The following is a 144,179-nucleotide window of genomic DNA, read 5'->3' as shown; positions in this document are numbered from 1 at the left end:
ATAGATACTTGATAAGGACCCCTAGGGACCTTTGCAGGTGAAAAGAATATATTATGGAGGGACTATGAGACATGAATATATGATTCAAGAAACTTGATGAGAGGCATGAGATTATGGTGTAGAGACTTGATGATGTTACCAAGTTTGTGGTCAGGGTGATGCACTCGGCTATGCCAACTCTTCACCTCCTACATGTGAAGAAGGAAGAGCTCATATTTGTGGCAAGGGTGGACACCATGGGTTCCCTATACAGGTTCCTCATAGATGATTGGTTTCATTTGTTGTTGGATAAGTCAAAAGGGAAAGAGAAGAACAAGGTGAGTTAGCTATCCTCTAGGTTTTAGTGTTTATTTTTCTTATTTTGGTTATGATGGTTATCTTGGTACTCGCCCCCTATGGAATTTTTTCACGGTGCTTCCCCAAACTCTCTTTTATTATGGGTTATGTACATATTATGGTTTAGACTACTCGTATCTTTTTAATGATGGTTAGATTTTGGGACATTTTGATGTAATTCTGACTTGTAGTTTTTCTGCAACATTTTGTTACTTAGAGCCAACTCCCATTTTTAGTTGCTTTTAATTTCAAAAATAAGTGCCACATAGTGGCTTGTATTTTTCATAAGTTGTAATAATTTAAAATTTATTAAATTATTAAATAAACTTAATAATTAGAAATAGAATATAGGTAATTAAAGTTTGACAACAAGAATTCATATAAATAAAATGATTATATTAAAATAAAAAAAATTATAGAGAATTGAATTAATATAGAATTAATAAATAATAATATTATAACATTTATGTACTTTTTATATATAAATACAATATAGTTATAAAAATAATGAATTAGTGTGGAATATTTGTTTGAAACACTTTTAGAGTCTAAATAGGATGAAACAGTTGAATATAAAAATATAAATTAAGATGGCTAGAACTTAGAATTAGAAGAGAGATAATAACCTAAAAAATTAAAGTTTACATATATTTTAAATATAGGAGCATCCTAGAATATTGTCTCATAATACAGGTAGTGTTTCTAGAAAATTTGCTCCTATAACACCCAATATATTAGCCAATCAAATTATATTAAATTAATTTTAATGATCAAAGAAATTTTAAAAATCACATATATACTTTAGAGAAATGAAAAGTGACAATAAAAATAAAAATACTTACATCTAATTTGTTGAAATAAAAAATATTAACCACTAATTAAGTATAAGCGATTGCAATAATATAGCTACAAAAAATAAAATATTGATTAATCTCAAATATTTTAAAGAAGTTTGAAAAAACTAAAAAAATAGCTCATTTATAATACCATGAAATGTGAAAAAATAAAATGCATACGTATTCTATCAGCCATAACTAAATAGAATACATATATATTCTATTAACTATAACTATATATAATATCTATTTATTCTATTAATTATAACAACAAGTACACGCCACTACATGACACTTGTTCCAATCAAGCCTTTAAGGTACATCAAGAACATTGATAATAAAGTTATCAATTATAATAATTTAGCGGTAGCTAAACATAATAAACTTGGAATCTAACATTATTTCATAAAGAAATATGACAAACAAAATCACTTCTAAATTGTAAACTCCATGAAATTTAATTTTTATTTAAAATAAATAAATAAATGATAAATTAAGATTAATTATAACCAAATATTATCACTAATTACTTGTAAAGACATAAAATAGATAAAAGTAAGTCATGTTAAGTGTATAGTTATAATTATAAATTTTACTTCTGGATTTGATTATGTGTATATTTATATCTTTCTTATCAAATATTTTCTAAGTCTAAATTTACTCATCTAGTCTACAAATATCTTTTACCATTCCACACTTCATTTAACATTTGATACATTATAAGAATCTCAATATACATAACATTTAAGAGCTAAAGTATATCTGAAGATTTTTAAATTGTTATGAATATATTTCCACAAATAATTAATCTAAGAAATTATGTAGCCTACCAACATAAAGACAATCCTAATAGAGCTATATTATTTATCATAGCCTTCGAAAAAATACAAAAGAAACACACAAAAATTGAAAAAAAGTGAAAATTAGTACTCTACATGTTACTAGATCAAGTTTACATGTGGAAGGAAAATTTTGAAACTATAGGTTCACTAGTCTTGATCCTTGTAGAACTCTACATATTACTAGATCAAATTTACATGTGAAAGGAAAATTTTGAAACCATAGGTTCACTAGTCTTGATCCTTGTATTTTATGTGTGTGCATATTATAAAAAATTTAGAATATATAACAACCACACAAAAAAAATTGAGAGTTAGTTGTGATTTAAATGCATTCTACACACAATTAAAAAAATTGTAATTTTAATTCTTGCAGCTACATAAAGATTTAAGAAATTTCGGTTGATCATATATTTTCCTTACTGTTTAGGGGCCTTGATCTTATACTTATGAACATCTTGTGATTAATATGTATATCACTGTATTGCAACCACAATTATGACTATAAATATTTTGTTGTATGAATATTTCTTGTAGGAAAGAAGCTCATCTGTGTGTATTTTATCGGTAATTTCATATAAGGCACAAAGGTTTCTTATTATCATTTGAATTGTAGTAATATTAATTTAATTTTAAGATACCAAAGTTTGAGTACTATTTGATTTGCAATAAAGTTAATTTAATTTTAAGTGTTAATTTAATTTTAAGATACCAAAGTTTGAGTACTATTTAAATTGCAATAATGTAAATTAAATTTTAAGGTACACAAGTTTATGAACATCCTTTAAATAGCACTAGTGTTGAATAAATTTCAAGGTATAAAAAATATTTTTGAATAGCAAGCAAATTTTGATTCAAGATATAGACAAATTTGGAAAACTTTTTGTGTAATAGAAATTTATTGAATTATTTTTTTATATTTTTAAAATATCAATATTTCAATTTTAAATCATACTATATTATATAAAAATTTCTTTTAATACACACACACACACACACATGGCAAAATGGACGAGCCACTAAATATGTGTGTGTGTGTGTGTGTGTCTATATATATATGTGTGTGTGTGTGTATAAACTTGTTCAAGAGCTCAACTGGGAAAGAACCAAAAAGAAAACCCAGCATTGTCACAATATGTACAAGTGACAATCATTGATATTTACAATATATTATATTGATGAGAAAATCTAAATTACAAAATGTAGGAGTATTCCCACCAAAAGTTTAAATTTATCGAGTTTTTACATTTTCAGACCTAGATCGAATAGCAGGCCTGGAGGACTCAAAGTTCAACCATAAATACCAACATTTTAAAACATGCTTGATGATGGAAAAATTAATACACAAAAAAGAAGGTAGCCTTTATATTATCATTCTTCCATATCCTTGCAAGAGGCACCCTCAACAAAAGTGGAAGGCATACTAGGTTACAGAGAATAACTCTAACCAAAATCTGAGCATGGTAAAGGAGCAACCTCCCAGCTCAAACTTAAACCTTCGGCGACAACAATAGAATTACCAGTGGAAGAAGGCACACTACAAACTGTGGCAATGATGTCCGACTGAGAATGCCAATTTGTTTCTTGTGTGGCAGGGTGTTTTGAGCCAAGAACATTGGAAGCTGGGGCAGACCAAACACCTAGTTCACAGAAAAACTAGTTTGGGGAGGTCGAAGGCTTCATCATGTGAGTGGAAAGTGCATGTGCATCAGATATTGGTAAGCCCAAAATATCGAGCAATGCAAATCCTATTTTCTTCACACCCTCAACCAGCTGATGACCCAACACTCATGCCATGACTTGTAAAGTATTTGTTAAGAATTGTGAGTTATGGTTTTCAAAGGACTTTTGTAACACTTCAAATGTCACCACAACTTCATGTTTCTGCATGAGTAGGGATCTTGGAAATAATCCACCCACTAGGGCATTTCTGACCCACAAATCATAACTTTGCATCACGTGTTTCAACTTATTATCAGGCCAAAATTTTGGTCGAACCACCTTGATTGCAATAATTTCTAGCTGTGATGTTGATTGGAGTAGGTCCATAGCATTGGACAAGAATATTGAGACCAATTTTGCAGGAAACAACACATGTCTTGAGGTTGCAGAGAAGAAATCCTCTCCAATAATTGTGCAAATCACATGACGAATAGAGTAACAGTGCACAATGAACATGATATCTAGTGTCACATTGAAATGTCCCTTTTCTAATTTTATATGATATTTCAAGCCTCTAATCAGATCTTTAAGATCAAACAACCAATCTTTCAAAGATCCACCAATTTCTCAATAAACCCCAAATCGGGTATGCCAGAAATAGTGCCAAAAACTTCACAGCTTCACATATTATTAGTAAATCTGAAAGTGGAAATTTTTATAGAAATTTTAGTAGCATAAAAGCCTAAAAAATGACATTTTCAGATCTGTATAACATTTACACAATAGTTCCCAAATGGAGGATAAAAACAATGCTCATCGGGCTCCCAAAAACAACATAGAATAGCTCGAAAAAACACAAATCTGCACTGTTCAGCACAAAGGAAAACTCTACATGAGCATGCACATGGAATGGATTCAAACTCCCATCCTTAGCCTTCTTGGAAACTTAAAAACTCCCATTCTTGGGTCTCCTTCTCCACAGGTTTGGCAGCCTCTGAAGAATAACAAAGAAATGAGCAAAACTCAAGTTCTGGAATGAGCCCAAAATGCCTCCAAACTCCTTAAAAGAGGGAATAAACCTAACTCATGTCCAAGAGGGGTTAATAAAACATATTTTAATAATAATTTTCATTTATTAGTCCATTAGCTTCCAAAGATGATCCCCTTTTTCCGAAACTTCACCTTTTTGGGCCTGCTTGCCTTAGAAAAGATTATTATTTTTAATTATTTGAAAAGGGGACATGACAAGTCCTCCCCTTCCAAATATTTCTTGTCCTCAAGCAATGGATGAACAATATACCAATCAATCCACCTGGATCCCAAATGTAGTCATGAACTATACTATTGTCAATTAACACAAGCTCCTGCAATATCCTCTGCAATATAACCAAGAGGAATCCATAATCAAACTGACAATTACTGCTCAACCAAACTCCAAAGTCACAACTTCCATAGTCAGAAACCCACGAGACACAAACTCTTAGAACATCAAAACCCAAGTACAGTGGACAAATCAAACTACCAACACAGTAAATACCATCAACGCATTCCACTGGCCTATACGAAATGTACAATCCAACTCTGCAACAATGGTGAATGCTCCCAAATGAAACTATACAAAGTATGGAGAAACCACACACTATACAACTCCTACAGTCAACACAACTCTGTAGATCACTGACCACTATCTCACAACCATAACTCCCATGCACCCCTGATGGTGAAAATCCATCACAAGATAAACAACAAGAATTGGAACCCAAACCAAATTTTCCTGCCATCAACTCCTCAACATAAGGATCAAATGCTAACTGATGTACATACCTTGCAATATAATGTTGATAAAAAAAACCAACCTCAGTCAGTAGCTCACAATGAACAAGTGATACAACCCACTGTGACTGATCACCAGCTAAGTCAGGAGATGTCATAGCCAAAGGAGTAGAATCAATAACAACACCTGTTGAAGCATCACTCCGAAACTCCTACTCTAAGTCATGTATTAGCAAGCTATCAACTGCAAAACCTATCACCATGTCATGCCCATCACAACTCTCATCCCGAGGAATCAAACTATCCCATAACTGATGATAAGCACTAGGAACCAAAGTACATCTCTGTATCATCATCTCATCAACATGGTCATCAAAGGTAAATTGATGAGCATACCTCACAATGTAATGCTGATAGAATGCACCAATCTCAGTCAATGGCTCAGATTACAATCTAGATGTAACTAACTGCAATCGATCACTAACCAAGTTGGAAATGACTACTACCTCTAAAGACATCACCAAGGGAGTAGTATTAATAGTAGGAACCATGCCAACTATCGGCTCACCAACATCACACATGGTCTTTGATACAACATCTCTAGTCTTCGTGCCATTAGTGCTAGAGGTCACCACCATGTCAGGTATACCACAACAATCTACTACAACACCCAACTCAACTGAACTTGACTCTAGTGGGGATGAACCCAATATGCCAATATTAGTATCAAGGATGGATGCATCCCCATCTCCACTATCTTTGACAATCTCAACAATGGACATCCTTAGATCATCAAACACCACAGCTTGTGACTGTACAGAATCTAGTAAAGACTGTAGTTGCTCTAACTCCATGGTCACCTTAGCCAAATGAAACTGTGACTCCTTGAAATCCAACTGTGTACTCTCAAGAATCTCAGAAGTCACCTCAAGCTGCTCAGTAAGCTCACTCACCTCATCTTCCTTGGCCAACAATGCATCATATGCTATACTGCCCCACTCCATAAGATAATCTCTATCGGCTACCAACTGCATATAATCCTGTCTCAGAATCTGGATAGCCTCCCATAAAGAGTGGAACTCTATCAAGGAAAGATAACTGCCTCCCTACTCATCACTAGTAGGAGAACCTCATCCATAAGCTGCTAACAATTGATGAGTAACATCGAAATGTTGGCAAGCGATAGCAATGTCTTGCTCACTAACTCTCAATTGATTAGACAGATGATGGCATTGGCTTGACTGTCTCCTACAAACCTCCTCTGATGCACTATCTAAAGGAGTATCCTCAAAGTTACTAGTCTCTAGAGTATTACCATCCATATCCTGTGAATCAACTCTAAAGCTCATATCAACATACGGAGTATCAAAAATTGTAGTATTGTTGTCCAACTCCTTTGTACCCAAGGAAACTAAGTCTTCAAAACTACCCACTGCATCCTCCTGGATGTCATCAATGCCAATATGATCCTGGGACTCATCTGTACACACTGCCAAATATGAAATATCATCAACACATTCCAACAAGTATGGTCGACTGGATATATGAACAAAGCCCAACACCGATGTATAAAAACTAATACCAACATCAGACAAGCTGCTAGCACAAGAAAAGAGAAAACCATACAATCTGCTAATCAAATCCATGATAGCACCCAAACAAACACTGCTACCAAAAAGTGTTAAAGATCTCCAGTCAGCTGAATCCCAAATGCCAATATAACAATCTCGAGTCCATATCTGTAAACTAGAATCAGCTGGTAACTCAAGAAAAATCCTCACTTGAGTAATATGACCAATACCAACTAACTCCACATACCTGTCATGATGAGATAATGTAAGTCACAATACTGTCTTTGTTCACTTTCAGCTAGCTGGACAAATCGTGTGAAGTACTACCAGCCTCAACCTCATGTGATGAAGCATCTAACTATGCCTGGTACTCTTTCTCAACAAAGTCATGAATGCTTAATGTCTGCTCATCTCTACCAGGTATCTCGACATCATGCACAACAACATCCTCATAATCATCATCTGAACCCACTACGCTGTAGTCACTACCTATTGTAACTATACCATCCTGAATACCTGTGATATCACCCTTCAATGACCTGTATACAATTGAATCAATTTGAGTATCAAGTTGACCATTACTATCAATCTGCATAATATTCTTTCTCACTACCTCCTGTGGTGAAGTAGAATCTGAGACCTCTACCTAGCTATAAGCTAGTTTCTCAAACTCCTCATGCAAGTTCTTGGTAATTGTGTCACTTGCCCTGTGAGAAAATCTACCAAATAGAAATTTGGTCAACTTATCCACCTTAGCTGGGTCGGACAACATTTCATTCATCATACGGTGGTGCTCAACCAACTGTTCAGACATGTCATGACTTATTTTCCTAAGTTTATCTCAAATGTCTAAATAACCATCCTTTCTACTGTTTTGACTCTGGATATCAATTGTCCAAGATCGTGTCCTCTGAGACTCTGTACCATACCTATCCATTCTGGATAAAGTAGAGTGTAACCCCAATAGCTAATAACTTCTTCAAACACCAAGAACTAACATGCAAATGATTAGAAGTAGCATGCAACCACAGATTTTGACATGCAGCTGATTAGAAGCAACATGCAAGCACCAAATTCACCAAGAACTAACATGCAAATGATTAGAAGTAGCATGCAACCATAGATTTTGACATGAAACTTATTAGAAGCAACATGCAACCACCAAATTCATCAAGAACTAACATGCAACCATAAATTTTGACATGCAAGATTTGGGCAGTTGTCAAAACTGACATGCAAACTTCTACAAACCCTTAGGCTGGTAAGATCATAGCTCTGATACCACTAAAATGTCCCTTTTCTGATTTTATATGATATTTCAAGCCTCTAATCAGATCTTTAAGATCAAACAACCAATCTTTCAAAGATCCACCAATTTTTCAATAAAACCCAAATCGGGTATGCCGAAAATAGTGCCAAAAACTTCATAGCTTCACATATTATTAGTAAATTTGAAAGTGGACATTTTTATAGAAATTTCAGCAGCATAAAAACCTAAAAAATGACATTTTCAGATCTATATAATATTTACATAACAACTCCCAAACGGAAGATAAAAACAATGCTCATCGGGCTCCCGAAAACAACATAGAATAGCCCAAAAAACCACAAATCTGCACTGTTCAGCACAAAGGCAAACTCTGCATGAGCATGCACATGGAATGGCTTCAAACTCCCATCCTTAGCCTTCTTGGAAACCTGAAAAATCCTGTTCTTGGGTCTCCTTCTCCACAGGTTTGGCAGCCTCTGAAGAATAACAAAGAAATGAGCAAAAATCAAGTTCTGGAATGAGCCCAAAATGCCTCCAAACTCCTTAAACGAGGGCATAACCCTAACTCATGTCCAAGAGGGTTAATAAAACATATTTTAATAATAATTTTCATTTATTAGTCCATTAGCTTCCAAAGATTATCCCCTTTTTCCAAAACTTCACCTTTTTGGGCCTGCCTGCCTTAGAAAAGATTATTATTTTTAATTATTTGAAAAGGGGACATGACACACATCATCCAAGGGAGGAGAAAATGTGTCTTCTTCTAATGCCGATTGAAGCTTAATTCTAAAATTTTTGGGTAGGATGTTTCAGTGATACTGGTAGCAAGAATCACATTTCATACAAGCATCATATAGGAATGACATCCTAAGACCAAGTGAGATGACATGCACACAAAGTAGGAAAGACAAAATTAAGAAAAAGGATCCATTTTTCACATATAGATAAATCCCCCATCACATGCTCGAAGGATATGAAGTACCTATTCCCATGTGATTAATAAAGGGAATGCCACTGAAATAAGAACCTAATTGCAATTTTGATAAATGAAGTACAAAACTAACGCACCCAAAATGAAGAGTTTTCATATTGATCTTGCCATGTGTAAAACCATGTGGCCAAATTGAAGTGAAATCGTACTTAGATGACATCTACAAGCATGACACCAGAAGGAATTTGTAGGACTTACCATAACATTAAATAAATTTGTAATTAAATAAATTTATTTTCTAAAGAAAATAAAAAATATGTATTGTTTATATTTTATTTAGTATCTTGATTTAACTAAAACAAAGTTGCATGTAGCTAGATCCCCCGTTTTAGGTAGGGGTGTAAGAGAAAGTGTGCCTATTTAGTTGGGTGTTGTGCATTGAACATAATTAATTTTTTTTTTAAAAAATCAATGTTTATCAAACAATAATAGTTAAAAAAGAGTGACAATTTAAAGATTAAGCATGGCTACATGTGAGAGAACAATAAACTATGAAAATACACAAATTAATAGTTTTTCCTCTAAAGTTTTCATTTCTTAAGTATTTTGCATTCAAGAGGTGTGTATTGAAGTTATTGTATATTTATGTACAAGTTGAAAGTACAAGGCAAACCTTAGATTTTCTAAGTTTAAATGACTTGTTTGGAATTGTTTTCTAATTTTTCGTTGTATGTCAAATTAAACAAATATATGTTTAATTTATATTATCATTTTTTTTTGTTTTTTTTTGTAAAAGATAAAATATTTCTATTTAAACAAAAATAGAACTTCTAAAAAATTTAAAACTATCTTGAATGATTTGAAACATATTTTAAATTTAATAGTAAATTTAAGAATACTCATCCAATTACAGAATTGAATATCACACAATTTCTCATAGTCCTTTTTAAATTTGTGATGTTGCTATTGAAAATTATTCCACATCTTGATCAATTACAAAGATTATATAAATGAACATTTAAATTTAAAGAAGGATTGTTATTAAAGAAGGATAACATATTGTGTTCAATATAGGCTAGGATTTGTGTATAAGAATTTTTTTTTTTTTAATACCATTGTAGAAAATAAAACATAGAAAGTTAAAGAATAAGATTACCAATCATACTAATTAACATGCTTTTGAGATCTGCTATTTGTAAAGCTATTTTCTAGAACCATCTCAGACCAAGGTGGAATCCAAATGTCTAAAAATTAAAATAAATTAATGTTATAGTTATCTTTCAAAAAAGGCCTCAAGAAGTTACAACATCAGAATTGTACTCTCACCAAGTGAAAACTCCACAAAAAATCATAAATACTATAAAACCACATAGAAACCTAATCTTAAATAAAAATAAATTTCTTTTTTTCAATTAAAATGATCATAAAAAATTGCATTTAATTTTTCTTAAGCACTAGATCAATAGAATTTTTTTGCATCTTTATACACTTCAATATTTGATGATGTAGATTGGTCATTTGGTTGTTATTGTTAGAGCTTTTCCTTTACCAAAAAAACTAAACTAAACAAAATAGAAATAGAAGATACAACTTGATATAGGTACCCATGAAATGCTTCCAACCTTTTTAAATCACGTAAAAGTTACGTCCATTTTTGATGTCGTGACCAGAGGATAAAATAGATGTTTTATGTCTATACATACCAAAGACTTATATTTATTGAAATCACATCTCAATATAGACAAAAAAATAATATTCAATAACATAGACTTATCTCAAAACTCCAATCTTACATGATAGGGATGAATCATAGTCATTGAACTCCAATTGAGCTTGGCCCTTAAAAAGCATAATGAGGTATTAAATAGTCTTACCACTCATCTACAAGTATTATCATGGAATATGAAATACATGTGAAATCATATAAGAAGCAAGCTAAAATGCATAGCTTATAAAATAGGGTAAAATTTTTATTCGAATTCTTTCAATTTATTGACAGGGTTAGTCTACATAAGTGAATCAATATGTGTACCTTGTAAATTGCAATAATTATTATATTATTATTATTAACAAGCTTCATTTTCCATTCATGTATAAAAACCTCCTTTAGTGTAGCTTCTTTCATTCATTCTTTATAATGAAAGGGTGTAATGTGGATTGTGATAAAGTTGTGGATAATGCGGCTAGTACTACTTTAGGGTTCATCTTTTATGACCAATCTTCTTAGAATTTAGATTTCCTTGCTGAGGTTTGCATTTCAATGATGACCAAAAAAGGAAGAGATTATCTAAAGATGAATTTGCATTTTTGAAGGAAAGATTCAAACATAATGGTAAAATCGATAGGGTATATATGTTTTTAATCATAAATGACTACGATGTTTATTTTTTATAGCTATAATAAACTAATCATTTTTTCCAAGCTTTCTCTCTTTAAGCTTTTCTTATCATTAAGGTAAAAAAATAGAAGCATATAATAATTCATTCGTGTTCATATGCTTATTTGTTAGTGTCTAAATAGAGATTTTCAAATTTTCAAAGGTTTTTAAATAGAATGTTTTAATTACTTATGGCCATATTTTTTAGTTAGTTTAAAAGGTTTTCCATAAAAAGATGTGGGTCACCAAAAATGAATATAGTTTTGATCGATTAAGAGTTAATCAATATTAATAGCTAATCAACTATAAAATAAATTTTGAGGTTATGCTTTAATAGTATAATAGAAAGGGTTAGTTTAAAATATTTGGGAAAAGTAATATGTCAAAGCTCCAACTGAGCGATAACCTATAACAAAGAGGAATATTACAATACTAGTCATAGTGCACTTTCAATTTTTTGGACAAAATAGGGACACATAAATCTTTCAAACAATACATCAATCCAATTTGACAACAAACATAGTACCTTGCAAATAATAGAAGGAATAAGAAAACTAATTACATGATTTGTGAAGGAACATGACATTACAAAACTTAGGTGACTAGTAGCACAACCCAAGTTCATGAGACGTCCCTTTACAAGGACAATGATGCCATTGTTAGTTCAAGGGAACACCCAACAATTAGTCTAAGGCTTGATTCTCATCTTCTAAACACCAAGATAGGTTTCAAGATCTAGATCACCACCAAAGCCCCAATCCAACTCTTTCTGTGCATCAAAAAGTACTCCTCAATGATCCCCCATTTCCATGCTAACACAACTACACTATCATGGGCAATGGCTACAACCGTATGATCTTGAAAAAAAATAGGTGTATTCATTAGTTTCATAGCCATGTCACCTTGCATGTTGAACATTAAGAAAAAAAGGTTATAGCTATCTCATATGAAATGTTGTAGGACCACCATCTACCTTGTTTAGACATAAATAATGAACCAATTGCTCTCAAATTATTCAGCACGATGCCTCAATATCTGACATCTACAATTTGACTTGATATTGATTAATATAAAAAAAAATTGGCCAAATTTCCTTTGAATATACCATTCTAATTAGAAATGTTACATTTGTGATAGGAAAATTATATAACTTCATCACTAATATCAGAGCACAAAGCAATCCATCTCCTCTTCCTCCATGCTACTAAAACAACAAGCACAATGAAAAGAAAACCCTGAAAACCCCCATGTAGATGTTGTTAGAAATTAGATGTTAGAAGTTGGAACACTCTTGAACCTTTGCCTCCCTATAGATGTTGTTAAAATTAAAGAACAATCTAGAACCATTAGCTTTCTCAAATCTATCTTTCAAAATTCACAAAAGAAAATGTCCAATTTCTTCAAGAAATTTTAATATCAAGAGAACCACTTCTATGCTATATGTCTATACACTTGTTGTATAGTTGCACACTATAAACCATCTTTCTGCATGAAGAAGACACATGGGCACTTGGACATATTTTAACAATAATAAATATTGTAAAATGTTAGTGTGCCCCAAGCTAATAGAATGCCAAAGTTATTTGTAAATTTTTTTAAAATAGAAAATATTATGGAAATAAATTCAAATAGCTAATGAAAAATAGGAATTAGTTGTACAAAATTTTATTTTAATAGAAATATTTTGTAAGACCATAGTTATAGCAAAATTTGCACGATTTTCAAGCACAAACTAATGTTAAAATAACAACTGGAAACTATAGACTCGTGCCTTAACAATAGGGATTACTAAATTAATTAACAAAAAATAAATATTCTTTCTCACATGCCAACAAATATACAACTCAAGTTTTATAAGCTATGATTTTCAATTTAGACATCTTAGTACTAATTTTGAGTGTTATGTTTCATATATATAATTGTTTATTTCTTATGAATGATTTTATGTTGTGTTTGAATATCTTGTTAATCACGTTGTTATAAAAAGTAAGTATTTTGATATTATTAGTTGTATCATCTTTTGTTTTTTTATCAAATCTATGTATCCTTGTCTTCTTTTGAACTATTCTATACTTTATCTTATGGTCTACAAATATAACACGTCTCCTATTCATTGATGTTATTATTAATAAAATATATCTTTTTGGAACAACTTTTCTTTGTTTTTTTCTTTTCATCAATTTAATATTTTAATTTTATCTAGTAAATCTCTAAACATGACAAGTTGAGATATTGTTTATTAAAGATATCAATTTTCCAAGATCCTCATTATTACCTTGTAAAAATCTTGAAAGCATTAAAATGCATGTTGATATGATAACAAAACCAACTACACAAAATAATTATTCCTTTATACATATAATATTATTATTGTTAATAAATTTTCAAAATATAATCTTTAGATTTAAACATGTTAGCATTGATTGTAAATGTCACCCCTTCACATATGCAATTTTAATTGTAAAAATCACATCTTTAGATATATAGAGCTTGATTATATAGTAACTTTAATTTACCATGGTAATTCTATATTACTATTTTTTTTTATAAAATATTATAATTTTATTATTTGTATTTCTTTTTATTATTAAATTCTATTTCTTGTCCTTTTAAAAAATATTTTTCATATTTTTCTAATACCTTATAAATAACATATCATAAACAATTGAGGCAAGAGCCTCTTAATTAAGAGGTCTTTGGTTTGAGTTTACTTTAAAATAATAATAATAATTGATTACAACACATAATAACAAATTTTGTAGCCCCTTACGACAATCATTTTAAAGGATGACAAATTAATTAATTTTATATTAGATTTTAAAAAAAAAATACAACTACAATTATTCCTCCTAATTTAATATAAAACCATTATTAAAATTTTACAAAATGATTATTCCTTCTAATTCAATATTAAAATCATCATTAAGATCTTATATGATCTCATAATTTGATAATTTAAAAGATGGTTAAGACATTATTTTTATATTGAAATTTAAAAAAAAGCTACAATTATTTTTTCGAATTTAATATAAAAATCATCGTCAAGATTTTATATGATTCTATATTCTTAGATTTTTAAATTGTGACAAATAAATTATTTTTTTGTTGAATTAAATGATAAAACTAAACTACAATTACTTCTTTTAATCTAATATACAAAATTACCATTAAGATGATATATGATTTGCATAATCGAATAATTTAGAAAATGACTAACAAATACTTTTTAAGTTGAATCAAATAGAAAAAAAAACTAAATTATCCTATTTTTGTTACTCGCGACAATCTTACGAGTTTTGAAGCCTCTTATAAAACATCAAAGGTGATTAAATTGTTCTGTCTCATCTTCCCTAACTGTAGATACTAGGAAGGAAATAATATTTAATTTATGTTTGAGCCTCCTAAAGATATAATAATTTTTTTTGTAGAGGAAATTTAATTTCTAACATTAAATGACAATCATGCCTTTATTCCAAGAATGCCTTTAAGGTACGTTAAGAATATTGCGAATAAAATTGTCAATTATAATAATGTACTCGTACCTAAACATGATAAAGTGGGAATCCAACCTTTTCTTCCCAGAAAGATGGCATATAACAAAAACCATTATAAATTTTAAAAACATGATAAATAATTTTGACTTTAAAAAATAAAAGTGATAAAGTAAAAAAAAATAGTATTAAGTTATATATTTTTATAATACTGAAATTTATACAATTATATATTTGTATTTAGTTTCTGCTTTTTTGAATAAATGTAAGATTGTAAAGAATAACAACTACAACAAAGTTTTGGCCACCATAGAGACTACCATGTTTTAGCCAGCTTCATCCTTCAACCCATTACCTTCTGTGAAGACAATAACAAAGTGGACACCTCCCCCATTACTATTTCCTCCCCGATTAAGGAGAAATCTAAGGTTTTTACTAACCTAAGGGTTTTGCAAGATAACTAGGTTGAAAAAGCCAAAGAGGAAGCCAAAAAGATGGGAATGCAAAATAAGGAGGAGATCGAGGAACAATTGTAGGTGTATGCCAAATTGGAAAAGAGGGTTAAAATTTTAGAAGAAGGGTTCTACACCTTCTCTAAATTTTCCCTAAAGGTCACCCACGCCATTGCCACCACCCTCCAACTATTGGCATAGGAGAAGGAAGAAGCTGGAATGGATATGGAGGATCATAAGCTCCTCTTTAAATTCCTTGCAGATGATTGGGCTCGGGTTTTGCTAGCTACAAAGGGAAAGGAAAAAATTGAGAATAATGTTTCTTAGTTTAAAGGGATCCTTGGATCCAAGTTTTTTTAAATGTTGATTTGCTATTATTGGTTTTGCTGGTATCCAGCTGTTGCTCAGACTTGTGTTGGCCTAGTTGTGCCAACAATTTTTTATGATGAATTTTAGTAGTTTAGCAGACTTTTAAAATGTCTATTATAGTTTAGCTAGCTTGTTTAATGGTAATTTGTTGGTTAAGTTACATGTATAGTTGGGACATTTGTATGTTTTTACTCCTGTAATGTTCTCTGTGGGTCTTTGCTGTTAATGTGTTGGTCACCAACATTTTGTTTGTAAGGGTTGACCTCCTTGTTTTTGGTCACTTTTTATTTCAAAAACAACTACAACAAATAGTTAAAAGAGAAATATAACAAATTAGATTATATATAGGAAAAAAAATCTAAAAAATTAAGAAGACTTGCAATATATCAACAAGTGGCATTACATTAAAGAGACAAAGCATTTTTTATGGGTTCACAAGACACTTTTTCTTAAGTTAGATTGTCTTATCTTGACATCTCCAAGTTGATAATTCTTGTCTTCTGAGTAAATTTTGATGTAGTGATATATTGACAAATGATATGATTAGTTGATGTGATTTTAATGTGGGATTGCCCTTGTACTTTGTGCATGAAAAATTTGTCTCACATCATGAAACCACTTTAATAGTGATAAAAAAACTTTTACAAAGTCGTAAAACCATTTGATGGTGGTTAGAAAATCTATTCATGATAAGAAAACAATGTCCAACATAATATATTTTTAATTTTATTTGAAAAAACTCTTCGTATCTATTTTTTTATTATGTAAAATAATCATTACTAGTTATCTTTTTATTAACCAATTTGAAAATTAAAACAAATAATAACATTGAATAATATAATAGAAGAATGGATAAAATTAATTGTATAAAACCTAAAATTTATGTTTTTTAGGTTTAAAAAATATGTATTTTTTTTGATAAATTATTGTATTACAAGTTTATTTCTTCTTTAATTTAATACTTCTTTTAACTATAATTTTTAAAATTTTATTATTATTAATTAATTAAAATAATCATTACTATTTTTTTAATTAATTAAAAAATAATATTATCATTTAATAATAAAATAGAAAAATATAAATGAAATGATAATATCTTCAAAACTTTATATAGTAAATTTAAGATTACTTTTTATATTAAGAATTAAATAAATAAAGTCTTAATATTTTTATTTTTATAAAAACAACTATCATCTATTTAATTAATTTAGAAAAATTTTTTTACACTATAGTTAAGATTATTTTATATATTAATAATGAAATATATATTTTTAAAATATTTTCATTATCATAAAAAAAATTATTGTGTATTTAATTAATAATTTTTTTAAATAAAAACTTCATTAATATATAAGGCATGTTGTCTTTTTAAACTCTGTCATTTTTTCAATCAAATTGAAAATTAAAATAAATAATAATAGATGATTTGATAAAATTAATTGTATAAAACCTAAAACTTATGTTATTTTGGATTTAAAAGATATGTATTAATAAAAGAAAGTATACAAATTGCAAAACATTATAATTACGAAAAGAAATCTCATTCTAATTAGAATAATATTTTTGTAGCCTTAAATTAAAAAAAAAAATCTAAATAAATGATGATATCTTCATATTTAAAACAACAATTCTAATAATATTTGAAAAACTTCAATAAATTTACTTTTTATATTAAGAAGTAAATAAATAATTTCTAATATTTTATTTTCATAAAAAAACAACTATCATCTATTTAATTAATTTAAACAAACTTTGTTTACTAAGTAAATAAATATTATCTCAATATTTAAATTTCATTTTTTTCTATCTGTTAATAAATACAATAATCAAAATAAAGTATTGCTTTAGTTAAATGAAAATATCAAAATTAAAATAAATAATAACAAGATACCTAAATCTCTAGAATGCTAAATGAAATAGATTTGTATTAAGTAAAACATATTTATATTAATTGAAAAAAAAAACATTTTTAATTTTAATTTTGACAATAAACTATTTTAAAATTTTTTTTGACAATAAACAAAAAAATTTAATCAATTTTTTAGTAATTAGAATAATCAATAGAAATTATCTATTTTTATAAATAAAAATATCAAAATTAGAGTAAATAATATAAGATTTGTAAATCTCTAAAATAATAAATAAAACAAAAATTATCTTTTTTTTTTTTTGTATTTTAAATTTGTCTCAAAATTGTGTATAAATATTCTCATGTGTTGAACTTTTGCATACAAACATAGGTTAGAGTATTTCAAAGAACCACAAATTGTAGAATACTCACATAATGAAAGATATTTGACATATTTGTATGAATGAAGTTCAAATTAGATTTTTAATTGTTAGTATTTTGGTCATTGTCTATTTTGTATAGAGTTAAGTATCAATTATTCATTTAATATATTGGTTACTGTGTTTCTTTACTTTTCTATAGCAAAGATTTGCATTTATTGTTTCAAAGTAGATGAGGTATATACACAAAGAGGTATGTCTTTCTCATTCAATGTTTTGAGAAAATGTTTATTCTGTCATTATGATATTTCAATGATGTCCTTTATATCTTATGGAACATTTACATGTTTATTATCCAATTCTCTCAGATTTGTCTTTGTTCAACTCTTACTTTGTGTATTTATTTTGATATTGTACTATTTTCAATTAAGACCTTCAATATATATGTTGCTGTGAAAATAGGTTTTGACATTCCTTAATTGGTACACTTAGACTAAGAAATCCCTATTTCTAGGGTATAATGTATGTTTGTTACTTTATCCACTATCTTTTACTTTTGAAATTGCATTCCAAATAGTCTGACAAATGCATTCATATTAAATTAATGTTTACTAATCTCACATGTATACGAAATAAATATCACAAATACAAATGACACTTACTTTACCAATTATTGGTAAACAATATAATCGTAAAATAAAAGCTCATTCTAATTATATAAGAATATTTCCTTTTGAGTGATACAACATAAAATAAAAAGTACATTTAGATTTGGATCATGTAAGAAAATTATTTTAGAATTAAAAATTAACATTTCTTATATGAATCATTTAAAGATTTCCAAAGGGATTAATTTTTTTATTAAGTTAGAAATTATCAAAATTGAGATAGCTACAAAATTACCTATCGGTTGTTCCCTTGCACCACTTTATGACACACGTGCTATTTTAATAAAAAATTAGGTCCCTTGTAACACATCCCTTACATATTCATTAAAAAATGCTTCTACAATTACCTCTTACTCCATCTATATGCACTTTTATCCCCCCTACTCCATACACATGTTCATTCATCTCAACTCATATACTCTATTTACACAATCATTATTTACATGTAAATGGACATTCTCAACCCCATAGTTTGAACTTAATATTTTCAAGTTTTAAATTGAATCAAATTATGATTATATATTTCTTACCAAGTGTTGACTAAAGCTAAATTTATGAATTTAACTATGTATCATTTTATTGAAAATTACTCATTCGACATTTGATGCATTAAAAGGAATATCAAACTTCATAGCATTTTAGAATCATTTATATATTTGAAAATAGTTTTATTTTTATATTTGTTGATCACTATATTTTTTTCTCTATTAGTATCAAACACTTAGTCATTTATTTGGCAGACTTGGTTGGTTGTTATTGCAACTGAGCCATTCTACTAAGACCGAGAAATGTATTTAGAATTATTTATATTTTAGTTAAGATCGAGAAATTGTTATTACTAAGAAATTCTATGGTCACCAAGTGCTCCTGTACATGCAAAGTAAGACAGAAGTTAGTTTATGCTAAGAAACACAAAGTTAGCTCATGTCGAGTTATTCAATAAATGTTGAGCGTTCCAAAAGTTGAGGTGTAAAGTTTATTTGATCATTGTTGGTGGAGAATAACTAAATTGTATTTCCAATTTGAGGTAAAGATCTTTGAGAATTTTTTGTTTCTTTTTTTGAATATGTGATTACTTTCTTCTTATGTATATCTTTTATTGATAATAATAACTCTTAATTTATGTATGCAAATCTTCCTTATATAATGCTAATGCAGATATGATTTATTCAATATATCTATACTGCTCTAATTTCTAGACTGAGATCTATATGCCTTGCTTTGGATTATAGTAAAATTATGTTTTGAAGGGACCCAAGACCCTTTACAAAAAACTAAAGATAAACATTAAAGCACCACCAAGTTTTACAAGGACCTAAAACCTAAAGTTTAAAACATTGAAACTAGGTTTTATAGGGACATGAAACCAAAAGTTTAAACTACAAAAAGTAACTAGGTTTTGCAAGGATGTAGAACCTAGAGTTTAAACAAGATAGAAATCAAAAAGAAAAAACCAGAAAACTGCCCAGACCAGCAACCAACACACCTGCTCCATAGCTAGTACCTACATCAACTCTTTGATAATGTTCACCACCTCTTTACTTACTTCTGTAGTACTCTAGATTATGTTAGCTGAAGTAAGAATAGAAGTCTCAAGAGCCTCAACAACCTTTTTCCTTGTGCTCTTCCTAGTTCTCTTACTAGGTCGTCTTGGACTCCTCATCCCTACATTACCAAGAGACATTATCTCCTCATTACTCTTCTTACCCAGACTAGCTACCACAACACACAAACTAGAAGTGACCTGTTCCATTTTTTGACCACTTTCCTTTATAAGGTAACGAAGCTCCTGCTCATATTCTTTAAGCTTTTCAAGGATGTTACCAATTTGCACTTCCATCCGAGTTCTCATACTGCGTTCAACATCCAATTCTTTCTGCATAACCCCCATTTTCTTCTTGAGAACCATTATTTAATTATATAGCCAAGAATCACCCTGAAGAGAAGTCTTCACTTTAAGCTTAGCAATGTGAAGAAAGGAAAGTTTATCATCTTGAGAGTCATCTCTCCTATCAACCACATCCCCTAGCTTAGAACCAACTGTAGTAGTCACAATGTTGATCTGCGTATTGATATTAATATCCATATTCTCAATCCTCTCCTCATTTTCTTCTTTACTCTAGCTATTGTCCTTACCCAAAGGACCTTTATCTTCAATCTCCTTACCAATATCCTCCTCCACTTTCTCCTCACTAGCATTATGAGAAGGATGATCACTCTATTTTTCATCATCCTCTTCGAGGGCTTCTGACCCAACATTTGAATTAGTATTTCTATCCTTACTTCCCTCCACATTGTCTTTACTAGTTGACACCCCTTTGCTCCCAGATTAACCATCTAGGTTAGACCTAAGTTCCCCCATTTCTATTTTCTCATCATTTTGTGAATTCTCAGATTCTATAATTTCCTCAACATGTTTCTTAGTCCTTTCCCATTTGAAAACCTTCTTGCTATCACTAGTCCCTTCTTTCACCTTTATTCTCTTAGAGTGGGGATCATTACCAGACCCTGTCCTCTTCTCCAAAACTGGGGAAGGCTTAATAGCCTTACTTTTACAAAAGTTTTCAATAAGTAAAATTAAACATTCATGAAGCATAAGAAAATAATATTTCTTCCTATGTGCATATAGGCTTTGAAGTAGAGAGTACCTTAGAAAAAAATGGAAAGGAAATCCTATCTTTGTGCCTATAATGATTTAGGAAAACAAAGTGAAATTTATGGACTCTCTTAGCCCTACCATCAATAATAAAATATTGATGGATACATGACATCACATCCCTCCAGATAACTTTTATTTGATTCAGTTTGTAAAAGTCACCATTTTTCTCTAAATTCTTCTCTTCAGCTTCCGTCTTTGGAAATTTCTTGAAAGTCGAATTGGAAATACTAGTTTCTTTGCTGAATTTAATCCCTTCCATAGGAAGCCCAGTGATCTCAGCAATAAATTCTTCAGTCATGTAACCTTGTGAAAAGTGACCCTAGCTTCAAACCAATTTTAAAAGAAGGAATCCATAACGTGAGGTTTATAACCATGGAGTTTCTCAATGTAGGTCATCACTTTATCTTTCTACAAAATATCCCACATAGAGGCCTTTGCATTCCAAACCCTACAATTGCTTAGCTCTTGCTTTCTAGGTTCCCTACCCATCTCAAACACCTATTTCCCCCTACAAATCACCAAAGTAGTGAATACCATAAAAGATAATAAAGTTTTGAAGACTACCAAGGAGCTATTAACCTTCCTTACATGCCAAACACAAGTCATTATAGCAGAAAGGTACTCCCTAGGGAATCTCAAACTTTCTTCCATAAAACCACCACTCTTCTTCATAAATTTTGCAATCTTAGGAAATCTTTCCTTCTCTAGAATGTGTCTTGTCATAATTAACTATCACCATCAGCTCCACATCCTTGCATAGATTAGCATGCCACCTCAACTTTCTTTTCCTATAGACAACTTGGTTGGAAATCCAATCAGCCATCAAATTACCCTCCCTAAAAATATGAGAGGATATAACATTATTAAATTTATTAATAAGGTTTTTGATTTCCATAATACTTCCCTCAATTGTCCAAGTAACTGGATTCTTGTTATTAAGCATATTAATAATGTTAAGTGAATCTCCTTCCATCCAAAGATTTTGATAAGTAGTATCCGCAACTAGCCTCATAGTATACAATGTTTTCATTACTTTAGCTTTATGGCTAGTTGAAATCGCTATAGGGATGGCAATAACATCAACAATTCCAATAGTATGGTCCCTCAAAACCCCTCCACAACCAGCTTTGCTAGGATTTTCTTTAGCAACACCATCAAAATTGCCTATAATCCAACCCATAAGAGGAGATTCCCATTTAACATTCTGCCTCTGATCATCAATTTTGATTTTATAGCCTTTAGTCTACATAGGGTTGTTGATTTACATATCATCACTTAGTTTTCTATGAGAATTGAAGTTGTCCTTGGTAGCTCTAATTATATCACGAGCAAGGATCCACTTAGGAGTTTCTTTGTCTCTAAAAATTCTATTATTTCTTTCTTTCCTGATTCCCCACCAGAGATAGAGTAGATTAATTTTCCATTGGAAACCAATATTAACCTCCTGAGAAGGACATGTCCAACTCTAGAAGCATTGATCAATATTATTTTGCCGAACCCAATCTAAATTCCAATAGTTAAGGATGTAACTCCACACTTTTTGAGTATAATTGCAATTTAAGAAAAGATGATTCCTATCTTTAGAGTCCTTTCTACATAGGAAACATCTATTAACCACATAAACCCCTCTTTTTTGAAAACTGTCCAAGAGTAAAATTTTGTTTTGAAGCAAGATCTAGAAAAAAATGTTTATTTTAGGAATAAGACCTTTAATCCAAGCTTTAGTCCATAAAGGTCTAAATGCCTTGTCCCCAGTTCTAAAAATGGAAGAGACTTTAAAACAACCTCTTGGTTCAAATCCCCAAACTATTTTATCTTTAATATGAGGATATAGGCTAAAGGCATTCAAGATTAACTATATTCTATAAAAATCCATATTACTTTCAACAAGGTTAACCCATTCATTATTAATCTAGTAATTCTCTACAAGAATACCAAAAGTCTATTTACATCTATCAACAAGAGTTCTATCCTCATAATCCTCAATCAAAGGATGATCCAAAATCCGTACATTATCCCAAAACTTGATCTGCTGCCCATTACCCACTTTCCAAATACAACCTTTTATTAAAATATTTTTTTCTCCCTACACAACTCCCCAAATAGAAGATAGAGATAAGACATTAGGATAAGAAAGAAAATCAAGCAAAGATGGAGCATCAAAGAGGTATTTATGTTTCCAAATAGTACTCCACTCCTTATTGTCATGATAAACTCTCCAATCCTGCTTCACAAGAAGAACTTTATTCATACTCCTAATAGACTTGATCTCCAAACCACTATGCAGTTTAGGCTTACAAATTTGATCCCAAGAAATTAAAGACACTCTCTTCTTATCCTTAGAACTAGACCAGAGGAAGTTCCTTTGGATTTTGTCAATAGAATCATCATATTTAGTTGGAATCTTAAAGAGACTCAAAGCATACGTATGAATACTTTGGAGACAAGCCTTGAGAAGAGTTATTTTACCAGCTTGACTCAATAAATTACCTTTCCACCTTGCCAATTTCTTCTTGAATCTAAAGGATTAGGCCCTAGAGGAGTGTTGGGATTAAAGATAGAGTAACAGAGAGGGGGGTGAATTAGTTACTAACAAAATTAATCCATAAATCCCTTAGATGTCTTAAAGATCTAGTTACTGCTTATACTCGATAAACAAATGTTGTAACTCAGTAAATTAAACTATTACTTTCTTTTCAAGCATTCATGCATTTAACTAAAAATAAAGTGAACACAAGAGACACCATATTTAACGTGGAAACCCAATATCGAAAAAACCACCAAGTAACTAGTCACCAATTTTTCACTCTTTTGAAGTGAGCCCTGTTAGGAGCCAACCCTGTTAAAGGTTACAATGCGCAGTGTTAGGTGTGACCTTGTTAGAGGATTTAATCACCCTATTAGGAGTGGCCTTGTTAGAGGTCTTTAGAAAAATTCAACTAAACTATCACCTTGTTAGAGGATTTACAAGATGACTGTTAAACCAACTCTATTAAGAGATTTGAAATCACTGCTACAATGGTTAGAAAGCAACAATGAATTGACCTAAACAAGATGCAACTAAATTTTCTGGTTACAGGTCTCTGTTCAGCATCATTAGATCCTCCTTGATCAAATATGGCTCTGCTACTCCTCAATAATCTATGATCATCCTTCAAGTCTACTTCCACAATAATCAATCTTCATATCACATTAATTCTACATTTCATACTTCATTTTTTTTAGAATTCACAACTTGATTTCTTACTTATACCATTTAGATTGTCAAGTTAGCCCATTTACGTGCTACATTTACCAATAAACTATACATTAGTGGGCTACAGATATTACTTTGAACAAATATATTTTATCTCATAAGACAATGAAATCCTTTACTGGCCAATGCTGCTCAGTAAATACTGCTTCTGGAAATTTCTTGAGTTAACCATCTTGACTTGGTTAACATTGCAATATTCTTAAAATCCTTTGGTTGCCAAGTTTTCTCAGTAAGAACTGAATCCCTTGGTAAGAACTGCTTCTTCCAAATTACCTTTGATGATCGAGTGAGCTTGGTAAGAACTGTGAACTACTTCTTCCAAATTACCTTTGATGACCGAGTGAGCTTGGTAAGAACTGTGAACTGCTTCTTCCAAATTACCTTTGATGACCGAGTGAACTCAGTAAGAACTATTTCTGTCACATTTTCTTCAATTACCAAGTGAGCTCAGTAAGAACTAAATTTCTTTGATTACCTTGAAAGCTTGATAAACATTGTCCTTTTCCTTGCTGACCTTCTGAGCTCGGTAGACACTATCCTTTGCCTTGCTGACCTTCTGAACTTGGTAGACACTATCTTTTGCCTTGCTCAGCTTCTAAGCTCGGTAGACACTATCCTTTGACTTGTTGACCTTCTGAGTTTGGTAGCCACTATTCTTTGCCTTGCTGACCTTCTGAGCTCAATAGACACTATTTGATGACTGATATGACATTTGTGTGACATCAAAGACAAAACACAATTGAACAATTGTATCCAACAATCTCTTTGGCATTGATGACAACACAACATGTCATAACAGGATGAAATTTGAAAACAAGTCTTTTAGTGACAGAATAAAAAACTCCCTCTTTCATATTAATCTCTCCCTCTTACACAAATTCTTATTATTTGCAAATTTCAAAAAGATTTGATAGTATATTCTCCCTCTTTGACAACACATGCCAAAGACAACTCAAAAAAATTGAATAGTATTGTACCTGATGTACTGATTCATATGCAATGTCTTCATTGGTTTTCTACATCAATTGATAGATCTTTAATTTTGTTCCTATTGATGCATCACTAAAATTGTATTTTAGAGAGCTTTAGATAGGGGAATGACCCCTAAATTACCTCTTAGATACAAGAATGCATCCTTAGGTAAAGGATTTGTGAATATGTAAGCAATTTGTTCCTTTGTATGCACATATTCCAATCTTATTTCCTTTTCTTGCACCAATTCTCTAACAAAGTGATATTTTATGGCAATATGCTTGGTTTTTGAATGCATCACTGGATTCTTGGAGATGTTAATTGCACTCGTGTTATCACAAAACATAACAAATGGTTCTATGATTTCTTGCTTCATACCTTTTAATAATTGTTTAAAACACACAATGTTTGAGCAATTTACTACTGCTGCAACATATTCAGCCTCTGCTATGGATTGAGATGTACAATTCTACTTTTTGCTTGTCCAAGAAACCAACCTGTTTTCGAGAAAGAAAGCTCCTCCACTTGTGCTCTTTCTGTCATCAATATTTCCTGCCTAATCTGCATCAGTGAACACTTTTAAATCTAGTTTTCCTCCAAGTTTATACCATAATCCATAATCTTCAGTTCCTTTTAAGTATCTCATGATCCTTTTGATTCCATTTATGTGATTTTCTTTTGGTTTTTCTGAGAATCTTGCTACAATCCCTACTGGAAGGGCAATGTCTGGTCTTGTGTGCACTACATATTGCAACTTTCCAATCATAGATCTATACAATGTCTAATCCACTTCTTTTGATTCATCATCCTTGGTTAGTTTTAATCTAGTACACATAGGAGTCCCAACTGGTTTGCAGTCTTCCATACCAAAATTTTTCAGTATCTCCTTGATGTATTTAGATTGAGTTATGTAAATGCCATTCTTATTCTACTGAATTTGAAGACCAACAAAGAATTTGATTTCACCAAACATTGACATTTCAAATTCCTTGTTCATTTGTTCTGAAAATTATTTGCAAAGATCATCATTTTCTGTGAACAAAGTATCATCTACAAATATTTCTGCCAAAATAATCTTATTATTTGGTCCTTCCTTTATGTACAAACTGTTGTTGTCATTAGTTCTTTGAAAACCAATCTGAATAAGATAGTTATACAATCTTTCATACCATGCTCTAGGGGCTTGTTTCAGACCATATAATGCTTTATGCAGTTTATAGACCATGTCCTTCTTGTCTGGATCAACAAAACCTTCACGCTACTCAATGTAAACTTCTTCCTCCAATATGCCAATGAGAAATGCTGACTTGACATCCATCTGATAAACTTTGTATCCTTTGAATGTAGCATATGCAAGTAAGATTCTGACACCTTCCAATCTTGCAATAGGAGCAAACATTTCTCCATAGTCTACACCTTCTTCTTAAGAGTATCCCTTGCATACTAGTCTAGCTTTGTTCCTTGATACCTCACCATTTTCATTTAGTTTTTTTCTAAATACCCACTTTGTTCCAATCACATTCTTGTCTTTGGGTCTAGGTACAAGAGTCCATATTTTCTTTTTCTCTATCTGTTCTATTTCTTCATTCATAGCTTCAATCCAACTTTCATTGTCTAGTGCATCTTTGACATTTCTAGGTTCAAAATCAGCAAGTAAACAAGTGCCTTTCAACTTACTTCTTGTCATTGTTCCTTCTAATTTATCACCAATGATCTGATTTGGTGCATGATGCTTTCTGAAATACTTGGCTAACATGGGCTCCTTGCCTTTTGAATCACTTGCATTGTTATCCTTTTGTGTTTCAACTTCTAGTTCTAATTCTAGTTGCTCAAGTTCAGTAGATGCTAACTCGGTAGCTTCTATTTGCAACTTGGATTCTTGCAGCGCAGGAGGCATTAGCTCAGTTTGAACTTCCTGTGACTCGGTGATTGAAGATTTTGGAGTTGAAGATCCTGAATAATAGGTATACTTATCATTGTATCAGGTTCAATGCAAATGAATCTTCTGTAGTCTTCAAGTTCCTTTTTTCTTTCTTATTCTATTCTTTTTGCAAACTCATCAACTTTCACATGTGCACTTTCTATAACTTTGTGAGTAGATAAGTTCAAACATCTATATGCTTTGGTTTTGCAAGAGTATCCCAAAAATATTCCTTCATCACTTTTTGCATCAAATTCACCTTTTCTAGATTCTTTCAAAATGTAACATTTGCTTCCAAATAGTTTTAGATAACTTACATTGGGTTTGTTGCCATTCCACAACTCATAGGGTGTTTTGAATGAGTCCTTTTTCAGCTCTACTTGGTTCAAGGTATGAACTGCAGTACTGATAGCTTCCTTCTAGTATTTGATAGCAATGCCTTTCTCAATCATTAAGGTTCTTGCACAATCCATTATAGATCTATTCCTTATTTATGCTATTCCATTTTTCTCTGGAGTTCTAGGTGCTGAAACCTATCTTTTGATTCCCCTTTCAATGCAAAATTTATTGAACTCATGCGAAATGAATTCACCACCTCTGTTAGACCTTAAGTATTTTAGCCTTTTGCCTATTTCCTTTTCTACTCTAGCCAAATACCATTTGAACTTTTCAAATGCTTCTAATTTCTCTTTAAGGTACATTACAATCATCATTCTTGAATAATCATCAACAAATAGAATGAAGAATTTTTCACCAGTATAACTTTCAATGCCAATAGGTCCACACAAATCAGTATGCACAATTTCTAGAACTTCTTCAATCTGATAGTTCTTGCTTTTAAAACTAGTCTTTCCCATTTTACCAATTTGACAATTCTTGCATAGACCAACCTTAGGTTTCTTTATGTTAGGAATACCTCTTACTTTTTTGAATTTACTAATTTTTATTAAATTTTCAAAGTTTACATGACACAAACTCCAATGCCATAACCAACTTTCTTCAATTTGAGTAATGAAACATGAACGTTCATCAAGTTCAAGATAAAATAAGTTACCTTTTATTTGAGTGCCTGATCTAATCATCTTTCCTTTTCCATCCAACAATCTTTCTTTTCCATGCATAAATTCTCCTTTGAATCCATTATTGAGTAGCTATGCCACACTCAACAAATTGTGCTTTAGTCCTTCTACCCAATATGCATTATCACATACATGTTCCTTGGTTAGTGAGATTCTTCCTTTTCCTCTTATACAACAAGGTTCATTGTTACCAAATCTTACACTGCCACCATCATACTCTTCACAATTTTCAAATTTAGTTTTATCACTAGTCATGTGATGAGAACAACCACTATCTATGATCCATGTATCATTTTTGGTCATATGAGAAATGAGTGCCATTTTCTCATCATTATAAGACTCATCTTTCATAGCAATGTAGACAATTTCTTATTCTTCTTCATCATTAGAATCATTAAAATCTTTAGCCATAAAACATGTTTTCTTACCTTTATTCTTGAATGATTTGAAGTCTTTCTTGCCATTGTACTTGTGACCTTTCTTTTCATCTTTGTTCTTATTTGGGCACCTAACAGCAATATGTCCAATTTCTTCACAAGAGAAATAGATGAGAGGAACCTTACCTTTGTATTTCCCTTTGCCTCTTGAATATTTTCTTGCTAGTAGAGCTTCAACCACCTCAATATCACTGTCTAAACTTTGTTCTAATACTTCATCATTGTCTGAGTGTGGATCCTTCATCTTTTTCCCTTTTTATTTGAGTGAAAGCTTGGCTTCAAATGCTGATTCAACATTCTTGATAGCTAGAACATAATTGTCGTAGTTGTTTGGCTCGAATGCAGTCAATCTTCTAACTATGGCCTCTAAATTTATTTTATGATTTGCCTCACATCTCCTTTCTTGAATTGTAGGGACTCTGATTGCATAAATGAGAAGTAGAGTTCTAAGAACTTTACTTATAACTGTCTCCTCACTGATATCTCCTCTAGATACTTTGATTGCACTAACACATGCTTTAACTCTTTCAACATACTTTGCAATGTCTTCATCCTCTCTCATCCTCATTTGATCAAATTGTCCTCTCAAACTTTCTACTTTGGCTCTTCTCACATTATCATCTCCTCCATAGATTTTTTTTAGCTTGTTCCACATTTCAAAGGCAATTTTGTAATCCTTGATGTCATCAAATTTTTCATAACTCAAAGAAGATGCTATATCTATCATCATGTTATCGTGAGTCTTCTTTTCAGCAATATCATTGATAGATAATGTACCAGAAGGTTCTCCATATTTTTCATCAAGGTACTTTAGCCTTGTATCACCAATAGAAGCCAGATGAAGCCTCATCAATCCTTGCCATGCTGAGAAGTTGTTTCTGTTAAGTCTTGGAATTTCCCCTTTGTAAGACATCCTAATCTTTAGCTTAGATCCTTGAAATCTTTTCCTATAAGCACCAATAGCTCTGATACCAATTGTTGGGATTAAAGATGGAGTAACTGAGAGGGGGGTGAATTAGTTACTAACAAAATTAATCCATAAATCCCTTAGATGTCTTAAAGATCTAGTTATTGCTTATACTCGGTAAAAAAATGCTGTAACTCAGTAAATTAAACTATTACTTTTTTTTTCAAGTATTTAGGCATGTAACTGAAAATAAAGTGAACACAAGAGACACCAGATTTAATGTGGAAACCCAATATGGGAAAAATCACCAAGTAACTAGTCACCAATTTTTCACTTTTCTGAAGTGAGCCCTATTAGGAGCCAACCCTGTTAAAATTTATAATGTACACTATTAGGTGTGACCCTATTAGAGGATTTAATCACCTTGTTAGGAGTGGCCTTGCTAGAGGTCTTTAGAACAATTCAACTAAACTGTCACCTTGTTAGAGGATTTACAAAATGGTTGTTAAACCAACTCTATTAAGAGATTTGAAATCACTACTACACTGGTTAGAAAGAAACAATGAATTGACCTGAATAAGATGCAACTGAATTTTTTAGTTACGAGTTTTTGTTCAACATCATTAGATCCTCCTTGATCAAATATGGCTCTGCTACTCCTCAATGATCCCTGGTCATCCTTCAAGTCTGCTTCCACAATAATCAGTCTTCATATCACATTAATTCCACATTTCAAACTTCATTTCTTTTAGAATTTGCAACTTGACTTCTTACTTATACCATTCAGATTGTCAAGTCGGCCCATTTACATGTTACATTTACCAATAAACCATACATTAGTCGGCTACAGATATTACTTTGAACAAATAAATGTTATCTCATAAGACAATGAAATCCTTTACTAGTCGACCCTGCTCAGTAAATACTACTTCTAGAAATTTCCTGAGTTAACCATCTTGACTCGGTTAACATTGCAATATTCTTAAAATCCTTTGGCTGTCGAGTTTTCTCAGTAAGAATTGAATCCCTTGATAAGAACCACTTCTTCCAAATTACCTTTGATGATCAAGTGAGCTTGGTAAGAACTGTGAACTGCTTCTTCCAAATTACCTTTGATGACTGAGTGAACTCGGCAAGAACTGTTTCTGTCACATTTTCTTCGATTACAGAGTGAGCTTGATAAAAACTAAATTTCTTTAATTACCTTGAAAGCTTGGTAAACATTGTCCTTTGCCTTGCTGACCTTCTGAGCTCGGTAGACACTATCCTTCACCTTGCTGACCTTTTGAGCTCGGTAGACACTATCCTTTGCCTTGCTAACCTTCTGAGCTCGGTAGACACTATCCTTTCCCTTGTTGACCTTCTGAGCTCGGTAGACACTATCTGATGACTGATATGACATTTTTGTAACATCAAAGACAACACATAATTGAACAATTGTATCCAATAGAGGATACCTAAATAAATACAAGGAAAAGATCCTAGAAGCAACCAAGAATATTAGCTATCTGACTTTGTCTCAAAATAGGAGTATTGATAAAGTACAAAGAACTCTTATTCTAGTTGATCAGTTGACCTGATGTAGAAGAATATAGATTAAGGGCCTTTTTGAGGTTCCTAACTTTCCTAACCTCAAATTTTCCCAAGAAAAATGTATTGTCCACAAATTGTTCATGGGAACAAATAAGAGGATGAGAAGAGGGCCGAAAACCTTTGATTTCCTCTAGAAAAACCAGTTTCACAATATATCTACCCAAGAAATCAACAATAAATGTGAAGATGATAGGAGATAAGAGATCTCCCAGTCTCAACCCCCTAGTAGGTTTAAAGAAATTTGAGGAACACCCATTAACTAGGACAACAATCGTAGTAGTAGAGATCTTCTACAAAATTAGCTTCACCACATTGACACCAAAACCAAAAGATAATAAGATCCTATGAAGAAAGGACCATTCAACTCTATCATAGGCTTTAGCAATATCAACTTTCATAAAGCCCTAATTATTAGAAAGAGATAAAGAGTAGATATTATCATGCATAGAGATAATAGAATTAAGGATTTTTCTACCAAGAACAAAACCATTCTCTTACTTGGAAATAAGAGAAGGAAGCAAAAGCAACAACCTCAAATTCAGGACTTTTGAAATAATTTTATAAAATGAATTTCATAGACTAATAGGACCAAATTGATCTGGAGAATCTGCACCAACCTTCTTTGGAATAAGGTATAGGAAAGTAGAATTAATTTCCTTCAAGATCCTTTTAGCCCCAAAAAATTCTTTAACAACATCACACACATATTTTCCAACCAAATTCTATTCCTTCTAAAAAAACAACATAGGAAAACCATTTGATCTTGGGAACTTATCCTCACCTAATGAGCAAAAAACCTTATAAATTTCCTCTTCCTTATGGATGGAACACAACATTCTATTTTTCTCTTCAGTACTCAAAGAAGGAATAACATACAAGATCTCTTCTTGATGAGTCAAGTCAATATTAGGATCTGAAGGCATCAAAGAAGACAAAAAGGAGACCATTTCCTCAAAAATTTCCTTTTCCTTCTAGTTAACATCATACTACCTTTTTAAGACATGAAATATGAGTTCTAGCTCTATGTTTTAAAGTAGATAAATGAAAAAATCTTTTGTTACTATCACCTTCATCTAGCCAAATAGATTTGGATCTCTACCTGCAGTAAATTTTTTCTTTAGTAACAATATCATGATACTCCATAGTCTTCTCATTTTTTTCCATCACTAAATCCATAGAGTGCCCTTGCCTCTGAATTCTTTCTTGGATTAATTGCAATTCCTCTTTAATTTTAGATTTTTTATAAAAAATATTACCAAAAAAATCTTTTATTCCAAACTTTAACTTTCTTTTTGATATTTCTTATAAAAAATTTATGTTCCACTATTCAACCAACCGATCTTCAAACTATGGATGCTACAACCATATTTTCTCAAATCTAAATGGAAAATCCTTTTTGTTAAAAGTCTCAACATTAAAAATCAAAGGAAAATGGTCAGAACCAATCTTTTGAATAGCTTTAAGATTAAACACAAAATCTTTAGTCCAATCTAGAGATATAAGAACTCTATCCAAGTGAGCTTGGATACATTCATCACCTACCATTTTGTTAGTCCAAGTGAAATCAATCCCATGAAGATATAAATCCATTAAACCTTCCTTGTTTATGAAATCCATAAAATCTGGTCTACCATTAAGCTATCTGACATTTCCCCCTTTTTTTCATGCTCATAAAGTAGAACATTAAAATCCCCAAAAAAGTTACATCTATCATTGTAATCATTACTCTTTATATTAAAAAGAATATCCCACAACTTTTTTCTTCCACTCCCAATGTTAGGTGCATATACATTGACAATATACCATTCATTATTCTAGGCAATACTCTTTATCTTAATCACCATAAAATGTTTAGTAGCACTCAACAAGGTACTTGAGAACAAAGATAGCTTCCACATAATCATTATTCCCCCTGAGGCTCCTTCTGAGCTACTATTCCTTATACAGTAATTATTAAAAAATTTAAGCTTTTCAACTTTCTCTTTATCCATTTTAGTTTCTTGGAGCATTAAAATATCTAGTTTATGCTCTCTAACAAAATTTTAAACAATATCTAATTTATGAATGCTATTCAACCCCCTAATATTCCAAGTAATAATATTCATCATAATTTTTTAGTAGTAAAATCCAAAAATAGTTGCCTATTTCCCATTTGCAATATGCCGTAAACTTTCACTTTCTCTAGTATTTTTAGTTGTTTTCCTTCCAGGTTTCTCTGGAGTACCAACATTTAGTTTCAATTTGGAAAATTCAACTCCAATTTACTACTTCGAGTCTCCACTCCTTTAGAAATAGTGTTACCTTTCTTCTGTGTTTTCTTTCTTTGGGTCTATATCTGTTTAGGTTCCTTCTTATCTAAATTCACATCCATTTCTTCAGATTCAAGGACATTTTCAAAGGAAATAATCTCTTGACAAAGGGGAGGCTCTAAAGCAAGAGTACAACTCCTTTCCTCAAGAATTTCTCCTTCCTCTATCTCTTCTAATTCTTCCAAATCTTCCTATTCTAATTCATTTTTTTCAGGTTCCACAACTTGTATATTCTCTTAAGCCAGAGTACAACTCCTTTCATCAAGAATTTATCCTTCCTTTATCTCTTCTAATTCTTCTAAATCTTCCCTTTCTAATTCATTCTTCTTGTCTTCTTATCTGTGTGATCTATTATTTTTTGATATTGTTTATATTTGAATGTAAGTTTTATTTCTATCCATGGTTTAATCCTAACAAGTGGTATCAGAGCGAGGTTGTTTTATGGTTATCCTTTGTAGGAAAGTCTCATAGTTGAGTGGGAGTGATGGAAGATGAGGGTAAGCTGAGAAATGACAGGTTTAATGGGAAGAACTTTCAGTTATAGAAGATGCAAATGGAAGACTATCTATATTAGAAGGATTTATGGAAGTCGTTGGAAGGCAAAATCAAGAATTAGGGATCTATGTCAAATGATGAATGAGATCTTTTAAAAAGAAAGGCACTTGGAAGCATTTGATTATGCTTAGCACCATCAGTGGCATTTAATATTACAAAAGTGAAGATGACAGAAGAATTGATGCAAACCCTAGTGAAATTGTATGAAAAGTTCTCTGCTTCAAACAAGGTATTTCTCATGAAGCATTTATTTAACATGAAAATGGTAGAAGGTGGATCTATTGTAGATCATTTAAATGAGTTTAATATTATTACTAGTCAGTTATCTTCTATGGGTATCAATTTTGATGAAGAAATTAGGGCTCTCTTGATTTTATGTTCTTTTCTTGAAAGCTGGAATGGCTTGGTAATGGCTATGAGTAATTTTGTTCCTGGATCTAGTACCCTAAAATATGATAATGTGATTGGTGTTTTTTTGAGTGAGAAAACTCATAGGAAAACCTCAGCTGGATCTACATTAGGAAGTACTTTGAATGAACAAAGTAGAGGTAGAACGACTGAGAGAGGAAGTAATTCTAAAAATAGTGGGAAATCAAGAGAAAAGTCAGAGGGGAGGAGGTCTTAATTGAGAGGACTGAATGACTGCTGGTACTATGGGAAACTAGCGCACAAAAGGAAAGATTATTGGAATCGAAAGAAAAATGAAGAAGATAAACCAGATGGAGACAAGGAGGCAAATGTGGTAAGTAACAAATTTGAAGAGGACTCTTTTCTTATTTCTTTAGAAAGTGTTGATGATTCATGGGTTTTAGATTTTGGTGTTTCATTTCATGCTACACCTCATAAAGGTTATTTCATTAACTATGTCCAAGGGGATTTTGGACTTGTTTATTTGGGGGATAATCAACTCTATTAGATTGTTGGAAAGGGAAAAGTTAAGATTAAGTTGTAGAATGGGAATAATTGGCAACTACATGAGGTAAGACATGTTCCAAGGCTGAGTAGGAATTTGATTTCAGTAGGGCAACTCGGTGATGAAGTTTGTATAGTTACTTTTAATGATAAAAATTGGAAGGTTTCAAAAGGTTCCCTTGTAGTCGCAAAATGTGTGAAAGTAGATACCTTATGTCTTTGTATAGGTCATATTGTTTCTCCTACTTTAATTATTTCAGAAAAAAATGAATGTTTAGGAACAATTACTGCAGTTGAGCAGGGAGAACAAATATCTATTGTAAATTTATATATAGTGCTATGGCACAATAGACTTGGGAACATGAGTGAGAAAGGTATGAAAGAACTTCATTCAAAGAAAGTTTTACCAGGTCTAAAATGTGTTAGTATTTATTTCTATGAAAGTTGTGTGTATGGAAAACAAAAGATAGTGAGTTTTGTGAAGATTGGGAAGGAAAACAAAAGGGAGAAATTAGAGCTTGTGCATACCAATGTATGGGGACCAGCTTAGGTATCTTCCCTTGGTGGCTATCATTATTATGTTACATTTATTGATGATGCAACTAGAAAATTATGGGTTTGTTTCCTTAGACAGAAATTTGATGTATTTCAAACTTTCAAGAAATGGAAATGCTTGGTTGAAAATGAGACTGGTAAAAAATTAAAATGTCTCAGATCTAATAATGGTGGTGAGTATTACAGTCATAAATTTGAAGATTATTTCTCCACTAATGGTATTCATAGATAGAAAATTGTTCCAAGGACTCCATAGGAAAATGGAGTGGCTATATGACTATAATGGAGCATGCAAGGGGCGTGAGGTTGCATGCTAGGTTGCCCTTACACATGTGGCTAGAGGCTATTAATACTATTGTATATTTTATTAATAGAAGTCCCTCTACTCCTTTGGGTTGTGGTATTCCAGAGAAAGCATGGATGGGTAAGAAGGTGAGTTATTCTTTTCTCAAAACCTTCAGTTATGAAGCATTTGCTCACATAGATTCTAAAAAAAGAACCAAGTTGGAAGCTAAGTTAAAGAAATGTGTATTTGTTAGATAAGGTAGTAATGAATTTAGTTAACGGCATTAATAAATTTGGTTATAGGCTTTGAGATTTTGAAAATCATAACATTGTAAGAAGTAGGGATGTCATATTCAATGAGAAAGTGTTGTACAAAGATCTGTTGTGGACACATGAGAAGAAATAAGATGATTATGTAGTGCTAGAGTATACTCCAAAGCTGATGTTCTAGCCATTCCTCATGATGTGCAACAACCACAATAACAAATACCACACACACTAGTGAATGTTGGATGATCAACAAGGAAAATTAGACATCTAGAAAGATTCTCTTCCTCTTTGTATTCTATTTTAATTACTGATGTTGGTGAACCTAAATGTTATGATGAAGCTGTGTAGGTGGATATTAAGATTTAGTGGGAGTTTGCAATGAAAGATGAAATGGACTCTTTTCTGAAGAATAAGACATGAGATTTGTTCAAGTTTCCTGTAGGTAAAAGAGCTTTATAGAATAAGTGGGTTTATAGGTTAAAAGAAGAGGATGGAGGTGAGAAAATATTTAAAGCCAAGTTAGTTGTGAAAGGATTTGCATAGAAAAAATGCATTTATTTTTATGAGATATTTTCTCCTTTTGTTAAGATGACTTCTATCCATACTATTTTAAGTCTTGTGGCTAGTGAAGATTTGCATTTAGAGCAGCTTGATGTTAAAATAGCCTTCCTTCATGACGATTTTGATGAAGAGATATATATGGCTTAGCCATAGGGATTTGAGTTCAAAGGTAAGGAGAACTTAGTGTGAAAATTGAAGAAAAGTTTATATGGCTTGAAGTAAGCACCTCAACAATGGTATTTAAAATTTGACAGTTTTATGCATGAACATGGATACAATAGGTGTCATTTAGATCATTGTGTTTATTTTAAGAGGTTGGGTGATGAAAATTACATTATTTTATGTTTATATGTTGATGATATGCTTGTAGCTTGGTCTAACATGGATTATATTACAGGGCTGAAATGCTAGTTAGCACATGCATTTTCTATGAAGGATTTGGCGGTAGCAAAAAAAATTCTTGGTATGAAGATTTGCAAAGATAGGAAGAATAGAAAACTGATGCTATCTCAAGCTAATTATGTTGAGAAGGTGTTACAATGTTTCTTTATGGAGAATGCTAAAGTTATCAGCACACCTTTACCTTGTCATTTGAAGCTAACTAAGGAGATGTGTCCCAAGACACAAGAAGAGGAGGATAAGATGTCTAGAGTACCCTATGCATCAACTACAAGAAGCTTGACGTATGCTGTGGTATGTACTAGGCCAGATATTGCACATGCAGTGGGAGTTGTTAGCAATTATATGAATCATCTAGGAATTGAGCATTGGAATGTAGTTAAATGGATTCTCAGATATCAGAGAGGAACATCTAATAAGTGTTTACACTTTGGGGCCTCTACTAGTAATCTATAGGGCTATGTTGACTCAAATTTGGTAGGGGATATTGATACTAGGTGGAGTGCTACACATTATGTCTTGACTATTGGTGGGGTAGCCGTGAGCTAGGTTTCTAGGTTACAAAAAGTTAATACTTTATCCACTATAGAGGTAGAGTATGTAGCTGCTATAGAGGCAACCAAGGAGATGATATGGCTTCAGTTCTTCTTGGAAGAATTAGGACACCCTCATAAGGATAATTATTTGTTTATAGATAGTCAGATGTCCATTCATCTTGCCAGGAGTATGTAGCATGAAATGAAGCACCTAAATCTAAAACCCATGAATCATGAACACTTTCTAAACACAGAAGCAAGGCATCCTCTTCAGATTTTTTAATTACCACATTTGCCTCCTTGTCTCTATTTGGTTTATCTCCTTCATTTTTCTTTTGATTCCAATAATCTTTCTTTTTGTGCCCTAGTTTCCCATAGTACCAACAATCATTTAGTCCTCTCAATTGAGACCTCCTCCCCTTTTATTTTCCTCTTGATTTCACATGATTTTTGGAATTACTTCCTCTCTCAATTGTTCTGCCTCTACTTTGTACATTCAAAGCACTTCCTGATGTAGATCCACCTTCCTATGAGTTTCCTCATTCAAAATAACACTGATCACATCATCATATTTTAGGGTACTAGATCTAGGAACATAATTACTCACAACCATTACCAAGCCATTCCAACTTTTAGGCAAAGAACACAAAATCAAGAGAGCCCTAATTTATTCGTCACAATTGATACCCATAGAAGACAACCAACTAGTAATAGTATTAAACTCATTTAAATGATCTGCAATAGAACCACCTTTTTGCATTTTCATATTAAATAAATGCTTCATGAGAAATACCTTGTTTGAAGCAGAGGGCTTTTCATACAATTTTGCTAGGGTTTACATCAATTCTTTTATCATTTGTGCTTTTGTAATATTAAATGTCATTGATGGTGCCAAGCATAATCAAATGCTTCCAAGTGCCTTTTTGTCTAAAAGATCCCATTTGTCATTTAACATACATCCTTGATTCTTGGTTTTTCCTTCCAACGGCTTTCCATAAATCCTTTTGATACAAATAGTCTTCCATTTGCATCTTCCATAACTAAAAGTTCTGCCCTTTAAATTTGTCAACCCTCAACTTACCCTCATCTTCCATCGCTCTCACTCAACTATGAGACTTTCTTGGAGAGGGTAATTGAAAAAAAAACCTCACTCTAATGCCACTTGTTAGGATTAAACCATAGATAGAAATAAAAATTACATGCAAATATAACCAATATCAGAAAATAATAGATCACACAGAAAAGAACACAAGACACAAAGATTTAACATGGTTCACTCAATCCTTGGGCTATGTCCACCAAACAGTAAGTATGATATTATTACAATCTAGTAATTACAACCTGATTAAAATTCATAATCCCTTACAGCTCAATACTACCACAATAACCAATTTTTGTAGCACAACTATGAAACAATTCCTAACCCTAAGCCCTTTTATACAAATATTTTTACCACTTTAGGGTTACAATTAATAATTACATGTCAGTCCAAAATCTTGGAGTATGTATAGTACTTCCCTGACTAGTCACCACAATCTAACACCAACTGATTCATTAGATCTATAATTTTCTCTTTACTCTACACACTAGAGATCTCTTCTAGATCCACCTGCTTACTTGAATCCTAACTTTCTAGGATATCTCTATCCTCAATCACCTTCTTAGGCATTTCATTAGGTTTCCATACCTTTTTCTAGATCTTAGCTTCTTTTTTTTCCTCCATATTAGCCAACTTAGGTTGATTTTTACTTTTTAAAGGGAAAATGTTTGCCTAATGACCCTATATTTTACAAACAAAACAAGAATTTGGGAGATCTTCAAAGATTATGTCTTGTATCCTTTTACCAAGTATAGACAATAAAAAATGGTTCGCATCTACGGTTTCATCACTTCTTCATACTAATTTGTCCCATTTTCTCATTCTACAAACTTTGATCTTTTGGCCAGATTGACCATATTTCGTCATTTGTATCCCCTTTCACATCAATTTCATATCAACTCAAAATCATATCAAATCAACTCGGAATCATATCAAATCAACTCAAAATCACCCCAAATGAACTCGAAATCACCCCAAATCAACCCAGAATCACTCAAAATCAGTCCTAATCAACCCGAAACATATCAAACATCCCAAATAAATCATCATTCATCTGCTCCTAGACATTGTTGTGGCTTTCAGTGCCTTGGAAACCTATCAACTTATCAATCTTATGAATCTGACATTAGTACTATCATGGCTCTCAGTGCTAGGTCAAACTATCATTCATGTCATTCAATCTTTGACATTGTTGAGGCTTTCAATGTCAGATCATGGCATCATCAACCATTTTAATAATACTGGCAGTGTCTGTCGATGTTATTATGATCAAACCTTTTCAATCAATTTCAATCCTGTAGCATTTACAATGTCAGTTAAATGTTACATATCAACCAATTCATGTCATGTGTCCTTGGCATGTTATCACTTCAATTGATCAATTTGACCATGGCTTTGGTCTACCTTTTCATCATCTTATTTGATATCCATCATTGTCACATTTTCATCAAAGGGTACAGTCGCATTCATTTAATCAATTTGGCCAATCATCTACTAATTTTCTCTATAGGATTAAATAACCCATAATTTAATCCTACTCTTTCTAATTATTCTTCCCAATTATCATTCTCAATTAATTAATTTTATTAATTAATTGATTCATTATCTTCAAACCATAGAAATTATTAATTTCCTAAGTTCCATTTTCCATCATTAATTCCATTTTCTACTAATTCTTATTTTGTGGAATAAGAGGATTTTTAATTCAAATATTCCATAAAATATTGCATCATCATGACACTTGGATATGACACCCCGTGGATTCTCCTTTGACACTTGGCTAAGACTTGTCATAATAAAATATTCTTACCTCTTACGCACATCCCTATTTGGGTTATTCGTCATAGATTCTTGGCTTTAAGTGGGTTGAGGTGTCTTATGATGTGTCATAGATTCTCTTCCACATTTAGCCAAGTTTGACTCTCATGTGTCATAGAATCTCACAATTGGCATATTCTATCATATGCATCATAGAAATCTCTTTCCACATCACATATCTATGGGTGACAAATCCAATGCTCTCACCTTGAGCATTGATTATAAATTGGACACTCTTTCTCTCATTTTGGGTCCTTGGATCTGAATGCTTAAGTTTTGAAAATCCAAATCTTTGAGTCTTTGAGTCTCTACTTCTTTGAATTTTGCATTCTTTCTCTCACATTAAATCACACTTGAAGTATTCTCATGGATTTATCCCTATCATAGGCTCTTTGCTTCAATCTTTTGTGCACTATAGTCAAATTGGAGCTACAATCATTTGGAGAAGAAAGAAGAACATGGGAGCTACAAACAAAAAAGGGAGTTTTTAATTATGTTTGCTTTCTTTTGATTAGTTTGGCTTTCATGGTAGGCTAGTGGGTGCTAATATATGTTGATTGAGTTTGTGATTTTCTCATAGTATGTTATGCATTTAACCCATTTTTTGGTCCTACATCTGGTGAACCCGACGTGAACATGCATATCTAACTTGGGTTTTCTTGTTTTGTGCTTGTAGGTGCAAGGAAGGAGCTCACTTGGAAGGGTATAATGACTATCTACTCTTCCTTTTCACACATAGATTAATTAGGGGGTCCATTAAAATGCTTATATGCTCTTGTTTCATGCATTTTGTTAGCTTGCTGTCCTAGGGTGCACTCTGCTTTGTCAGGGTGCACTTGGGACCCCTAGGAGCAGTTTTAGGAGCCCAAAAACCACCAAAATCTCATTCTATTGTTTTTGACTTACCAACTATGCCCAACTGGGCCCCAACTACATCATTGATGCAGTCTACACTATTTGGGTGCACTTGGGAGTGTAGTTTTGAAAATTTCAATTTTTGGGTCTTGTCTAGGTACCATTTCCCCACACTCTGTACCTGACTTCCCAACTGCGCCCTAAAACTACCAACTGTGCCCAACTGGGTACCAACTATGTCATTGACATAGTTGGCACTATCTAGGCACACTTGGGGGTGTTTAGAGCCATTTTAGCCTTTTGGGGAGCAATCTGCACTATCAGAGCACACCTGGGTTCATAGTAAGCACATGCACCAATCAAAATCTGCATTTTAGGTTCCTATCACTCTCTAGGACATAGATTAGGTGATTTTGTGTTACTGATGGTTTATTTGCAACATGTGGCAATTGTTGGATGAAGACATGATCATAAGAAACTACTAATGTGTGCTTTGCAGGATGTTGTCGAAGACTTTGTGTGTCTTTCAAAAGTATGTGTGTGGATTTCCTAGATTAGATAACATTTCATTTGGTGCTTAAAAAGAACCTTTTTCTTTTCTTCCTGGTGTGTTTACAGTGTTAAATCCCTAGGAGTTGCATTGGACGTATCCTCTCCCCTCACCATTCATGGATCTTGGGTGTAAGAGAAATCCGTTTAACTTCTATAGGAGGCTTGCCTTGGACCAAGATACTTGATATTGGGTATGCCAAGGGATGACCTCAAAGTGGTAACATGCCAAAGCTAGGTCAACATTCCAGCCACTATATAAAATTCAATTATGATGAAAGCTATGTCGGTGGTATTGCTACTAGATAGCTCTCCTCTAGTACCCTTGTGGTGCGTCAAACCCTGGTTCTCAGGGCTGGGAGACCTTCTATGAAAGTTTATCATTCACTTGCCAAATGGAATGCCCTTACTAAAAACTATGTTTTAGTGGCAAAAATCCTTTCTATCCACTAGCTCAAGGGGTCACCCATGCCTGTGAAGACATCCTACATTCTCATGGTCCTTAGTAGAGGCAACAGTCCCTTGGGAAGTCATGCCCCTTGGGAAGCAGATCTTGGTAGCCCCGAGAAGTGAGTGTGCTATAAGGGGGAGCCTGTGGTGCCAAGATCCTAAGTTGTCCACTTTGGATAAGCATGGCTGAACTTCGGTTCAAGTAGGAATTCAGTGGATACAGTCCTAAAAGCCTAGGTTGTGGTGTGTTAACTTTTTACAACAAGTATTCTTTTCTTAATGTGTCTTGCGTGCGTGCAAAACAAAATCAAGATAAAAGCCAAAATTTTAAATTTACACCTTGGATATCATTTGAACTTGTCAAAACATCACACATTTCCAAAACATTTCAACCTTATCAAACTTTGCAAACTTTGGTTCAACACACTCAAACCTTGGAAAACATGGTGACTTGTGCTCCTAAATGTGCTTGGCAAAACGTAGATCCCACACTTGCATAGACTTCACTTACATTCACCCTAGTCTAGGCTTCATTCTTGCATCATATAGACTTCATATTTCACCTTTTAGTCCTCATTTAGTATCTATTACTTTTCATATTGCATCCATTTAGGTTCAGTTTACCTTCCTTAGTTTTTGCATTCCCATATCAAAATCAGCACTTTGCATACTTATTCATCATCTTGAACACTTTATCGATCATTCCAAGTGTCCTAACCATCATTTTGAGCATTCATACTAGTCCTAACACTGTCCTCTGCTATTTAGCTCTCTATGACATCAATCCTGAAATCATAGCTTCCAGAATTGCCTTAGTTTCAGCTGAGTTTACCAACTGTGCCTAGAAACTACCAACTATGCCCAACTGGGCCCCAACTATTTCATTGATGTATTTTGCACTATATGGGTGCACTTGGTGGTCCTAAGATCCAATTTTGGGTTCCAGATAATATTTTGGGGCTTCAACAGTGTCCTTAGGTACTTGGTTAGCTCCCCTTGCACTAGCTTGCCCAGATCTACATTCTACAGCACCTAATCTTCATCAACTTCACTTAACACATCATTCTATATGTCATAACATTCATTTTACATCTCCCAACCCATCCTAACATCAACCCCAACATCTTAGCTTCCTGGCATGTCAGTTTGGTAACCATACCCTTCAGAATCAACAAACGTTCTTCCTAGCTTACAAACTATGCCTAGAAACTACCAACTGTGCCCAAACTAGCTCCAAGTGCATCAATGATGTATTTGGTACTGTTAGGGCACACTTGGGTACCTGAATGACCATTTTAGGCCTCCGAACTGCACTTTAGGACCCCAAAACTGCATCTAGGAGCCTCTAGACCTTCCCATTCCGCACTTGACCCAAAACTGCATCTTGCACCCAAAATCCCCTTTTGGATCATATGCATTGTCCATATCACATATCCTCTTAGCATCACCACCATTTCAAGTCATCTAAACGTCATTTTGAACCCCCAAAACCTTTGAAGTTAGTCAAAAATCTAAACAAAGTATGAGTCTTAGAGTATCTCCTAGTGTCGACAGATAATGGATCTTGACTAGTCTTTTTATCTTTTCTTATCATTTGCTTTGGTCAAAATATATCTATGTCTTGATAGATTTGGAATCGTCATGTTTTTTCAATTTGATCTTTTTCGTCTTTTATCAATTTTTGGTTAAGATCCAAAGTCCTTTATCACAAGGTTAAACTCCTAGACAAAATACTTTCTAAAAGGTTTTACCTAAGTTCAAAACTTTCCATATACCCTTGTCATAGCATAATCATATCCCTAGCATCCCCAAAAATCATTTTGACTTACCCTAAAGGTATACCCCCTTCATATTGCATTGATCAAAATCCTTAGCATCATTTTCACTACCAAACCCTATCAAATTGTCCATCAACCAAATTGTCTTCTTAAGCATTTACCCTCATTTTGCATGTGCCAAACGTCATTAAAAACCCTATAACATCATCCTATGCATAATCTACCTTGCATACACCTACCTTTAGTATCATAACCAAGTCCAAAACATAACCCTAATTGTCATTTTGCATACCTTAGAGTCATTTTCATCCCCTCTAGTCAAACTTCAAAACATCACCTTGCATTTTGTGTTTGCATAACATCCCTAGGAAATTTGCACTTTTCACATCAAAACCATAATTCATATAGCATTTACTCACATTCCATAACATTCCTAAACACTTAAAAATCCCCAAAACACTCATATCTTTCATACCCACCACTCTAAATCACCCAAAACACTTAAAAATTCCATTGCATTTGCACTGTTAGGTATCATGCTAGCACTTACTAAGACATAATTAGCTCAGAGACTCGAGGAAATTTATCAAACTTTTTTTTTTGAGGAAAAAGCACAACCAAAACCTTGTCCAAGACAAATAAAGAGAAAGAAAATCCAACAAACCTTTGACAAAGACCAAATCGAGGCATCACAACCATTACTAGCAGACCCCTTGAACATGTATCCGCAAGATCCTCATAATCAAGCTATGGCACAACAAACCTTGAACAATGAACCTACCATGAGATTTCCTCCAAACACTTCACCCACACATGGGATGGTTCAATGGAGTCCTGACTTTGAACCTATATTTGTGCCAATGCCACCAGGAGGAGGAAGTGTACCGACCTCACCTGAAGATGAACAATCACATTCCTTTGAATTCAGCCAACCTAACACATCAACCATACAACAAGGTATTGTACACCTAAGTGATGAATTTGACACTGATTATGGCATCACTAATGAAGAAATGGCTAGGGCATGTCAAGACAAAAGTTTTCGTAAGAACTTCAAACTTTTGGCAGCCCAAGAAATTGTCAAATTTAACCCAAACTTGGAAGGTCCTAGGTCCAAAAATCAAACCAACACAACAATTGAAAACATCTTTGGACTTAGACAAGGGAAACCAACCTTTGGAGTTTTCAAACACAATAATGGCACCTATAAGGTCCCATCAAGAGTCAACTATCGAAATCCTCCAAAGTACATTTGAACACATCAACGTTAATCCCTTGTTTGATGAAATACCACCAATCCCTAAAGACCCCAAAAGGACATTAAGACTTAATTTTAGTCACATGATGCAACAAAAAGATGCACCTAAAGGGACCCATGCTCTAGGGATGCTGGATATACCTTCTTTGGAGGAAAATCAACAAAGTACAGCTTTGCTCCTAACTTTACCCAATGCTATGACATCAAACACTATAGAACCTCTCATAAGTACATGTGAAACATCAAGCGCAACCATCCCTATGGACACACAAAGGAAAAGTCTTATTGACATTACACCCATTCCCACTGGAAATGTATCTCATAGTCAAGTCAATATGATGTCACAAGAAGGAACATCTAACACACAAAGGTACCAAAATAAGAATATAAACATGACGTTCAATTCTCAAGGACTTAGTCAACCCCCACAACAACAACAACCTACAGTGGTACAAGGACTCAACACTTCCAAGATGCAACCAAGTATACATCCACTTAACACACATCCCACATATCAACAACAACATCAACCACAACAACAAGAACCTCAAGTGGGGCAAACATCCAACATTCCTAATACACAGTCCCATGTGAACCCACTTGACTTGCACACAATTTATCAACAACAATTCCAACAACAACAAAGGATGTATGCTAAACAACAAGAGCAAATCAAGCAACAGTTGGAATACCAAAGATGCCTTGAGAAAAAAATCGCATACCAGCAACATTTGTTACAACAACAACATGTGCCACAAAAACCTCAAAAAATACCTCTACAACAACAAGCACGCACATGGTCTCACATACAACTAACAGAGGTATCCCAACAATGACCACAACACATGGCACAACAAAAACACATGGTACAACAATTGTAGTCAATCCCACAACAAGTGCCACATCAAATACCACAACAAGTTCCCCAACAACATGGACCTTTCTGTCTTCGAGGTGCCGACATACCTCCACCACCTAGTGACACTTCATCAGACTCATCAGACACTGAAATTTTAGAACCAAGTAGACATAGTTCTCACCATAGCAAATAGTCTACTCATAGACACAAAAGACTTGAAGGAAAGACCATCATGCAAAACCCCAATGAAGAACTATTACAACAATTCAAACAACTTTCCAAACAAGTCGAGGCATTGGGAGTCCAAAAGAAACAAGCTCTACATACGAAAAGGGACCTACGTCCTAATCCATTCGATAAAAGCTTGTATATGCCTCCATTCCCAAAAAACTTTGAGGCTCCAAGGTTTGAAAAATATCGGGGAAAAGAAAACCCTGTTGATCACATCCAAGAATTTTTTGCTTCATGTACCGAACTCAGTGATGAGCCCACTTACCTTATGAGATTGTTACCTCATTCTCTATGTGGGCCTGCACTTGAATGGTAGTCCAAACTTCTTGGTAATATCAAATCTTGGTCAGAGCTAGTAGACAAGTTTATCTCCCACTTTGCCTTTAACATTACAAATGAGCTGACACTTTCTAATTTGTACTCAACTAAATAGAAGATAGGAGAACCATTCATCACATTCTTACTACATTGGAGAAACTTAGTTAGTCAATGCTCACTAGACATTCCTAGAGAACAACAAGTAAACTTGTGCATTGAAAACTTAGTCCTAGATTTAATGCATGAACTTAAAATCAAGAGTCTAAGAACCATTTCTAAACTAATGAAAAAAGGGGCTAGTATTGAATATGCTCTTATCCATAAGGGAATCCTCAAGATAAATAAAGAAAACACAAACACCAACTCGTCTAATGACAAGGCAAAATTTTTCTCCAAAAACAAGAATGTGACTAATGATGGCATTGTGGATGCTCACACGATTAATACAACACAACCTCAACTGACTTTGAAAGGTGTAAACCCTACATATTCACAAGCTCCTAATCAAACAACACCTCAACAATGAAAAAGTAAGACTTCCATGCAAGACAAAAGACATCCTAGGACCAAGGATAGAAAATTCACACCATTGGGAATGCAACTTGAGACTGCATTACAACAGTTACTGAGTAATAACTTCCTACAATTACCCCCAATCAAACATGAACCATTGACTAAAGCTGATTCGTGGGATGATAAAAAGTATTGTGATTACCATCGCATCAAAGGACACAAGACTTCATCATGCTTCCAATTGAAGCATGCAATACAAGATCTTATTGATGATGGTGTAATCACAGTTGATCCATCACTGTTAGCATCCAACTCTGATCATACTATTTTCAAAGATCCTTTGGGTAATCATGACAAAGAGAAACCCTCAAGTTCAAACTCAAGCTCACAAGGTAATGTGAATTACACACGCACCGGCTATGACTACACCATCAATTGCTTTAATGAGTCTAACTTCTGCATATCCACATTCACATTGAACGTTGAAGACCCTCATTGTGTTGTCACTACATGTCGTAGCAAGATCACCCTACCTAGAGCCCCATCTAGACCTAATGCTTCTACTAGACCTACACCCCCAAGTAGACCTACTGCACCTACTTCATCTGATTATAGACTTGTTGAACAACTCAAAAAAACCCTTGCACAAATATCCATTTTAGACCTACTGCGTGCATCCCTCCAACACCAAAAGATCTTGGAGCAAGACCTTAAAGAGTCAATAGTCCCAGATAACATGGATGTTGCCCAGTTCCAAGCCATGGTTGGGAACTTATCCGCATCAAAACATATCACTTTTTCACCCCGTGATATTCTTAAGGAAAAACCTAACCATAATGATCCCCTTTATCTTGAAGTCTTCATCCATAATGCCAAAGTCAGACGTGTCTTAATAGATGGAGGAGCAGGACTGAACATCTGTACTCTTAAGGTTGTCAACAATTTGGGTTATTGTGAAGATGATGTGGATCCCTCTCAAAAAATCACAATAAAAGCTTATGATGATGGTGAACGCTTCTCTAGGGGCATCATCACATTACATGTCAGAGTTGGTCCAGCTACTGAAGACACATTGTTCCATGTCCTAGACATTGAAATGAATTGCAACATGATACTAGGACACCCTTGGCTTCATGCTATTAAAGCAGTCCCTTCTACATATCATCAATGTTTGAAGTTTTCCTATCACAACATAGAGGTTACCATCCCCGGTGATCTAGATCCTTTCCAGTTTTGTGCTAATCTAAGAGATGCTACTGCATTCCAAATCCCAACAAACAATGAAGCACAACCCACAAATCCCTCTAAGTATGTGGATGCTGATACACTGCTCAATAAAAGCCAAGGAAAAGATGAAGATTGAAGACAATGGGTGTGGAGAGTACTTTATGTCTCAAGTCTCTCACATTAGGGAGTCACCACTTTCTCCCATTAGTACAAAGAATGATACTTCTATCAATGAGAATACATTCGTATGTATTGAGAAAGAAAAAGCAAAATGAGAACCCACTTTGATATCTCCTAACAATTATGGACTTGGGTTTACCATCATGTAGAAACAAGGCTATGATGGCTATAGTGGTCTTGGATCTCAGAAACAAGGAATCATTGAACCTATCACTATAGAAGGACAACCTCCTAGTTTGGGGCTTGGATTTAAACCATTACGAATAGGTCCTCCTAGTACCACAATACCTACATGTAAGACTATGGATGTTTTGAATGATAAAAAGGCATCTGAGGATATCCCACTTGAAACCAAAAATCCCCTAGCCTCTGAGAATAACCCCAATGACCCAGTTGAATTAGTTACCCATATATCTACCTTCAACCAAAGCCCATTCAACACTGATGATATCTCCTCAAGTTATCCTGAACCTTTGGATTGGGACCAATGTGGACCACCAATTTTTGATCGATTTGACAATGATGACACTCTTATAATAGAATTTGAAGGCATTATGACTGAAGATCATAAAGAAGTAGTTTCTCCTAAAGAGAACACATTGGCATATTTCGGGGAGCCAACTCCACTTTCTAGTTACAAAGAAAAAAAAGAAAAAGATAGCAAGCATAGGTCTCTTGGTGAAAATTGAAAGGCACCATTAGACCATAACAAATCAAAAGCTAAGCAGCTCCCAATGATAAAAAATGAAAAATATGATGCCATGAATATCAGTGTTCCAGTGTTCAACATGCCACAAAGTCTTTTGGAGCTCTCTCAATCAGCATTCATGCGTAAGATCATTGGTCTCAACCCTCCCAACCCTCCCTTATATCCCTTTATTTATCCCCAAATCCAACTACCTACTTTGTCCAATAACCAAAATCAATCCTTTATCCAACAAGCCTTTGCATATGTCATCATCAGTGACATCCCATGTGAAATTTCTATTGACCCAATTATCCTTAGATGCCTTGATTCGCAAGAGATAGACATTGTCGTGCATATGGTACACGATGGTATATCTCGAGGCCTTTCTAGTGGTTTGATTTTAGCTACAGACTCGAAACAAATCCTATGTAGTTATGGTCAATCATGGATCCAAAGATCATCAGCTAGCAGCACCAACAATAGATATCTTCTCAGCATTTGTCAATGACATTCTTGATTTCATCTTAAAGTCCTGAAAAAATATCAAAAAAATAGTAAAAAGTCATGAAAAAAGCAAAGAAAAAAAGTGAAAAAAGTCATGAAAAAATGGATGCCTTGATGAAAACTTGGCAAACAGGCATCTTGGCACAAAAATTTGAGTCAAGAAATTTTTTTTTTCCAAAAGTGAAAACCTAGCAAATAGGCGCTTTGGGCAAGTACCATGGTGAAAACCTAGCAAACAGGCACCATGTGTAATCAATGTCACTCCACCATCTATCAGGATTCCATCTAGTCTTTTCCCCCTCCATCATTCCTTGACCATATCCTTTATATTGCGAGACATCCTTGGTCCCTTATCATGGCTCATGAACTGGTTAATGTCCTTTGTTACCTTGCCTAAGCATCAGTAGTCTGCACACACACTCTATCATTGGCCTTTGTACATAGTTCGCGTCTTGTCTTGGGGCATATTACCTACATGGTGCATGAGTTTGAATTTGAACTGAGGGTATATCCCTAAGTGCTTTTTATCCATTAGACCTATGGCATAACGGATTGGAGCTAACACTTTTTTATGCTTATATGATCCTGAAAAAATCCCTAAAAATCATAAAATGTCCTGAGAAAATCACTAAAAATCACATAATGTCCTAAAAAAATCCTAAACATTCAAATATGATCCTGAAAAAAATCACTAAAAATCATAAAATGTCCTGAGAAAAACCCTAAAAATCATAAAATTTCCTGAAGAAACTAGTCACGCAAAAACATCAAATATCCTCAAAAACCCTAAAAATCACAAAACTCATCAAAATTTGCAATAAACCTTGTACATATTCACTATGGATAACCATACCTTTTGCGTTCACACTTGCACTTTGCAAATTGAAACTCAAAGCACTACACTTTCAAGACAATCACACTATCTGACCAATGTGAACCAACAATCAATCCAATAGATCACTACAAACCTATCAATTGAATCCACAAATAGTGCTATCACATTATCAACCTGTTGAACACCATCTAAACATCTAACACACTAAAAAGAAAGTAATAATGGACAAGGATAGCTGTTGGCTCACGTTGTTTAGTGAGTGATTTATTTTTTGCTTTGTTTTCTTTGATCATGTTCCTATGCCACTCGATGATATAAAACTAATCTATGAGACTGGCTGGGATGGTTCATGGTCATCTATTTCTATTTCTGTCTATTAAAATGTAACTTTGAGAGTCTGGGGCATGTACATATGCCTCAGGAAGGACAAGGTCATTCTTTGTTTGCGTCGTGCTTGTTTACGCAAAAGGCTTGCATTTGCGCTCTGGCCCTTTATGCCATGATGCATTACATTCCATTTGCCATATCAAGATAAAGCTCCATTTGACATATAGTGCACTTTCTAGAAGAAAAAGTCTTTCCATCATATCTCTTCATCTCATCTTTCTTCATCATCTCATTCTCCATCACCATAATCATGTCTTCTAATTCACCAAATCATCTTCATCTTGCATTCATGCATTCCTGCATCATCTTGCACTGTCAATCAACTTTTTGTGGCTTTCCACCTGGTTCAACTTCAGTTTGACATTTCTCTCATCATATTTGACCAAATACAACCATTTTTGATGATTTCCCTCATGCTCTACCATCTTTCATCATTTTGGGTATACACGCATAGTTTCGGGGCATTCTGAGTCCAATCAGGCTATTTCTGGGCCTCAAAGCCTTTTAGGGTGCAATCTACACTTTTAGGGCCATTGAAATGCTTGTTCATGCCAACTACATCATTGAGGCACTTGGTAGAGTTTGGGCACACTTGGGGACCTAGGTTATCCAGAACTGCTCTCAAAATGCCTAGGTTGCACTCCAAAGGCCATAACTTTTGCATTTCAATTCTGATTTACAAACTGTCAGTTGTGTTGGACTCATATCTTCCTTGTGAAAAAATGAGCTATCATTTTCATTATTTGGGCACTATATGGAGTGTTAATCCCTAAAATTACTCTTGGTCTCCTAGTTGCCCCCCGTCATGTTGATTTTGGCCCCCAGAGCCTTCTCGGGCACATTTTGCACTTTCTAAGACCACTTGGGCTTCCCAAGTGCATCATTGATGCACTTGGTACTATCATGTCACAATTGGGCTTACCAAGTGCATCAATGATGCAATTGGTTGAGTTTTGGGCGCAGTTGGGGACCTAGGATACCTAGAACTACTCCTAGAGCCCCTATGTTGCACTCTATAGCCCATAACTTTTGTGTTATAACTCGGATTTGCAATCGGTCAGTTGCGTTGGATTTGTATCTTTTTTGCAGACAAAATGAACTATAATTTTAATCATTTTTTTTTTTCTTGAGTGGTAACCCATGCAATCACTCTCGGGATCCCGATTGACCTTGTTTTGCACTCTAGACCTCATAACTTTCACATCTTAGCTCTAATTTGCGATCCGTCAATTGCTATGGTTTTGTCTTCTTGTTTTTGATAAATTGAATTATCATATGCTTATATTATTCAATTTCTTGAGGGGGCACCTATGTATATCATCCCTACTAGGGCATATTGTGGCCTTCTCATCAGTTATTCTTTGATACAACACTCTAAATCACATTGTATCAAAGAGGGGCAAAATGTAGATGCTCAAAAATGGTTTGCATATAAAATTTCATCACTTATTCATACTAATTTGTCCCATTTTCTCATTCTACTAACTTTGATCTTTTGGCCAGATTGACCATATTTCGTCATTTTTATCCCCTTCCACATCAATTTCATATCAACTCAAAATCATATCAAATCAACTCAGAATCATATCGAATCAAATCAGAATCACCCCAAATCAACTCAAAATCACCCCAAATCAACCCAAAATCACTTGAAATTAGTCCTAATCAACTCAAAACATATCAAACATCCCAAATCAATCATCATTCATCCACTCCTAAGAATTGTTGTGGCTTTCAGTGCCTTGGAAACCTATCAACTTATCAACCTTATCAATCTGACATTTGTACTATCATGGCTCTCAGTGCTAGGTCAAACTATCATTCATGTCATTCAATCTTTGACATTTTTGGGGCTTTCAATGTCAGATCATGACATCATCAACCATTTTAATAATATTGGCAGTGTCTGTCGATGTTATTATGATCAAACCTTTTCAATCAATTTCAATCCTGTAGCATTTACAATGTCAGTTAAATGTTACATATCAACCAATTCATGTCATGTGTCCTTGGCATGTTATCACTTCAATCAATCAATTTGACCATGGCTTTGGTCTACCTTTTCATCATCTTATTTGATATCCATCATTGTCACATTTTCATCAAAGGGTACAGTCGCATTCATTTAATCAATTTGGCCAATCATCTAATAATTTTCTCTATAGGATTAAATAACCCATAATTTAATCCTATTCTTTCTAATTATTCTTCCCAATTATCATCCTCAATTAATTAATTTTATTAATTAATTGATTCATTATCTTCAAACCATGGAAATTATTAATTTCCTAAGTTCCATTTTCCATCATTAATTCCATTTTCTACTAATTCTTATTTTGTGGAATAAGATGATTTTTAATTCAAATATTCTATAAAATATTGCATCATCATGACACTTGGATATGACACCCCATGGATTCTCCTTTGACAATTGGCTAAGACTTTTCATAATAAAATATTCTTACCTCTTATTCACATCCCTATTTGGCTTATTCGTCATAGAGTCTTGGCTTTAAGTGGGTTGAGGTGTCTTATGACGCGTCATAGATTCTCTTCCACATTTAGCCAAGTTTGACTCTCATGTGTCATAGAATCTCACAATTGGCATATTCTGTCATATGCATCATAGGAATCTCTTGCCACATCGTATATCTATGGGTGACAAATCCAATGCTCTCACCTTGAGTGTTGATTATAAATTGGACACTCTTTCTCTCATTTTGGGTCCTTGGATCTGAATGCTTAAGTTTTGAAAATCCAAATCTTTGAGTCTTTGAGTCTCTACTTCTTTGCATTTTGCATTCTTGCTCTCACATTAAATCACACTCCAAGTATTCTCATGGATTTATCCCTATCATAGGCTCTTTGCTTCAATCTTGTGTGCACTATAGTCAAATTGGAGCTACAATCATTTGGAGAAGAAAGAAGAACATGGGAGCTACAAACGGAAAAGGGAGTTTTTAATTATGTTTGCTTTCTTTTGATTAGTTTGGCTTTCATGGTAGGCTAGTGGGTGCTAATATATGTTGATTGAGTTTGTGATTTTCTCATAGTATGTTATGCATTTAACCCATTTTCTGGTCCTACACCAAGTTTTGAAATCAATTCCACCTTCTCGGGAAGCTTCTTTAAATGAGAAACTTTCACATAGATTCTAGCACATTGAAGTTTTGATTTTGGAGTTGTGACATTGTGAATAGCAACAAGTTCACCAAAAGAACTAGCTATTCCTTTGAAAATATCTTCATGCAAGAACTCCAAGGGTAAACCAAGAAGTCTTACCCATACCGGAGTGGTAAGGAAGAAGGCATCAAATAGATCCATATTTGGCTCCCATTTTTTGTTCGTAAGAGTACTATTACCAAATGACCATGGTCCACTACAAAGAGCCATGTTCAAATCTTTTTGATAGGTTTAAAAAAGGAAAATAAACCATTCATCATAGGTGCAATGTTAACTTGACCGTAGACCCATTTTCTTTTGATCATATTTTTCAAAGCATAAATATTAGGCCTAGCCCCCAAATATTTCCCAACTAAAGTAAAATCGATAGTCAAGATAGAAAAATCAACAATCAAATATAGAATAAAGATTTGAAACTCACATTTCTCCCAACAAGATTTTGATGTAACTGGAGGAAAAGATGATTTTCCTCCAGGTCTTCCCCCAAACAAAGAAGACCACTTCCTTTGATCATCTAGAAACTTCTCCTTCATTTGGTCCTCTATCCTACAAACATTTGCATTCATATCCACATTCTCTAAAATTTCTTTTCCTAGACTGGGTCCATTTTGAGCATGTGACAAACAAACATGGGAACAACAAGAGCATTCTCCTCCCAACATCTTGTGGAGCAGGAACTTGATAGTTTGTCTTTTTCTTCCAATGTTCCATCAATCCTTACAAAAACTTTGAAATCTTGGCTTTTTGATTTTTCTGTCCCTCCAGGATTAGTCCCTACCACTAAGTTTCCTCCTTCCAGATTCTTGCCTACCAGAGCTCCAACCATTTCAAAATTTAGATTGATGATCTATATGCCTTGTTATTGATATGATCTTTGTAGTTTGAAATGTGCACACACACACACACACACACACACACACACACACACACACACACACACACACACACACATGTATATATATGTGTATGTATGTATGTATGTACATATTGAAACATGATCAGGTAGGGGCATGAACCTATGTGATCATGCCTCAAAACATATCTATGGTGCTTGAAATAGCACCACTTCATAACAAAATGCAATTATAACACACTTGATATGATTAGCAACACATTCGATACATATCCAATTTAATTGGTGGTAATGTCACATGATACATACCAATTACAATTGATGATAACTTTTATTCGATACAAGGTGTTGTTAACAAAATTCCACCAATACAGTGATCAATTACTTTGCATTTTGATAATATAATTTTATGATAGTTTATATGTATGTATGTATGTCTTATAACAAACCATCATAATTAGATTTATTATCAATTATATAATATTATCATATATTATATTTTCTTCAATTTACTATGAGGCTAACATTCTTAATACTCCATCTTTAGCAAGGAGGGAGTTGAAGAAGATATAATACAAGATTAAACACCACTTTAAGTGTGGTCTATCAAGTTATGGTGTTTGGAAAAATTTGGCTCAAAGAACCATGATGGTTATCAAGGTGTTTGGAAAAATTTGGCCTGAAGAATAATGATAACACTTTGCTCCAATAGTTTTAGTGTTAGGTGATAGATTAACTATTGATAAGATCATCACCTTACAATAGCGATCTTACACATATGAAAGATCATCACCTTTCATAACACAAGTTTGAAAACAATATAATTTTAATTATTCATGAATATATATAATTAAAAAATGTATTTACAAATTTGTCATACCAAGTCTACCTTTAAAGTACTCTATTTTGAACCTTGCAAGAGGCTTGGTGAAAATTTCAGCATCTTCCTCATTAGTGCTGATGTAAATCAGCTTTATAACATTTATGTCAACCATGTCTCTTATGTAATGGTAAGGAGTCTCAATGTGATTTTACCAATTATGGATGACAAGATTAGCAAAATTTTTGATGCAGCTTTGGTTATCACAATGAATCACTATGAGACTTAGTTGCTTTCCAAAGAGTCCGAATAATAGCTTTCCCAACCATACTACTTTGTGAACTCCCATGGAGGATGCCATATATTTAGCTTTGGTGGAACTCAAGGAAAATGTTGGTTGTTTTCTATTGAACTAAGATATCATTGTTGATCTAAGGTTAAAGCAACACCCTATAGTAGTCTTGTGGTTTATAGAACAACCAGCCCAATCAAATACAATATATCCTTCAAGTTTAATCTCAATATTTTTGTACTTCAAACCAAGACCAATAGTTCCACATAGATATCTCAAGATATGTTTATCAGCCATAAAATGAATCTTCTTTGGTTCACACATGAAATGACTTAAAACATTGGTGGCATAGTAGATATTAGGTTTAGTATTTACTGGATACATAAGTGATCCAATGAGTTGTATGTAGAGGGTGGGGTCAATAGACTCTAAATTTGTAAAGCTTCTTCTCTTAGCTTGTGTAGATTTGTTTCCATCATAGTTGCTAGGGGTTTTTTGTCCATCATCCCAAATCTAGTCAATATGTCATGGGTGTACTTCACTTGATTTATAAAAATATGACCTTTCTTTTGAAATACTTCTAGACCCAAAAAATAGTGTAGTAGGCATAGATCCTTCATTTCAAATTTAGTTATAAGATCTTGTTTGCATCATTCAATTAAATTATTTTCACTTGCTATTAATAAGTCATCAACATATTAAAAAAGTATTAACATGTCATAATTATATATTTTGAAATATATGTTAAGACCAACTTCATTTTTGGAGTATCCTAGTTTAGGGAGGTAGCTATCTATCCTTTCATACCAAGCTAGTGGTGCTTGTTTGACACCATAAAGATATTTCTTTAGTTTACATACAAATAGGTTCTTATCTTTTATAAATAAACTTCAAGTTTTTCAATGTATACTTCTTCATTAATGACACCATTTAGAAACACATTCTTGATATCTATTTGATGTATTTTCCATCCTTTGGATGCTACAATTGTAATAATTATCCTTATTGAAGTGTATTGAGAAACAAGAGCAAAGGTTTCCTCATAATCAATACCTACCTTTTGGGAGAAACTACAAGCAACAAATCTAGCTTTATGTTTTTCAATACTATCATATGAAGCATATTTAATTTTGTATAACCACTTTGATGAAATAACTTATTTATCTTTTGGCCAAGGTACAATATTCCAAACATTATTTTCTAATATGGATTGATATTATTCGACTATAGAATCTTTCCATGCTTGAAAAGATAGGGCATCTTCAACAGTTGTAGTTCAAATTTTGTAAGCTCAATTACTAGTGAAATGTAACAAGATTTATTTCTAGTTCAACATTATTTCCTTCAATTATTTTCCTTGCCCATAAAGGCCTTTTATTGATATTAGAGTTGTCTCTATTTTCAGTGTCTAGCAATGGTTCATTCTCTTCTAATATGTTCTACCTTTATTTTTTAGTTTGCAATTTTTTATCTAATTCTATGATGAGCTCATCTTCTATACTAGTGGATAGTTTCAAGGTAGTGTTTTCTTCAAATTTGACATCTTTGCTGATTTCAGTTGATCTCAACCTAAGTATATAGACTCTATACCCTTTGGTATTCTCATTGTACCCAACAAATATTCCTGTCTTCTTGGATAGTTCTAACTTGGTTATTTTTTCTTTGGGAATGTGAATGTAAATAGGACAACCAAATATTTTGAGATGACTTAGGTCAGCTTTATTTCCTGTAAAGTATTCTTTAGGGGTTATGTTTTCTAGAATTTAGTGTGGGCATTAAATGTTTTGAATATATACAACAATATTAGTGGCCTCAACCTAGAATCAAAAATATAAATTTTGATCACATAGCATGGATTTTGCTGCTTAAACAAAGGTTCTATTTTTTATTTTTGTCACCCCATTTTGTTGAGGATTAAATGGTATAGTATACTCCATCTTAATCCCAAAAAAGGTGCAAAAGTCTTTGAAATTATAAGAGGTGTATTCATCCCCATTGTTTGATCTTAGATTTTTTATTCTTTTTTGAGGTTTGATTTTCCACAATTGCTTTGAACTCTTTAGATTTCAATAGATCTTCATTTGATTCTTTGACTTTTAGAAAGAAAATCTAGGTTTTCCTAGAAAAATTATTAATGAAGATTATGTATCATGAGAATCCTCCTAGAGGAAGTGTTGGCATGGGTCCACATAAATTGGTGTGGACTAGTTCCAAAACTTATTTAGACTTGTATTCACTAGGAAGAAAAGGTTTACATTATTTCCTAGAGTACATCCTCTACAAATGCCTATATGGTTTGAATTTAAGTTAGGTGTTCTAGAGGTGATTCTTCCTATATTTGGTAGTGTACTAAATCCAATAAATCTAATCCTTCTATTCTACATTTCATTAGGGTTTGTGTTGGTTTAAATAAGTATTTACTTATTAAACTTTACTTAAGTTTACTTAGGTTTATCCATTATTTTATTATTTATTTGGCGAGATACTTAGGAGTTTGTGTACTCTTATGAGTTGTCATGTTGACAACACTAGAGTAAGCAACTCTAATTCAGCACATGGTGTCTACAACACTAGAGTTTGCATAATTAACTACATCAACAAAGTTATTTGTACTCCTAATTTAGCACATGGTGTCTACAACATTATTTTGCATGCTGCACCTTTGCAAGCTTATGCTCTCATCATCACACTTACTCCTGTGCTTAATGGAGGAAAACTCATATCTAGTGGACATGTGCCTAGTTGTATGACTTATCATGTTGATAATTCCTATGCATTTTAGAAGTATTCTAGAGGCCTTTATATATAGGCACTCCTAGTGTACTTGCATCCATATTGAATGAATATTATATCAGCATTCTTATCATACTCTCTTTGGTCTACTATTGTGCTTGTGCTTGAGTTCCTTGGTCTTGGGTGAATTTTTTCCTAAGCCAAATTCTTACATGGTATCAAAGCTTGGGAAGATTCTCTTCACATAGCCATTTGAGACCATTCTTGCTTCAACATCTTGACCTAGATCTACAGAATCCATAGAAATTGGGAGCATCTAGAGCCAAAGCAGACCTCACCATTGCATCAAAAACATTGATTCGATGAAAATCAGCTATAAATTCACCTATGCTAGGTGAAAATCAATTTTAAGGAATTTTGTTTTTGCAAACTAGCACCCGAAGGCCCGATTTGCAAACTAGGTATGGTCATTTATTTGATCTGGGCATTTTATTTTTAGATCTGAATTTCCATTTCTTTATTATTAGTTTTGAATTTCTAGGAATTTTAAATTTTTTTTTGCCAGTTGGCCCTATAGAGAATTTTTTTTGTAGGAATCCGGTAGTGACACCTTGACCCTGACAGATAGTATTTCAGGAATATTCTTCAATTTATTGTAGCATATTCCATCATTATTCTCATAGTGGCTAAATTTGGCAACTCGAACCCGTGATCACATATATCCGGTGGACATACTCTAGCTAGCAGCCACAAATCAATCCTTGTGGGTCGACTTGTTTATTTGACTTCCACCACTATTGTTTTTTATCCCACTTTAGTACTACTCCTATGGTCGATGTGGGACTAATGTCCCCCCTTGTAAATGAAATCTAGTGACTACAAAGTAGAATCCAACACACCCACCCAAAACTCAATGATGGTGATACGTCTCACTAATGCTTGCAAATTCTAGCAACAATCAAACACTAGTCGAGTACAAGCCTCAACCTTGGTGACCTTGCATACATTGATGACTTGGTTATTTTGAATAGGTAGTGTTTTTTGTTTTATCAACCCGATGGAGTGTTTACTCGCTTAATGCAGGATTAAACATCCAAAAATTTGCCATTGACATATTAAAATTTGGCATCACATTTAATATACGGTGAGAGTTTTCTGGCCTTTGAACAACTCAACATCGACAAGTCTCTCTTGACGATCCTCAGTCTAGGACGATGCCTAGTTTCTAGAATCGTGAAATACCTCTACACAAAATTTTACATGCCAATTGAATCAAGGTTTCCATCCATAGTCTCTAAACTCCATTCATCACGAAAATTCTAGCCACCACTTCATTCAAAACACCTGTCATCATTTGATTGTTATTTCGATAGAAACTGAAAACACGTCATCCATCCTTTTTAACAATTGTCAGGGATATTAGTGACATGTGTATAGTGATAGCTCAACCTCACTTCATCTAGTCACTAGGTTGAATAACCTACTAGATATGTATGATACATGGCATGACTGTACACAATCCGTACATGGCCAACAATCCATACTACCATGTCACTTGGGAGGCAAATTTGTTTGCTGACAACAACAGTTTGCTATCTTAAATTTGATAGTGATTTGACTATCACCAGGAGGCAAAATAGAACTTCTATGATGGTTGTTTGACCATCAAATTTAACCCTCTCTTTTGCTGATCCAACCCCTCTCCAGATTGATTTTTGATTTGATAGTCCAACTTTGGGAGGCCATGTCTTAGTCATTCAGACTCCAAATTAGGTACATTTTTTTTTTTTTTGGCTAAAATTTCCTAAACTTTTTAGTGGCATAATTCTTTTTTGGTTTTGGTGCATGGATTTGTTAGAAATTGCATCTTTTTTGTGACTATACCTACCCAATCCTATATTTCGCAACTTCAAATACTCCGTATGACCTCATCTGAACTCAAAAAGAGGTTTCATTTTTTTTTTGAAAGTGACTAATTTTTTTCTACTTTCCAAATCTACAATTAGATTACAGGGTTGTGTTGACAAAAGTGTCACTTTCAAAATTATGTCCTTTTCTACATTGTAATACTTTGATATATCTTCAAAATTGTTGTATATCTGAGATACATTGTAATGTTCCAGTTTTGAACTCCATAAGGAGGTTGTTAAAAATAAAATCAGAAGTCTACTAAGGCCAAAATTAGCAAGTGTCCATAGTAAATGCACTACATATAAAGTGCCAAAAGCATCTTTTTGGGGGGGTTTTCTTGATTAAGTGAAAAGGGGGGACGGTTCTTGGTGTTGTGTTCATCTTTTCCTACTGTTTTCTTTCATTTTCTACATCATGCAAAATTTTAAGTTTCTAAAATTAACTCCACATTACTATGCTATATGGTCCATTAAAATGTGGTTTCATTTAATGCATAAAAGAGTTTCTCAATATGTAGATGGTACCCTTCCTAAACCAATAGGTGATCAAGTATCTACAAGTGGCATCTCTACTTGGGAAATAATGGATAGGAAAGTCCTAGGTGATGTTTGTTTGGGGGTTGAAGTCAAGATTATATATTAGATCCAAAAGTCTCATACATCCAAGGAAGCTTGGGATACCCTCAAAAACCTATATGGTAAAGTGTCTGAGGAGAATATTTACAAAATTGAAGATGAGCTTTTCTCCTTAGATCCAAAGATCTTTGGTTCTATACAGGACTTTATCATAAAGGTGAATGAATCAAGAATGAAGCTTAATGATTGTGGGAGTCCTATTAAAGATGACAGGTTGATCTATCTCATTCATAATAAGTTGCCATCTGAGTACTCCACATTTGTTTCTTCTTATAACACCTCAAAGATTACATTAGGGTTTGCCTATTAGAAAGTCACTTTTGATCATTATGCTACACTATTGGATGAAGAAGAAAAGAATTTGAAATCAATGGGGATTCTCAATTCATCCAAGTCTAAGGCATTGGTGGAAAATAATGAGGGTTCTCATAATTCAACTGGTCAATCTTCAAATAAAGGAAAGGGAAATAAGAAGAAGTGGAAAAATAACTCACAAGAGGATGCATAAAAAAGAACAAGACCATCAAATCAACAATGCAAGTCTTCCTCAAATTCAAGCAAGGGGACACCGATAAGGAGAAGAAAAAGTGTGCCTATTGCAAGAAGATGGGTCATGAAGAAAATGAGTGTTATCATAAAAAGATTGATGAGTTGATGACTATCATGAAGAAACATAATTTTCCACTACCTAATGCTGATAAGGAGAAATGATCTTCTTCAGATTCAAAGGGAAAAGGGCAAGCACTCATGGCAAATTCAAGTTCTTCAATGGAATGGATTCTTGACTCAGGTGCCTCATATAATATGGGTTCTTGAAAAGGAGATTTTTCTTCATTGAAGCAATCCAAGGTACCAAACATCTTTGTAGGAGATAATACAGAAATTGAAGTTGAAGGGAAAGGAAATGTGGAGATGCAAAATGGAGAGTTTCAAGTTGTTCTCTATGTTCCTAACCTAAGTTGTAATCTCCTCTCAATTTATCAAATCACTCACCTTGGAGATGGAAATAAAGATGAGTTCTTTCTAGATTTAGTAATGGTGTACACTCTAAAAGATGATTCATTGGTTGAGGTGGAGAAAGTTAATCATGAAACAAGGTTGTATTCTTTCTCCTAGTTTGTGCCTAAGTTTTCTTCAAAATCCTTTTTGACTTAATCCAATTCACAAATCCAATTATGGCATGGGTGGTATGGACATCTTGCCTTCTGCTATCTTTAGCAACTTTTCTCAATAATATGGTTAGAGGTCTACCTAAAATCAACTTTTTCGAAGGTGAATGTTTAACATGTTTAGTGGATATGCATCTAGAGGAGAAGTTTACTAAAGAGAAGTCTTCAAGAGCACCAGTGGTTCTTTAATTGGTTAACATGGTACTAGTAGGTCTTGTTGGGCATTCATTTTGCACGAGGTCAACGACAAGAATCCATAGTGTAATTCCTCTCTTGAAAAGAAAATCTTTTTAAGGCTCCACTCCAAGGTTTAGTGTTTGTCTTGCGATGTACCAAAATTCACTTAGTAGAAGATAAATGTAAATGTTCATGAGGAGGCCTTTGCTGGTTCTGAAAACTCTTTTACCTTGGAATCAAGTAAAATCTATTTGCTGTCTCAAAATGTTACACCAAAAGAACAATATTTTTGTATTTTTTATTTTTCAATGAATGCAACTCTAACAATGCAGCTAGTATGAGGTCCTATTCTAACAGGGGGTTAGCAAAGCAAATAATGAAACTAAAAGCAAATAACATGAAATCAAATAACTTGAAATTGAAATTCCTAAATAGACATAAGCTATAGAACACAACATGCCATGAGTTAAACCTTCGAAGAAATTGGTAGGAAACCAATGAAAATAGGAGCAACACTTCTTAGAATCCACTGATGCAATCGTCAGTGAGAATCTTTAACAAATCAAATGATGTTTCACTCTTCATCAAATTGCAAGGCCATGGAAAGTGTGCTCATGTGAGACAAAAAGCTATGTAGACACAATCGAGCGATTTCTTCTCAAGCTCATTACATCAATGGAATTCATATATCTATAGCAAACACCAGAACTAAAAGATCACACAACCAAAAACAATGCAATAAACCTTTGGCTCAATCACAATATCATGAATAAAATCCACAAAACAATGACACATTCAAGAAAGAATAACTACAATCCGAATGCTAGCATCGAAAGCATAATTTTATTACATAAAAATGGCGGCCTTTTTTACATTTTACAATGCGGTATTTTTAAGAAATCATCTCCTCAATTTGTGTTGAGAGTGAAAGATATCTTGATGCAATAAAATGCTTTTAAAACATTAAAAAAAACTAAATATATGACAACTAGTAATCTAACTGGTGCTTAGAGGGACTCCATCCATATTTTATTCATTAATTGGATGCATGAGCTCTTTACATGTCGAAAACAATGAAAGCATGAGAGAGAAAGTAGGAGGAAGCCATCAGTCAAAGTAGAAGTGCATGGAGACACCAAAAATAGAAGTTGGCCCTTCACTTGATGTGTCTCAGAGTTAACTCGCCATCAAAATGTGTTTCCAATTCATGGAAACAGCTATTTTTGGAACTGGCAGTCAACTGTTGGTGCACCTCTGAATTGTGGAGCTACCGAGCTGCAGACCTAGGGAGCTACGGAGCTGCAGACCTATGGAGCTGCAGACCTATGGAGCTGTAGACCTTGACTGGGTCAAAATCTCAAAATTTTACTAAGTGCCAAAATTGAAATTCTGGCATATGGGTTTTGCTTTTCTTTATCCTAAAGATATGTTTGGATGTTTGCCCTTGAATTTCTCTATAATCTCAGTAATCTTAGTAGGATCAAGAAGATCCAAAGACTTATACTTATCTTTGACCTTTTGTCTATAGTTTTCCACCTCAATTCGAGTTTCTGCAAAATCTTCGAGTTTGGTATCCAACTCTAACAATGCTTCTTTTGTCCTAAAGGCTTGTTTGATGTCTTCATCACTGGATGCTTCCTCTAAAGTCTTTCTGAAGTTTTCCACAACTATCTCAATTGGTGAAAGCTTCTCTTGTTCTTCATCTTCAGAAATATCCAAGCATGCATCACTATATAACTTTTCTACTTCCAAAATTCGCTCTCAAGCTTGGTCCTTGAGCCTATGTATCTCATCATGCAATGTTTCCATCACTTTATTTCCCTCTGCAATCTTTTCTATCCAACCATCTATCACATCTAGCTCTTCTCTGATATATACATCAATTAGAATGTGGTACCTTTGTCCTTTTATGGCCTGTAGATTTTACAAATCCTTGCTCCAAACCTGTACATCATCCATAATACTGAAGTCCTACCTCAAAATTGCCACGATCTTATCAATATTCTCTTATGTAGCATGTAATAACTTCAAATTTCTTGTAATTATAGTGACACCCCTATCCTCAAGGTTGTCTCACCAATCTTGACAAGATCTCAAGAATGGACTGAGCCATACACCTTCCCCTTCTTTAAGAATGGTAGTCAAAGTCTCCTCAGGGTGTTTAGAATCAAGAGGACCAATAACTTCAGCTAGATATCCTTTCAAGATCTCAACTTGCCTTCGAAGTGCTCTGATTTCAATCTCATCATGTTCATATGGTTAAGAACCTCTTTGACTCCCATAGTCATCATCTATCGAGAAGTATCCCATGTAGGCTTCCCTAACATGATATCCTTCACTTCATAGTCCTGAAGGCTGACAACTTCTTCATCTGTACCTTTCAGAGGGTGAGCCACTTGTGCAAATAAGTCCTAGTTCTGAGTAGTAGTAATGAATGCAAATGGTGTTGCATCCTATAATGGAGAGTTAGGCTTGTTCAAAATCTCTGCAATGTCACAAATATCATCCTCTGAAGAAAGGAATTAATGCTTAGCACTTCTCATTATTTCCTTCTGGAACCATCTTGGGATATGTCTTTCTATAACCTTGGCTCTAGATGATGAAGGGATGTGTTCAACTACCTCCTTCCTTTTGTCACTATTACTTGGAGTCTCCTATTGTGAGGGTTCTTCTTCTATAGTCTCAATTTCTATAGATCTTGTAGTTTGATCCTCAACTTCTTGGGGAGGTTGTTGTATACATTCTACTACCTGTGTCTCTTTTGAGGGCTCATCAATAACCCTTGGTTTTGGCTCTCCTTGTAATGATAATTCCTTCTTAACATATTCTTCTGAACTCAGAGGTGGAAGTGTCACTGAAACCTTATCTACCATCATAGCCTAAGGTGAAGATGGGGGAGTTGGATGAGGACCTTGTGTCTCAGGTGGCATCTGCATCCAATCTTGCTATTGAAATTCACCTGTATGAGTATCTCTAATCTTATCTCCGATCAATTCTGTACCCACTAGCATGAAATCAAAATCTAGAATGGAGAGAATATCATCTCCTAGCTCCCTTTGCTCATTCACCCATCATTGTACTTCATCTTTCGAAGAAGAGAGTTCTACCATTTCAGCTTGGGTGGGTGGTGGGGTATTTGAGACATTATTCTTTCTTTCTAATTCTATAGCTTTGGCAAGTTGGGTTCTCCCTTGTAGAGGCACTTTCTCTTCCTCCCCATCTAACTCTATTTCATCCTCATCTGGTTCTTCCTTGGGGATGGTTTTAGGAAAAGATGGATTAGGCACTAATCTTTTACGAACTCTTTGCATCAGATGAATGGATGTCTTTGGAATCTCTCCCTCTTCTTGTTGGCTTGACAAAAATAGGAGGCAATGGAAAATCAACCCGGATATGAGAAATTCCAGGGTCTCAGGGGTCCTGGGGAGTAGATTCATGTTGCTGCGAAGGGCCCTATTCTTCATTATGCTCTGTCTAGGTCCTTTGAGGAGAGGATCTCTTCCTCTTTTCTTTCTTCTTCTCTGAAGGATGGTAGTATCCCACCAGGTGATCAAGCTTGTAGACTATTTTTGGCCTGATAGGATACTGGAGCGCAAAGATAGGAACTGTGACTTTCCTCCCCTTTACCCTTTCTGGGTGAGTATGTGCATGGAATATCACTGTGTTCGAAATTGGATCAAGTGTAAAAGGTTTCTTGATCCAAGTCTTTGTCATTCTGATGACATGTCTTGCTCGATGATTAATATCATCTCCTTCCTCTCTATCAATTTTTGCATTTAGGATAGGCCTTTCGCCAACATTATCTATATTGAATAAGGGATCTAGTAGCTCCTATAAATCCTGTAACCTTATCTCATCTGGGATGGTCAAATGGAGAGCCTTCTCCACTAAATACAAAGCCATTCTACAATAGTCCCTGATATGAACATCATAGTCATTTATGGCATTCATTCAATGATCTTCAATGGTGTCTTCATGGTAGAACTCTTTTCCTGCTAGATTTTCCACTTTACCAACATTGTCAAAGAATGGCCAGGGAGAGTTATATTCTTCAAGAGGATAATTTTCCCATTCCCATTTGAAAGTCGAGATATCCTGCTTTCTCTTTAGCTGGTATACTCCTATTACAAAAGGCCAATCCCAACAAGGCCTTCGTTGTTTCTTGATCCTCTCATAAGTTGACTCAATCTGTCGAGAAATTTCCATTAGAACTAACTTGTCACTTGGGTATCTTGGGAGCTTCTTTGGATGGATGGATACACCACCAACCTAAATGTATGTGAATGTTTAGAACTGGATGAAATATGTACCAAGAGCTGTGATCTGTGCCTTGGCCTCATCAGACAATCTCTTCGCATAATCCCCTTAGATGAATCAAATGATGGCAAAGATGAAGGCATAATTCACAATCCTGTACTCTTTGCTTTGTGGCAAGAGCTTCTTCTTAACTAGTTGAGGATAAACCATATACGGCCATGCATTAGGATCCTACATATTGCCCTTCTTTTACAACCTGGCATAGTCGGTGGCTCTTATTGCAAGTAGATATACCACATAAGAAGTCATATAGAACTTCTTATTGTCCTTTACTATCTGCAACTGATCACACAACTTCTCACTAAGTGTGGTGGCCCAATCCAGTGGTATCTTTGCGTGTCTGATGGTCTCAATGAAGTTAACCATGAATGGAGTGAGATGACCCACTGCAGGCAATCCCATAACTCTACTAAGGAAAATGATTGAATATCCAATGTCATCCTTCATGTATCCTCAAGTCATATCTACTTTACTGATTGTCTTTCCCCGAGATGGCTTGTTGATGAAGTATGAGGAATATATGATGTTGATGGCCTCCTGGTGATGATCCTTATGCCACCTCTCAGTTGCTTCATATAAAAGCCTGATAAACTGATCAGCTCTAGGTAGGTAAAAAACCCTCTTGATATTATCAGGTCATAGATCTAATACCACTTCCCCAATGATGCTCTTTACCACCCTTTCCTCAGCAACAAAATGTTGAGATAAGGTCATAATTAATTCAGCTAACTGAACGGTCCCAGGATGTGATGTTGCATTTACCAATCCAAACCAGATTAAGGAAAATCTCAAAGAAGATCTTTCAGTTGGGTTGTTACAAACCCTCAAAAACTCTCCCAAGTCCGTGTGTCCAAGTTCTGTGTCTTTGATCTCAGAGTGTTCATTGTGCAATTGTGACTTTGGGGTTACGCCTTGGAACTTGTACGCAACTAGCTTTTCTGTTGATCCAGATGTGGATACCATTTGATTATATTACTTGCATGTCACAAAGAGAAAAAGAATGATTAATTATTGGATATATATAAAACATAAAAAAAATGATCTTCTAGAACTTACTATATTTGTTGCATTTTTTGATCTTATACAAAAAAAACTTTAAAAAATTAAATTAAAAAAAAATAAAAATGGGGTTTGAAATGAGATGGCAGCTGTGTGTGCGTCCTAGAGGGGCACAGTGGTGGCATCATGCACATGCCCAGAAGGGCGCGACATCATCATTGCACCACATGCACCAAAGGGCTGCGGTGGTGTCCATGCGCGTAGAAGGCTATGACGACAGTGCCGCCTCCCCCACACAAAATGGTGCATGCAGCATCATGTGCATTCCTAGAAGTGTGTGGTGGAAATGTTGTGTGCATGCCTTGAAAGGCATGGTGATAGTGTCACACTGTACGCGGCCTTGAGGGCACGTGCACCTAGAAGGGTGTAGCGGCAGTGTCGCTCGTGCCCAGAAAGGTGTCACGACAGCGTAGTGTTGCAATTGGCCCAAAAAGGCACCATAATGATGTGCATGCATCCAAAAGGGCACGCGCAGTGCCATACCACATGCTTCTTCTCCTAGTCATGTGCGTGTGCCTCAATATGCACGCGTGTGAGATTATTTTTATTTTTTATTTAAATTTTTTTTTTTTAAAGATTTTAATTTTTTTTTTACTCTAACTTATTTAATCAAGTTTTCCTCTTCTGACTCCTGAACTATGAGTTCGAGAGTCAAAAAGGTAGGGGGTCCCCATTTCTAGTAAGGAATGAGGTGTGTGCTGTGGAGACCACAACAGGTCCTTTTGTAGTGACATCAGTTAGCCAGGGTTGCTACATACTTACTTTCATTGATGACTTTTCATGCTACACATGGGTCTACTTTCTTCATCATAAGAATGAAGTGTTGGACAAGTTTCTAGTCTTCAATAGTCATGTTGAAAAGTAATCAAGGAAAGACATCAAGGTTCTAAGGATGGAAAATGAAAGCAGATATGCAAACACAAGGCTTAAAGAATTTTACAAACTTGAGGGTATTGATCTTCAGAATCCACCAACATTCAGTCCACATAAGAAAAATGTTGTAGCACTGAGATTAAAAACTCTTAAGTCTATGAAAGTTGCATGATACAAGCCAAGTCTCTAGATTCATCACTTGAAGTCAAAGAAATGAATAGTGCCAATCACATACTTAACAGGTCTCCTTATAATGCCTTAGATGGAAAGACTCCTTTTGAGGCATGGTGTAGTAGAAAACTAGTTGTGAGTCACTTTAGAGTCTTCAGTTGTATAGCATGGGAAAACATATCTTCCAGAGGATGTAAGGCACCACCACATAGGCCTTTTACTTTCATCAGATATGAACACAGTGTTAAGGCATACAGATTTATGGATCCTGAGATACATGAGATTTTTGTAGAGAGGAATGTACACTTTGAGGAAAGTTCACCAAGCTTGTCCTCTAATCCTCTCTACATTCATACATTGTAGAAATTGATAGTTACACTGATAATAGTGCTTCAACAGATTTAGATACATGGATTTCTATCGATAGTTGTAGCAAGAGGTCATGACATCAGCACATTCCACATGCATATATTGCTATAGTGATAGGTCTAGCACAACAGGGTACACCTAGTCTTCTAGCTCCAACATTAGTGGATGACTACATATCAAATATTTCAATTTTTTTTGTGGAGTCATACATAGCATATTTGGAAGACGTCATTGATGATATACATCTTCTCTTTGATGGAGAAGATCCTTCTTTAGTTATTGTAAGGGCTCACTCTAACCCTCATGTCCGTTCTCTACATGATAAATCTTCATAGGTTGATATGATTGTGGATACTTATGTACAATAGTTGTAGGAGGTCTCTTTATCATTTGAGGAGACAGTTGATTCTTTGGGATAGGTTCTACATCCATCCTTGCTAGATCTGATAGTGTTCTTTTTAGCAGCATTGGAAGGGGCAATGGTCAATATTGACACACAAACAATTGAGCAAGTTTTAGAAGCATCATTGATCATTGAGATTCTTTTCACACATAGGGGAAGCATCTCTTATGTACCTATGATATTGTTTCTTCCAAAGGGGAGGAACATTATTTAGTATTCTTGGATCAGCTTCTATATTAGAGTGGCTATCACTGATCAACACTCTACATTTGGGGAGGGGGGGGCAAGGGAGACTACCTTATCTCTCTTCCTCTTCTCTTTTATGTGAGGGAATTTTTTCTCTTATGGGGTTTTGTTCCTCTCATATGTCTCTATTGTATATACTTGATGTATGTCATAAAGGGGGGGTCTTGATTACTCCATCCACCCATGCATCTTGTCTTTTCATCTCTCTTTTTAGGAGAGGGTTTTTCCCATGAGGTTTTCCCTCTTTCTTCAATTTATGAGATATTTCATTTCATTATGTATATGGGTAACTAACATGGCCTAGTAGCCAAGACCCATCATGTATTTCATTCTAGCTTTCATAAACTTAAGTGCATTCCCTGAAGTTGCACTTAAGGGGGGGTGTTAGTGTAAGTAAGTATTTACTTATTACACTTGACTTAAGTTTACTTAGGTTAATGCATTATTTTATTATTTATTTGTGGAGACACTTAGGATTTTGCATACTATTATGAGTTGTTATGTTGACAACATTGGAGTAAGCAACTCTAATTCAGCACATGGTGTCTACAACACTACAGTTTGCATAATTAACCGAGTTGTCATGTAGATAACATAGTTATTCACACTCCTAATTTAGCAAATGGTGTCTACAACATTATTTTGCATGCCACACCTTTGTAGGCTTATCCTCTCATCATTACACTTACTCTTGTGTTTAATGGAGGATGACCCATATTTGGTGGACATATGCCTAGTTGTATGATTTATCATGTTGCTAATTCCTATGCATTCTAGAAGCATTCCAGAGGCTTTTATATATAGGCACTCCTAGTGTACTTACATCCATATTGAATGAATATTATATCATTCTGATCATACTCTCTTTGGTCTAGTGTTGTGCTTGTGTTTGGGTTCCTTGGTCTTGGGTGAATTTTTCCCTAAGTAAAATTCTTACAATTTGTTACTTCATGATTTATGGATTTCTTTTGGATGTTACATAGTTTATATAGAGTTCCATCTCTAGATCCTATGGTGATAGCATGGTTGAGGTTAGATTTTTTAGGCAAGTACAATACTTTGTCTCTATTAAAGGAGACTTGATACCCTTCATCAACAATTCTAAAGATGGATACTAGATTCCTTTTTATTCTAGGTACAAATAGTTAACCTTTCAATTTTAGAGTAATCATATTTTTTAGTTGTACAAAAATTCCTTTTACTAGATAGGTGGAGTTATCTCCAATGGTGACTCATTTAGTGGTACAGCTTCAAAACATTTCAAACTTATCTTTGAATGATGTTACATGATAGGATGCACCATTTTCTATTATCCATATATTTTTGTTGGATTTCATCTCACTTGATAGAGTTGAGTATATTAACAAATCTTCTTCCTTTTTTGTTTCGACTAAGGATGCTAGAATTTTTTTCCCTTTCTAGATAATTTTTGAAGGTATGTCTGAATTTCTCACACTTATAACATTGAACTTTGGACAAGTCATTTATTTTGTAATTATTATTTCCTTTTCGTTTATCATTTTTATTTCCTTAGAATTTTCTCTTCTTCCGTCTATTGTTAGAGACTGAGGAAAGAGTTTAATTTTCTCCCTCTTGATTTGAAAGGATCCCTTTAGAAATTAGTCTTGATTCTTTTGAGGTGCAATCATTTTTAATTTGATCAAAGGATGGTATTGATGGTCTGCTAACAACTTCAATGAATGCTTCCCAAGATATAAGTAATCCTTTGAATTAAAATATGGATAATTATTGATCGTTTACTTTGTTTCTAATATAAGATAGTTAATTTTTATCTAGGAAATTCTTCCAAAGTAGGATGTGATTGACTCTTCTTTATTCATTTTTATATTCATGAGTTGATTTTTAATGTATGCAATTTACTTGAGTTTTTTATCTCAAATGTATCCTTAATTTTTCTAAATAATCAAATGCTTTCTTCAAGTTTGTGATGAAGGATGCTCGCCTTAATACCATAAAATCATAATAGAAACAAGGAAACAACAACAAGTGTGAGAACAAAATATGGACTTCTTATTTTCTTTTCAAATGTGTATTACAGAATTCACAAGTACAATATGCTAATCAACATGTGTGCCTTCATTACAATAATTTGCAAGACAAGCTACAAACTATCACCCAGAGTTGTTCTAGACAATGTTTGGGCATTCCTTAAAAAAGTAATTTTATGCCACCCGAGAAGGTTCTAGACATTGAAACATAATACCTAGGGCCGACAAACCCTAAAAATACATATAGAGTTAGCCAAATATATTTTTAACAATTATTTTAGATATTTTGGGTAGCCCAACTTTGAAAGGCCATAACTCACAAACTATTGTTTTGATTGGCTATTATAACCACTTTTCAAAAATGCCAGCTCTTAATCTATAGGTTCAGATCTAGGCATTCTAAGGCCTCCAATGGTGAGCCTGAAGATTTTTTTGCAAATTTTTTCATAAAAAATCTACAATAACTTCTCTAATACTTAAGCTTGAGCAATGAGATTTTTATGGTAGGCTTACAACTCTAAAGTGAACCTTCATGTAGAAAATGAGAACATTTTGAGCTCATATAAAAAACTTACTAAAAATGGCAAGTTCCCATAAATAGTAACCACACTGTCTACTAGTCATTATTAAAATAGAAAAGACTAAAATGAAAAATATTTTTGGGTGATGCAAGATTTCTCTTACACCCAGGATGCTCATGCATTAGACACCTAAGGTAATTTGAGAAGTGACCCCAACACATTTCAAGTGTTCAGAGGAAAACCAAGATGATTAACCTCTTCCTTTGCTAGCCATGATGAATCCTCAACTAGCCTCCCTTTCCATTTGACCATATATTCCTCATAAGTTCTATTCCTAGTACTTTTTCCAACACAACTGTCCAATATCTCCTCAATCTCCTTGGTAGTCGAACTACCTGCTGAAATATTCCATTGCACTTCTACAACTTCATATCCATCACCTCCTTCATAATAATCTATAAAATTTGAAATGTTAAATATAGGTGAAATATTCAATTCAATAGGTAACTCCACTTCATACACATTTCTAGAATCATACCTTTTCACTATATTGAATGGTCCAAACTTCTTCATCTTCAACTTATTATATGTACCCACTGGAAAATACTCTTTTCTCAAATGAATTATGACTTCATCTCTTATCTGAAATTCCTTATACCCCCTTTTCAAATCTTCCTTAGTGTTGCATTATGTATTCATCTTTATAATGTGCTTCCTTACCTCCTCATGGATGTTCTTCAAATGTTTAGCAAAATCTTCTACTTCAACACCACTTATCTCTCCTTTATCTAACTACCTTAATTTAGAAACATTTTTGGGACTACTCCCATATATTATCTAGAATGGAGATTTACCAATATTTCTATTGATAGAATTATTATATGCAAATTACACCTATGGTAAAATCATAACCCATCCTTTTGGTTTATCTCCAATCAAACATCTTAGCAAGTTTCCAAAACTGCAATTCATTTTTTCTATCTATCCATCAGTCTGTGAATGATGCAATGAATTAAACTTCAAATATAGTTTTCAACTTTTTCCATAATGTATGCCAAAAATGCCCAACAAATTTGGTATCTCAGTCTGAAACTATACTCTTTAGCAAACCATGTAGTCTCACCACTTCTTTGAAAAATAACTCTGCTACATGAACAACATCACTATTCTTCTTTCAAAGAATAAAATGTACCATCTTTGAAAACCCATCAACCACCACAAAAATAGAATTATACTTGAAAATCCTTACAATATTCTCCAAAACAAGCTACAAACTATCACCTAGAGCTATCCTAGACAATGTTTGGGTGTTTCTTATATATGCAATTTTATGCAACCCAAGAAGGTTCTAAATGTTGAAACTTAATATCTAGGGCTGACAAATACTAGCAATACATATAGAGTTGGCCAACTATAACTTTGGAAATTATTTTAGATATTTTGGGTAGCCCAACTTTGAAAGGCCATAACTTACGAGTTGTTTCTCTGATTGGCTATTATAACCACTTTTTGGAAATGCTACATGCTGATCTACAAGGTTGGATCCGAGCACTTTAAGGCCTCCAATGGTGAGCCTAAATATTTTTTGTAAAATTTTCCACCAAAAATTCGCAATAACTTCTCTGATACTTAAGCTTGAGCGATGAGATTTTTATGGTAGGCTTACAACTATAAAATGAACCTTCATGTAGAAAATGAGAACATTTTGAGCTCATATGACAAACTTACTAAAAATAGCAAGTTCCAATAAATAGTAACCATGCTATCTACTAGTCCTTATTAAAATAAAAAATTATTGAAATGAAAAATATTTTTGGGTGATGCAAGATTGCTCTTACACCCAAGATGCTTTTGTATTAGTTTGATATGGAAGGAATAATATGATCTTTTACTAAATCAACAATGATTTTTTTGGATTTGTTATTTCATCTTTTCCAAGTGGTTTTTTCTACTTCGTCTTTAGGTATTGAAATGTTTGATTCAATAAATGATTCCAATTTCACTTCTTCAAGAATTGTTATAATTCAAATTTTCCATGAGAAGAAGTTTTTTGCTCCTTCAAGTCTATCCTGAACTCTAACATTGTTTTTCATGATGTCACTTTTATTTTAATAATTTAGTTTAGTAGTCTTTCTACCAATTTGGCTCTGATACCATGTAAAGTTTATTTGATCATTGTTGGTGGAGACTAACTAAATTATATTTCCAATTTTAGGTAAAGATCTTTGAGCAATCTTTTTTGAATTTATTTTGAATATGTGATTACTTTCTTCTTATGTATATCTTTTACTAATAGTAATAACTCTTAATTTATGTGTGCATATCTTCCTTATACAATGTCGATGCAAATATAATTTATAAAATATATCTATGTTATTTTGATTTCCAGATTGAGATCTATATTCCTTATTATTGATATGATCTTTGTAGTTTAAAATGTACACATGCAAACACACACACACACACACACACACATACGTAGAGGCATGAACCTACATGGTCATGCCTCAATACATATCTATAGTGCTTGAAATAGAACCACTTCATAATAAAATGTAATTAGTAACATATTTGATACATATCCAATGTAATTGGTGGTAATGTCACATGATAAATACCAATTATAATTGATGATAACCTATATATGATATAAGGTGTTGTTAATAGATTTCCACCAATACAATGATTTGTTACTTTGTATTTTGATAATCTAATTTTATGATAGTTTATATATATAATAATCAACTCTTCATAATCAGATTTATTATCAATTATATAATATAATTATATTTTCTTTAATTTAGTATGAGGCTAACATTCTCAACATGAGGGAAAGCATGAAGAACTAGTCATGACCAAACATCAAATTTTTTAAGTGCCGAGTGAACTAGTTATAAAATATCTGTTTGGAATTGCACAAATACTAATGTAAATAATTTTTGGATGACTTATTGCAATATGTAATGATCGAGGAGTAATTTAAGGAATTGACTATGCATTTTGAGATGGATCATTAATCCATATGCAAGGTATTTAATCAATCATGGAAATGGAAGGTTTAAGTTGCAAAAGGGAGAAATCTAGATCATTGATCTTGATCTAGAACCTTTTCCAGTTGGTTATATAAGGAGGATACAAACCCTAGTTTTAGTATGAGAAGAATTCATGTGGGAGAAGTAAAGTTTGGATGCCTAAGTAGAGTTTGAAGATCAAGCAAGGTAGAGTGACCAAGAAAAGTAATGAACTATAGAAAAAAGTTATATCAGATCAAAGAAGGATCACATAGTAGAAAGAGGAGATCCATAATCAAGCATTACAATGCTAACCAAATGATTAGGTACTAATATATTTTAGTAGAGTGGTCCTAATAGGCCTATGTAAATGTCTTAATAGAGTGATGAAGAGGACACAAGTCACATATCTATAAGACTTGATGACAAGAATAGTGAAGTGCAAAGGCTTACTCAAAATTAGTTTGATATGACTAACTGGATGCTCCTTACAACTCAAGAGTTCAATAGAAAGGATGTGGAGATTGCATATCTAAAATCTAAGAATGAGCATTTGAAGAATGAACTAAAACACGAAAATGAATTATTTGAAAGGTTGAACAAACCTAAAGAATATGTGAGATATTATGAAGAGATGATGAGATCACAAAGAAGATACCATGACACATCTGGTCTAGGGTACACCAAGCAGCTAGCATCTTCTGAGGAAGGAGAATCATCAAAGAGTGGAGAACAAAGAAATAAAAAGACAAAGAACAAACCTGCATGCTATTGTTATGGAAAGCTTGTAGTGCCTACCCTAGTTTTCTTTTTGTTATATTGCCAAATTCTTTTAGGCTAGTTTTCATGGTTACATGATATTATTTAGAGGTACTTGGTAACTTGATTTTGATGAGCTACTTTATACTCAAATATTTGATGTGTTCATGGTTATTCTTTTACTGATGATGTTTTGCATAATTCAGATAATGATTTTAGTTTCTTTTATGATGGTAATTATATGGATGCTTTATATATGGTTTCATGGTTACTTACCCCATACTTGCATGTGTATGGTGTACATGTATGTTTTACTTTATGTTTGGTGTATCTGATGTGGTTGAGGGAGGGAGTCATAGTCACCTGCTAGTTAGGATCTATATGATGTACTACTCCCTATTGTTGCCTATTTAGTTTAGATATATATGGATATGTACATGTTTGGATTTTATGCAGATTATAGGTACCGGGCATTAAATTCCCTAAATTGCTAAGATGAGCATGCCCTATCATAGTATCTCAATGGTAAAAGAGGGCAGATAGTTCTCAAGTCCAAATTTTAAACTTGAGCATAATTGTCCTAGAATAAAGGACAAGTACTTGAGTTCTTCACCTTTTCAAATTCGTTAGAGTGACATGAATTTGAGATTTGAACCTTTGATTTTGATTCGAACTTTGTCTTTTTAGTCAAGTTTTATCTTATTGAGTTTGTGGGTATGTTGTGATTTTCAAGTATAATTAAATCAACCAAAGAGATTATTAAATGATTTAATTAAATGAAATTTTTTTAAAGAAAAATAAATTTTATTATATTTAATTAATTGAAAAATTAATTACATGGAAAAAATAAGTTTAAAGATTTAATTAAAAGTCTAAATTTGGGATTGAGATTTTTTTGCTCTGCTAAGGTTTCATGTGTTGCTTAAGTTTCCTTACGTATGACTCTCTGTTTGAGTTTTCCTTCTATGTTATCCATCTGTCATAGTATATTTAGTTTGGGAAGTTTTTAGGGCTAGTTTATAATGGCTTCAGCTAGCTATGATCTAGTAGTTAATACTGGTGTTCACATTGCTACTTCGAAATGCCTTGGAAACTCCATTGAACAGATGTCCTTAAATGTTCATCTCGAAGGTTTTTCACAAGGTAATCTTGATATTATCTTTCCTCTACAAAAATTGGACTCTGCATGTGAATGGTTACAACAACACACTTTGATATGGTATTTTGTGGCTAAGACTCCTCATGAAGCCATGCTCCAAGAATAGGTTAACAAGAGCTAGACTCCTCATGGAGTCTACCTTGATGCAATGCAAAACCTTACCGAAGTTTTTTTTAAATTTTGCTTTGCTAACCTATCCTAGAAAAATGTGGTTTTTTGAAATGACCCTTCATTGGTTTGCTCTTGATTGTGTTCCAATGATGGTCATGAGACTTTACAGTCTCTAATGAAAAACATCTTAGGGGTGCCTATTTGGGTTGAGTTCCTTGGTCTACCCTTGCCTTACTGGTCATTTATTGAGTCCATTGCCAACACTCTTTGAAAAGTTGTTACTAAGGAACACTATAATATTTTTAATGCTTGCCCTTAGTGATGCATTTGCATTGAGGCTGGTCTCTCCAAGGATCTCAAGGATTATGTAGAGATTCTAGTTAGTTCTCACACCTTCTCTCAGAAGGTGATCTATTTGAACCTTCCCAACACCTATTATAGGTGTTAGTCAACTGAAAACAAGGTCAAGAATCACCCTTTGGTAGTACCTAGGGTTGAACCCCCCCCTAAGGATGCTCCTGCTAAATCAATAGAAGACAAACAAAAGGATAAATGGACCACTATTGGGCACAAAGGAAAGGCTTCTTTGGCTCCCAATAAGACATATGTTATTGCACTTTTCAATCCTCCTATACAAATAGGAGCGAAAAACCTCAACCATTGCAAGCTTGATAACGGTTTCACCAAAGTCAAATCTTGGTAATTCACAAGTTTCACACCTTCTTGTTTCATAAGGGATCAAGGTAGCTGCGAGGGTTACCACTCCTATTGTGGTTCACACTTCACTTATCGGATCTTCCATTATGACATAAAATGTGTGACATTCTTGTAGTCTACCAGGATGTATTGAGAAACCAATAGAGAAGAGGCAAGACATCATTCTAAGAGAGTTTCTTTCTAGTTTTACCCTAGAATTTCTACTTTTTTACAAAATCGCTACTCCTCTCTATGGACAAAGAAGATATGGAAGATTTTTCATGAATTTTTTATTATGGAATGTACAAGGTCTCATATACCTCTCCAGAAAGTACCACGTTAGGGATACCCATCATAGATGTGGCAATTTAGATTTTATTTTTATGCAAGAGGTTAAAAACTCTAGTTTCATGCTTTCTTTTGCATATCGTGTCATCTAGCCTAATGACATTATGTTTTCATCTCAGCATGAAAGTAGTAGAGGTGGTGTAAGTATTCTCTTGTCACCTTGCCTTCATTTTGTTATTATTTCACATGGTTTTGACCCCACACACATAATTATTTGGATTTTTCTTTCTCTTAATAATCATTCTTTTGGTATGGGTATGTGCAAGATTATGGTCAACCAAACTATGGCCTTAAGTGGTAGTGAAAAACTAGCAAATCAAGGTTATGTCAACTTGAAACATAAATTTAAAGTGGTTATGGACTTTACATCAATTTTTTTAAAGAAAATAATCTATAGGAAATTGAATGTAGTTTCTAAACTACTAGGCCTTATCTGGAGAAAAAATTAATTGATTGATCAAAAGCTTGGATTTTAATGTAGTACTACAAAAATTTCAAGGCAAAAATAAAAAGTAGGTGTATGTCTAACCACCTTAATCAAAATCAAATGATAATATTTTTTGAATATAATTATAGATATAAAAAGTAGACTCATGCCTGGATGTGAAGCATATTTTTGGGTTATTTTATTCCAAATAAATAATTAAATATGAATTTTGTACTAAAACATTTTCAGAAAAAAAAACTCCTGTGTCTAAGTGTAATGCCCCGCTCAGAGATCCTTGGAAACAAGGATTCAAATTAAGCCAAGATTTTTTTTTACCAGTATGAATGCACATGACAACATCATATAGGGATCACAAAGATCGCAATGGAAGACTCCACCACAATCCCAACAATCAACAAATCTTCAAATGCCACAACCAACTGACACACATGAACAAAAGCCAACAACCACCACAAACAAGATGAGGGCTCAAGAAATGACCACTCATCAACAAAACACCAAGCTAGGGTAAAATTTAGAATCCTGAATTTTGGCTAAGCCTAAAATCCTGAAGCCTTGAAAATTGGCTAAGTCTGGATTTCTGAAGCCCTAAAATTTCCTAGATTCTTTAACTTGTCTCCAAGAGGTCTAAAACCTATCTCAAAAGATTTTTCACATATATTAAAATATATTTTAAGTATAAGAAATTAAATATACGTCAACTTATACTTAAACAATATATTTAAATCCTAAGAGACAAAAATAGAAACACGAAAATTGGATTGAACGAAAAGCACCAGAATACAAAATGCAAAAACATAGGGTCGAAGCACATCCAAAAGGGTATCCAAAAAAAATCTCAAAAAGATTGGATCATGAAGAAAAGTGCCTACTGATGGCATGCACAAGTTTTTCACAAAAATTGTGCGACACTTTTTACTATGGGAGGGCAACACTTCTCCTTAAGGCATGCGACACTCTTCCAGTGTCATACGACATTTCTCAAGAAGGAATGTGACACTTTTCAGCATCGTACGACATTTATCAAGAAGGCGTGTGACACTCTTCCAGTGTCGTACAACATTTCTCAAGAAGGCATGCAATACTTTTTAAAGTGTCGCACCATGCTGAACAAATGTCGCCCATAGAAAACAAAGACACTTCCAGAACTCAAAAAGGAAAAGAACAAACCAAAGAACTTCCACACCAGGGAGTACCAGAACCACATCTCAAGGCATGAACAATCGAGTGAAAGAACAACACAAAATGAAGAACATCAATCCATCTAAACTATAACAGCAATGAACATGCTAAAATAAACATCGAAGAGAACAAAAGAAACATCACAATGAACTGAACAAACAAACTAAGCACGCGGTTCATCCCAACTGTCAATAGCATCATAAGACCATTGTAGGTCCTAGCCATCCCCCGCGCATAACATCCCAAGCCACCGACCAGATTGTCAGTACTGTCGTAATAGGGACGTCACTACTAAAAACATGCAACAAAATAAGCGTAAGGAAATCTAACATGCTAGTAGAAAAGCATAAGATAATCCTATAGTAGATAACATCACCTATCACATGCTAAACAAAAATAAGCAACAGATATGCTAATACAATAATTCACAGCATCTAATCATATGCTAAACATCATATTAACGGAATGCATCAAATAAAATAACATCATCTAAACATGATATACAAACATCCCAATGAAAGCATAAACACAAGAAAGCATACTCCGGAACCCAAAGTACCAAGTGAAGACATCTAGCATTGGTTGCACTAGGACAAAAGATCATCTCTGTACATCAATCCCTAACAGTGGTGAAGGTAGCTACGCCTCCCAACCATGTGGCACCCATAGGTCCACACCCGTCATGCTGATGGAGATAATGATCCAGCCATAAACACACATAAAGCACAACATCCAAGGCTAACACTCACACCAGACAGTATGATGGCTGCAACCAAGAACCTAAAACAATGCAAGGAGTACAAGTCCTGGTCAGACACTCAAAAGGCTACTAAGTAGGGGCTGACATCCTTGAGAGTTGCTTGGCATCAAAAAGCCCAAGCTCAGATTGTGTGTCCTCAAACTTAAATGGGTGCTCACACATTGTGTCCTCAAACTTAATCAGGTGCTCACACATTTTACTTATCTTAAGTTTTATTAACAATCACACATTTTATTTAGTTATCACTTGCTTAAAACTTCTTATCCTTCGTTAACCTCCGATGCCATGAATGTTGAGCTACGAGATAGAAGCCCCCTCCAGATGCTACCCTACCCTACCCATGCTCATCCTACAACAAGTGCTCGTGGGCATGCATACTCCCATCCCAGCCCTAATGATCATAACTTCTAAAAGTACCACAAAAGATCGAGCCTTGCAAGTCACTCGAAAAATGTATGTAGATGTACTTGTGTGTGGTGCACCATCATCACAAAGATCATAAAATAAGGACAGGAATGAGAACATAATGCAAAGAAAACATCCAACTAAAAGCGACATGAAAAGGACAGATTCTACATGAATCCCAAAGCCAATAAAACCATACATCATTAAATCACTCAACTGGCCTCAATTTGAGAGTACAAATTCTACACAAATCCCAATGATGCAACAAGACCAAACATCATGAACTCACTTAACTGGCCTCAATCCGAGAGTATGGATTCTACATGAATCCTAGCATTCACGAAACAAGAGCAAAGGTCCAAAAGAAACCATAACAGGTAACAAATCAGTCAATCAAACACAAAGTTAGGAGTACGGATGCAACATGCATCCCAATGCAACATAAAAGTGCAGAAGTGGTCTAACTGATATCCAAATGAATCATCCAAGTCCATGACCCACATTGTGCTAAGAAAATTTGAGAAAAAAGGGCAGCACATAAAACAAGGTAAAAATTCCAAATTTTGGAAAAATTTCAAAATTAAAACCCATTTGGCCTCTGGGTTCAAAACTCCAAAAATCCAAAAATAAATGAAATCAGACACCGTATGCAAAAATGGCCAGCATAATGGTGCAAAATTCCAAACCCTCATCTCGAAAAAATAGAGAAATGTTCATACCAGCCCAACTGGGTAGAACTAGCATACAAAAATGGAGGGGAACACTAGTTCTTAGCCTCCAAACAAATAACTACCAAAAATAGAAGTAGAAACAATAAAACAGGAAAGCCCTACTTCACAGCCAAAAGGGCAAAATGGGAATCTGAACCATAAAATAAATATCCTACAGAAGTAGCTAAAAATTGCGGCAATCCAAGGTTTCCTCGAGTTGGATCCAACGAGCCCAACCTCGCGACGATCCCATGCTTTTAGCTCCCACAACGAACAAAACAGTAAATCCTCATAAAGAGGATTTTGGGTTTTACTCTCCAACTTTTCAATTTGAAAGTGAGAAGTGAGGAATTAAATTCCTATTTGGAACTTATTCACTTTTCAGGTGAATAATCAATTAGGGCATTTAACTAGCCAATCTAGTTAAACTCCGAATTGACCCAAACGAAAATAGGCTATTCCTATAAATATGAATTCATCTATGGCAAAGCTGTCAGAAATTAAAATAAATTAATTAAAAAGACCAAAAACCCAAAAACACATAAATCTCCTTAATAACTTTCGCGGCAATGCAAACCTCTAAATGCATAGACATGCTTAATGGTCTAATCACATAATGCAAATGAGTTTGGATTTAATAATCATCGAAAGATTTAATTAAAAATTTAATTAAGGATACGTCGACCATACTAGGATGACATTGGTAAAATATGAAAGGCTGAATAACTAACTCCATGTGCCACTACCAGGGATATAAATCTTACACACTAAACAACACGATCAAGTGCAATTGCATATAATAACATAGCCAAAGCAATAAATGCATTAAATCACCTAATTTAACCATTTATTTAATTATATAAAAATAATCTATTTACATCACTCATGTTCACATAAAGCATAACAACGCAGGAATGAAGTAAATAACCATAGCATTAAATCCATCACATAACAAAATCAGAGGTATATCGAAATACCAGATAACCAGATATCATCATAAAACACATTGTCATCTCAAAATGGCATCATCATGCAATATGATTAACTGAACAACATAGTAGTCTAAAATCCATGATACTAAAATCAAAGGATAGCATTTGACCCTCGGGTTGTCTCAAATGCAAACATAACATGAGTAACAAATATCTCTCTCAACAAAAATATAACAAGGTAAATATCCGCAGCACATAACAAAATAATCCCACATGAAAAATTCATTTCTAATCATTAATGCATTTAATAAAGATTGATTACTCTGCATTAAAAAGGCATTTAAAACAAAAAAGAAAACACAATCATAAACATGACTAACCACTGCTACAGGAACCTAGTCTAGTGTAGTATGGTAATAGAACATAGTGCAATCTCTGCACACATCTCAGGGTAATTACGGAACAACCTCATGATACCACATCAATCTTGGTAACCACTAGTACAAACTTCAGTGAACCAAAAATCACATCATAATCTCATAGATCAGTCAAAAGCATAAACAAAGCAACTGATACAGAAACATAAATCCAAACACCTCAACGATGTAGACCACTTAGGGTCACAATCATGATTCCCATCACAACAAAAGATCAGGAAGGTTGCATCCATCACGACAACTTACAAAAGTCAAATGGGAGAGGCACTACACTAACCACCTTAACTAATAGAAAATTTTACCAATTTTTTTTTTATAAAATTTTTCTTATACTAGGCGAAGCATAGAATGTGACACAACTTTTGGATTTTAAAAATGTTATATTGTTTGAAAGTTATAGCTATTTTTCAATCAGTATGTCAATTAACACTTTACAATCATCTTCATTGAAAATTAACTAATAAATACTTATCAAACTCAGAATTTGACAACAATTATATCAATGGAATCTTGAGAGTGTTATAAAAAAAACTCTTTTCATTTCATTCAATTTCGATGAAAATAACATTGTTAGATGGCTACTCGAAGTTTGAGTGGCAGTGAAATCCTTCTCAAACACATTTTTTGGGTTGATCGAATAGGCTTGGTAAATATCAGGCCTAATTAGATACCTGAATTCAAATTGGGTATCCAATTTGAAATCAGATACCTGATTTGAAATAGAATATCCAATCACTAGTGGGAATTTTCAACAGCAATTTGGAAGGAAATTTGAGAGGAGAGATTTTTTAAATTTTAAATTTGGAGGGAGGGAAATTTGAGAGAAAATAAATTTAAGAGGGAAACTTTAGACTATTTTAGAGGGAAATTTATTTGGGGAAAGTGTGGACATTGATATTATTATTATTAACTATTATTATAATAATATATTATTATAATTATTATATTGTAGTAATATGTATGATTATTATTAAATATAATATAGTTATAAATATAATATAGTAATATATATGATAAATATTATTATTATTAAATATATATAGTAATATTACATGACTAAATTATTATATATAATATTATATATGGTTATTATTATTAAATCTATAATCTAGTAGCATATATGATTATTATTGTTATATAATTTAATAATATATTATTATTATATTAAAATATACAATATTATATAATTATTCAATATAATATTGTTATAAAATGCATCATTTTGACTCATTCCCAATGGTTACCTAAGGGTCCTAGGGATATACATTGTCATGGAATGTGTCAAAAGGGGTCATAGGTCATCCCATCACCTCTTTTGACCCATATAAATGATTCTAATATCTCTTGTCATGGAATGTGTTGAAAGGGGTCATAGGTCATCCTTTGGCCCCTTCTGACCCATATAAATGATTATAATATGTCCCTAGGGTCCTTGGACCCTTAGCGACATATGATATCATGGAATGTGTCAAAAGGGGTCATAGGTCATCCTATGGCCCCTTTTGACCCATATAAATAATTGTAATATGTCCCTAGGGGTTCTAGGACCCCCAAAGATATATGTCATCATGAAATGTGTCGAAAGGGGTCATAGGTCATCCTGTGACCCACTTCAACCCCACATAAATGATTCTAATATGTCTCATGTCATCATGGAATTTGTTGAAAGGGGTCATAGGTTATCCTATGACCCACTTCGACCAATATAAATAATTCTAATATGTCCTTAGGGGTCCTAGGACCCTTAGAGACATATGTCATCATGGAATGTGTCAAAAGAGGTCATAGGTAATCCTATGACCCCCTTCGACCCATTTAAATAATTCTAATATGTCCCTAGAGGTCCTAGGACCCCTTGAGACATCTGTTGTCATGAAAATGTGTCAAAAGGGGTCATAGGTTATCCTATGACCCCATTTGACCCATATAAACAATTCTAATATGTCCCTAGGGGTTCTAGGACCCCTTGAGACATATGTCATAATGGAATGTGTCAAAAGGGGTCATAGGTCATCCTGTGACCCCCTTCAACTCATATAAATGATTCTAATATGTCCCTAAGGGTCCTAGGACCCCATGGGACATATGTCATCGTGGAATGTGTCAAAAAGGGTCATAAGTCATCCTGTGACCCACTTCGACCCATATAAACGATTCTAATATGTCTCTAGAGGTCCTAGGACCCTTTTAGACATATGTCATCATGTAATGTGTCGAAAGGGGTTATAGGTCATCCTGTGACCCATTTCAACCCTTATAAATGATTCTAATATGTCCCTGTCATGTCTCCTTTTCAAATAATTAAAAAAGAAAATCTTTGCTAAGGCAGGCAGGCCCAAGAAAGTGAAGTTTCGAAAAAAGGGGGTTAATATTTGGAAACCGTTGGACTAATAAATGAAAATTATTATTAAAATAAGTTTCATTAACCTCTCTTGGACGTGAGTTACAGTTATGCCCTCTTTTAAGGGGTTTGGAGGGATTTTGGGCTCATTCAAGAACTTGATTTTTGCTCATTCTTTGTTATTCTTCAGAGGCTGCCAAACCTGTGGAGAAGGAGATCCAAGAACGGGAGTTTGCAAGTTTCTAGGAAGGCTAAGGATGGGATTTTGAAGCCATTCCATGAGCATGCTCATACAGAGTTTGCCTTTGTGCTGAACAGTGCAGATTTGTGAGTTTTCGGGTGTGTTTTTGTATGAGTTTGGTGTTTACAGTTGAGTATTTCATATCAGTTTGGGTTGCTGCTGTATATCAGACTTTTAAATGTTAAAATAGAGCTGAATATATATATTGGGATGTGATTAAACTTCTAAGATAGATTATTAGTGTTTTTGTGGTGTTTTCGGGCATATTTTGTGCTATTTCGGGAGCCCGATGAGCATAGTTTTGGTCCTACATTTTTGAGCTGTTGTGTAAAGGCTATACGGATCTGGAAATGTCAATTTTTAGGCTGTTATGCTGCTGAAAGTTCTGTAAAAATTTCCATTTTCAGATTTATTAATAATTTGTGAAGTTGTGAAGCTTTTAGCACTATTTTCAGCATACCCGATTTGGGGTTTCTTGAGGAATTTGGTGGATCTTTGGGATATTAGTTGTTTGATCTTAAAGATCTGATTAAAGGTTGGAAATATCATATAAAATCAGAGAAAGGGACATTTCAGTGGTATCAGAGCCATGATCTTGCCAGCCTGAGGGTTTGTAGAAGTTGCAGGTCAGTTTTGACAACTACCCAGATCTTGCATTTCAGTTTTTAGAACTACCCAAATCTTGCATGCCATAATTTATGGTTGCATGTTTCTTATAATCAGATTCATGTCAAAATTTATGGTTGCATGCTACTTCAAATAATTTTCATGTTAGTTCTTGGTGAATTTGGTGGTTGTAGAAGTTTGCATTTCAGTTTTGACAAGTACCGAGATCTTGCATGTCAGTTTTGACAACTACCCAGATCTTGCATGTCATAATTTGGTGGTTGCATGTTGCTTCTAATTAGTTTCATGTCAAAATCTATGGTTTCATGCTACTTCTAATCATTTTCATGTTAGTTGTTGGTGAATTTGGTGGTTGTAGAAGTTTGCATGTCAGTTTTGACAACTACCCAGATCTTGCATGTCATAATTTGGTGGTTGCATGTTGCTTCTAATTAGTTGCATGTCCAAATCTATGTTTGCATGCTACTTCTAATCATTTGCATGTTAGTTCTTGGTGTTTGAAGAAGTTATATCCTATTGGGGTTACACTCTACTTTATCCAGAATGGATAGGTATAGTACAGAGTCTTAGAGGAAACGATCTTGGACAATTGATAGCCAGAGTCAAAATAGTAGAAAGGATGATTATTTAGACAATCGAGATAAAATTATGAAAATAAGCCATGACATGTCTAAACAGTTGGTTGAGCACCACCGTATAATGAATGACATGTTATCTGACCCAGCTAAGGTGGATAAGTTGACTGGATTTCTATTTCGCAAATTTTCTCACAGGACAGATGACACAATTCCCAAGAACTTGCATGAGGAGTTTGAGAAACTAGCTGATAGCCAGGTAGAGGTCTCAGATTCTACTCTTCCACAGGAGGTGGTGGGAAAGGATATTACATAGATTGATAGTAATGGTCAACTTGATACTCAAATTGAGACAATTGTTTACAGGTCGTCAAAGGGTGATGCCACAGGTATTCAGGATGGTATAGTTACAACAGGCAGTGACTACAGTGTAGTGGGTTTAGATGAGGATTATGAGGATGTTGTTCTGCATGATGGTGAGATACCTGGTGTAGATGAGCAGACATTGAGCATTCATGACTTTTCTAAGAGAGAGTACCAGGCACAGTTAGATGCTTCATCACATGAGGTTGAGGCTAGTAGTACTTCACATGATTTATCCCTCCAGCTGAAGGTGAGTGAAGACAGTATTGTCACTACATTATCTCATCATGACAGGAGCTTATCCAATGTTGGTATTAGTTTCTATACACCGGTGTTGGGCTTTGTTCATATATACAGTCGACCATACTTGCTGGAATGTGTTGATGATATTTCATATTTGGCAGTGTGTACAGATGAGTCCCAGGATCATATTGGCATTGATGACATCCAGGAGGATGCAGTGGGCAGTTTTGAAGACTTAGTTTCCTTGGGTATAGAGGAGTTGGACAACAATGCTAATGTTTTTGATACTCCGTATGCTGATATGAGTTTTAGATTTGATTCACATGATATGGATGGTAATACTCTAGAGACTAGTAACTTTGAGGATACTCCTTTAGACAGTGCATCAGAGGAGGTTTGTAGGAGACAGTCAAGCCAGTACCATCATGTGTCTAATCAGTTGAGAGTTAGTGACCAAGACATTGCTATCACTTGCCAGCATTTCGATGCTACTCGTCAGTTGTTAGCAGTTTATGGATGGGGTTCTCCTACTAGTGATGAGCAGGGAGGCAATTATCTTTCCTTGATAGAGTTCCACTCTTTATGGGAGGCTATCTAGATTCTGAGACAGGATTATATGCAGTTGGTAGCCGACAGAGATTATCTTATGAAGTGGGGTAGTACAACATATGATGCATTTTTGGCCAAGGAAGATGAGGTGAGTGAGCTTACTGAGCAGCTTGTGGTGACTTCTGAGATTCTTGAGAGTACACAGTTGGCTTTCAAGGAGTCACGGTTTCATTTGGCTAAGGTGACCATGGAGTTAGAGCAACTACAGTCTTCACCTAATTCTATATAGTCACAAGCAGTGGTGTTGGGTGATCCGAGGATGTCCATGGCCGAGATTGTCAGAGACAGTGGAGATGGGGATGCATCCATTCTTGATACTAACATTGGAATATCAGGTTCATTCCCACTAGAGTTAGGTTCAGTTGAGTTGGGTGTTGTAGCAAATTGTTGTATGCTTGACATGGTGGTGACCTCTAGTATTGATGGCACCGAGACTAGAGATTTATCAAAGATCATGTGTGATGTTGTTGAGTTTGCAGTTGGCATGGTTCCTACTAGTAACACTACTCCCTTGGTGATATCTTCAGAGGTAGTAGTTAGTTCCAACATGGTTAATGATCAATTGCAATTAGTTACATCTGGATTGCAATCTGAGCCACTAACTGAGATTGGTGCATTCTATCGGCATTACACTGTGAGGTATGCTCATCTATCTACCTTTGATGACCATGTTGATGAGATGATGATACAGAGATTTACTTTGGTTCCTAGTGCTTATCATCAGTTATGGGATAGTTTGATGCCTCAGGATGAGAGTTGTGATGGGCATGACACGGTGATAGGTCCTGCAATTGATAGGTTGATAATACATGACTTAGAGTAGGAGTTTTGGAGTGATGCTTTAGCAGGTGTTGTTATTGATTCTACTCCTTTGGCTATGACATCTCTTGACTTAGCTGGTGATCAGTCACAGTGGGTTGTATCACTTCTTCATGGTGAGCTGTTGACTGAGGTTGGTTTTTTTTATCAACATTATATTGCAGGGTATGTACATCAGTTAGCATTTGATCCTTGTGCTGAGGAGTTGATGGTAGACAAATTTGGTTTGGATTCCATTTCTTACTCTTTATCTTGTAATGTCTTTTCACCATCAGCAGTGTATGGGAGTTATGGTTATGAGATAGTGGCCGATGATTTGCAGAGTTGTGTTGACTACAGGAGTTGTACAGTGTGTGGATTCTCCATACTTGGTACAATTTCATTCAAAAGGGTTCACCATTGTTGTAGAGTTGGATTGTACATTCCATATAGGCTAGTGGGATGCATTGATGGTATTTACTGTGTTGGTAGTTTGATTTGTCCACTTTACTTGGGTTCTGATGTTCTAAGAGTTTGTGCCTCATGGGTTTTTGATTGTGGTAGTGGTGATTTCAGAGTTTGGTTGAGCTATAATTGTCAATTTGATTATGGATTCCTCTTAGTCATATTACAGAGGATATTACAGGAGCCTGTGTTAATTGGTAGTAGTATAGTTCATGACTACATTTGGGATCCAGGTGGATTGATTGGTTTATTGTTCAGCCATTTCTTGAGGACAAGCAATGATTGGGAGGGGAGGACTTGTCATGTCTCCTTTTCAAATAATTAAAAAAGAAAATCTTTGCTAAGGCAGGCAGGCCCAAGAAAGTGAAGTTTCGGAAAAAGGGGGTTAATCTTTGGAAACCGTTGGACTAATAAATGAAAATTATTATTAAAATAAGTTTCATTAACCTCTCTTGGATGTGAGTTATAGTTATGCCCTCTTTTAAGGGGTTTGGAGGGATTTTGGGCTCATTCCAGAACTTGATTTTTGCTCATTCTTTGTTATTCTTCAGAGGCTGCCAAACCTGTGGAGAAGGAGATCCAAGAATGGGAGTTTGCAGGTTTTCAGGGACACCCAAGAACGGGAGTTTGCAAGTTTCTAGGAAGGCTAAGGATGGGAGTTTGAATCCATTCCATGTGCATGCTCATACAAAGTTTGCCTTTGTGCTGAACAGTGCAGATTTGTGAGTTTTCGGGTGTGTTTTTGTATGAGTTTGGTGTTTACAGTTGAGTATTTCATATCAGTTTGGGTTGCTGCTGTATATCAGACTTTTAAATGTTAAAATAGAGCTGAATATATATATTGGGACATGATTAAACTTCTGAGATAGATTATTAGTGTTTTTGTGGTGTTTCCGGGCATATTTTGTGCTATTTCGGGAGCCCGATGAGCATAGTTTTGGTCCTACATTTTTGAGCTGTTGTGTAAAGGCTATACGAATCTGGAAATGTCAATTTTTAGGCTGTTATGCTGCTGAAAGTTCTGTAAAAATTTCCATTTTCAGATTTATTAATAATTTGTGAAGTTGTGAAGCTTTTAGCACTATTTTCAGCATACCCGATTTGGGGTTTCTTGAGGAATTTGGTGGATCTTTGGGATATTAGTTGTTTGATCTTAAAGATCTGATTAAAGGTTGGAAATATCATATAAAATTAGAGAAAGGGACATTTCAGTGGTATCAGAGCCATGATCTTGCCAGCCTGAGGGTTTGTAGAAGTTGCAGGTTAGTTTATGATTCTAGTATGTCCCTAGGGGTTATAGGACCCTTAGAGATATATGTCATCATGGAATGTGTCAAAAGGGGTCATAGGTCATCCTTTGACCTCCTTCGACCCCTATAAATGATTCTAATATGTCCCTAGGGGTTGTAAGACACCTAGAGATGATATGTCATCATGGAATGTGTCAAAAGGGGTCATAGGTCATCCTATGACCACCTCTGACCCATATAAATGATTCTAAAATTTTCCTAGGGGTCCTAAGACCCCTAGGGACATATGTCATCATGGAATGTGTGGAAAGGGGTCATAGGTTATCATGTGACCCCCTTTGACCCATATAAATGATTCTAATATGTCCCTAGGGGTCATAAGACCCCTAGGGACATATGTCATCATTGAACGTGTGACCTATGACCCCCTTCGACCCATATAAATGATTCTAATATGTCCCTAGGGGTCTTAGGACCCCTAGAGACATATGTCATCATGGAATGTGTCAAAAGAGGTCATAGGTCATCCTATGAACCCCTTCGACCAATATAAATGATTCTAATATGTCCTTAGGGGTCCTAGGACCCCTAAAGACATATATCATCATGGAATGTGTCAAAAGAGGTCTGAGGTCGTCCCGTGACCCCCTTTGACCCATATAAATGATTCTAATATGTCCCTAGGGGTCCTAAGACCCCTAGAGACAAATGTCATCATGGAATGTGTCGAAAGGGGTCATAGGTCATCTTCTGACCCCCTTTGACCTATATAAACGATTCTAATATGTCCCTAGAGGTCGTAGGATCCCTAGGGGCATATGTCATCGTGGAATGTGTCGAAAGGGGTCATAGGTCATCCTATGATCCCTTTTGACCCATATAAATGATTCTAATATGTCGCTAGGGGTCTTATGATCCCTAGGGACATATGTCATCATTAAATGTGTCAAAAGGGGTCATAGGTCACCCTGTGACCCCCTTCAACCCATATAAATGATTTTAATATGTCCCTAAGTGTCGTAGGACCCCTAGGAACATATGTCATCGTGGAATGTGTTGAATGGGGTTAGAGGTCATCTTGTGACCCCATTCGATCGATATAAAGGATTCTAATATGTCCCTAGGGGTCTTAGGACCCCTAGAGACATATGTCATCATGGAATGTGTTGAACGGGGTCATAGGTCATCCTATGACCCCCTTTGACCCATATAAACGAGTATAATATGTCCCTAGGGGTCTTAGGACCCCTAGAGACATATTTCATTATGAAATGTGTCGAAAGGGGTCATAGGTCATCCTACAACCCCCTTCGACCCATATTAAACATTCTAATATAAATAATATAGTAAAAATAATAATAATATAGTATAATAATCATATATATATTAATATATGTATTATATTTATAGATAATAATAATAATAACATAATATATTATAGATTATAATTGATAGATGATAATAAGAATATATATTAATAACATATATATATAATATATTACGTTATTATATTTAATAATAATATAGTAAAAATAATAATATATATTATATATTTATAGATAGTAATAATAATAACATAATATATTATTATATATTAATAGTTACATTATTATATTAAATAATAATAATATAGTATTATATAATATAATTATATATATATATATATTAATATATATTATATATTTATAGATTAGTCATAACTTTTTAATTAGTCATATTATATATTTATATATTATATATTACATATTTATATATTTCATAACTCAAATTATTCATATAACACACAGATTCATTTTTCCATTCAATATTTTTGTGTCGCTAGTATCGGATATCCGATTTCATATCAGATATGTGATCTCAAATTGGATATCCGATTTTACTTGCATGATTTTTCCAAAATATTCCCTATCATTGCAAACCCAACAACATCAATTTTTATGGGTCTTTTTCACGGGTTTTAGAAAAAGTCACATTTTTGGGCCCAACCAATCAAAAAAAGTTTGATAATGTAACCCTAGGTGTCTGATATTGTCATCTGAATGGGGAGCAACAGTCATCAAAAGGCTAAATGCAAAAGGAAGGTATCCAATGAAGAAATTGCAACATATAGGGAAAGGGACAAAATAGAACACTAAAGGAAAAGACAAAGTATGTTAAATGTCGGTCAAGTTGACGATGAATTAGTCAAAGCTAAAATCATAGAGTCAGATAATGAATATGTGCAATTGGGGAATGATACTGTACCAATTGAAAATGATAATTTTGGAATTGAAAATTTAGAGAATGAAAATTTCGAGGATGAAATGCTACCAGGTCATAATATAAATTGCATAATATAAATTGCATAATTGACCATGCCGAACATGACAATGCACAAGAACCTTACATATCTCCTAATTATAATTGACATGAGGGTTTTAGAACACCAAAATGGATAATTGAAATTGATGAAATTATTATTACCAATTTGGAATGGAAAAAATTAGAAAGAACCATTTGGTTATGGGCTTCAAGACTATATAAGATGTTTTTCGGCCACAAGACAATGGTGGAGCAATGTTAGCTTTTTATGCACTTATTAAAGATACAAAAGATGAGACCTATGCTTTCCAAATTGAAGATTCATGTCAATAAAAAGTTGGAAAGAAATTCCATTATTGTGAAGAATCTTTTTAGTGCTCTTAATAGCATTAGGAAAAATAGTAGGGAAAAGTTGTTATAGCCACTATCTTTATCGATACACCCACCTAAAGAGATCTATACACCCATCAAAAGAGATCTATAATATAATATTGAACTGACTATACTACTTAAGGATTAGATTCATACTTATTAGTCTCTATCTTTTAGACATGAGACATTAGTTTCCATGTTTTTGAATTATTCAATTTGCAAAATTTATTCAATTTCCAAATACACATCCATAAAAGTGCATAAAAATAACATTCTAACTTTAAAGGATCACCAGTGTGTAACTTTGAAACCACTAATCTTTGCATCGAATCATCAACGCCATTAGCTCTGGGTGGGTGGGTGAACCCTAGTGACACCCTTATTCCATTCATTGTCCATAGCCACCCCATGCCAAGGAGTCTCAAAGGTGCTCTAAGTGCATTTCTAGGTCGATCTTCTGAGGGTCGTAACTCAAAGATTATGAGCACTATCGATAAAATGTAAAATTATACAAGATGATGATGCTAAGGCCTAAAATAACCTATCTCATTTTTGAGAGATCACATTCTGTTTAGATTCGAAACAGCTATCTCTCTCGATGCCAAAACTTGCAGTGTGCCTTAGTTGATAGGTGCACCAGAGCGTAACTTTGAAATCATTGATCTTGGCATCAAATCATCAGTGCCATTAGCTCTGGGTGGGTGGGCGAACCCTAGTGACACCCTTGTTCTAGCTATGGAGACCATCCATTATCCACAACCACCCTGTACCAAGGAGTCTCCAAGGTGCCTTAAGTGCATTTCAAGGTTGATCTTATGAGGGTTGTAACTTAGAGCTCATGAGGGCTATCAATAAAATGTCAAATTCTACATGACGGTGATGCCAAGGCCTAAAATAACCTATTTCATTTTTTAGAGATCACATTTTTTTTGGATTCGGCACAACGATCTCAGTCAATGCCAAAACTCGTAGTGTGCCTCAGCTCATAGGTGCACCATAGCGTAACTCTGAAACCACTGATCTTGGCATTGAATCATAATTTCCATTAGCTTCGAGTGGGTAGGTGAACCCTAGTGACACCCTTGTTCTAGCCATGGAGACCATCCATCATCCGCAACCACCCTATACCGAGGAGTCTCCAAGGTGCTCTAAGTTCATTTCGAGGTTGATCTTTCGAGGGTCATAACTCAGAGCTCGTGAGGGCTATCGATGAACTATCAAATTCTATAGGATGATGATGCTAAGGCCTAAAATAAATTATCTAATTTTTGAGAGATCACCTTCCATTTGGATTCAACACAACAATCTTGCTTGGTGCCAAAACTCATAGTGTGCCTCAATTCATAGGTGTACCACAACGTAACTTTGAAACCACTATTCTTGGCATCGAATCATCAGTGCCATTAGCTTTGGATGGGTGGGTGAACCTTAGTGATACCCTTGTTTCAGCTATGAAGATCATCCATCATTCGTAGCCACCTTGTACTGAGGAGTCTCTAAGGTGCTCTAAGTACTTTTTGAGGTCAATCTTCTGAGTGTCATAACTTAGAGCTCGTGAGGGTTATCAATGAACCATTTAATTCTACAGGATGATAATTATAAGGCTTAAAATAACCTATCTCATTTTTGGGAGATCACCTTCCATCTGGATTCGGCACAATGATCTTGCTCGATGCCAAAACTCACAGTGTGCCTCAGTTCATAGGTGCACCATAGCGTAACTTTGAAACCACTGATCTTGGCATCGAATTGTCAATGCCATTAGCTCCAAGTGGGTGGGTGAACCCTAGTGAAAACCTTTTTTTAACCATGGAGATCATCCATTGTCCCCATCCACCTCATACCGAGGAGTCTCTAAGGTGCTCTAAGTGCATTTCGAGGTCGATCTTCTGAGGGTCGTAACTTAGAGCTCGTGAGGGCTATTGATGAAATGTCAAATTCTACAAGATGGTGATGCCAATGCTTAAAATAACCTATCTCATTTTCAAGAGATCAAATTCTATTTGGATTCGGCACAATGATCTCCCTCGATGCCAAAACTCGCAGTGTGCCTTAGTTCATAGGTGCACCATAGCATAACTTTGAAACCACTAATCTAGGCATCGAATTGTCAGTGTCATTAGCTTAGGTGAGAAGGTGAACCCTAGTGACACCATTGTTCTAGCCATGGAGCCCATCCATCGTCTATGGCCACCCCATACCGAGGAGTCTCGAAGGTGCTCTAAGTGCATTTTAAGGTTCATCTTCCGAGGGTCATAACTCGGAGCTTGTGAGGGCTATCAATGAATCGTCAAATGCTATAGGATGGTGATATTGAGGCCTAAAATAACCAATCTCATTTTTGAGAGAGAATAACAAAGTGAAAAAGGTTATATCCAATCAAGTCTCTTAAGTTGGGATATTTTGAGGTTATGTTGAAATTGAAAAGTTGTAGTATGAGGAGAGTAACAAAGTGAAGTGCTAGTTATCAAAGATTATGAGTCTAGAAATGAGTTTGTGGTTGGGAATAGAATCCATGGTTGAGGAGTGGAGTCCTTAAATTTTTTGAGATTAGATTTGAAGCCAAGAGTTATTTTCAAGGTTGAAGGTGGATTTTAAAATCAGATTTGGGGTTATCTGAACCTTGTGTAGGAGGTTAACAAGTGTGTTTATGTCATGATATAATTTCAAATTAAACATTGCATCCAAATTCGATAATAAAGGTTGTTAAAATTTTATTCACAAATTATTTCATTTTAATCAAATATAACAAACATAATCAAAATTAATCATATTCCATAAATATGAACAATACATATGATCCATGATAAAATCCATGATAAATTGAACAATACTAGACACTAAATTAATATGTATATCATTGTGCACATAAATGGAAAAAATATGTATCAAAATACCTGTATCCATAGAATTTTTTTTTACACAAATATATATCAAAGATCATGTATCCATAGACAAAGTACTCAAATATATATCAAAATACACATATCCATATACAAATTGTGGCTAATCATGCCATCAAAATGTGTATAATATCAATGCTTTTGTAAAAAATGTGGCATATGCCATCTCAAAATGTCTCATGACACATCCTATGACAACTATACTATCCTAAGGTGCTGGTGGATGATCAAAATGAAGCCTCTTCGCTACACTAGGTGGATCGGATGCCTCCTACATAAACAAAAAAGGAAAACTCAAAGTTAGACTACTAAATTTATATGATTCTTTGTATCTAACATTTAATTACTCAAATGCATAATGAATATTTATACTATAAAAAATTCATAATAAATACCTCTCTTGTCGACCTCCTGTGCCGGCTAGGAGTCCTCTCGTATGCCCTCGGCAATGCTTGTATCTCACTGATTGTGGGCTGTGTATGTTCAAATACGTTTGTCACATGAATCTACAACTTAAACTATAACATTATAATTCATAGCATGATATATTTATAACATATTTAATAATGAATTCAAACTACAAGTTACTATTGTAGGTTCCTCCTTAGGATAGAGTGGCTACATCATCAAATCTACATAACTCTCCCATTGAACCTCATGTGCACTAGGAGTCTCCTATGAGATACAAAATAGTAGTTTTTAATACCATGAAAATTAGTTTTGAATTTATTTATGAAGATAAGGAAAATGAAAAATAAATGATACTTATACATACAATGGGGCTCTCAGTGTGAATGGAAATGCCTGAGCATCTATGACACAGAATCTATATAGGCTCATCACCAGTAGCCACACCCTATATACAATAAAGAATGTAATTAAATTTCATTACCACAAAGATTTTACAAGAATGCATTGATATTTAATCAAATAGAAAGCACCTAATTACCTTTCCTTTGTCAATGCATGCTAGCTCATCCCCCACACTTTGTCCTCCCAAGACAGGTGGTACCTGCAAGATAAAAGAAAGATTAGCAACCATATATGCTACAATATAAAATAAGAAAAACAATGCTAACACAACATAATGTACTGTAGATGTCTTAAGGTCAAATGAAATGGCCGAGAGTGTGGCATCATCAATCTATCTGAGCTCCTCCTTGGTCATAAACTAAACATGAATGAAGATCACATACATGTATAAGTCAGTATGGCTTAAAAATTAAAATTACTCTATTATAAAAATTAACTTTAAATTGCATATGTCATAATAGAAAAATGTATACATGTACCGACACTAAAGGAGTCCATGCCTATGCATTCCCCTCCTCTCTTGCATCAAGGTCTATAGCCTCTGGACATGTGTCTGGTGTATCCTCGTCTAATACAAAATCATACTCACGAAGATCACGTATGGGACCCAAGCAAATATTCTTGCACGTAATGCAAGTGTGAGGCACACAAACGTGTGATGAGCTAGCTGATGATGAACTAGCACTAGCATCATCAACATGAGTAGGCAAGAATGACCTAGCTTGAGATATCAACAAGCTACTCAATCTATGAATGGCTTTAATGGTTTGAGAGCTAGAATCTGCCATAATATCAAGATGCTGCACTCAAGGAGGGGGGGAGATATCAGTGGGGGGGACAAAAGTGCCAGTTTTCTTCTGCTGGGAAGAGGGTCTATCCTAAGGAGCTCCTAGTTCTACACCCATGTTGGGCTTCATGCTCTAATAGTTCACTTTGAGTTTCAACACAAATTTTACATATAATTTTCTAAGGAAATAAAATGGCACCTCTAAATTGCTATATGGAGGGATATCAAAAAGCATCCACCAATGATCCCAAAAGTTTGCAAATATGGTGTCATTTATGCACCATTTAATTGATAGTTTGGGTTTTTTTGGTTGACTGCTATACCTATTTTTGGTTTCGAAAAAGGCTAGCCAAATCCTTTTTGGTTATATTGAGGGCCACAACCTTATCATAGTCCAAGCCATCATCAAACATCTCATGCATTTTGTAATGCCAACGAAGAGTGAAATTTTGTTGGTTGGTAAGGGTTTCAATGTTATCCACTATGGTGTTTAACATGGATAACATAGGAGCCAATACAGGTACATTATTATATGTTCTTCGCAGACCTCTCAATTCAGTGAGATTTTCATTTATCAAATCCTCGATTTGAGAAGGGTTTTGAGGGGGTAGAGGATCATTTGGTGGAAAATTTTATGGGGGCACTAGATTGTTTGGTGGGGGGTTATGAGGAATATTATTCCTTGCCTTAGTGTCATCATTTTGATCAGCCATTCCTATTAGTTTGCAAAACATAATATATATTAAAAAAAACCTTAATTTTAACAATTTCTATCAAAAAAACCCTAAATTTAAGTAAAACTAACAAATTCATGATAAAATCTTTTAAATTTATATTAAAATTGATTTTAAAAAAAACCTCATATTGTATATCCAATGTCGTATTTGATATCCGAGTGCAAACACAATAAAACACTTTGACAACGAGCTCGTGAGCTTTGTGTGTTTTTTTTTAGTAACAACTAGTAAATTTTGGATATCCGATATTATATCGAATATCTGATATTGCCATGTCACCTCGCAATTTGAAACACCTGCAGGTCAAGTAGGATATTACAATATATTATATTTTATATTATAATATATTACTATTATATTATTATATTATTATATTATATTATATTATATTTTATATTATATTATATTATATTATATTTGATATATATTATATTACATTACTATATATTATATTTTATATTATAATACTATATATTAGGTAATGTATTATTATACTATAGTATAATTATTATTATTACATTATTATAATAATATTATATTATACTATTATATTATATTTTACTCGTATTAATATTTGTGAATGATTTTTGAAATATAAAAATATTAATCTTCATAAATAATATAATATATATTTATTATTTTATAATTATTTAATGTAATAACTAATTAATTATTTCATATATATTTCTATATATTTGTGTGTGTTATCAGGTATTTGATCTTATATTGGATATCTGATAATATCGAGTATCTAATATTGAATCAGATATCTGATAAGGGTTGGGACTTACTTTCCAGGTTTGGTACTTGGATAGGTGAAAAAAAGTCAGAGCAGATTTTGAAGCACTTTGAGACATCTTCAAACTCTATTTTTTTCACATCACCACTTTTTGGCACACAATGATCCTATACATACCCGTATAGTTAATGTTTATGCTTCTAATGATGCTATGAAAAGATCTCAACTATAGTACAGGATTGCTGACAACTTGCCTCTTGCAACTTGGGTGATGTGTGGTGATTTTACTATGGTTGAGTTGGCTTCTGACAAAGAAGGCATTTTTCCTTTTCACTGAACAATTGGGGAAAGGGAAGTGCAGTACTACATGCAGAATAAATTGGGCCTATTTGATCCCAATACTAATTGCTACCAACAGAGTGGGGTTTGGCACACTTGGTCTAATTTTCAAGCTAGCTCAGACCATGTATTAAAACATCTCGATCATTCTATGGTTATTGCACAATCCTCTGTCAGTTGTAACATTGTTAGACCACTATGCTATTTATTTTTTTATTTTTTGGAAAATAGTTGTCTAGTGAGCTGTCAAAATGTAGTTTTTCCTCAACACATTGATGTTGATGCATTCTTTCACAATTGCTCACATCCTACATGTCTGGAATTTAGAGCCACATCCTCATTCTCAATCTAGTTGGATTCAATGGTGGAATAATACCATTATTAGAACTGCTAGATTTCCTCACATATATGGGAGGTAGTTGCTAGTTTTCAAAAAAAGGTCTTATGAAACCAATATCAAGGCCCTCAGGAAGGCTTCTGAAGCTCTTACTATAGTGCCTACGCCTACTTTACTTTTTAGTTATAATTGCTGAACTCTTTTAGGCCATCTTTATGTTTATGCTTGATGATTAGTGACATTATTTTCCAAATTTTTGGATACTTACTCTATACTAGCATGTGTATGGTGTATGTGTATGTTTTCTTTATGCTTGACATTTCTAGTGTGGTTTAGGAAGGGATTCATAGTCACCTGCTAGTTAGGATCCACGTGATGCACCACTTCCTCCCATTGCTTGTTTAGTTTAAAATGTATGTGTTTGTACATGCATGGATTTTATGCAGATTGTAAGCACCGGGTATTGACTTCCCTGAATTTACAGGATGAGCATACTCTATTGCAATATCTCAATGGTAAGAGAGGGGAGATAACTCTTCAATTTGAATCCTATCCTTAAAACCATTTGTCCTAAAAAGTAGGGCAAGTATCTAAGATGTTTACCCTCCCAAATTTGTCATATGACGTAAATTCGTGATTATAACCCCTTGAGTTTGATACTGTATATTGTATTTTATGATGGGGTTTTGTAGTTCATTTTGTGGGTCTATGATATTTTTCTATTAATTAAATCAAATTAAAAGGATACTTAATGATTTAAGTTAATGGAAAATTATTCGGTTAATTCAATATTTTATTATATTTAATTAATTGAAAAATTAATTAAATGAAAGGATTAAATTTGAAGATAAAGTTATAGTTCTAATTTTAGAATGTAAAAATATCAATTTAATTTAATAATAATAAATATCAATTTTAAACAAATTTCAAATATTATTATTACTAAAGTTAATAAATATTTTTATTAAAAATGCTTCAAAAATTAATTAAAGAGAGAGGAATTAATTTATTAAAGATATTTTAAATTGCAAAAAGTGTGCATGAATATTTAAAATGTAATAAAATATTAAAAAGAATTTGATCAATGAGTTCCCTCTCATGATTGCACAATTAGAGCCCCAAATTTAGGGGAGAACTCTTTATTAGGGATCTAGAGCTCATTTCTTAGGGAGCAGGGTTTGAAGGAGTAATTTTCAGAAAGAAGGGTTTCAAAAGAAAGAGGATTTCTCATGTGCTTCATGCATTTGCATATTAGCATTAGATTCAGGTAGAATCTTATGGTTCATTTGCACAATGATTTCTATTATTCAAATTTCATGTCTTCTTCATGTCTAATAAATCTATTTTTTGAGTTTTATTTAACACGAATCTTTCATTGTAAATTTTATTGTTATTCATATCAAATTTATCTGTATTCAAGAAATTGAGTTTTTAGAACCCTCGTTCTGTGAATTTTAATCAATTAGGTATTTTAATCGGAAAAGGTTTTGAAAAGAAATTGAATTATACAATGCAAAAATCGATTGGTTTATTGGATTTTCCCTATTAGAATATTATTCATAGTTTTCTTTAAAATATATATTAAAAAATGTTTTTTTTTTTTTAGGGAGAGGGGGGGGGGGGCTGATTTGTTTCATTATATATATATAATAAATGAATAAATAAAAATTTGATTGGGGGAGGGGCCACTGAACGCCCACCCCCCATTGATGCCCTTGCATAATAGTAGAGCTACTAGCAACCATTTATGGCTATGCATGACAGACCCCACTATCGTGACAGTAGAAAAACTATTGTAGGTAGTACTCTGCTATCATGACAACAACCTACCGTACATGCTCTCAAAGAAGTTATACTAAGTTTTATTTTGTTAGTTTTTTTCAAATTTAATTAAATTAATTTAGTAATATTTGTATTAAATGTTAATTTTAATAAATTTTTAAATGATTAAATGTTAGATTTAAATTTTATAAATGTTTATAATTATAAAATGATATAACATAACAATATTATTATTTACTTTTTGTAAGAATTTGCCTTAGGGAAAAATACCACCAAGATCAAGAAGCTCAAGCACTAGCACAATATGGACCAATAATGGATGATCAACATAACAATAATGAGAATATCATATGTACATACACACTAGAAGTGCCTGTATATAAAGACATGTAGAATGACTAGGAGTTAGCAAAGTGATAAGCCTCACAACTAAGAACATGTCCACCAAGAGTGGATTATCCTCCATTGAGCACAGGAGTTTGTGTGATGATGAGAGGATAAGCTTATATAGATGTATCTTGTAAAGAGATTTTTTAGACACCATGTGCTCAATTAGAGTGCGAACAACTGTGTTGTCTACATAACAATTCAGATGAATATGCAAACTCCTATGTTGTCAACAAGAGAACTCATATAACTATGCTTTCTCCTAGGTGTCTATATGATAACTAATAAAATAATGCATTTAACCTAAGTAAACTTAAGTAAAGTATAATAATAATCAACTATTTACACTAACAACCCCCCCTAGGTGCAACTTAGGTGAATGCACTTAAGCTCACAAAAGCTATGATGAAAATGCAAGATGGGTCCCAGATACTAGGCCATGTTAGGTAACCATGTACAAATGCAATTCTCTACATATAATCTGATGCAATGCAATGCAATCTCTCTGAAAATGGAGAAAGAGGGAAAACCTCATGGGAAAAACCCTCCTCCAAAAAGAGAGATAAGTACAATAAAGAAGATGAGAGAGAAGAAAAACTTATGTAAGGAAAAAATCCCTCCCATAAGAAAGAAGAGAGAAGTCAAGTGACTCCCCTTTCTAAAATATCTTGCACCCCCAAGAGATCTCACAAATTAATATACTTGACCTCAATAAAGGGTTTGGCAAATATATCTACAACTTGCTCTACTGTAGGACAATACTGCATTGTAATGACTTACTCATGTATTGGCTCTCTGATGTAGTGCATATGAACCTCAACATGTTTTGTTCGCTGATGCTGAATTGGATGTTTTGAGATCTCAATAGCACTCTAATTATCACAATGGATGACTGTGGGTTTAGGTATGTTAAATCCAAATTCCTTTAGAATATGTTGTAACCAAATAGCTTTTGTAGCCACAGTGATTGCTCCTCGATACTCAACCTCAGTTGAAGAAAGATCAATAGTGTTTTGCTTCTTACTCTACCAACAATGGGGCCAAAACCAAGATGAAACATGTAATCTAAAGTAGATTTGTGAGAATCAAGATCCCCTACATAGTTTGAGTCTATATAACCAACCAACTATAATCTTGTACCTACTGCATAGTGTATCCCATGTGTATGTGTACCTTGTATGTAGTGCAAGATGCATTTGGAAACCTTCTAATAAAGATCACATGGCTCTTGCATGAAGTGAGAAACCATGCCAACTGCAAAAGCTATGTCAGGGCATGTATGTGTCAAGTAGATGAGACTCCCAACCAACTTTCTGTATGATGTAGCATCAACAAGTGGAGTGGAACACTTTTCCTCTAACTTAAAACCTGAAATAAAGGGAGTAGGTGTAGTTTTACAATCACTCATGTGAAATTAAGCAAGTAAATCAAGAACATACTTGGATTGAGAAAGTGTGATCCCAGCTGAAGATTGTGTGCTCTCAATACCAAGGAAGTAATGAAGTAAACCCAAGTCTATCATAGCAAATCTATCCTGCAAAGAAGTCTTGATACTAGCAATGATGGACGAAGTACTTCCTATAATGATCAAGTCATCGAAATAAAATGCAAGTATCAAGTGTGAGTCATCCCTCTGAAGAATGTAGATAGTCAAATCTAAATGACACCTGGTGAATCTTGCTAAGGGTAGGAAGGAAACCATCTTGGCATACCAAGCCTGAGGAGCCTACTTAAGACCATAGATAGGCTTTTCCAACTTGCAAACCATAGTAGAATCTTGTATGAAACCCTATGGTTGTTCCATATAAATCTCTTCAAGAAGGTCACCATTCAAGAATTCACTCTTCACATCCATCTGATATACAACCCAACCATGAGCTGCAGCAATAGCTAGTGTCAAATGAATGGAGTTCATCTTAGCTACTAGTACAAAGGTGTCAGTATAGTCAATACTAAGAACCTATGAGAAACCTTTAGCAACAAGTTTAGCTTTATAATTATCCACACTTCTATCTATTGCAAACTTGGTCTGATAGATCCACTTACACTAAACCAACTTTCTTCCCTTAGAAAAAGGAACTAAGTCCCAAGTGTTTTTTTTATTAAAGAATTATATTCTTCCTTCATGGCCTCGTCCCATTCAAGAATCCCTAATGCTTCCTTAAATGACTATGGATTAGAAGCAATGGAAATATATGCATGTGGAAATGATTTTTGTTGTGACCTTGTTCTCCTAGTATTTAAAGGATTCCCCACCAGTGAACATGTTGAATCAAGTGTTTGTTGTGCCCAACGAGGTCTAGTGGAAGAAGAAGAAGGAATATCATCAACTATTTGGGGACCCTGCGAAGGTGGTGTCCTACAAGTCAAAGTTGAAGGAATATCATCTTCTAAGTCACTATCATCACTATCATCACTTTCCATGAAAGAGGAAGGTGGAGTTGAAGGAGCCAAACTTGGACAAGTTTCTTCAAAGTGAACACTCCTTTCAAAGAATATTCCATGTGTCTCTGGATTGATGAGTTTGTATGCCTTAATGTGGTCAAGATATCCAAAAAATATACAAGAATTTTTGAGGTTCCAATGCCTTTCATCTTTGTGGAGGTATCATTGCTCATGTTGGAGAACCAAAAACTTTAAAGTTTTTTACACTTGGCTTTCTACCACACCAAGCCTCAAAAGGTGTAATTCCATCTAAGGCCTTATGGGGACTTCTATTTTGGATGTAACTGGCACAAAACATGGCTTCTGCCCAAAAAAATTGATCTAGAGACTTATGGTGAAGCATAGAAGTAGTCATCTCCTTAAGGGTTCTATTCTTTCATTTAGAAACACCATTTTTTTTGTGGAGTGTATGCAACTGAATGTTGAAGATTAATAGCCTTAGGAGTACAAAAGTCTATAAGCCTTGAGTTCACATATTCCCTTCCATTATCTATTCGTAGAATCTTGATGGTTTTCCTTGATTGCTTCTCAACTTGAGCTTTGAAGGTGATAAACTTATCAAACACTTCACTCTTATGAGAAAGAGAGAAGACCCAAGTGTAGCATGAAAAGTCATTAATGAAGGTGAGAACATAGAGAGCCTTTCCAAATGATGGTACTAGAAATGGGCTAGCTACATCACTATGAACCAATTCAAGAACAAGAGTAGCTCTCCAAGACTTCCCCTTGTCAAATTTCTCTTCAAGATGCTTGCTTGCTTCACAACCTATACATACACCTTCTGAATACTTGACTTGAGGTAGACCAATGACTATATCCTTGTTGCTAAGTTGTTGAAGGTAGCGGTAATTGAGATGTCCAAACCTCTCATACTATAGTTTACTTTGTGAAATTGAGTGGGTCAACAAGGTAAGGGAAGTGGACTTAGGTAGAAAATGAGAAAAAGAATAAAGTCTTGTCTAATGATTAGCCTTTCCAATTACCACAATAGAATCATCCTTTAGATTTTTCACCAGAACTAAATCATGAAGGAACTCCACTTTTTTGCCACATCCATAGTGAGTTATTTGGTAGATTGAAAGAATGTTAGTGCTAAGGTTGGAAACATGAAGAACATCCTTGAAGACTCCATTTTCTAACTCAAAATTCCCTTTTCCTTCAACTTCCACTTGTGTATCATTTACCACATAGATATAAGGTAAATGTGATGGTTTCAAAGAGGAAAAATGCTCCGTTGAAGCACCCATATGATGTGTAGCTCCTGAATCAAGAACCCATTCCTCAAAATTGTTTGTACTTGCTACGAAAGCTTTTCCCTTACCTTTTGAAGTGATTAAAGATCCCTTATCCTTATATGCATTTGGTACATCAATTTTATGTCTCCTCATTAAGTTTAGCAACTCATCAATTTTCTTAGCCTTACACTCATATTCATCATGACCATTCATCTTACAATAAGCACAAGTTTTCTTCTCCCTTTTGTTGAAGTTGTTCCCCTTATTATTTTTGGAAAAAGACTTGTCTTGTTGTGAAGAAGATTGTTGTGTAGAGGAAGATTGATGTGTTGAGGAAGATTGTTGTGTGTCATCTTGTGGCTTAGCCTTCCATTTCTTTTGCTTCTTGTTGGAATTTTTACTTCCTAGATTCCCTTGATTAGCTACCAAGGCTTTGGTCTTGGAAGACTGGATAATTCCATACTCACTAACTTTTCATATTCTAAGATCAACATTCCTAAAAATGACTCGAATGAAGGTTTAGTGAAGGCACTACACATTGCTAACTTTTGAGTATTATAACTAGAAACAAAAGCAACATATTTAGGAAGAAGATGAGTCTTCACATGTTTGATCAAATTTCCATCATTGATAGGTTCACCACAATCCTTAAGTTGTTCCCTATACATGTCTACTTGGGTAAGATAATCTTTGGTAGTGTCAACATTTATAGGATCCAATTTGAGAAGATTGTGATCAATGGTGTAGGCCATATCTTCATCTCCTATCTTGTATAATGCTTCAAGTTTATCCCATACTTCTATTAGATTGTTAAGGTTCTTGATGTGATATTTGATAAGATTTGAGATATTCTTTAACAAGGTTCCTAGGGCCATTTTTTGTTTTGATGCCCAATCTTCTTTATGAGACTCATCAACATCATCATCAAGTTTCTTTGTTGAGCCAATTACAAAACGTAGTAAACCTTTTTCAACTAATGGTTCATTTATCTTTTCTTTCCAAGTAGCATACCTATGTGGTGTTAACATTGAAAAAGAACTCATAATGCAAAAGAAAGAGCACAATATTAAGGAGACACACTTCCTTTTCACTCAATCAAAGAATCACCCCCCTCCCCCACAAATAAATGCTCTAGGCACTTTATACGTAGTGTCTTTACAATAGGCCACTTGTCAAAATAGACAAAAGTAGAATTCTAATTTTTTTTTATAACCTCCTATTGGAGTTCAAATCTGGTACTTAGCAATGTATTTTAGATATATAACAATTCTAAAGTTTGATCAAAGCAATACAATTCAAAAAAGGACCTATTTATGAAAGTGGTATTTTTGTCCACACATTCCTATAATCTAATTTCAAATATAGAAAGTAGACAAAAAATTCAATTTCAAAAATATAGAACTTGAATATGTGTCCAGATCAACCCATATGAAGCATTTGAAGTTATAAAATGCAGGATTGGATAGGTACAGTCACCAAAACTTGATTTTTCTAAAAAATCCATGCACTAAAACTAGAAAATAATAGTACCACTAAAACATTTAGGAAATTCTAGCCCAGATTTAAAAAATTCACTTGATTTGGAGTCTGGATGACTGAGATATGACATACTGAAGTTGGAATGTCAAATTCAAATTGCATATGGTGAGGGGTTTGTTCAAGAAACTACTATGTTAAATTTGACATCCAAATAGCCATCATGGTAGTGTAGTATGGCCCTCTTATGATGGTCAGATGACTATCAAATTTAAGATTGTAGCTATGATGACATCAACAAAAAGGCCAAGCAGGCTGACTATGCAATCTGTACTATATAGATTGCTAACATGGTAGTAAATGTGGATGTAGAAAGGTGGTGATGTCACTGTTGCATTGGGAGGTGACATGGGCCTAATAGTTGTTGATGTGGTGCATTGTTAGATGTTGATGTGGCACTACGTGGCTACTGACATGAATTTGCATGAGCACTGACTAGGTTATGTGGCACTAATGTGTCACTAGAGATCTACATGGCAGAGTAGGTAATGTGTGAGCTATACTAGAGCCCAAGTGGCAGAGGCAGGCCTATCATCAATCAAAAAAGTGGAGGATGCTAAGGAAGGAAGAGCCGACAGCAATAGGAGTGGTTGCCAGTGGGAGATCAGTTGCACCAAGAAGTGGAAGCCGTTGGAGGTGGTGAATGAGGAGCTCGCTAGAGTTGGTGCCATCAATGTTTGGTGAAACTAGTGGGAGGTATGGCCAGCAGGTGGGTGTGGGACTTTAGTCCCACATTCACCTTGTTCAAATGCATAGTGGCTTTTAAAAGTAGGAGCCCATAAGAAGTATAGTGGCTTGGAAGCTGCATTGTATGTTGAATACCACTATCTTCACTGATTTGTATCATTGGTATGTGTAATCCACCATGAGTTGGAAGAATTCACTAGCTTATGTGAATTCTACCATGAAATTTACTGGGAATATGGAATATTTTGGCCGTGGGCACTGAGATTTGACCACTCAATTTGCCTATAAAAAATGCTCTAGGCCAAAAAATTTCACAAATACAAATCTAAAAAAAATGTAGAGAGATGCAAATAATAATAAAAAAGAAAATCCAAAAATTAAATACATAGATTTGAAAGATCATACCAATTTGACAAATCGAGCCTTCGGGTTCTAGTTTGCAAAAAAAATTTGCATCAAATTTGACTATAGCCTAGGGTACACAAATTTATAGTCAAAATTCATCGAATCGAGGCTCTAGATGCAATGGTGAGATCTGTTTTGGCTCTAGACACTCAAAATAATTGTAGATACTCTAGATCTGAATCATGGTCCTCTAAGAGGTAAAGAAAAAATGGTCTCCAATGGCTATGTGAAGAGAATATCACTCAGCTTTGATACCATGTAAGAATTTTGCTTACGAAAAAATACCACCAAGATCAAGAAGCTCAAGCACTAGCATAATATGGACCAATAATGGATGATCAGAATAACAATAATGAGAATATCATATGTACATACACACTAGAAGTGCCTGTATATAAAGGCATCTAGAATGACTAGGAGTTATCAAAGTGATAAGCCTCACAACTAAGCACATATCCACCAAGAGTGGATTATCCCCCATTGACACATGAGTTTGTACGATGATGAGAGGATAAGCTTACATAGGTGTATCTCATAAAGAGATGTTGTAGACACCATGTCCTCAATTGGAGTGCGAACAACTATGTTGTCTACATGACAACTTGGATGAATATGCAAACTCCTATGTTGTCAACAAGACAACTCATATAAGTATGCATGCTCCTAGGTGTCTATATGATAACTAATAAAAAAATGCATTTAACCTAAGTAAACTTAAGTAAAGTGTAATAATAATTAATTATTTACATGAACACTTTTAATAGTTATTATTTTATTATTAGATCAATAATTACTCTATTAATAATTTAATTTATGTTATTTTATTAATAAAATAGTGATTATTATCTTTATTAATTTAATGACTATTGATTAAAAATTAATAATATTTAATTAATGAATTATGATATTGTATGTGAAAAGTAAATTCAAAAATTTGTAAACTTTAGCAACCTGAAAAATGGCAATGAAATGAAAGCTCAAACCTTACTATAAGCTCAAACTACGTGTATTCAAAATCAAAGAAAACTATGAAACTAAATTGTTTGTTGAATGCTTTCTTGTATGTCAAGTTTGGGGTTGACTTAGAGTGTTGACTAGTTCTAAGATGTTTACTAGAGGCCAGTAGTTATTGCTTTGATGATTACATATGATGTTATGATTTGGTTTATGTCTACTTTCTTGGATCGGTCCTATTAGGATTATCATATTAGTGATGCTTGTATTTTGACGAAGTGTTTTTGGTACTTGTTAGTTGTTTGTTTAGAGATCTTATGCATGGTATTTGGTCTTTTGAGATATTTTTACTTTGCTAAGCTTAGGGTAGGTTATCTATATGTTATGTTGGGAAGTGGCTTGCAATGGAGGTTGAGGCCCTAAAGAGGCTAATGAGTAACCCATTGTAGGTTAAATGAGAGTAAAATAAAGTAATAAGAGTCTTTGTCTTTCCTTTCCCATGCCTCAAGTGCTAGTACATGCTAGGATGGGAGTAGAGAGGATGCTTGGTTTTGACCATGCATCGTTAGTATGCCTTATTAGTACAAAAGGATACTAGTGCCACATCAAGTCACTAGGGGGCTAGAGGATTAAAATACTAGCCATGTAACCTTAGATTTGGTTCATGCGATGACACTTTCCAACTAGCATTATAGATTCCCTAAGTGTCATTCTAGCCTCTAGGTTTAGATGTTGTTTATATGTTGGTACCTTTGAGTTAGATTAGTTTTAGATTTTCCTTGACTTAGATGTTGGATTTGAATTTTGAGTTTGTTATCCTATTTGGGACTCTAGAATATTTCCTTAGCATGATGGGAGTAGATCTTTTTGGGTTACCACGAGGTTGGTGTGGTAGAGCTTTTTACTTTTACCATTGAGATTTGTCAGTTTGATGTTGTGGCAAGAGTTCCTTGTTCTAAATTTCCTTTCATTCTATCTTTGTGTACTATGATTATTTTATGGATCTTAAAGAGATGATGTAATCTATTTTATGATGTATATTCTTTCATCCTTTGATACCCTGTGACATGTACAATGGATGATTGTGCATTCTAATTATTGCCAAGTGGCATTTGGGACAATTGCGTATTATTTAAATGGATTTGAACTTGTAGTTAATCTTTAATGTGGATGTTTTATATATTGGATTTAGTATTAATTAAATTAAAATGTGATTCAACATTATGGGGTCCTTAAAGAATATAACTTGTTTATGTGGCTTTCACTATTTAATAACTATTATTATATGTTATCTTAATTTTTTTTTTTTTGGAAAACTTAGTGAAAACTGAAGGTTAGTTTTTTTAGATCCCTTGGTGGGGCGTTACACTTACCCTTAACCTATTTGATTCTTACTTACAAGTCCATCTTGCTAAGATTTGCCATGTTAAATATATTGTAAATAACTATGCTGCTTAGGGGGCTTAAATCAAAGCTCACCTCCATTGGTTGGAGGTTGGCGATAAAGCTTCTAAAGAGTTCTTCTAGGTTCTCAAAGCCCATCATACCAAAGTTGGGATTGATAAGATTAAATAGGGAAATACTATTCTCTCCAATCTCACTAACATCCTACAAGCTTTTGTACATCAATATGAAAATGTTTTTTCTTCCCAAGGAAATTTGGTTGTTCAGGAGGAAGCTCTCAGAAAGTGTATTTATGTTACTCCAAACTACCTAGTAGTCAAGCAACAGGCTTTCTATGAACAACTTCTCACCATCAGGGATCTCAAAGAGGCTATCTTTTCTATGGCATATGACAAGTCCCTTGGGAGTGATGGGTTCCCTTGTGAATTTTACAAACACCTCTGGGAGTCTATAAGTCCATACATGCACAAAGTCTATCTAGAATCTTACCATACTAAGAGCCTAGGAGCCATTATTAAGAAAGGAAACACTAAATTCACACCTAAAGTCAATGACCATAATGATATCTATAATTGGTAGCCTATCGCATTGTTGAATGTGTCATACAAGACCATTGCTAAAGCTATATCTCTTAAGATTTGTCATCTCCTTCCTTTAATTATGGTGCTAGAGAAAAATAGTTTTATTAAGTCTAGGTATATTCTTGACAACATCATTGTTGTTTGGGAAGGCATGGAATGGGCTCGCAAATCCAATCACTAGACTTTGTTCTTAAAAATTGACTTGGACAAAGCTTATGATCGCATTGAATGGCCCTTTATTTTGGATACACTTTAGGCTTTGGGGTTCAACCCTAACTTTCTTCAGTCTATGGAGATGCTCTTTGGAGATGTTTCTTCTTGTATTACCATTAACAATTCTCAATCTGAAGCCTTTGGGCTCTTTCAATCTACCAGGAAAGGCTAGTCTCTAGCTTCGACTTTGTATGTTCTCGTTGCTAAAGGGTTTTGGTTACTTATTAGCCCACTTTATTTCCTTTGGTCAAGTTTGTGGAATTTCCTTGCCTGAATCTTCTTCCTAGCTTGTCAATGGGAATTTTGCTAATTATTCTTTTCTCACTCTTTTGGAAGATGAGTATAACATTGCTAATGCCTTGCAATGCTTGGACACCTTTTTTCAAGCTTCTAGTTTGGCAATTCAATGGCACAAGATACTCTATTATAGGCAATATTTTCTTCCATCCCCACCTTGGCTTGCTTAATTTGAGTGGAAATTGGTTACTCATGAGGATATTTTCCACTTTTGGGCACTCTCTTTGCTTTTCAAGCTTCACCAGTGGACTTATGGAATGCTATGCTCATGAAAATTGAAAAGAAGCTTGACTACTAGCTTACTAAAGCCCTTTCTCCTACGAGGAAATTCTAGATTCATTCAAAGGTGCTAGCAACTACTCATGTTTATTAATCCTCATGTTGGACTTCTTCCAAAGCCTCTTACCTTAAGTTGCAATGCTTACTCTAGGACTTTCTTTGGGCCTCTGGTTCTAATCACCATGGCTTTCACTGAGTTTCCTAGGATTTTTGTTGTTTTCCCAAAGAGTCTAGAGGTCTTGGAATTCTTTCCACTTAGAAAAAAAAGGGTTTTTTCTCTTTGCTAAGTGGATTATTCATGCTATCACTATTGATGAAGCTTTGAAAGTCTTGGTTTGACACTACATCACTTCTAGATTTCCTATCAATAGGCCTACATAGAAAGGGATTGGCTTTCAAACCCTTCTTGTCATGCAAGAGCCTATTCAAATCCAAGGCTCTTTTGTTATCAAGAGCATATGGAAGGCTTGGGAAGCTATCAAGCCTTAGCTTCGCTAGACTAGTGATGGGTTTCATGATGGGCTTTCTTTGAATTAGTAGAACCTTTGTTGGTCCCTATTATTTCCCATTTAGGGTGTTCCTTTGGCCAAGACTCAAGGGGCTATTGTGCTGTGTTTTTTCAAATCCGACATCAAGACTCCTAAAGACCTATTTTCCAGGGTCTCTATGAGTCTTACATATTGGGAGGATATTCAAGTCCAATTCCATCTTGCTCATCAAGATCAAATGACTTTTGATCTTCCACTCTCTACAATTCTAGATTATTTAATTCACAAGGTGGGAATTCATTCTGTTTGACCTTGGTGGAAGGACTAGAAGTGGTATCCTACAACACCCTTCACCGGTTAGAAGCGACGCTTAGGATATCAATGGCTCTCTCTTCATCTTCCAATGGTAGATACTCTCAACCAATGATGGAATTTGTAGTGTTTTCTTTATCAATGGAGGATTTGTTTTGATATAATTTAAAGTGCTATGTTTGAGCTCAAGATTGCCCATTTTCTTAGTGCCTGATTTTTTAAGGGCTTCCCCTTGGGCCACAACTTAAGCATTTCAGGGTTCCTAATCCTTGGTGTCTTTTTTATGGGAAACTAGAATCATTTTTACATATTTTTTGGTTATGTAGGCGTGATCAAAATTACTAGCAATGGATACACAATTTCTTTAAGCCTTTTAGGCCAGAACCCTTTTCTTGGGATATGGTTTTGTTGGGTGATTCCCTAAGGATTCCTAGGAAATTTAACCAAATCTAGCATACATTTAGGATGGATATTTTTTCTACTTTATGGAAGGATAGGAATGTTGTTCTTTTCACTCACAGCTTTGTTGATATCAATGTTGCTATGTACACTAAAGCATGCATTTGCAATAATGTCATGATGCAGATTTAGGTCCAAGCTAACAAAGTGTCTCTAGAGGTGGCTTACCTTTAGTTGCTACTCAATCATTGGGGTAATGCACCCTATATGATTGGTAGAGTGTCTCCTAATGCCTTGACTAACCATTCTCTTCCCAAGGGCCACTATTGGGAGTGCAAATTCTCTGCTCGCCACTCGTACACGCCACACTCCCAAGCTCCCCACCATTACTCTCTTAGTGGTGGCAATGGTGGTTGGAAATGTCACCACTCAACTTCTCTTCCTTGACATGGTTCTGGTAGGTCCTTGGGTCTGGTGGCTCCCCTTCTTAGCACTCCTCTGATTGCTTCTAGAAAAGTGGCCTTTCTGCTTGAACTTGGCTATCTCTCCATCACAGGTAGAGGATGAAGATAAAGACAAGGTTCATGATGATGATGTTTATGGTTGGACTATTCTTAGTTTTCCTACTAACCCCAAGGATGACTAGGGTTTTAATGATTGAGATGAACCACCACCTCGGCTGGCACTACTTTGGTGGCCTGAGGGGTTGCTTAATGTTTTTTTTTAATGAATAGTTGTTGATTTCGGTTGGGGCCATGTGAACTCTCGCGGGGTAATCTTGTATCTCCAATCCCTTTTTTTATGAATTTGTAACAAGTATATTAATTTATTAATAGAAAATGACTATTCATAAAATAAAATAAAGACTAAATTTGGTACAATAATATTTATTTAATTTAATAATAAAAAATTTAGAAGTTGCATTTTAATAATGAACTTTAAATATTATTATTAGTTAAATTAACAAATGTATTTTCTAAAAATGTATTTCATAGTAAAAAATGAAGGGGGAATAATTTAAATATAGTTATTTCTAATTAAAGGCAAAACAACATGCACAAAGGAATTAAATAAATTAAAATAATAAAAGCTTATTTTAAGGAGAGGTCTTTGCATGTTTGAAAGTTGGAAACCCTAGGTAGAGTTAAAATCTTTATTAAGAGATTTGAGCTAATTGCTACACACATAGGTTTTGGGGAGAAAAATTTGGAATTTGACCAAAAGTATTGCTAAAAGTTTCGAAGGGTTTAGGTTTGCATGCATTAACACGTTGTCTCAATTTTAACTATTATTTTAAGGTAGGGTTTAAAAACTCATTGTAGAATTATATTGAAAGAATTATCTACTTGACGTCTTCTTAGGTGCTTGCATACTGCTTATTAATTTATTATATTAATTTTTGGATAACGAATTATATTGTAGATTTAAAAAAGGAAAACTTATTAAACAAGAAAATGTGGCTGATGAAAACTATAGGAAAATTTAGAAAATTATTTTGACTGTATTCTTTTAAAACCCTTTCTAATATAGGGAAAATTTGACTATAGATAATTGGGAGAAAACAACAAATTGTACTAGGGTTTGAAGTAAATTTGTCATATGATTATCATGAATTTTATAAATAAAGATAAATATTCTTCTTATATTTAAAATAATTTAATTGTAAAATTTATTGGCAAAACAAAAGATTAATTGAGAGGAAAGCATCTCATAGCTAGACTGATACATGTATGTGAAAATAAATATACTAAATATAGAAATCAAAGTATATTATGGTTGCATGATTTAAGAGATCAAAGGCATGTGAAAATACTAATTGCATGTTTATTTTTATTTTATAAAAATATAATATAATTTTTAGGTTTAAAAAAAAAAAATTAAAATCTAAAAAATAGTAATTTGTGGTTAATTATTATTTTCAATTTTTTTTTTAAAAATTAATTTAAAAAATGTTATTTATTTATTTTGAAAAATAAATAAATAAATACTACTTATTTTCTTATAAGTGGGCTTTTAATACTAATTCTGTTTAAACACCCTGAATGGATTATAAATTGTTATATATATATATATATATATATATATATATATATATATATATATATATATATATATATATATATATATATATATATATATATATATATATATATATATATATATGCAAGTGGAGTTATAAGTTAATGAATATATATTTATGACGTAGCTATATTTTAAGAAAAGTTATAGTTGAGTTATCTATATAATCATCTAGTTATGAATATTTAAATATTATGTGAGAAATCATAAATAGTTTAATTATAATTATAGTTTTAGGTTTCAATTGTCTAAAGTTGGATTATGAATTAAAGGACAAGTAAATATTAATATTAGACTTAACTAGAAGTCAAATTAACATTTTAGAAATAAAGTTGATATTAAGATTTAATCTAATAATATACATTTATGGTAATAATTAAATCATTTATGATTTGAGATCATTTAAATTAATAACATGATAATATTGCATGATTGATAACCTTTATCTAACTATGAAATGATTATGAAATGAAAACTTGAATTTGATGCAAATCAATTTTATGGAATTATATTTTTAAAATGACTAAATAACTATACTTGTTTTCAATGTATGTCGAAATGTCATATTTTATCTTGTGATGGTTTTTCTTCTGGGGACACCTAGTAGTTCAGTCAAATAGGATTGTTTAACAGAGGCTTGAGAAGTGATGGTTTTATGATGGTGCTATGTGATGTTGTTTAGTCACGATTATTTCATTCCCAACCAATGTGCTACATTCACATGTTTCTGTGATGAGATTGAGTTCTTTTTTGTAAGCTCATGTATTGTGATTTTCTTGGTCTAACCTATGAGGTTTTCAATTAGTTATCTATTGGTGCTTTCTAGTTCTTGTCTAGGACTGTGACAAATATTGTGATTTTCTTGGTGTAACCTATGGGTTTTGATCAATTATCTATTGGTGCTTTCTAGTTTCTTGTATAGGATTGAGGTGAATATTGTGATTTTATGATATATACATTTTATGAGCTTAGGATAGGTTATCTATGCTAGGAAGTGGCTTGCAATGGAGGTCAAAGCCCTAAAGAGGTTTCCTGGGTAACCCATTGTAAGTTGTATTAATAAGTGATAACATTTCATTAATGAGGTCAAAATGAATTAAAAATAGTTATTGTATTACCTCACCCATGCCTCAAGTGCTAATAAAAGTTAGGGTGGGAGTAGAAAGGATGCTTGGTTGTGACCTTGCCTCATTAGTATGCCTTGTCTGCAAGAAAGGATACTAATGTCACATAGATTCACTAGGGGGCTAGAGTCTAGAGAGATTGTCAGGATAACCTTAGAGTTGACCCATATGATGAAACTTTCCCACATGCATATTAGGTTTCCTACACATATTTGTTGCCTCTAGGATTAGATGTTACTTATGTACTTGGTACCTTTGAGATAGATTTCTATCAATATTCCTTGACCTAGATTCTTGTTATGAATTTTGGATTGTTATCTATTTAGGACTTGAGATTATCTCCTCAACATGGTGGGAGTGGGCCATTTAGGTTTCACAAGGTTAGGTGGTAGTGTTTCTTATACCATTGAGATCTGATAGCTAGATGCTAATGTTGGATGTACCTTGTGTAGTTATTCTATTCTTCTTATCTTGATATTGTGTTCTATGGTCATATTTGAGTATATTGTACTTTGATTATTTGAGACCCTATGGGATGTTCTATCTTATCATAATGTATATTCTTTTTATTTTTCATACCCTATGACTTGTGTAGAGGATGACTATGCATTATGATTATGCCATGTGACATCTTATGTACTTTTATATTCTTTAATCTATTTTTGTAAATGTGGTTATTCTATGGCATGGGCTTTGTTTACTTATCAGATTTAATTAATGTTATAAACTTATGTATGTGATTCAACATTATGGAACCCTTGAGAGATGTAACCATTATTGTATTGCTCATGTATGTACATATGAGTTATTACTTTTTCTACGCTATCTCTTTTTTGTTTTAAAATTTAAAAAAATATAAAAATGTTTAGAAAACTTATAGGTTAATTTCTCATGGATTCCTTGGTTGGGCATTACAAAGCTAGATCATACAGTAAACATTTGCAGAAGCAAGTCTAGTAAGAAAAACCCTTAGCCTAAATTCATTAGTAATTGTTTTAATTGCAAGAAGTAAGGACATTAGGCACATGAGTGTAGATCCAAAGCTAGCAATACACCAATTGCACCTAGATTTGAAGGTCATTGCTACAATTATCAGAAGTATGGACATAGAGATCAAGACTAAAGATCAAAGGCTAACCCTAATTGAACACCTAAGAAGCAAGAAAATGCACCCAATAAACGAAAAAAATTAATTGGGATTACAAGACATGGTACAATTATTAGTTATGTGGTGAGTATGGTCATGTCATAGTAACTTGCATTAGGACACATTTTAGAGAAAAATCTAAGAGTTGGATGAATGGAAGTCTAGTCTGTTATAGTTGTGACAAGATTAAACATGTGAGCAATAATTGTAGGACTTAGGCTCTAGCACCTAGGAAAAAGAAAAGTTGATATAGAATAGACAAGGAATGAGATGAACCAAAAATGGAGAAATAAGGATGAAGGAAACAACAATGGAAATAGTGATGTTGAGATCACCTAGTCCAGTGGATTAGGTGATCAGACTACCTTTAACTAAGAAAAGAAGGTATTTAAGAGACTATGTTTCAAATGATTTATCATGCATCAGTTCCTACTATGTGATAAAATGAAGTCCATATCCACATGAGATAAGATGCATTAGGATAGTTACAAAGCATGAACTGATCAAGTGCATATATACCAAGTTGAAGCATAGTTGATTTTGAGAATCAGTATTGATGTCTATAGTAAATAAGTCAAAATGTTGATTAAGTTGTGATTGTGAACTAAAATTAACTTGAGACTGATTTGGTACATCGATTGTTCTAGTGAATGAAGAATGATTGTTGAGTTGTCATTACAACTATCATACACTATGTATATAGCTACTATTAGTACAAAAAAATAAATTCAATTATTATGATCATTTGAGCGGATACAATAAATTTTATATTCATTTCTTCAGTCACCCAACAATTTCAAGTTTGTAGAGTGATTCCAAGGTGATTCAGAGAAATTTGTGAGAAGTTTGCAAAGACATTGTGTGCATCATTGACAATAGTGAACAAAAGTAAGTAAAGTTTGTGAAACATATTTGAAATGAGTTTGGTTTCTTTGTGGAATTATTTTAAGTTTCAAAACCATCATTTGAAATGACATCTATTTCATCTATAAGTGGGAAGGAGGTATTAAAGGGTAGTAATTCAAAAATTGTGAGAAATGATACATGCCCCCCACCAAAGTTCAAGGCTTGTCCTAAGATCATGATGATTGGAGATGTATCTAGCACATTTTCATCTATCCCTCTGTGTGTTATCATGGTACATGATGTGTGATCCTATTACATGTTCAAGATAGGAGAAATTAGATATTTAAAATTGAGGAATGCTTATGATAAGCTATATGAAAATGGAGTTATAAAGGAAGAGAATAGGGTAGTTTTCAAGAAAGGGCTTACTTGTGCCCTAGAATTTCTAAAAAAAATAAAGATTGAATAGATCAAAATAGTGTTGAGCTGAATTCATGATATGAAGTTATGGCTATAAAATGGGCTAGTGAAGATAACCAAATTGATTATCCACTGAGTCACTAGTTACTCTACCTTGGATCAAGTGAAAACCATGTGATGTCCAACTAGGAATACAATTGAGAAATAGACAAAGGAAAAATGGAATGGCCTAGGGATGCCAATTTATGGTATTGATGATCTTGTTATGGATTTTCCAGTTAGGGTAATTTATCATAAGCTCTATTAGTCAAGCCAACTGAATGGTGTACCCTACGTAGCAATTGACTTAGGTTACAATTTTTCAAAAAGGACCACAACTATGATTTGGATAAGTTGTGGTTGATTCAATAGGCAGACAATTTGGGAGCCATAAGGAAAGTGAAGAAAACTTCAGGAAAGTTTGGCTCACTTTTTTTGTGCATATTCTTTTATGCACAAAATTTATTTCTACCATTGGTGAAGTAGTATAGGACAAATTCATGTATGTTATTGAGAAAATTAATGGTTGTTATTAAGTAATTAGATAAGAATTTTGGATGGTTATTTTGATGAGTTTAAGAATAAGATGAGAATCCCTAAGTCAATTATGGGTCATTATTATGATCACATTTTCTTTATGGTGGACACTGACTACACCTATGCTTTGTTAGTTATGTCAATGATTGCATGGTCAAGGCCTATATAATATGAAGTAAATGTTGATGAAGTGTCTATAGAAGTGACATCAATACTGCCAAAAGAAATAGATAAGAGTGTTGAGCCATTCGACACATATGAAATTGCTAAGATAAAGATGATGATAAAAACAAAGGTTCCTAAGATGGATGAAAAAAGAAAGAAAATGATTGATGGTTTGGAGAGGAAACTTGGTGAGGCACCCTTACAAATCATAGAAGGTAAAGGGGAAGACCAAGAGAGTGAAGATGATGAAGAAGATGATGAGTCTAAGGGTAAAAAGTTGGGGGTTGCCAAGCCTCAAGAACCTAAAGCCAAGAAGATACTAATTGTTGATCCTAAGGTTAAGAGAAGTTTGAAGAAAGTGATAGGATCTAAGGAAATACCTACTCCAATTGCCAAGCCCAAGAAAGGAACTATAAAGATTAAAAGGGAAAAACTCCTAAGAAAATGAAATCAAAGGAAAACGAGACTAAGAAAGGTGAAAAGAAGTGACTGAGAAGGAAGCTAATTGTGAAGCCTAATGATGAAGAGGAGGATGATAAAGGTGAGAGAACAAAATTTGACAATATGAGAAAATTTTATATTGTACCCAAGAAGGCTCCTCAAAATATTTACAAGGCATGTAATGAAATTAGGTTTTTAGTAGGCCATGTTGGATCTAAACATGTAAAATATGATTCTTTATATAAAGGTGATAAGGATAAATTAGAACAATCTATCTTAGACATTATGTTAAATTTTAAGTATACTCTTGTAGAGCCAGGAAAAACACTTCTTGAGGAGTTGTATAGTAAGATGGACTAAAAATGAAAATGGGCATTGTCTACTAAGAAACAAATAAGAGAAATAAACGTAGCCTAAACAATTCTAGATTTAGGAAAGACACATATATCTATAGCCCGAAGGGGTTATCCAAAGAAGTTTGTGGCCAAGGAAAGGGCTTAAAAAATTCTAAGAAATAAGATTGATGAAGTAGTTCAAGACAATAAGTTGGTACGGAATAAAGCATTTAAATTGATAGCACCACTTGTAGAAGCAGAGAAAAAGAAGATGAGAAAATAGAGTTAGATAATATAGAGGATCTGTATAGTGATGTGGAACAATTTGTAGAGACTGTAGAGAAGATGTCTCAAGATAAAGAATATTAAACAAAGGTAGTCACCAGTGAGGATAAAACTATTGATGTGACTCCAGTGTAAACCAAGCCAAGAGAGATGGTATCTATTGAGTTAGAACAAGGATATCAATGTCCAAAATATATCAAATATATGTTGATTGAAACATCCAGTCCAATATTATTGAAAATTAAACAATATCCTAAGATTAGAGAGCAAGGAACAAAACAATTGTAAATTGTAACAATTATTAAAATACTTTTTGTTGTTGACTTTAATGACCAATTAAGATGAATAGAACAAAATACTTTGTTCATAGATGTCGAGGAAAAGAGTGGGTAGATATTTGAAGAAAAGAAAAGTGAAGAACTTATTAAAGGTGAAGAGCCTATTAAGGTTGATCAAACCAAAGAGGGTTAGAATGATGAGTAGAATGAACAAGTAGATAATTCTACTATTGGTGAGTTCCAAGTACTAGTCTCAAGACCTCTTATAGAGGGAAATAAGGAGATAGAGAGAATAAATGTTACAGTGAGTGAGTTACAAGGTTAGAAGTAGGAAGAAATAAAGAAAGGGATGAGTGTAGAACTCTCTACACAATCTAAAACTAAAGAATATGGTACACCTAAACAATAGGTGATTGTAACTCAAAAGGAATCCATCTCAGTAAGTATAGATGCTAGTGGAGTAAGAGAGCCACAAAGATCAAGCGTTGATGTTTCATCACACTCACTTTAGCTAGCATAACAAGCAACAAAACTCCAAAGAATAAATTTTTTAAGAATAAATCCAGGTCACCTAGAAAGCCAATAACCTTAAATGAGATCATTTTCATAACAAAATTTGATACTGACAATCTGACATTTGAACATATTCAAATTTTGCAAGATCTATTGGAAAAATAGACTAAACATGAATAAATGAGAAGAGAGCTACAACAAAGGAAAGTGCAACATGAGATAAAGGATATTTTCCTTAAAGTGTCTTGATGAGAATGCTCCTGTAATAGCTCAATTAGTTTATATTATGGAGAAGATCAATAAAAAAGATGTAGATACAAATGAAAAGATGATGAAGTGGAGTTCCAAAATTTTTGAGGAAAAAGTCATTAAAAGGTCTCCACAGAGATTGTAATAAAGAAAGTATATCTATCAAATCTTATCAATAATGTAGAAGATGTCATAAAGAACATTCTTTCTTTGTACAAAAAATTGTGTGATATTGAATTCTTTACAAAGGAGAATCAAAGTTTTATTGATAGGAAAAAAGAAAATTTGCAAGCATCAACACATTAATTAAACATGGACCCTACTTCCAATTTAAATAATTTCAATAAATTAATGGTTTCCCAAGGGATATTAGGTAAGGTAGTGGATAATGATGGATAAATAATAGTTAAACTTATCTCTATTTAGATAATTTTGCTACCTCATTTATAGGATATGTAGAGAGATCTTATAACAACCAAGGAGGTAGCACAAAGAGATTCAAATCTGTCAATGGCTGAAAGCTTAATCGATCTAGTTGCGACACTACATATTGATATTTAATTATTGGAATGAGTAAGGAATGGTTGGGATCATGCCCTAGCCGTGATAATCTTTCTTCACAAAACATTTTAGGATAAGTATGGTTTGATCCCTGCACCCTAGTTGCTATAAGTGACAAAAACAAAGGGGAAATATTTTGTGATGTGGACATGAACATTAAAAAGTACATGTATTATTATTTTGTGGGAAATATATGTATGGGGATATAACTACAAGTATTGTCATTTGAACGTTTTTGTAGACACAATATGTAATGGTCATGTATATGATGTACATATTAAAATATTTATAAAGATTGAGTCATAGTAATAAGGGCAGTACTATTTTTGAGTTTTGAGATGTATTATTGAATTGTGACAAAGTTTTTTTGCCACTAATGTCAAAGGGGGATATTTTTGATCCCTATAGTTATTTTTCTATTAGCGTCAAATATTCAATCATTTATTTGAAAAATTTAGTTAGTCATCATTACGATCAAGACATTCTACTAAGGCCAAGAAATGTATTTAGAATTCTTCATATTTTGGTTAAGGATGTGCGATTCTATGGTCACTGAATGCTCCTATACATGTCAAGAAAGATAGAAGTCATTCTGTGTTGAGAAACAAAGAGTTATTTCATCCTAAGTTATCCAATGAATGTCAAACAATTAGAAGCCAAGGGGTAGCATGAAGAACTAGTCATGCCCGAGCATTAGAGTGTTCAAGTACCCAATGAACTAGTTATAACATATTTATTGGAATTGCATAAACACTAAGGCAAATAGTTTTTGGCCAACTTATTTCATGGTTAAATGATCAAGGAGTAATTTAAGGATTTGATTACGCATTTTGAGTTGGATCATTAATCAGTATGCAAGGTTTTTAACCAATAAAAAAAATGAAAGATTTGGCAAAAGGGAGAAATATGGATCATTGATCTTGATCTAGAACCTTCTCTAGTTGGTCATATAAGGATCTGATCTAAACCCAAATTTTAGTATGAGAAGAATGCATGTGCAAGAATTTTTTTTTGGAAGCCTAAGAAGAGTTTGAAGGTGGAGTAAGGAAGAGTGACCGAGCAGAGGAGTGAAGTACAAAACAAAGTTATATCATATCAAAGAACTTGAACAAATAGTGGAAAGACAAGATTCATAACCAAGTGTTATAGTGCTAATAGAAGGATTAGGTATTGATACACTTTAGCAAAAAGAATTAGGGTAAAATTATTAATAGAGTGGTCCTAGCAAGCCTATGTAAATCTCCTAATAGAGCACTTACTTTTTTGTAAGTTTTAAATCCTTTAATCAAGGAAAACTAAATAAGTCTTGTAAGCTCTTAGCAGGGAAAACCCCTCATAGGATAGATCATTAGAAGTGATAAAAATTGTACTCCTAATAGGCAAATTTTTAAACTACAGTAGTGATGATTTGTGGGTCTTATCCCTATTGGAAATTTAATGTAAGCTAGGTGACAAAGTGGGGGTGAGGTGAATAAGGAATCACTAATTTTTTTGTAATTAATCACTTTGTTAAGTTGTCTAATCTAATTGAATGCAAGAAACATAAAGGAGTAAAGTAACAACACCATACCACAATATTTGGTAACCCAAAAACCCTCCAAGAAGAAGGTAAATATAGAGTAGGGATGACACCCACAATGCTCCACTACCATAGTAATAAAGTTGTCATGTTAAGGCTTACAAATCATCACTTCTAATGATCTTACTCAATTAAGAGAAGTAAGGACTATTAGGTCCACCTGGTTAAAGGATTTGGAACTTATGCACCTGTTATGATGAATCCATGGATTGATCTCTAAAATGAAACTTTAATTGTTGATGAAGATCCTTTGAAGTAAACCAATCACCTTATTGTGATAAATGAGTCTCTTCCTTTCATTGGAATGCCTATAGCCTTCAAACAATCTTCTCTTCCATATTCGCTAATGTTCTTCAATTGCAATACTTTTTTCTCATATTTGGATTAAAAAAATACTTCATACTTATATCCATCTAGATAGTTTATTCATAAGTTGGCTCCAATATAACTAATTCCAAAAACAATTACCAAGTTAGCTGAGTTTTGTAACTTGGGTCAATGGCTTATTTAGGGGATGTTGAAGATACATGGGAAACACTATCACCTTGACTAACTCTGGCACTCGGTTGATACTAGATACTCAAGTCATGTCGATCACTAAGTAGACATTACTGACTCAGTTTGTACTATTATGCAAGCTTAATTATCAACTTGGAACAAAACTACTCTATTGACTTGGTTCACACTAGAGCTTAGTAGACACTGTCAACTTGGTTGACACTATAGCTCAGTGTAAACTATCAAATCAATTGACATAGCAACTCGGTTGACACTACTTACTTCCTATACAATTAACTTTGTTTGCATGGTTCCTATTGGTGTAAATAAGTATTTACTATTTACACTTTACTTAAGTTACTTAGGTTAATGAATTTTCATATTAGTTGTCATGTAGACATGTAAGAGTTTCCATATTTATATGAGTTGTCATGTAGACAACATAGTATTTTGCACTCCAATTGAGCACATGTTGTCAACTACATCTCTTTATGAGATACACCTTAACATTCTTATCTTCTCATTGTTGATTGTACATTCATGCATAATGGAGGATAATCCACTCTTAATGGACATGTGGTTATTTGTTGCTTATCTCTTTTATGTCTCCTACTCATATCAGTTGCCTTTATATACAAGGCACTTCTTTGATGTAATCATCCAATTATTTGATTAATCCATTCTCATTTGATCATATCTTGTCTCTCTTGTGCTATCTCTTGAGCTTATAGATCTTGGCTTTTCATTCTTGCCTTAGGAAATTCTTGCATGGTATCAGAGCAATAGGAGTTTCATTACATAGCCATTGGAGAGATTTTTTTTGTAGGTCAAGATTGGAGCTTGCTAGTGCAATTTAGATGTTGGCATCATTTTCAGGAAGTCAAAAAAAACCTAAATCGACTTCTATTTCATCAAAATTGGACATTTGAGGTGAAATCTAGAGTCATTTGATTTTTGGAGGTGTGATAGTGGCGATTCAGGAAAAATAATTATAGAGGTGATTTTTGAAACAATGATATCTCCCTTATATGGACTCCTTTTTTTGAGATTTTTTTTTTTGTTTTGAGGTAGAATTTTGTAATCTACACATTGTGGTAGGTTATGTGCAGTCCCTATTTCTATTTTTCTCTCTAAAAATTGCAAATCCTAAATTTTGTAACTTCAAAGGCTTCATTTGGGCTCATATGGACACATATTCAGGTGCTATTTTTTTGAAAGTACATGATTTTTTGTTTACTTTCTAGATCTAGTATCAGTTTGGAGTAATTTTGAGTAGACATATTACTTTCAATATTTGGTCATTTTTGGCTTGTTTTGGCACTTATAATTAATTAGATCCTTGAGAGGTCTAATGTCTTATCTTATTGAGTTTGATAGAGCTTCATATTTATTGTTGTAACCATTAAAATTAAAAGTCCACCTTGGTTCATTTTGACAAGTGGTAGTTGTACATGCACTAAGTATAAAGTGCCAAAATCATCCATTTTGGGGGGTTCTTTGATTGAGTGATTTGGGGGGTGTCTTGAGTGTTTGCACTTCTCTTTCTCTCATGTTCCTTTATTTTGCATCATGGGTTCTCCTAAGTTTCTAGTTTTAACTCCATATAATTATGCTACATGGAAAATTAGAGCATGAAGTAAAATGATGGAAAAAGGTTTAATTGATTATGTTGATGGAACCATGGTTGCACCATCTGATATTGATAAACTAAATGAATGGAATCATAAAAATAAGGTTTCTATTGGTACTTTGAGGAAGTATGTACATGAAGATCTTATCTTCCATATTGATAATTATAAAATAGTAAAGGAAGCATGGGACAAGTTTGCTAGCTTGTATGCAAAAGTAGACAAAGCTAGATGTTTTGAACTTGATGAAAATTTCATTTCATTAGATCCAAAGGAGTTTGACACAATTCAAGACTATATCACCAAGGCACATGCGCTAAGTTCAATTGTTAAGGATTGTGGTATTACCACAGAGGATGAAAAATTAATCTATAATTTGATGAGAAAACTTCCTCCTGAGCATGCATCATTTGTTTCGAGATTCAACACTCATAAGTTGACCTTAGGTTCTTCCTACACAATGCCTTCATTTGATTCCTTCATAGATATGTTGATGGTAGAACAATCAAATTTGATAAGCATGGGGATTCTTAAGTCTTCAAAGTCCAAAGAATTGGTGGCTAGTAAAGGGAATCAAGGAAGAGGGTCTAACAAGAAGCAAAAATCATGGCAACAAAATTTACAACAAGAGAAAGAACACTTAACCTCCTTACCATAAGATAACTCCAACAATAAGGAAAAATCATTTAAGAAGGAATTTCTTACTTGTGCATATTGCAAGAAGAATGGACATGAAGAGCATCATTGTTACAAGAAGGAAATTGATGAACTCAAGAATCTTCTCAAGAAGAATGAAATTAATTGACCTTAAAGAATGACCACTTCACCCTTTTCTTCAGATTTAGATTTTGATTATGGAAAGGATCACATGGGAAAAGGTCAAGCCTTAGTAGCTACCTCAAGTCAAGATTCAGGGGCTTCTCATCATATGGCATCTTCATAGTCTATGTTTTCATCATTCAATCCTTGTCATACTCTACTTATTTTTATGGGCAATCATACTTACATGAATTTTATTGGGAAAGGAACTATTGATAAGGTGAGGGGGGGTGGGGGATACTTCAAAGATGTGTTGTGTGTACCTCACTTAAGTCATAATCTTCTTTCCATCTATCAACTCACTCATGGAGATAAAGAAAGGACTGTGAAAGTCACACCTAATTTAGTATTTATTAGATACTTGGAGACTAGAAAGATCATGACTATAGGGGTGGTTTATCGTGTATCTAGGCTATACTACTTCTTAGATTTTTCTCATGATGATGACAGTGATTATTTAGCAGATTCTTCAACAAATTTTGATCACACTTCTACTATTAATTTAGATTTTGAGGAGAACTTTGGCTACTTGAACTTGGGTGTTCTCACATGTGATCAAGTTCTTGAGCCATCTATTCCTTCTCCTCCTACTAATATTCCATCTACTATTTCTCTTGATGATGCTTGTATTCACATAGTCATGAATTCACATGATTTAGTGCAACATGATATTTATTGTCTTCCAAAATCAATTCCATGGGATGAATACTTGATAGATATTTCCAGTTTCTTTATGGAGTCGTACATTGAAAATTTGGGAGACACTATTGAGGACATTCATTTTCTCTTTTCTGAATATGATCCTTCTGCAATTTTTGTGAGAGAACATTCTAACCCTCATCTTCATTCTCTACTTGATTGGTCTTTTGAGGTTGACATAATGGTAGATCCTTTGATACAATAGTTGGAGGAAGTCACTTTCTCTTCAGAGGAGAGACTTGAGTCTTTGATACATGTTCTAGATTCATCCTTAGTTGAGCCTAATTTTTCTTTTTTAGCAAAGTGGCATAGTACACATGATTTGGAAGAGGCATCTTTCAGCATTGACATGGGGACACTTTAGCAGGTTTTAGAGATTTCATACATTTTGAGGTTTCTTCCTACATATGAGAGAGGCTTCATTTATACACCTTTGGTTCTACTTCTTCCTAATGGTAGGAATATTATTCTACACTCATAGAGGAGTTTCTATATTGAGTCATGCAACATCTACCATAGGTGTACATTCTACATTGAGGGGGTGTTACTTGGTTTATCTTCCTCTTCTTCTCTCTTTTGGGGGTGGGCGGGGGTGAGGTCTTCTTCTTTCTCATTTTCTTTTATTGTAATTATCTCTCTTTTTGGATGGGATCTTTCCCATGTGGTTTTCCCTCTTTCTCCACTTTATGAAAGATTACATTGCATATGTTTTGCACTTGCATTTTGTACATGGGTACCTAACATGGTCTAGTAGCTAGGACCTATCTTACATTATTATCTAGCTTTTATGAGCTTATGTATATTCTCCTAAGTCTCACTTAAGGGGGGGGGGGTGTTGGTGTAAATAAGTATTTACTATTTACACTTTACTTAAGTTTACTTAGGTTAATTCATTTTCATATTAGTTGTCATATAGACAACTAGGATTTTTCATATTTATATGAGTTTTCATGTAGACAACATAGTAGTTTGCCCTCCAATTGAGCACATGTTGTCTACTACATCTCTTTATGAGATACACCTTTACATTCTTATCCTCTCATTGTTACATGTACATTTATGCACAATGGAGGGTAATCCACTCTTCATGGACATGTGCTTAGTTGTTTCTTATCTCTTTTATGAATCCATTCATATTGGTTGCCTTTGTATACAAGGCACTTCTTTGATGTTATCATCCAATTATCTAATTTAAACATTCTCATTTGATCATATCTTGTCTCTCTTGTTCTATCTCTTAAGCTTATAGATCTTGGAATTTCATTCTTTCCTTAGGTAATTCTTACATGGTATCACAACTATACCAAATTCTTACAGTTCCTTTGTGAGCTCGGTTAATATTATAGACTAGAATCTCAATTACTACTATCTTTGATTATGACTAAGCGTTTTGACACTAATTGACAATATATCTTGCAATGAGATTAAAAATCCCCCCCTTTTGCATTAGTGACAAAAATACTTATCATACGCAAGATCTTAAAAAATTCTTCAGTAAAACTCCCCCTTTGAGTATGCCCTATCCTATAGCTTAGTTTACACTGAAGACTCTGCAACTCAATTTGAACTAAAAAACTCTATTTTTGGTTTTTCAAAATTGTTTTTCTTTTTCTTTTTTTTACATATCTTTCCTACTATACATTTCTCTTTACATGTATATAAGTATTTACATTTACTTTCTCTATATAATTTCTCTTTTGTACACCTTCTTTCCCCCTTGTACATCTTCTTTCCCCCTTATTCTTGTTACAAATGCCAAACTTTCTACAAGGTTATGCCAAAATGAGAAAGAAAATTATTGTGTACAAAATTAAAATTATAGACAAAGTCTTGTCCCAGTTATCTTGTAGCACCTTCAAGATTTGTAGATCAATTTGAAGCTCTACTAATAATTCATACATGTGATCTACAACTGATATATTTGTGTCCTTGACTAATGTCCTTTCATGATCCATTCTCTTCTACAACATGTAGGAAAGTATCATATCTTGTATATCAATCAATGTTACTCTTATTCTGGCCTCTTCTCTTAGTAGTTATGCTTGAAGATCTTTCAGGTATTTGGTTTTGGAAAAATGAATGGAACTAGACCTAGGATTGAGTGCCAACTAATTTGTACTATCCTTCAAGTCCATGTTAACTTTGGCTAGTTTCTCTTTTAATTCCTTGGTAGATTTAGTGGAATCACTTAACTTTACAAATAAAGATACAACATTTTTTACAACATTTTCTAATGTAGAAATTAAAGTAGATAGGTGTACTTGATCTATTACTATCTTTTTTGCTAAACTTCTTTTTATCTTTCATAAGGAGTTTTTCCTACCCATTAATTTCCTCATTGAATTTATGCACAATATCAATTAATTTATCATTGATAGGAACTTTATCATTAACCTCTATAGATGGATCATCTACACATATTTATTTGATGTCTTCGAAGACTTTTCTCCTATCTCTTTTAGCTCTTAGAATTTGTTTCTTTTCTCTTTTCTTCCATAGCTCTCCCAAAATGTCAAATTCCTTAGCAGATAGATTTGATTGGTCCCAATTCATGATTACAATCTCCTCATCAAGATCAATTTCATCTACTATCATCTCTTTTCCTTTTCTCCTTCTCTTGATAGTTGAAGAAAGGATTATTTCTTTTCCCTTGTCAACTAATTCCTTCTACTACAATAGCTTGGTTGATACTGTAGGAGCCTATTTCTCGATTACCTCTGGGATAGAGGTTAGTGAAGGTTTTACAGTCTTCATTTCACTACTTATTTGAACTGGGTTCAACTCAATGGATTGTTTCTCAAATGCTACCTTAGGTGGAGTGGAGGGAAGTGATGCAATGACCTCTACAACAATCTTTTCAGTGTCAGAATCCTCAATTGCATGAATATCTGGAAGAGCTCCTTCTTCCTCGATGTCAAAAATGTTCTTCCATGTCTTTTTTGTGACATGCACAACATCTTCTATATTATTTGACAAAACTTGAAAATTTTTAAATCTTGGATTTTTTTTTTGTCTCATTTTTGGAAATTTCCTCCTCTATTTCTTTATCATAGAGATTATGCATGATACTCATTAGGGTTTTCTCTCTAATATCCTTCTCTATTTTTGTTGTATTATCCCAATGGTGTGAAACAACCTTCAATATATTTTTAGGAGCATTCCCTTTAAGCTTAGAAGGGTCATATATACATCTTACCATTTTCATAACTAATGCTTCCTCAATCTATTTTTTCTCCTCTTTGCTTCTAGAGTCATACTTGAAGTATTTAATTTCTTTAATTTCTTACATATCCCGTCCTTCCCTTATATTTTCTAGCTGTTTCTCAAAGGTAGGGGGTGCCTTCTTCAAAGATAAATTGGGGTGATGTCTTCATCTCCATCATCTTCATCCTCATCCTATAGCTTTAATTTCTTCCTTGGTTTTCTTGGCTTTGAGGCAGTAAACATAGGAGTAGACCTTGTAGATCTCCTTGGTGGAGGCTTGGATGGGGTATTCACCTTTTTTTATGGAGATTAAACTATCTCTTCTTATTCTTCATCATTTTACTCTTCCTCTTCCTCTTGATCCTCCTCTTCTACATCATTACCCTTGCCTTTAGTGATCATGAGAGACAATTTTGATTTTGCAAGTTTCTTTCCAATGTATTCTAGCCTCTTCTTCCCTCTCTTTAGAATTTTAGGGATTTGAGTCTCAAGTGAGATTCTTCTTGTAGCTTCATTATATGTTCCAAACTAAGTGTCCTTGGGGTCCACATTATCATTCATGAGAGCCTCAACAATGTCTCTTGTATCATAAATATTCACCTTATATGCCAGAGGTTTTACCCATGCAATCCTAGGTCTAATTGCTTATGTGTGAACACTATCACAGTCAACCAGGAAGCATATATATTGCTCATAATCATCTACCAACTACTTAGGTATCCCAAGCCTGGATTGCATCCTTTCTTTGAAGTTATCAAAGTATGTATCCATAAATTTTTCAAAGTTCTAGTCCATTTCATTTATGAATTCATTAATCTGATATAGAACTAGGATGTCTTTCGCCCAAGAAGCATTTCCTTTTGAAGGAAATATATTTTGGACATAAAAGAAATAATAGACTAAGAGTGAACCAAACTTGCATGAGTTTTTCTTTGAGGCCTGAATGCTCTTGATGTTCTTTCTTAGTTGGGTGCATTGAAGCTTGGCAACATCAACTGATAGATTCTTCTTGACAACCTTGTATGCTAGGTCAACTGCCTCACATGGAATTTTATTTGCACAACTTGAATTATAGAATTTATGTGTAATGACATGGATGCCAAACTTGATTTCCATGTTAGTAACATTCCTTAGCTTCATGCCTCTACCATCTCATTCAGCTAGGGTTAGCTTTGCCAATTTTACCCATCTTAGGGTTTTAGTAGCCTTAGATTTCTCTGACATTGGATACCCTATTATCATGTGAATCATCTTCTTCATGATAGGATAGGTTTATTAAAACTAGAATGATATGTCTTGAACTTGGCTTAGAATAAGTGTGATCCATTTGATTCAGAAGTTCCTCGACATGTGGATGATGTGGGTCAAACCCTTGAACTATAGATGTTTGTGCTCTAGCTTCAACATATTATTATTGTACAAAGCACCATATGCCTGATCTAGCTCAAGATTCCCTAGTTCTTGAATAGAAAAATGATAAAATGACTTGATGTCATGAATGGGAAGTATCTTTGGAGAGATTAATGAACGAGCTCCTAGAGGATCCTTTTCCTCAACAATTGTTGGATAAAACAAGAGTTTTGGAGGGATGCAATCTAAAAATTTTACCAAAATTTTTGAGCCCTTCTTGACCTTTGAACTAGAAGATGCTACCATACTACTCAATTGATTAAGCTTCTTGAAGTTGTTGTATTCATTTGAGGATTTCCTTCAACAAAATTGTGCCTAATCACTTTGGAGGTTTGAGGAATGTTTCACTCTTTTAGAAAACTCTAAATTTATGGTGAAAATAAAACTATGACTTCTCCTTTTATCAATTTTTTGATTTTAGATCTTCATTAAATGCTTCATACCTAGGTAGGTAGAAGAAGCTTGGTTTTGTCTTCAACCCTTGAATGCTTGACTAACATTAACTAACCATGCTTGGTTGAGTCAGTGACTTGGTCAAGTTTATATGTGCTCAGTTAGGTCTAAGGAGTGACTCAGTTAGGCCAAAGGAGTGACTCGGTTAGAACTAATAGGTCAGTTTGGTCCAAGACTTTACTTCTATCCAAGTGCATTTGATATGTTGATTTGGACTACTTTTAAGGAAACTCAGGTGCGAAAACAACTTCCTACACTAATCTCTTAAGAGAAGTATGGTACAAATCCTATTAAAATCTTTTACACTTACAAATTCAATATCATGTAAATAACAATATTTCAGCCAAGCAAGCATAAAGAAAATAGACAGAGAAAGAAACACATAACACAAAGATTTGCTGATGGGGAAAAACCTTTCGATAAAACAACCCCACCCCTCCAGAACTTGCACAATTTATTATCTTCAACACAAGGTTATAATACACTAGCAATGCAAGTTCAACAGTGATAACAAAAGACTCCAACAACACCTCAGTACCTGTACACTCTCCTCTTCCTCTCTCTAGCATTTACAACATGCAATACTTCTTTTATGAACATCTTAAGACCCAACAAAATGCACAGAAAGGAGTTGGGAATTTTTCATGGCTCAACCACCAAGAACCATGCACAATGCCACATGTACATGCAATACCAAGAAAAGGTTGCCCATCCCTTGAATAGGCAATGACAGCTTGTCATCAAATCTGCCAAAAATAGCAGTCATAAGAGAAGTGTAAGGGAATCCATCATACCAACCTATTTTTGGCATATTCTCTTACACTCACCAACCACTCATTCTTGGGCACCTAAATAGGCTCCATGTCATAAGATGCTCTTACACTTGTCATAGCTCATTCCTTAAATAGCTCTTACACATCATAGGAATATGTCATAACATAACAAGAACTAACCGCTATAGGCCAAAAGGCCCATAGACTTTGAACAACATTTGAACTTCTCAGTGCCCACTAGTTTTGTTAATGCATCTACAACATTCTTCATAGTATCTACCTTCTCCAAATTTACCTTTCCATCTTCCACCATATCTCTCACAAAGTGAAACTGCACATCAATGTGCTTTGTTCTGGCATGGAAAGTTGGATTCTTTGCAAGGAAAATAGCACTCTGACTGTCACACCAAATAGTAATCTATTCTACATCAAAACCAACATTAGAACACAATCTCTTAAGCCAAATGGCTTCCTTACAAGCATGAGTAGTAGCCATGTACTCAGCTTCTGTAGTGGAGCAAGAAACCACAGGTTGTTGCTTGCTCATTCGAATGATGGCACCACCAAACATAGTGAACACATAAGCACTTGTGGATCTCTTACGGTCAATATCACCTACCCAATCTGAATCCACAAACCCATGAATAAAAACTTAATATAGAGATCTAGAAGAGTTACCATGATAACATATGGAGTAATCTAATGTACCTGTCAAATATCTGAATATTCACTTAACTACATCCCAATGTACCCATCCAAGATTATCCATAAACCGACTCAAGACTCCCACTACTTGGGCAATGTCTGGTCTAGTATAGACCATAGCATACATAAGACTGCCAATTGCACTAGCATAAGGTACTCTACTCATGTCCTCCATCTCACTAGGAGATTTTGGACAATCATCTACAAATAACTTTGTTCCCACAAAAATAGGAACACGTAGTGGTCTACAATCTACCATGCTGAACCTATCCAACACAGACTTCACATACTTACTCTAACTCAACCAAAGTTTTTTGTTAGACCTGTCTATACTAATTTCCATACCCAAGGTGTACCTAGCTGCCCCAAGATCTTTCATCTCAAAATGTGCTAACAACTAAGATTTAAAATTAGAAATCATACCCTTACCCTTCCCAAACAACAACATATCATCAACATATAATGTAACAATAAGAAGATGATCATTTTCAATTTGAAATAAACACAATGATCTGATTTTGATCTTACAAATCCAATTGACAACGCAAAGACATCAAACTTAAGGTAGCACATCCTAGGAGATTGCTTCAAACCATATAGAGATTTCTTTAATCTACAAACTAAGGATTGTTTAGCTTTAAACAATGTAGTGCTCAAGTTGTGACATATAAATCTCTTCCTCCAAATCACCATGAAGGAAAGTTGTCTTCACATCCATCTGTTCTATCTCTAAATCATATGATGCAACAAGAGATAATAGAAATCTAATGGATGTCAACTTTGCAACAGGAGAGAATATTTCACCATAATCTATTCCCTCTACCTGTGAATACCCCTTTGCAACCAATCTAGCTTTGTACCTTTCAACACTACCATCTGCACATAATTTATTCTTGAACACCCATTTACAACCAACTGATTTTCTCCCTTTAGGAAAAGGTTCAAGGTCCCAAGTTTTGTTTTTCTCTAATGAAGCCATCTCATCATCCATAGCCTCAATCCAGGAACCTGTATCTTCCATGCCCAAAGCCTCTTTCATAGATCTAGGCTCATCAGTGTTAGTAATCAAAGCAAAAGCACAACTAGAATCTAACATAGAATAACCAAACCTTTTTGGTTGCTTTCTTTCTCTTGTGGATCTCCTCAAGGGCTGAGGTTGAGGTTGTTCTTCCTCTTCTTCTAAACTATTAGAGCTGCTAGAGCTTTCCTCATCATTAGACCCAACATGGTCTCTCTATTCAGTCTTCTTGGGTGTAGGAGGCAACCGAACATCTTTTTTCTTTTCTTTTTCATCTGGTTGTTGCACAATAGGAGAAGATGTTAGCTCTCTAAAAATAACATTTCTATTATACAACACCTTACTATTCATAGGATCCCAAAGCTTGTATCCTTTCACACTAGCACTATACCTGATGAAAATACATTTAACAACTTTGTTTTCCAACTTAGATCTTTTCTCCTTTGGAACATGTGCATAAGCTTGTTGGATTGTCTTATTGGAAAGAATGCTTCTGAGAGGGGGGGGGGGGGGGGGGTGAATCAGAAGAACTAACCTTTTAACTGTTTCAAAGCCTTCATAACATATTTTTGGAATAAACATGCATGCATATAAATACTAAGCAATCATAAGAAACCAATATGCATCACCACATAACACTTAAGTTTTGGTAACCTATAAATCCTCCAGAAATAAGAAGGTAAAACTAGGGTGGGCATGATACCCACAAAATCACTATAGTAATAATGTTTAACCACTTCTGATGGTGTGCCCTATTAAAGGTCTGCCCTGTCAAAGGCTTTACACTGTATCAATAGTGACCTGGTTAAAGGATTTACAAACACTTTTACATGAAGTGTCACCCTATCAAAGGATTTAGTCACCTAGTTAAAGGATCTATAAAATAGTTGCTAAGCTAACCTATCATCATAGGATTTTCTGTCTAATACAATGGTTAAAGAGTATTAGGTATGATAAAATTGATGGCTTACAATCGTTCGATTGTTGAATATAGGCACTTGATCTGCTCTCTTTGATCTTGATCATCTATGATCTGATTCCCTTCTCTCTGATATTAGACTTCCTTATACATTTTCCCCCCTTTTTTTTATGCTCACTTCTCAATCTGATTTCATCTTCCTTATAAAGACACTCGAAGACTTAGGGTTAGGTATGGATCTACAATCCATATTTAATCTCTAATTTTTTCTATTCCTTGTACATCTCTTATTGGTTGCATGCCTTCTCCATTTTTCTTATTGGATGCATGTAGATTGCATAGGAAATATAAATGATTTGATCTTATCACTTAAATCTTTCGAGATTTGTCTTAAGTCAGCTATGAAAATGGTTTACATCTAAGTTTGTGAAGTTTCAAACTCATATGGTGATTTTGAGTTACTCGGCACTTACTGCTTCCTGATGCTCAACATCTACTATAACTCAACTTCTGTATATGCTCCTATCTTGCTCGGCATCCTTTAAGACTTGGCACTTGAATAACGCTCAATACTTAGATCATGCTTAGCACCTATACTTACTCGACACCTGATCTTCACTCGACACCTAATCTTCACTCAACAGCTGAAGATCATGCTCAGCAGTTGTTGAATTTCCTAACTCGACACATGCTATGGCTTGGCATACACAGTGGACTCAGCTTCAATGTGAAAGGTGGTTAAGTGTGTTGACACTCAAGTGTCAAAACACTTTTTAGACTAACAAAGCTTCACAACCAAAAACACGAAGATGTCTAATTGAAATATTCTTACCAGACCACACCTCCATGGGTGTCTTACCAACAAGGGCTGATGTAGGAGATTTGTTAACCAGATAGCAAGCAGTAGCCCCAACTTCGGCCCAAAACCTTTGTTCTTAACTAGCTCCACTAAGCATACTCCTAGCCTTCTCCGTTAGTGTCCTATTCATTCTCTCTACAACTCCATTTTGCTATGGGGTATAAGGAGTTGTCTTATGCCTCTCGATACCTTATTCTTTATAGAACTGTTCAAACTCTGCTAAGCAAAACTCACCACCATTGTCAGTTCTCACACACTTAATCTTCTTACTAGTCTGATTCTCTACAAGGTCTTTAAATTCCTTGAATCACCTAAAGACTTGTGTCTTACATCTAAGGAAATAAATCCATGTCCTTCCATTGTAATCATCTATGAAAGATACAAAAAATATAGACTTGGAGATCGAAGGAAATTTTATAGGACCAAATACATCAGAATGAATAAGATCCAAAACATTAGAAGATTGGTGAGAACTAGAGTAAAACTGAACATGATTTTGTTTACCATAGACACATTGTTCATAGAAGTTGAACTCGAGATTGCAATCATTTAAACCCTTAATGAGATTTTTATTTTTCAGGGTTCTGAGACCCTTTTCACCAATATGACCAAATCTCAAATGCCACAACATTGTCTTTTCTACAGGAAGCTTACCTTCCAAAGTGTTTACATTGCCATCAGAACCAATAACCATAGTATTCTTCACTGCTCTTTTAGATGGTGAGGATGAAGAACTATTACGTAGAGGAATACATGCATCTAGTGAAAATAAGGTACCTCTCCTAGTACCCCTTGCAAGCACTATCAATCCTCTCATCATCTTGCATCCTTCTTTCAAAAAAACAACTTGCACACCTACATCATTCAACATACTTATAGATAATAGGTTTCATGCCAAACCTGGAATGTACATAACTCCATTGATTCCCTTTACTCGTCCATCAGGAAATTTGATAGTGACCCTTCCGCGTCCAACTATCTTTAGGTGAGAATCATCACAAAAGTACACCTTTCCACCATCAAACTCTTCATATTTTGAGAACCAGTTTCGATGAGAGGTCATGTGAAAAGATGCACCCGAGTCAACCAATGACACATCATCAGATGCATGGGCTGCCAAAGCTATGATGAATGCATCGCCATCTTCTTGAGATCTTTGTTAAGCTAAATCTAAACCTTTCTTCTTCTTCTTCAGTTCTTTGCAAACTTTACAAAAGTGCCCAGGTTTATCACAGTTCCAACATTTTTCCTTGGACTTATTGGAAGTCTTCAACTTCCCACGGGATTTGGATCTACCCTTATTGTCAGACTTATTGTCATTTTTCTTCCCTATTTCTATGGATCTCCCACGAATAGCAAGGGCATCTTTTTTTGAAATGGAAGCCTTTTTTTGCATCTCCTTTGATAGCAGCGAAGACACCACATCATCCATTTTGAAAGTGACTAATGTGCTTATGAGAGCCATCACAAGATGGTCCCATGAATCTAGTAAAGAAAACAAAAGTGTGTAGCAACGATCCTCCTCCTTTAACTTGACACCAGCTGATATCAACTGTGCAACCAGCAGATTAAATGCATTTAAATGATTCATTAAGGATCCACCTTCCTCCATTCGTAGAGAGTACAACTTCTTCCTCAGGAACAACTTGTTCACCAAATATTTGGCCTGATTCACGGCCCCAAGTCTTTCCCACAAACTATATGTGGTTTTCTCATCTAGAACATTTAGAAGGACTGCATTGGTTAAACAGAGTCTGATGAGACCCTTAGCTTTATGGTCTTTGATATCCCAATCTTCTTGAGCTACAGTTGCTGGTCTTGTAGCATTTTAAGTCACTTCCCATAGGTCACGATCTTCCAACATGTCTTCCATCTTGAGTTTCCACAACTCAAAATTAGTGCCATTAAATTTCTCCACCTCCATTCTTCCATATTATGAACTCACCATCTCAATTTGCAAATAAGATTCAGGATACTCTGCACAAGACTCCCACTCAACTTGAGATTAGCTCAAAAAACCCTACCCAACAACTAGGATCAAATATTGATCAAGCTCTGATACCACTTGTAAGGAAACTCAGGTGCGAAAACAACTTCCTGCACTAATATCTTAAGAGAAGTATGGTGAAAATCCTATTAAAATCTTTTACACTTGTAGATTCAATATCATGTAAACAACAATATTTCAGCCAAGCAAGCATAAAGAAAATAGACAGAGAAAGAAACACATAACACAAAGATTTTCTGGTAGGGAAAAAACTTTCGGTAAAACAACCCCACCCCTCCAGAACCTGCACAATGTATTATCTTCAACGCAAGGTTACAATACACTTGCAATGCAAGTTTAATAGTGACAACAGAAGACTCCAGCAACACCTCAGTACCTGCACACTCTCCTCTTCCTCTCTCTTACATTTACAACATGCAATACTTCTGTTATGAACATCTTAAGACCCAACAAAATGCCCACAAAGGACAGCTTGTCATGAATAGGCAATGACAGCTTGTCATGAAATCTGCCAAAAATAGCAGTCACAAGAGAAGTGTAAGGGATTCTGTCATACCAACCTATTTTTGGCATATTCTCTTACACAAACCAACCACTCATTCTCTGGCACCCAAATAGGCTCCATGTCATAAGATGCTCTTACACCTATCATAGCTCATTCCTTAAATAGCTCTTACACATCATAGGAATCTGTCATAACCATTTCAGCCATGATCTCCTTCACACACTTCAAGATGCCGACACATGTAAGTGATCAACATGCCAACTAGACATGTACACTTATGTTTACATATTATTTGAAAAAATACATTTACAAAACAAATAATAATAAGAATAGGATTTATACAAGGTTGAGACACCTTATTCCTAACACTACCTTGCTTGGATGACTAGAGCTTATGTGGAATATGAGTTTGTTTATAGGTCCAGTGGTCTTGTTGCTTGTTCAAGTAGAGATAATTGAATTACCCATTCTATTGTCTTGGGTGTCAATAACCTCACTATTTTCACTTGAATTCTCAGGATATTTCCTCACCCATTACTACTTCCTTTGAGTCCTATTCTTGTTAGCCTTTAATTTCTTTTCATCCTCAACTTTACCTCTATTCATATAGTTCTTTTCTAGATGACCAAGTTCTTTGCATACATAACTTCTTTTGGTAGGATTTCTCTTTCTAAGGTGAATCTTCATGCAATTAGCTCCAATGTGTCCAAACCCTCCACATAGATAACATCTGTACTAAGTTTTGTAGTTCCAACCGCTTGGCCAAATAATGGTATTAAAAACCCACAAAAATGGACTGCTTATTCAAGATTGGACACCCTAATTAGTTTCTAAATAAATTATTCAATCTCATTTAATTATTGATTAGGGATGTAAACTTGGAATGGCATTCATAAAGTATATGCTTTAAAGTCTCTTGATCTTAAGACTAACCTATGGAATTCAAATATTTGAGCTTCATGAAAACTATGCTAAAACCATTAAATGAATTTACTCTAAAAAAACATGTAATAATGGATAGGAGTTACTCTAACCACCTATATTGTAGGAACAATCCACCAATTTAGCTATCATTGGATACAAGAGAAAAAGACTTCTATCTTACTTAAAAAAGAATAGGAAAATGAATTATACTCTAACAAAACAATCTACTCATCAAGTGGTCCCCCTTAGATGTGTGAACAAAAAATACAATCAAGATAAAAGATATAAACTTGAACTATGCACTCTATTCATTCATGGAGAAAGATTACACTTGATTGAAAAATAGTATCACAATAGTTTTTTTATGAAAAAAAACTCATTTGACTCCTTTGACTTCACTTTTAAAAATTTACAACAATCATTTATCTGAAGAAAAACTTACAACTACCCCCTAAATCTAAGATCATTCCATAAATGAGGATCAGTTACACACTCATAAATTTTCTAAATAGAAACAACATTAAACATGAATAAATCTTCTAGGAATATAGCATGGTGAGGGAACTAAATCCATGCATTGCATGTAATAGATAGTAATAATTGATTTGCCCTGCTTGCGAAGGTATTACCATCCATGGTTGACTTTGACTATTCCAATGCCGCAATGTTGGTCCTTGAATGCCTGTGGTAAACACCTACAAAATAATCAATGTGCACACAACCTTCCATATACATATATATTCTTATCATCAGTATTAGGAAAAAGGTGTAAAGTTCCTATTAACACTCTTGTGAGTCCTATGGCTATAGGAGGAAGACTACCCAAAACATAGCATATGCAAGAAAACATTTATCAACATGTATAATTACTGCATTATACCATTCCTTTTCATGAATTCAAGCAAATATCATGTTTTTAAACCATCCATATTTCTAATCCATGTCTTCACACACACACGCACGCACACACACACACACACACACACACACACACACACACACACACACACACACACACACACACAACATATACATATAAATCATAAGTTCATATGCTTGAAAACCATAAATTCATGTGTGCTTGCAAAATAATTGTTTGAAGGGAGGATAAAAAGAACTAAGAAAGATGGCCTTTTGGAGGCCCATCAACAAACAAAGATTTCTTTAGCAAGTTGTTCAATAGGATTCCAATTCTTGGTTCTATATTCTAAAAAAATAAGACTTTGTATGTTGCATGTGAAATATTTTCCTTCAAACTTAGTTTTCTCTATGCATTCACTTCCTCTATGTCTAGGTTTGTTATAATTGTAATATTTTCCTTAAATTTTGACTTTCCATTGCTCTAAGATTTATTTGAAGTAAGCCCTATTTTTCCACAATAATTACATGAAGGCCTTTTATTATTTTGAGCTCCTTGCTATGATGACTCTCCTTGTTCATTGTAGCCCAATCCTGCTTTCCCTTTTTTTCTATTTTGAGATATTTTAGCTAATTGATTCATGCTTGCTTGTCATCTCATCATTCTTTCATTAGTTTCTCTTTCTTCTTTAGGATCATTCTTGAGTCTTTCATTTTCTATCCTTAGATTGATAATTTCTTGATTTGCATTGTTCAACTAGTTTTCCATATATGCTTGATGTGGTGAAATCTGGTGGATTTCATTGGCCATTTCTTCTATCCTAGTTTTGATCAGTCTTGTATCTTCTTCTATCATATTTTTTTTCATTTTTAGCTTGGTTCTTTTGTTCCATGATTTCACATATCCTAACTGAATGAATCTCCTATTCTCTTTTCAACTTTTTGACTTCTTCTTCAAGATAGAGGTTCCTTTCAAGTAGATCTTCTATACCTGCATCTGCTTCATCTAAACTTCTCTCTTTGCAAATATCTTCAATTATTTCTTTAGTGTAGAGATTTTCATTCATCTTTTCTACTAATTCTTTTCTTCTTTTTATAATTTGAGATTGTTGCTCCTTCAATTTATTGATTTGTTCCATGGTCACATGTAGATTCAACTTCTCATTCTCAATGGCTTTTTCTAGCTTGTATACATCTATTGTTTATGATATTTTTTCTCAAGCTACTAAATGTATAATAAGAGAAATTTTATCTAATACCAATTGTTAGAAATGTAATGTAAGCTAGGTGGCTGAGAGGCCAGGGTGGTGGGGGGGGGGGGGGGGTGGGGGGGGGGTGGTGGGGTTTGGGTGGTGAATTAGGAACCACTTAAACTTTACTGATTAATCACTTTGTTAAGTTGTCTAATCTACTTGTTTGCAAGAAACATAAAGAAGTAACGTAAAAGCATCATAAAACAATATTTGGTAACCTAGAAACCCACCAAGTAGAAGGTAAAAATGGGGTAGGGATGACAGCCATAATGCTTAACTACTGCAGTAATAAAGTTTTCTTGTTAAGGCTTACAAATTATCACTTCTGATTATCTTACTTGGTTAAGAGCAATAAGGGCTATTAGGTCTACCTTGTAAAAGGATTTATACAATATAATTATGTACTCTATTAGGAGTTTTTGTAAAGGACTATTAGGCCCACCTAGTTAAAGGATTTGGGACTGATGCACCTATTAGGATGAATTAGTGAATTGATCTCTAAAATGAAACTCTAATTGCTGATAAAGATCCTTTGAAGTAAACTGA

This window comes from Cupressus sempervirens, chromosome 10, assembly GCF_028749045.1.
Source record: "Cupressus sempervirens isolate cs-2001-9-10 chromosome 10, ASM2874904v1, whole genome shotgun sequence".
Lineage (NCBI taxonomy): Eukaryota > Viridiplantae > Streptophyta > Pinopsida > Cupressales > Cupressaceae > Cupressus > Cupressus sempervirens.
This window is presented reverse-complemented; position numbering follows the sequence as displayed.